Here is a 144,179-nt window from a genome sequence, read left to right as displayed (position 1 = left end):
GCAGTTCAGAGGAGGATCACCAGGTTGAGTCCAGGGACGAAAAGGCTGGCGTATGAGGAGTGGTTCAGCAGCTTGTGTTTGTACTCACTGGAGTTCAGAAGAATGGATGGGGGGGGAGGGGTTTGAATGGGGTATATAAAATGCTAAAGGGGTGTGATAAGGTGGGTAGTGAACATATATTCCCCCTTGTGGGACAGTCTGAAACAAGAAGGCATGGATAGAGAGTGAGAGGAGGTCGGTTCAAAACTGAGATGGGGAGAAGCTACCTCTCTCAGAGGGTTGGGAATCTGTGGGACTCACTGCTCCAGAGTGCAGTGCAGGCAGAATCAATCAACAGAGAAATTGATGTGTTTCCGATGAAAAGCAGGATAAAGAGCAATGGGGAACCTGCAGGAAAGTGGAGGTGAGACCAGGATAAGATCTGCCATGTTAAACAGCAGAGCAGGCTCAAAGGACTGAATTGTCTACTCCCGCTCCTAATTCCTATACGCATACTGCGCTATCACAGGTTACCTTGGAAACTAAACGTCCCTATAAACAAGTTGGCATCCAGTTGTCCCCGGGTTCCCAACGTGTACACTTTCCCTAGGGCTGGATTCAGTGATGGGGGGAGCCAGGACACCCCTCCCTATCTCTATCCCCTCCTCCAGCCCCTACATCCCTTCCTATCTCTGTAACCTCCTCCAGCCTGTACACACCTCCCTATCTCTGTAACCTCCTCCAGCCCCTACATCCCTCCCTCTCTCTGTAACCTCCTCCAGCCTGTACACACCTCCCTATCTCTGTAACCTCCTCCAGCCCCTATGACCCACCCTATCTCTGTAACCTTCTCCAGCCTTCACTCTTCCCTATCACTGTAACCACCTATAATCCCCTACACCCCTCCCTATTTCTGTAACTGCCTCCAATCCCCTACACCCTCCCTATCTCTGTAATCTCCTCCAGCCCGTACACCCATCCCTATCTCTGTCACTTCCTCCAATCCCCTACACTCCTCCCTATCTCTGTCACTGTCTCCAATGCCCTACACCCCTTCCCTATTATCTCTGTCACTTCCTCCAATCCCCTACACTCTTCCCTATCTCTGTAACAATCTCCAATGCCCTACACCCCCTCCCTATCTCTGTCACTTCCTCCAATCCCCTATATTCTTCCCTATCTCAGTCACCTCCAATACTGCCCTCTTGAGCATCCCCTGATTCCCATCGTTCTGCCATTGGTGACCTTGTCTTCATCTCTTGGCCAAACTTTGAACTTTCCAGAATAATCCATTCAAGCAGAACAATAACAACATCTACAGACATCAACAATGTGCTAGACTTATCATGGATGAGATAACCATTTATACCTCTGGTATTTATTAGAATAATGTTCCTGAATGTTTGTCCATCGACTGGGAGATAAGAACCTCTCATTTGCACATTTCTCAAATATTTTCTGCATGTATATTAGATTTTCATTTTTTCCACCTGACTTGGAAGTATATTGCTGTTCCCTTTAGTGTCACTGGGTCAAAATCCTAGAATTCCTCCCAAGGGCATTGTGGGTCTACCTACAGCTGATGGACTGCAATGGTTCACAAAGACAGCTCACCCCCACCTTCTCAAGGGGCAACTAGGGACAGGGCAATAAATTGCAGGCCCAGCCAGTGACACCCATGTCCCATGAGTGAATAAAAAATGTAATAATGCAATACAATACAGTCCAGCTACAGGCTCTTTGACCCACCAAGCCTGCGCTAATTCCTAATCCTTATTTAGACCCATTAATTATTGTCCATGCACAGTTTCTATCCCTCTGTTCACCTCCCGTTCATTTGTCTATCAAGATACACCTTAAACCTTACTAATGTTTCTTCCCCCACCTCCACTGGCAGTGCATTCCAGGCACCCCACACCCTTGATCGGGGTTTATCCAACCTCTCCTCATAGCCAAAACCCTTCAGACCAGAGACATCCTCGTAACTTTTTGTAGATCCTTTCCAAATCATCCACATCCTTCTGGTAGTGTGGTGACCAGAACTGCACACAACATTCCAAATATGGCTTAGCTAAAGTTTTATACAGCTATAATATAACTTGCCAACTTTAATATTTAATATTTAATAGTTAATATTTGATACATAGTTAGGGTGGCATGATGGCTCAGTGGTTAGCACTGCTGCCTCACAGCATCAGGGTCCCAGGTTTGATTCCAGCCTCAGACGACTGTCTGTGTGGAGTTTGCACATTCTCCCCGTGTCTGTCTGGATTTCCTCTGCGTGCTATGGTTTCCTCCCACAGTCCAAAGATGTGCAGCTCAGGTGAATTGGCCATGCTAAACTTCACCTGCTATTTCTCTGCCCAAATCTGTTATCTTTTTTTTATCTCACTGCATCCTTTGTCAATCTTCCTCACTATCTGCAACTCTGCCAATTTTGATGGCATCTGTAATGTACCTTCAGGTACATTTTCCTCCAGATCATTTACATGTATTACAAACAACAAAGGTCCCAGCACTAAGCCCTGCAGAATACCTGTGGAAACTATTGGATTGTAGTTCTGTTGTGGGACTTGAAGTTGCATTCAACATTCAGGGCTGAGCTGTGGCATCTCCATCATGGTGACCAACCACTTCCTGTCAAAGTTCTGCTCGTAATCACGGAGAGTAGTCAAAATAAATGCCGGACGCTTCAACATGACACTGTCTTCATAGCCTCTGAACAGCAGTCCAACATATTACTACTGGGGTGGCACGGTGGCTCAGTGGTTAACGCTGCTGCCTCACAGCGCCAGGGACCCAGGTTCGATTCACCCTCAGGTGATTGTCTGTGCACAGTTTGCACATTCTCCCCGTGTCTGAGTTGGTTTCCTTAGGGTTTTCAGTCTCCTCCCACAGTCCAAAGGTGTGCCATGGAAAATGCAAGGTTATAGAGATGGTGTGAGTGTGGGTGGATGCTCTTTGGAGGGTTGGTGTGGGCCGAATGGCCTGCTTCTACATTGTCAGGATTCTAGTTACCAGCTTGTCCGTCCAACATGCATGTCCACAGAAGTGGTCAAGCCATATTTTCGCAAGAAAAATCTCAAGACAAATCCTCAGATTCTTTGCATCCCTGACCAATGGGAGGCAGGGGTTTAATGGACAGAGGTTTGTATACCAGAGTCAGTCTCAATAGCGATGGTCAAGAAAATACCAAGACCTGGTTCATTAGTTGCCTAGAATACGAGTGATAATCAGGAGCACTGGACACAAGCCAAGTAGATCTTAGAAAGTCAGATCTTTCTGTGTCCTTAATCATGTTACACACCCCAGCTTGCATAGTTTAGCTACATTCCGTACTCTATGGTTATTACTGATATTGCAATTACCTGACCTTGGAAACTGCACCATTTTTCATTTCTGATTAGCAGGCCCAAGGCCACTGAACCCAATGTTTTTGATTTTGCTTGTTTATTTCAGCTGTGTGAACTCACCAACAGATTGACAACCCTGGATTGATATCACTACAGTCGATCAACGCATTCTCTCTGTGTGAATGACCAGACAGCAGTCCGGAGCTGGAGTCCCCTGGGATTTTATCCCTACCCTTTATCAGCAAGGAAGCAAGTCTCAGTGAGTTCAGCAATGTTGAGTGCCAAGAGAGTAAGGAAAGGCTGGGTGGTCTTTACTTTAATGTAAGACTGATGAGTTAATGGCGTGGATTGACACATGGAAATATGATATTGTTGTCAACACATCGTTGAGGGAAGGGCTGGATTGGCAACTCTACATTCCGAGGTATAGGATCTTTAAGAGAGTCAGGGGAGGGGATAAAAAGGGTAGTGATGTTGCACTATTAATTAAGAAGTCAATTACTGCAATAGGGAGAGATGATATCTTGGAAAGATCCTCAAACGAGGCTTTGTGGCTACTTTCCTGGGAGTTTATAACAGGGTCCTATAGAGTCAGTGCAAAACAGAGGAGCAAGTATGTAGCCAGTTCACAGAGGTGCGTAAGAGTAACAATCGGGCAATTATATTTGAACCTTCCCAACATCAATTGGGATAGTCATAGTGTTAAGGGTTTAGAGGGGACAGACTTCTTGTAATGTATCCAGGGCAGTTATAGAGTCATAAAAATGTACAGCATGGAAACAGACCCTTCCATCCAACCCGTCCATGCTGACCAGATACCCCAACCCTATCTAGTCCCACCTGCCAGCATCCATCCCATATCCCTCCAAACCCTTCCTATTCATATACCCATCCAGATGCCTTTTAAATGTTGCAATTGTACCAGCCTCCACCACTTCCTCTGGCAGCTCATTCCAGCCACCCGCTGCATGAAAAAAGTTACCCCTTAGGTCTCTTTTATATCTTTCCCCTCTCACTCTAAACCTATGCCCTCTAGTTCTGGACTCCCCCACCCCAGGGAAAAGCCCTTGTCTATTTATCCTTTCCATGCCCTTCATGATCTTATAAACCTCTAAAAAATGGAAATCAGGCCAATTATCGTAGCAAACCTGTAAAATTTGCCATTTGCTACTTTAGGTGATTGAAACTAGTTGAGAAAAGATCACATTCCTGAAGAAGGGCTGATGCCCGAAACGTCAATTCTCCTGCTCCTTGGATGCTGCCTGACCTGCTGCGCTTTTCCAGCAACACATTTTCAGCTCTGATCGCCAGCATCTGCAGTCCTCACTTTCTCCTCCTAAAAGATCACATTAACCTGACCTAAGAATTCTTCCACATTAGTAACATGTCTAGCTCACTTCCTTGGAAATATTAATGATGTCAGCTCAAATAAGCTTGAATCAAATCACCAAGTTTATGCTGCTTTGAAGCATATTGGTTTGGGCTTAAAACTGTCCGAAAATGTGTTGCTGGAAAAGCGCAGCAGGTCAGGCAGCATCCAAGGAGCAGGAGAATCGACGTTTTGGGCATGAGCCCTTCTTCAGGAATGAGGAAAGTGTGCCAAGCAGGCTAAGATAAAAGGTAGGGAGGAGGGACTTGGGGGAGGGGCGTTGGAAATGCGATAGGTGGAAGGAGGTTAAGGTGAGGGTGATAAGGTGAGGGTGATAGGCCGGAGTGGGGGTGGGGGCGGAGAGGTCAGGAAGAAGATTGCAGGTCAAGAAGGTGGTGCTGAGTCCGAAGGTTGGGACTGAGACAAGGTGGGGGGAGGGGAAATGAGGAAACTGGAGAAATCTGAGTTCATCCCTTGTGGTTGAAGGCTTCCTAGGTGGAAGATGAGGCGCGCTTCCTCCGGCCGTCGTGTTGCAATGTCTGGCAATGGAGGAGTCCAAGGACCTGCATGTCCTTAGTGGAGTGGGAGGGGGAGTTGAAGTGTTGAGCCACGGGGCAGTTGGGTTGGTTGTTGCGGGTGTCCCAGAGGTGTTCTCTGAAACATTCCGCAAGTAGGCGGCCTGTCTCCCCAATATAGAGGAGGCCACGTCGGGTGCAGCAGATGCAGTAAATGATGTGTGTGGAGGTGCAGGTGAATTTTTGGCAGATATGGAAGGATCCCTTGGGGCCTTGGAGGGAAGTAAACGGGGAGAAGTTTTGCATTTCTTGTGGTTGCAGGGGAAGGTGCCGGGAGTGGCAGTTGGGTTGGTGGGGGGTGTGGACCTCACGAGGGAGTCACGGAGGGAGTGGTCTTTTTGGAACGCTGATAGGGGAGGGGAGGGAAATATATCCCTGGTGGTGGGGTCCATTTGGAGGTGACAGAAATGACGGCGGATGATACACTGTATAAGGAGGTTGGTGGGGTGGTAGGTGGGGTTCTGTCCTGGTGGTGATTGGAGGGGCGGGGCTCAAGGGCGGAGGAGCGGGAAGTGGAGGAGATGCGGTGGAGAGCATCGTCGACCATGTCTGGGGGGAAATTGCGGTCTCTTCGATGTATATGGAGGTTGGTGGGGTGGTAGGTGAGGACCAGTGGGGTTCTGTCCTGGTGGCGTAAAACTGTCCTGGTAGCTTAAAGCTGTCTGCATGGCTCACAGGTTTTAAACTAGAATTAAATGTAGAATTCATCTTCTGCACCTTTTTCAAAACCTCAATCCATGTGAGAGCATTGAGGCTGAGGAAACTATTTGATGAAGCCTAATGTCGGGAGTTGTTAGTATCAATATGTAGAAGGCCCAACAAGGGATAGTGCAGCACTGGATCTAGTTCATTTTTGATTAGATTTAGATTAGATTACTTACAGTGTGGAAACAGGTCCTTCGGCCCAACAAGTCCACACCGACCCGCATACCACCCAGACCCATACTCCTACATTTACTCCTTCACCCAACACTACGGACAATTTAGCACGGTCAATTCACCTAACCTGCACATTTTTGGATTGTGGGAGGAAACCCATGCAGACGGGGAGAATGTGCAAACTTCACACAGAGAATCGCCTGAGGTCTCTGGCGCTGTGAGGCAGCAGTGCTAACCACTGTGCCACCGTGCCGCCCACAAATTGCGGTTTTGAAGAAGGAGGCCATCTGGGTTGTTCGGTATTGGAACTGGTCCTCCTGGGAGCAGATGTGGTGGAGATGAAGGAATTGGGAATATATACGATGTATATGGAGGTTGGTAGGGTGGTAGGTGAGGACCAGTGGGGTTCTGTCCTGGTGGCGATTGGAGGGGCGGGGCTCAAGGGCGGAGGAGCGGGAAGTGGAGGAGATTCAGGGGAAAGAAACTGGTCAAGTGTTTGACATGGCAATGGGACAACATTTAGGCGATAGTGACCACAACATGGTACGGTTCAAATTTGTTCTGGACAAGGATAAGGGTGGCCTGCAAAAGGATTGGTGGAGGGTAGAGTTTCTCAAAATACAGCAGAATTTGGCCACAGCAGAGGTTGAATAGGTTAGGATTTTTTTCATTACAAAGACGGAGGTTGAGGCAGGACCTGATTGAGGTCTACAAAATCATGAGTGGTATAGACAGGGTGGATATTTTTCCCCACGAGTGAGGGACTCGATTACTAGGGGTCACAGGTTCAAGGTGAGAGGGGAAAAGTTTAGGGGAGATATATGTGGAAAGTTCTTTATACAGAGGGTGGTGGTTACCTGGAACGCATTACCAACAGAGGTGGTAGAGGTGGGCACGATAGCGTCACTTAAGATGTATCTAGACAGATACATGACTGGGCAGGGAGAAGAGCGATATAAATCCTGCGAAAATAGGTGGCAGGCTCAGATAGAGGAGCTAGATAGGCGCAGGCTGGAAGGGCTGAAGGGCCTGTTGCTGTCTGTAATGTCCTTTGTTCTTCATTCTTTGTTATAGACTGGGAACTTACCCTTGTGGGTGAATCTAAAGCGAAACAATGGGAGGCATTCAAAAAGTAGCCGGGGGGTGTAACACGTCCAACATGTACCGTTTAGGGAAATGTAGGAGCAATAACTTCAGAGAACTCTGGATGTCTAAGACAACTCAGGACTGGATAAGGAAGAAGATAAGGATTTTAGCAAGTCCTCAGAGGACTGTTCAGCTGTGGCCCATGAGGAATACAGGAAGTACAGGAAGGAACTTAAGGAAACAATTAGAAAAGCAAAAATGGAGCATGAAGAAGGACTTACAAATTGGGTTTGGGAGAATCCTAAGATATCTTATAAATACATGAAAGGAAGTAGATTAACCAGGAAAAGAGCAGGGCCCGTTAGGGACCACGGGGGCAACCTGTGTGTGAAGTCACAGGATATTGAAAGGGTGTTGAATAACTACTTCTCTTCAGTCTTCACCCTGGAATAAGAGAAAAGATACAGAATTCAGGATAAGGGACTATGAGGAATGTGTACAGTTCGTCATAGCAAACAGGGAGATATTGAAGGTTTTGTCAGGCTTAAAAACAGGCAAATGTGTTATATTAGAAACTGAATTCAACTACACAGTCTTTTTAACAAGGTGAGACTCAGAATAAAGCTCCCTCTACACTGTCCCAATCAAACACTCCCAGGACAGGTACAGCACAGGTTTGGACATAGAGTAAAGTTCTGGATTAGTGGTGCTGGAAGAGCACAGCAGTTCAGGCAGCATCCAACGAGCAGCGAAATCGACGTTTCGGGCAAAAGTCCTTCATCAGGAATAAAGGCAGTGAGCCTGAAGCATGGAGAGATAAGCTAGAGGAGGGTGGGGGTGGGGAGAGAGTAGCATAGAGTACAATGGGTGAGTGGGGGAGGAGATGAAGGTGATAGGTCAAGGAGGAGAGGGTGGAGTGGATAGGTGGAAAAGAAGATAGGCAGAAAAGTGGAAAAGAAGATAGGTGTGGGCACAACCTGTGCCCACACCTCCTCCCTCACCTCTATCCAAGGCCCTAAAGGAGCCTTCCACATCCATCAAAGTTTCACCTGCACATCCACTAATATCATTTATTGTATCCGTTGCTCCCGATGTGGTCTCCTCTACATTGGGGAGACTGGGCGCCTCCTAGCAGAGCGCTTTAGGGAACATCTCCGAGACACCCGCACCAATCAACCAAACCGCCCTGTGGCCCAACATTTCAACTCCCCCTCCCACTCTGCCGAGGGCATGGAGGTCCTGGGCCTCCTTCACCACCGCTCCCTCACCACCAGACGCCTGGAGGAAGAACGCCTCATCTTCCGCATCAGAACACTTCAACCCCAGGGCATCAATGTGGACTTTAACAGCTTCCTCATTTCCCCTTCCCCCACCTCATCCTAGTTTCAAACTTCCAGCTCAGTAACTGTCTCCTTGACTTGTCCGGACTTGTCCGACCTGCCTATCTTCTTTTCCACCTATCCACTCCACCCTCTCCTCCTTGACCTATCACCTTCATCTCCTCCCCCACTCACCCATTGTACTCTATGCTACTCTCTCCCCACCCCCACCCTCCTCTAGCTTATCTCTCCACGCTTCAGGCTCACTGCCTTTATTCCTGATGAAGGGCTTTTGCCCGAAACATCGATTTCGCTGCTCGTTGGATGCTGCCTGAACTGCTGTGCTCTTCCAGCACCACTAATCCAGTATTTGGTTTTCAGCATCTGCAGTCATTGTTTTTACCTCATAGAGTAAAGTTCGTCCACGCTCTCCCCATCGAACACTCCCAGGACAGGTAAAGCATGGGGTTAGATACAGAGTAAAGCTCCCTCTACACTGTCCCCATCAAAATCTCTGAGGACAGGAAAGCATGGGGTTAGATGTAGAGTGAAGCTCCCTCTACACTGTCCTCATCAAATACTCTTAGGTCTGGTACAACACAGGGTCAGATACAAAGTAAAGCTTCCTCTACATTGACGATGGAGATGCCATTAATACAGAGGATCTTTGATACTGCAATCATCCTGTGTTACTGTCTCTCTGCTCCTAATGGCTGTCAGTATTCGGCTGTTGGGGTGAATGGCAAGTACTGAGGATGACACAAAGATACTGCAGCGTGTTTGGATAGGTTAAGTGAATGGACGCAAACTTGGAGATGAAATATAATGTGGAAAATGTGAGATTATGCACTTTGGCAGGAAGAAGCTGACCAGTAGTTAATTGAGGAAAGACTATGGAATGCTCCAGAGGGATTCGGGATTCCTGGAACCATAAATCGCAGAAAGCTAGCATTCAAGGTCAGTGGGTAATGTGGAAGGGAAGTGGAACGTTATTTCGAAGGAAATGGAAGAAAACAGGGAGATCTTGATGAAACCATACAAGGCAGTAGTCAGATAACAGCTGGAATACAATTATGGCCCCCCACTTATCTAAAGAAAGATATACTGCCATTGGAGGCAGTCCAGAGAAGGTTCACTCATCTCAAGCCAGTGTATGGAGGGGTTTTCTCATGAGGAAAGCTTGAAAAGTTTGGGCCCAGACTTATTGGAGTTTGGATAAATGAGAGGAGATGTTATTGAAACATACAAGATTCTGAGGGGACTTGACAGGGTAGATGTGGAGAGGTTGCTTCCTCTTGTGGGAGCGCCTAGGACCAGAGGACATCATTTCAGGAGAAGGAGTCACCCCTTTAACTCAGAGTTGAGGAGGATGTTTCTCTCTCTCCAAGAGTCATGAATCTGTGGAATCCTTTACCACAGAGACCTGTTGAGGCTGGGTTGTTAAGTATATTCAAGGCTGAGATGGATGGATTTTTAATCCGGAAGGAAATCAAGATTCTGGAGAAAAGGTGGGAAAGTGGAGTTGAAGATTATCAGATCAATCACAATGTCATTGAAGGGTGGGGTGAACTCGATGGGCTGAATGGTCTACTTTTGCTCCTCAGTCTTATTGTCTGATGGCTGTGGGTTGATCTTGATTTATAAGGTTCACTCAAGCATTGTAGTGAGAGAGAAGAAGTTCAAGACATCAGTTGGACCAGATTTTAAATGTGAGCCAGCAATATTTCCCCATCCAGCAATCAGTGGTGTGTCTTATAACATGATTCTGTTGGTAAGAGGTGTGTCTTATAACATGACTATCTTAGTCAGTGGTGTGTCTTATAACATGACTCTGTTGGTCAGTGGTGTGTCTTATAACACGACTTTGTTGGTCAGTGGTGTGTCTTATAACATGACTGTCTTAGTCAGTGGTGTGTCTGATAACATGACTCTGCTGGTCAGTGGTGTGCCTTATAACATGACTCTGTTGTGCTGATTTTGTACTAAATGCTGTCATGTGTTTTTACTCATCACAGACACATTTTGTTTTGTCTCAAGCTGAGTATTCTAACCATCAATCTCTTTTCTCATTTGTTTAGTCAATGCAGGTTTCCTTCTCGAGTTATCTGCTCATCTTGTACTATAGAATTCGCTGCTTCATGAATATCAAGCACAAGTGAAATGTGGGGGAATGCAGCGACACTTATCATTTCAGTTTGTGGTTTGTGTGCTGAAGTATAGGGTGAGCAACACTCGACAGCATGGTCAGAACGTTACAGACTCGAGACCAACTCTGACACTAGACTCCAAAATGTCAGCTGACATACTGGTGCAGCACTGAGGGAGTGCAGCACTGTTGGAGGTGCACTTAAGCCCTTCCTTAAAAAAGGAGAACAGAACTCTATTCAGTATGGTCTCATCAGTGCCTTTTATAACTGAAGCTTATGTGCTTTTGTACTTGGTTTTGTTTGCAATAAATAAAAATAACCTGTTAACTTCAATAGTTTCATGCTGTATCTACTCACTAACCTTTTGTAATTCCTGCAAAATTCCTCCATTAAAGAATAACCAGCTCCCGAACTACATCCTTGGTTCAAACATGGACAGAAGAGCTGGATTCCAGAGGGGAAGGGAGAGTCACAGCCCTTGACAGCAAGGCTGCATTTGATCAAGTGTGGCATCAAGGAGCCCTCACAAAACCAGAATCAGTGGGTATCAGGGGCGAACTGACCGCTGGTTGGAGGCATGCCTATTAAATAGGAAGATGGTCAGGGATGTTGGAGGTCAGTCATCTCAGCTTCAGGACATCTTTTCAGGAATTCCTCAGGGGAGTATTCCACGCCCAACATCTTCAGCTGCTTCATCATTCCTTCATAAGTTCAGAACTGGGGATATTCGCTGATAATTACACAATGTTCAGCACCATTTGCAACTCCTCAGATTCTGAAGCAGTCCATGTTCAAATGTAGCAAGATCTGGACAATATCCAAGTTTAGGCTGTAACTGGCAAGTAGCATTAGTGTCACACAAATGCCAGGCAAAGACCACCATTGTATTCCGTACAGGTCAGTGTTGTATCTGAGGATTGGCTGGGTGCTCCCAAAACCTGATACTCTGGAATATCAATGTGCTGGTTCATTTAAACAGACCAGACAATCCCATTGAAGCACTCTGCTCCATTGACTGCATTTGGAATCAATAACAATAAAATAATGATTGAGTGAAAATTAAAGACTGGCCCTAGCTTGGGAACATGGCCTCATACAAATGTAGCTTCATAGAGGCATAGGGTCATACAGCACAGAAACAGACCCTTCGGTCCAACCCATTCCATGCTAAACATAATCCCAAATTAAACTAGTCCCACCTGCCTGTTCCTGGCTCATTTCCCTCCAAACCTTTCCTATTCATGTAATCATCCGAATGTCTTTTAAAAATTATAATTTGATCTACATCCATCACTTTCTCTGGTAGTTCATTCCACACACGAACCACTATCTGTGTAAAAACGTTACCCATCATGTCCTTTTTAAATCTTTCCCCACTCACCTTCAAAGTATGTCCCCCCCTAGTTTTGAACTCCCCCACCGCAGGGAAAGATCCTTGCCATTCACCTTATCTATGCCCCTCATGATTGTATAAAGCTTGATAATGTCGCTCCTCAACCTCCTACTCTCCAGTGAAAGATGTCCCAGCCTTTCCAGTCTATTTTATATCTCAAACTCTCCACTCCTGGCAACATCCTGGTAAATCTTTTCTGAACCCTCTCCACTAAAAGACATTGATTTAAAGACAAGACCCAATACCAGCTGTCAATAAGTCTTTCAGCTGCTTTTTTCTTGGAAGTTGATTGTGTGGTGGATTGGGATGTGAGACCCAAGAACCACTACCCCCTTCCTTGGCTTCACATGGTGAATCAGACTCATAACATCAGTAATTATCTATGCTTGACCTTCAAGTGTCAAGATAAGAAATATTCTGATTGTCAATAAAGCGACTGAGTTGTGGGAATAGCCCTCAACAAGACATGAGTGAGTAGGCGTGGCCCACGAGCTCAAGGCTGGGAGTGATATATAAAAGAGAGCTCGGTTTTTGAAACTTGACAATTGAAGGTTGGTGCTGGTATATGTGAAGTTCGCTACAGAACAACAGATAGCTGCTTCTGAAAGTCTCTGTAAGTACCAACAATCTAATGTGAATCTTCTGCCAGTTCTGCTTATGTGAAGCAGATACATAATCTCCCCAGTGTGTAGTCAGAGACAATGTTGTGTTGAGGAGATGGGAGCCCCTAATGCCCTGGTTTATACCTTCCACATTCCAGGCAATGCTAACAGTTCCAGGTCAGCCACTGTAGGGCACAGAAAGATCCCAACTGTGACAGCGCGAAATATTTTCAGCATTTTCCATCTCACTATATTTTCCAGCGAGATTAGGTTCTGGGGTAATGTTTGTGCCAATTTGACTCATTTCCACTTGGCATTAACCAATAGCATTTGGGGACATGAGTGATCATATGGGAGGGAGTCTCTGTCTGACAGCTTTAGGAAACGTGGGGGATTGCCTCTGAATAGTGAATACATTCAGAAAAAGCAAACATCTCCTGGAGGGTGACACTGGAAGTTTAAAGGAATATGCATTCTCTCAGATAATTAATGCCTAATGGGTTGGGATTGGGAAAAGAGGTGCAAATTAGAGTCCAAAGTATCGTAATGGAAACACGAGAGAAAGTGGACCTTCCCGTAATTCGAGAGATTTTAGTCTATAAAGTCTATCACTCAGAGCAGGCTATTCGGCCCAATTGATCCATACTAGGTATATCTTCCCACATGAGAATCCTCCCATGTTCCATTATCTCACCCTATGTTTTTTGGATTGCTTTTTCCCTTATTTGGTAGAATATATTCTGTGGATTTGATAGTGTACTTCCCCACACTTTCTCTACATTCTAATCACCTCTGCCACCCTGCATCCCTTTTTTCCTTCTTCCTTTCGCATTTGCATTAAGCTTCTGCTTAAATGCACTCAAAGATATTTGCCCCGATGGCTGAGTTATGGGGAAAGTCTGGGAATGGATAGAAAAAGTTAGAAAAATGGTAGCCTTGAGATGAAGACAAGGTTAAAATAAATTCTGTCTTCGCAGTGTCATGGACAGCATAAAGATTCTCGTCCTAGTGACCCTCCTCCTGCAGGTGACACTACCATTACCTCAAAACAGGTGAGGATGTTCGAGATGCAGTGTATGCTTTTATCAACATTCTTGTTCCCCTGTTGCGTGGTTCGCAGAGAGAAATATTTTGGAAGTCATGAGGCAGGACTTCAAGTTCTTGTTTACTGCCAAGCCATTTTGAGGAATGGAAATTCTGGTATCTAATACAGCACAGAAAAAGGCCATTTGGTGCAGAACACTGATGCTAGCTTTTTGAAAAGAGTGATACAATTTGTGAAATTCCTCCCTGCCCTTAGCCCATGACCTTTCATTCCATTTCATTGAGCCCCTTTTGAAAATTATGATTCAATCTGCTTCCAATGACCTTTCAGGCAGAATGTTCCAGATCATAAAAACTTATGGCGCTCAAAGGACAAACATTAATTCCCCTCTGATATATTTTTTGGCAATTATTTGAAATCAGTTCCAAAGGTGTCATACCGGATTCGAAACATTAACCCCGTCCCTGACTTCATAGCAACTGCCAGAGCTGCTGAGTTTGTCCATCAATTTGTGTGTTTTTTTTTAGATTTAATTACTTACAGTGTGGAAACAGGCCCTTCGGCCCAACAAGTCCACACCGCCCCGCCGAAGCGCAACCCACCCATGCCCCTACATTTACCCCTTACCTAACACTACGGGCAATTTAGCATGGCCAATTCACCTGACCTGCACATCTTTGGACTGTGGGAGGAAACCGGAGCACCTGGAGGAAACCCACGCAGACACGGGGAGGACGTGCAAACTCCACACAGTTAGTCGCCTGAGGCGGGAATTGAACCCGGGTCTCTGGCGCTGTGAGGCAGCAGTGCTAACCACTGTGACACCGTGCTGCCTATGTCTGTTTGCGTCAGATAGTCCAGTCTCAGCAGAAGTTTGCTGTTGCATTAAATCATGAGAACTAGGAACAGGAGTAGGCCATTTGACCCATCGAGCCTACTCCGCCAGTCAATAAGATCGTGGTTTATCCTTACATTGCCTCAGCTCCAGTTATCTGCCCACTCAACATATTCCTTAATTCCTTTACTGTTCAAAAATCAATCTATTTTAAAAACATTCAGCCTCAACTCTTCACTGGGCATAGAATTCCACAGATTCACAACCCTCTGGGAGATGAAGTTCCTCCACAACTCAGTCCTAAATCTGCTCCCCAGTGACCTCTAGTTTCCAAACTCTTGTTAATGGAGATAGTTACTTCATTTTCTGTTGTCTTGCCATCATTTTGAGCCACTCTATTAACTACAACAAATTTCTGAAGGAAAAACAGACAATATCAAACATTTCCACCTGCACTGACTAGGACACAGACAAAAACAGCAAGTTTCTAAGGTAGTATATTTCGAATTTTTTTATTCTTGCATGTATCCTGATGAGCGCAAGTATCCTTAAATGTTGGTATTCTTGCATCAGTCCAGGTGAATGCAACTTGAACAATTTCAATACCATGGGCGGCACGGTGGCACAGTGGTTAGCACTGCTGCCTCACAGCGCCAGAGACCTGGGTTCAATTCCCGCCTCAGGCGACTGACTGTGTGGAGTTTGCACGTTCTCCCCGTGTCTGCGTGGGTTTCCTCCGGGTGCTCCGGTTTCCTCCCACAGTCCAAAGATGGGCAGGTTAGGTGAATTGGCCATGCTAAATTGCCCGTAGTGTTAGGTAAGGGGTAGATGTAGGGGTATGGGTGGGTTGCGCTTTGGCGGGGCGGCGTGGACTTGTTGGGCCGAAGGGACTGTTTCCACACTGTAAGTAATCTAATCTAAACCATGCCTCCTTTATTAGCAATACACGACCATTGTTTTTCTGATAAAGAAGGCACAGGATTGAATCAGTTCAGAACTAATGCAAGAATGGCAAAAATTTAGAAGCATGCTTCCCGTGAAATTGAATACTTACTTCAAGGTTTACAGCATTCCTGCTTCATATTTTGATCTGTTTGTAATATCAGTACACAATCCTAGTCCGATAGTAATGGAGAACAGTGATTATGACTAGCAAAGAGGGACACAATGTCAAATTCCTCCTCTTGCACTCATCAGGACAAATGCAAGAATTCCAAATTTAGCAGCAAGTATCCTTTTCAATGTTGGTATTCTTGCATACTGCTGGACATGCATATGGTCACAGACATTTGAGGGTGCATACATGAGGATCAATGGTCGGCACAACGTCGTGGGCTGAAGGGCCTGTTCTGTGCTGTACTGTTCTATGTTCTGTGTTCTATGTTCTATGAGTGCAAGTTGACCAGTTTCAATACCACGTCTCCTTTATTAGCAATACTTGACCATTGTGTTACCATGGGACTGTGAAGCTAATGTGATTGAAAAGCCATCAGTCACATTTGTCTCAACCTGTCTCGGTGCTTGTTGGAATTTGTCTTGCATTGATGCACAGCGTTCACTTTCCTCCTGATTCCAGCCTGGTTTGAGGCCAGCTTACCCTATCCTGTGGCCATGCAGTCACTGTGACACAGCTGGGGACCAGGCTCACCTGTCACTTGATATTCTAACAATAACGGCGCTCTCTTCCTTTCAAACAGGCACAAACGGCACTCCGACGGCCTGTTCACCAGTGAGCTCAGTAAGGTCAGAAATACAGCCGTGGCTCGAAACATCATCAACTCCATTCTGGCAGCACAGGCACGGTAAGGGGCCAGGATGTGCTCCCAGATGGTGGTAGGTGGGATTTGAGACCACTCTCTGCAACAGCCCGGGAGGGTCTGCATGTCTTGGAGTTGGGGTTGGGGGGTTTTGGGGCAGAGGGGGTGTGTAGCACTTTCACCCTCAGTACGTTAGTCTCTGAGTTCATTTTTCAATCCAAGGATGAAGCTCAAATTTTAGATGGACTCTGTGGGTGTTCAGGCAAGACACTGAGCTGAGGCTGGAGAATGGAAGGAACCCTCTGTCAGCATTAGACAAAGGAAAGTTGCTGCCCATGGGACCTTGCTCTGTAGGCAATGATTGACATGTTTTGTTACATGACAATAGTGACTGGATTTCCCAGGGAGCAGCAAGGTGATAAAAATGGAATGTTCGAGTCATAGAGATGTACAGCATGGAAACAGACCCTTTGGTCCAACCCGTCCATGCCAACCAGATATCTCAACCCAATCTAGTCACACCTGCCAGCAACCAGCCCATATCCCTCCACACCCTTCCTATTCACATACCCATCCAAATGCCTCTTAAATGTTGTAATTGTACTAGTCTCCACCACTTCCTCTGGCAGCTCATTCCATACACATACTACCCTCTGCATGAAAAAGTTGCCCCTTAGGTCTCTTTTATATGTTTCTCCTCTCACCCTAAACCTATGTCCTCTAGTTCTGGACTCCCCCTTCACAGGGAAAAGACTTTGTCTATTTATCCTATCCATGCCCCCCATAATTTTGTAAACCTCTATAAGGTCACCCCTCAGCCTCCGACGCTCCAGGGAAAACAGCCCCAGCCTCTTCAGCCTCTCCCTTTAACTCAAATCCTCCAACCCTGGCATCATCCTTGTAAATCTTTTCCGAACCCTTTCAAGTTTCACAACATCTTTCCGATAGGAAGGAGACCAGAATTGCACACAATATTCCAACAGTGGCCTAACCAATGTCCTGTACAGCCACAACATGACCTCCCAACTCCTGTACTCAATACTCTGACCAATAAAGGAAAGCATACCAAATGCCTTCTTCACTATCCTATCGACCTGTGACTCCACTTTCAAGGAGCTGTGAACCTGCACTCCAAGGTCTCTTTGTTCAGCAACACTCCCTTGGTTCTTTGATAGCTTCCGTGTTAACATGTCAAATGTACAGGTTCTTGGACAACGCAGGAAGCTGATAGAACTAATACTCACAGAGGGGCCCCTGCATTATTATTGCACCTGTCACAACCTCAGGAAGTCCCAAAGTGTTATTCAGTGATGGACAATGACCAATTCCTGAAACCTTATTCTCTGATTTCATCCACCTTTTAGTTCTAGCTCAAAATCAAATAGCACAAAAGTGAAGAGGCACCTCAGTAACACACAGGACTCACCTCATCAAGATTCTTTGGCCATGCTACAGAATGGGCTCAAGTTACCATCAACCCTCCAGCTCAATGAGGGAAGGTGAGAGGAAAATCATTATTAAACAGGCATTGCCTCCTCACATTGTTCAATCTTTAATTACATTCTACGCGGTAATGTCAGCAAATCTAGAATGATAAAAATGGTTTGTTTTTGTGCACACTTCCTATCTGCAAAACCTTCTATCACAGATTGATGCCAGCTTTTCTAAAATCTGAATTCCCACATAATGGGGATTTCCTATGTAAACATGTCACACTGTATTTCTAACATTCTGCCAGTGGTGGCATTCTTTCCTGTTTCCTGACTCCTCAACGAAACCAACTCGACTTCTCTACTGTCAGATTTGTTATCCATTTAGAAATATTAGGAAATCAAATCAATGCATAAATATAAGACCAGAATATAGGACATTAAAACGGGTCTGAAACAGCCCGAGACAGATTACCCCTTGTCCTCTAATTCCATTTGAAGACTATAGTTCACTCAAGTCTAAATAAATAGCCCAATTATAGAGATAAATTACAGTTGACTTCGGACTTCACTCCACACACACACACACACAAACTTCCTCCTCCTGGCCAAGTTAATCCATTTTCAGTAAAGTCCTTCAAATATTTGAGCAAAGAGTCTCATCCCAACACATTGGGAATGTTTTCATTTTAAATTCACAAAAAACACAGAGGGAGGTTAAGGAGGAGTGACATTTTCAATCCCATTAGATTCAGACACTTGGTTTTTGCTTAGGTTTTTCTGAAAAAGGAGGCACAGTACTGAATCAGTTCAACTTGCATTAATCAGAATTGATGTAAGAATGGCAAAGTTTAGAAACGTGCTGCTTCTAAAATCAAATAGTTACTTCCAGGTTTACAGTGTTCCTTCTTCATATTCTGATCTGCTTGTAGTGTCAGTACACAATCCTAGTCCAACAGTAATGGGGAATACTGATTATGACTAGCAAAAAGAGACAATGTCAAACTGTTCCTTTTGTACTCATCAGGACAGGTGCAAGAATTCCACATGTTGCAGCCCGTATCCTTTTAAATGTTGGCATTCTTGCATCAGTCCAGATGAGTGCAAGTTGACCTGTTTCAATACCATGTCTCCTTTATTAGCAATACTTGACCATTGTGTTACCATGGGACTGTGAAGCTAATGTGATTGAAAAGCCATCAGTCACATTTGTCACAACCTGTCTCCGAGCTTGTTGGAATTTGTCTTGCATTGGTGCACAGCGTTCACTTTCCTCCTGATTCCAGCCTGGTTTGAGGCCAGCCTGCCCTATCCCGTGGCCATGCAGTCACTGTGACACAGCTGGGGACCAGGCTCACCTGTCACTTGACATTCTAACAATAACAGCACTCTCTTCCTTTCAAACAGGCACAAACGGCACTCCGACGGCCTGTTCACCAGCGAGCTCAGTAAGGTCAGAAATACAGCCGTGGCTCGAAACATCATCAACTCCATTCTGGCAGCACAGGCACGGTAAGGGGCCAGGATGTGCTCCCAGATGGTGGTGGGCGGGATATGAGACTACTCCCTGCCACAGCCCAGGAGGGTCTGCTTGTCTCAGAGTTGGGGTTGGAGGGATTCTGGGGCAGAGGGGGTGTGTAGCACTTTCACCCTCAGTGTGTTAGCCCCTGGGTTAGTTTTCCAATCCAAGGGTGGAGCTCAAAATTTAGATGGACTCTGTGGGTGTTCAGGCGAGACACTGAGCTGAGGCTGGAGAATGGAAGGGACCCTATGTCAGCATTAGACAAAGGAAAGTTGCTGCCCATGGGACCTTGCTCTGTAGGCAGTGGTTGACATGTTTTGTTACATGACAATAGTGACTGGATTTCCCAGGGAGCAGGAAGGTGTTCGATAAAAATGGAAAGTTGTTTGTTATTTGATAGCTTCAGAGTTAACATGTCAAATGTTCCAGTTCTTGGATGACACGGGAAGCTGATAGAACCAATACTCACAGAGGGGGCCCTGCGTTTTTATTGCACCTGACACAACCACAGGAAGTCCAAAGTGTTATTCAGTGATGGACAATGACCAATTCCTGAAACCTTATTCTCTGATTTCATTCACATTTTAGTTCTAGCTCAAACTCAAAAACCACAAAAGTGAAGAGGCACCTCAGTGACACACAGGACTCAACTCATCAAGATTCTTCGGCCATGTTGCCAAATGGGCTCGAGTTACCATCAACCCTCCAGCTCAATGAGGGAAGGTGAGCGGAAAATCATTATTAAACAGGCATTGCCTCCTCACATTGTTCAATCTTTAATTACATTCTACGCGGTAATGTCAGCAAATCTAGAATGATAAAAATGGTTTGTTTTTGTGCACACTTCCTATCTGCAAAACCTTCTATCACAGATTGATGCCAGCTTTTCTAAAATCTGAATTCCCACATAATGGGGATTTCCTATGTAAACATGTCACACTGTATTTCTAACATTCAGCCAGTGGTGGCATTCTTTCCTGTTTCCTGACTCCTCAACGCTGCTACAGAAGAATTCAAACCAACTCGACCTCTCTACTGTCAGATTTGTTATCCATTTAGAAATATTAGGAAGTCAAATCATTGCATAAAAATAAGACCAGAATATAGGACATTAAAACGGGTCTGAAACAGCCCGAGACAGATTACCCCCTTGTCCTCTAATTCCATTTGAAGACTATAGTTCACTCAAGTCTAAATAAATAGCCCAATTATAGAGATAAATTACAGTTGACTTTGGACTTCACTCCCCATGTCTAACCACACACACACACACACAAACTTCCTCCTCCTGGCCAAGTTAATCCATTTTCAGTAAAGTCCTTCAAATATCTGAGCAAAGAGTCTCATCCCAACACATTGGGAATGTTTTCATTTTAAATTCACAAAAACACAGAGAGAGGTTACAGTGGATTGACGTTATCCATCTCAGGAGATTCAGTCACTTGGTTTTTGCTTAGGTTTTTCTGATAAGGATGCACAGTATTGAATCAGTTCCACTTGCATTAATCAGAATTGATGTAAGAATGGCAAAGTTTAGAAACGTGCTTCTTCTAAAATCAAATAGTTACTTCCAGGTTTACAGCATTCCTTCTTCATATTTTGATCTATTCGTTTGGTCAGTATACATTCCTAGTTAGATAGTAATGGGGAACAGAGATTATGACTAGCAAAGAAAGACAATGTCAAACTGTTCCTCTTGCACTCATCAGGACAAATGCAAAAATGCCAAGTTTTGCAGCCAGTATCCTTTTAAATGTTGGCATTCTTGCATCAGTCCAGATGAGTGCACGTTGACCTGTTTCAATAGCATGTCTCCTTTATTAGCAATACTTGACCATTGTGTTACCATGGGACTGTGAAGTTAATGTGATTGAAAAGGTATCCGTCACATTTGTCACAACCTGTCTCGGTGCTTGTTGGAATTTGTCTTGCATTGATGCACAGCGTTCACTTTCCTCCTGATTCCAGCCTGGTTTGAGGCCAGCCTGCCCTATCCCGTGGCCATGCAGTCACTGTGACACAGCTGGGGACCAGGCTCACCTGTCACTTGACATTCTAACAATAACGGCGCTCTCTTCCTTTCAAACAGGCACAAACGGCACTCCGACGGCCTGTTCACCAGCGAGCTCAGTAAGGTCAGAAATACAGCCGTGGCTCGAAACATCATCAACTCCATTCTGGCAGCACAGTCACGGTAAGGGGCCAGGTTGTGCTCCCAGAAGGTGGTGGGCGGGATATGAGATCACTCTCTGCAACAGCCCAGGAGGGTCTGCTTGTGTCGGAGGTGAGAGTTGGGGGGATTTGGGCACGGGGGTGTGTAGCACTTTCACCCTCAGTTTGTCAGCCCCAGTTTCATAGTCCAATCCAAGGATGGAGCACAAAATCAAGATGGACACTGTGGGTGTTCAGGCGAGACACAGAGCTGAGGCTGGAGACTGGAAGGGACACTATGACAGCATTAGACAAAGGAAGGTTGCTGTTAATGGGATCTTGCTCTGTAGGCAATGATTGACATGTTTTGCCATATGACAACAATGACTGGATTTCCCAGGAAGGTTGTTTGTTCTTTGATAGCTTCTGAGTTAACATGTCAAATGTTCCGGTTCTTGGATGACACAGGAAGCTGATAGAACCAATACTCACAGAGGGGCCCCTGCATTTTTATTGCACCTGTCACAACCACAGGAAGTCCCAAAGTGTTATTCAGTGATGGACAATGACCAATTCCTGAAACCTTATTCTCTGATTTCATTCACATTTTAGCTCTAGCTCAAACTCAAAAACCACAAAAGTGAAGAGGCACCTCAGTGACACACAGGACTCACCTCATCAAGATTCTTTGGCCATGCTACAGAATGGGCTCAAGTTACCATCAACCCTCCAGCTCAATGAGGGAAGGTGAGCGGAAAATCATTATTAAACAGGCATTGCCTCCTCACATTGTTCAATCTTTAATTATATCCTACGTGGTAACGTCAGCAAACCTAGAATGATAAAAATGTTTTTCTTTTGTGCACACTTCCTATCTGTAAAACCTTCTATCACAGATTGATGCCAGCTTTTCTAAAATCTGAATTCCCACATAATGGTGATTTCCTATGTAAACATGTCACACTGTATTTCTAACATTCAGCCAGTGGTGGCATTCTTTCCTGTTTCCTGACTCCTCAACGCTGCTACAGAAGAATTCAAACCAACTCGACCTCTCTGCTGTAAGATTTGTTATTCATTTAGAAATATTAGGAAGTCAAATCGATGCATAAAAATAAGATCAGAATATAGAACATTAAAATGGGTCTGAAACAGCCCGAGAGAGATTATCCCTTGTCCTCTAATTCCATTTGAAGATTATAGTTCACTCAAGTCTAAATAAATAGCCCAATTATAGAGATAAATTACAGTTGACTTCGGACTTCACTCCACATGTCTAACCACACACACACGCACGTAAAATTCCTCCTCCTGGCCAAGTTAATCCATTTTCAGCAAAGTACGTCATCCCAAAGCATTGGGAATGTTTTCATTTTAAATTCACAAAAAGCACAGAGAGAGGATAAGGGGGAGTGACATTTTCAATCCCATTCGGTTCAGTCACTTGGTTTTTGCTTAGGTTTTTCTGAAAAAGGAGGCACAGTATTGATTCAGTTCACCTTCATTCATCAGAACTGATGCAAGAAAGGCAAAGTTTCGAAACGTGCTTCCTGTAAAATCAAATAGTTACTTCCAGGTTTACAGTGTTCCTTCCTCATAATCTGATCTGTTTGTAGTGTCAGTACACAATCCTAGTTCGATAGTAATGGGGAATAGTGATTATGACTAGCAATGAGAGACAATGTCAAACTGTTCCTCTTGCACTCATCAGGACAGGTGCAAGAATTCCAAATTTTTCTGCCAATGTCCTTTTAAATGTTGGCATTCTTGCATCAGTCCAGATGAGTGCAAGTTGACCTGTTTCAATACCATGTCTCCTTTATTAGCAATCCTCGACCATTGTGTTACCATGAGACTGTGAAGCTAATGTGATTGAAAAGCCATCAGTCACATTTGTCTCAACCTGTCTCAGTGCTTGTTGGAATTTGTCTTGCATTGATGCACAGCGTTCACTTTCCTCCTGATTCCAGCCTGGTTTGAGGCCAGCTTACCCTATCCTGTGGCCATGCAGTCACTGTGACACAGCTGGGGACCAGGCTCACCTGTCACTTGACATTCTAACAATAACGGCGCTCTCTTCCTTTCAAACAGGCACAAACGGCACTCCGACGGCCTGTTCACCAGCGAGCTCAGTAAGGTCAGAAATACAGCCGTGGCTCGAAACATCATCAACTCCATTCTGGCAGCACAGGCACGGTAAGGGGCCAGGATGTGCTCCCAGATGGTGGTGGGCGGGATATGAGACTACTCCCTGCCACAGCCCGGGAGGGTCTGCTTGTCTCGGCGGTGGGGGGGTGAGGATTTGGGCCAGAGAGGGGTCTAGCACTTTCACCCTCAGTGTGTGAGCACCTGGGTTCATACACATTGCACCTGTCACAACCTCAGGAAGACCCAAAGTGTTATTCAGTGATGGACAATGACCAATTCCTGAAACCTTATTCTCTGATTTCATCCACATTTTCGTTCCAGCTCAAAATCAAATAGCACAAAAGTGAAGAGGCACCTCAGTGACACACAGGACTCAACTCATCAAGATTCTTCGGCCATGTTGCCAAATGTGCTCGAGTTACCATCAACCCTCCAGCTCAATGAGGGAAGGTGAGCGGAAAATCATTATTAAACAGGCATTGCCTCCTCACATTGTTCAATCTTTAATTATATCCTACGCGGTAACGTCAGCAAACCTAGAATGATAAAAATGTTTTTCTTTTGTGCACACTTCCTATCTGCAAAACCTTCAATCACAGATTGATGCCAGCTTTTCTAAAATCTGAACTCCCAAGGCCACATAATGGTGATTTCCTATGTAAACATGTCACACTGTATCTGTAACTTGGTACCTAGGGTGGCACTGTTTCCTGTTACCTGTCTCCTGAACTGTGCTGTAGAAGAATCCAAACCAAAACTGCTTGCCTGCTGAAGGCTTTGCAGTTGGATCAGAAATGGAAACAAATCCCATTGATATTTGAAAAAAAAGCAAAATATCGAAAATTAAAATGTGGACTGAAATACTTCCAAAGGCCCAAGTTGGATTTTCTCTCCTTCGTTAATTCCATTTGAAGACTACTGTTTGCTCAAAACTAAACAAATGGCCCAATGTTTGGAAATAAATTTCAGGTGGCTCAGGTCGTGACTCTCCTTGTGTGACAACACACCCAGGAAATTCCTCTCCCTGGGCACGTTAATCCATTTCCAATAAGTTTCTTCAAAAAACATTAATGATAGAATCTGTTCCCAACGCCTTGGGTGTGCGTTTATTTTGCAGTGCCAACTCTTGAACGTAGTTGCTTCTCAGATTTATAGCATTAATTCTTCACAATTGGGTGGCAAGATCTATTTGCATCTTCTCTGCCATTCAGTATGATCATGGCTGACCTCTTAGCATTGAGAGTTCCACATTCTCCTAACCCTTGACCCCAACTGCCGACCTCAATTTTAAAGTTAAGCATTAATACCCTCCTCCAACACCTTCTGAGGCAGAGATTGGCAAATCGCTGAAGTTCCTATGTTACTTTTACCCTTGAACATGGTTATTGGTTCCAGTCAATGCTGACACATTCACTCTTAGTCTTGCTTTCATCATTTTCTGCAGTGATTCCCATTGGCCAGTCACAGCTTCAATAGATGACCAGATATGTGAGATCATTCGCCAGCTCGTAATGAGTCAGCAAATATATTCCTTACTGAGCGTAATGGACTTGCAATGAACAGGTAATTCCAGGGGGTTTACAATTCATTGAATAAATGCCGCGTTGCTGTCTTGTCAACTTGAAGAGGGGACGGGGCCCGAGGGGTGGTGCGGTAGCTGGACATTGTTCCAACATGGCATCAAATCTACAGGGTAAATGTTGGGAGGATGTTTCCATTGGTCGGAGAGACCACAACCCGAGGGCACAGCCTTAGAGTAAAGCCTTTAGAATGGAGATGAGGAGAAACCTCTTCAACCAGAGAGTGGGGAGTCTGTGGAATTCATTGCCTCAGAAGGACGTGGAGGCCGGGTCATTGAGTATATTTAAGACTAAGGATAGATAGATTCTTGAGTGTCAAGGCGATCCTGGGTTACAGGGAGAAAGTGGGAGAATGGGGGTGAGAAACTTTTCAGCCATGATTGAATCGTAGAGCAGACTCAATGACTTAAATGGCCTAATTTCTGCTCTTATGTCGTATGGTCTTATTAACTCACACAGAACAGCTAAAGTTCAGGAAACCTGGTCAGCATGGACGAGTTGGACCGAAGGGTCTGTTTCCGTGCTGTATGACACTATGCCTGGGGATACATATCTGGATTCATTTCTTCAAATGGCTGGGAGACGTGGGAAAAGGCAATCCCGGCTTTTCAACTCTCCGTCCAATAACAGTGACATACAGACCCTGTGACGTGTACTCTGTGAACCCAGAGCTTGGGGAAAGTAAACTTCAAATCTAAGGCACATTCTTCAGACAGGAACACAAGAAGCACTGCTTCACCCATGAACATCGGGACCGCCCCACTCTCCCCCGCCCCCCACATCCCCTCCCCCCAATAAAAAGCTGTGGAGGTTATGGGTCAACTGGACTCTCCCAGACTGTGATTGAGATATTTGATTGGGTATTGAAGGGTCAAAGGCAAGTAAACATGGGATAGAGATAAGGTTGTGTCATAATCTGAATAGTTAATATCAAGCTTGTGAGGGACTGAATGGCCTCCTTTAGTTCCTACTATTCGGGTTTCCATAGAGCCATGCAACATTGAAAGAGGCCCTTCGGCCCATCATATCCATGCCAACCAACAAACATCAAACTACACTAATCCCACTAACCTGCACTTGGTCCATAGCCTACTCAGGCCCAGCATTTTAATAGCTCATAGAATCCCTGCAGTGCAAGGGGAGGTCATTCAGCCCATCAAGTTTGTACTGGCTATCCAAAGAGCATCCACCCCCCCCCCCCAAACCCAGCCTCGTACTCCCATATGGGGCTTTTACCATGGCTAATCTACTTTACCTGCACACTATGGGCAATACTGCATGGTCAATCCACTTTGAACTGTGGGGAGAATCTGGAGCACCCAGAGGAAACCCACGCAGACACAGGGAAAACATGCAAACACCACACAGACAGTCACCCAAGGGTGGAATCGAACCGGGCTCCCTGGCGCTGTGAGGCAGCTGTGCTAACCACTGAGCCACCATGCCGCCAGATGCTTCTGAATTGTTACAAGAGTATTTGCCTCCACCAACCTCTCAGTTTGACCATTTCTTTTTTTTTATTTGAAGGCACCAAAGACTGATCACCGTCTTGTGGAAGACACCGACAGGGTCTCACCTCAGTGAGGGGGTGGGGAGGGCGACTTAGTGCCCAAATTTCTCTCCCTCATTCCTCTCACCTCTCTCTCTCTCTCAGAAAAGTCCAGAGCCTCCGTGAGACAACCAGGATCCCTTGCAAGTGACAGGAGTGAATTTTCATATTGCGGGCTGGTTTGGGTTTACCCTGCTGGAGTCCCTGTCCATGTGAATTTGTGATCCTACTGTAAATAATCTGTGCCTAGGGGGGAAAATGAAGGGATATTTTGGTTAAATTTTTAGAAGTTTTCAAACTCTGCTTCTCTGCACAGTCTGCAAGAGCCAATTCACTGAATCATATTAAAACATAATTGGCTACCACACTTCCATCCTATTTTGAGTAATCCCAAATAACTAAATGGCATCATGGTGTGCTAAAGAGCCCCTTCCTGTGCTATACTGTTCTAGGTGCTCCATTCTGACTCGATTCAATTACTTGAATCTTTAAGTACACTCTCCTACCATCTCCACACCTTCATCCTTAATGGCCCTGCATTCTCGAATTAAAATCTCTCCGATACTTATGTTGTTAAACTTGAAAGGGTTCAGAAAAGATATTCAAGGATGTTGCCAGAGTTGGAGGGTTTGAGCTATAGGGAGAGGCTGAATAGGCTGGGGCTGTTTTCCCTGGAGCATTGGAGACTGAGGAGTGACCTTATAGAGGTTAATAAAACCATGAGGGGCGTGGATAGGGTAAATAATTAAGGTCAAGATTAGAGTGGTGCTGGAAAAGCACAGCAGGTCAGGCAGCAACTGAGGAGCAGGAAAATCGACGTTTCGGGCAAAAGTCCTCCATCACCCCACTCTAATCTCCAGCATCTGCAGTACCCACTTCCTCCTAAATAGCTAAGGTCTTTTCCCTGGGGTGGGGGAATCCAGAACTAGAGGGCATAGTTTAGCATGAGAGGGGAAAGATTTAAAAGAGACTTAAGGGGCAACCTTTTCACGCAGAGGGTGGTACGTGTATGGAATGAGCTGCCAGAGGAAGTGGTGGAGGCTGATACAATTACAACATTTAAAAGGCTGGATGGGTATATGAATAGGAAGGATATGGGCCAAGCGCTGGCAAATGGGACTAGATTAGACTCCTGACAGTGTGGAAACAGGCCCTTCGGCCCAACCAGTCCACACCAACCCTCTGAAGAGTAACCAACCCAGACCTATTTCCCTCTGACTAATGCACCTAACACTATGGACAATTTAGCATGGCCAATTCACCTGACCTGCACATCTTTAGACCGTGGGAGGAAACTGGAGCACCCGGAGGAAACCCGCACAGACACAGAGAGAATGTGCAAGCTCCACACAGACAGTCGCCCAAGGCTGGAATCGAACCTGGGACCCTGGTGCTGTGAGGCAGCAGTGCTAACCACTGAGCTACCATGTCACCCACAGTGCTGACCATATCTGGTCAGCATGGATGGGTTGGACCGAAGGGTCTGTTTCGTGCTATACCCCTCTATGACTCTACTTGGATGAGTGCCAGAGATTGAGGGAGTAAATTGATGCTGAGAGTCATGGGCGCTTGGTTACAAAAGACAGCTCTGTTCCCAATCTGATCACCTCATTGGAACACGCCAAGTGGGCGGTGAGCTCAAGATTGGGCTCCACTGCAATGCCTTATGCAGTCCAATAGCCCGATGACTTTAACTGTCATGAATCCCACCCCCCTCAATAGCTATGGGGTGCTTTGGTTCTCTGTCCTGAAATCCAGCCCAATTTTGGCGGTGGGGTGGGAGGTGTCAGGGGGCAGGTGAAATACTGAAGTAGAGGAAGCGTGCACAGTATGAGTGAAACTATCGATCCAAAGCCTGCATGAGGATATGTGGGACAGAACAGGGCTTTAGCAGCCAATTTCCAAGGACAGGAGGGGCATTAACTAGAAAAAGCAGATTCAAATTAGCAACAGAACCAGAGGGGAAGCAAGCTGACTTATCCTTTCAAACAGCAATTGGGCATAATCTAGAATGCATAGCCTGAGATGCTGCTGGAAGGCTATTCTTTCAAAATACATTGGATAAATGTTTGAAGTAGAAACTATTTGCAGGATGTTGGGAAAAAGGCAGCTGTTTGGACACCACTTTCAAAGAGCCAACATCAGATCAATAGGCTGCATGACTTCATTCTACTGATGTATCATCTGAAATATTCCAATTCGAACTGATCCCAGAGGGGCCCCGACCCTCCAGAGGTGCTGGCGTCAACACCAGTCACTATATTTCCAGGGAGATCCTCCTGTTCGGTTGGGGTGTATGATGGCTCTGTTGTTAGCGCTGCTCTCTCACAGTGCCAGGGATCTGGGTTCAGTTCCACCCCTGGGTGACTGTCTATGTGGAGTTTGCACATTCTCCATATGGGTTTGCTCCGGTTTCCTCCCATAGTCCAAAGATGTGCAGGTTAGGATGGATTAGCCATGGTAAACTGCCCATGGTGTCCAAGAATAGGGTAGGGAGAATGCTTTTTGGAGAGTTAGTTTGGACTCAATGGGTTGAATGGCCTGCTCTCACACTGTAGGGATTCTATGTCCCATGGTATTGGTGCTTGTGGTATCCTTTAGAGTGCCACATTGTGGAGTGTGTGTGGTAGGACTGGGCATTGAGAATGTGTGCATCTTCCTGGTCTCTCTCAGCTGCCCAGCCAGTCTGGCATGTCTAGTGGATATGGCATCTTCTCAATCTCCCCCTCCCCTGGCATTTGATCTGTTCAAACCTCAAGTGCAGAGAAATGGTGAACTTGTTCTTCATAGCTGCATCCACAAATTAAGTTGGGGCAGATATTTCCCTCTCCTTCTCCCTCTCATCCACAGTTAATTCAATAACAAGAGTATTTATACCGTGTAAACTGTGATCTTTGTGATAGTCTTGATGGTGTCCATTGTACTTTCTGTAATATGTTCTCAACAGAACTGGTATTTATTTATTTATTGCATGTTTCTATATTTCTGTAGTGTATTATGAGAAGTTGGCTGATTTTTAATGACCATGAAAATAAAATCTTGTATAATACCAACAGAGATGGATTTTGTTGTGATTTCCCGTCACTCTCAGGAGGGCAGTGACCATTAGCACACAGAGTGTCTGGATGGTCAGGCTATCACAACCCTAGCACTTGCTTCAGCAGCACACTGATTTACAAATTCTCATCCTTCTAGTCTAATCCCTCCACAATATTTCCCTCTCCCCAGTCTCCTCCCACTCCCTCAACTCTCAGTGATCTCTTTGCTCCTCAGCAAAGAGAATACCCCCCACTAATTTTTAATTCCTTCACCACTGGTGGCTGATCCTTCATTTGCTATGGGCCACAGGCTTTGGAAACCCTGGCTGAGCACTGATTTGCTGTCTTCCCTGTCATTTTCCTCCTACAAGATATTCCTGGATGTCTCCCTCTGTCTCAAGTCACAGGTTGATTTGAGGATTTGCAGTGCTATGTTCTGTCCTCAGAATCATTTTCATCTCGAACCTTCCAATTTTAGACATTGATCTTTCCACTGCTTGGGAAAGATGGGCTGAATAGCCTCTTGGTGCATTGCAAGCTTTCATAAGAACTCCCCATTTTTCTTCTGTACCCCTGAGAGCTCTACAAATCCCTTAATCATTTTGAAATGTATTCTTTCATGGCATTGCTGACTTGGAAAGCACTTGTTGTGAATTAGGCTTGAACTGAGTGGCTTGCTGGGACACTTTACGAGGATCATGGGTGATCCAGCATTCCTCATGTCCACTCTCCTGCCCTTCCCCGGTAACCCTAGATTCCCCACCTGATTGAGAATCGATCTCAGCTGTAAACATACATGAGGCCTCTGCCCCCACAGCTCTCGGTGACAAGGAGTTCCAAAGACTCACAACCCTCTTACAGAAGAAATTCCTCCTCATCTCAGCCTGAAATTGATGCCCCTTTATTCTGAGGCTGTGCCCTCTGCTCTGAGCCTCTCCTATGATGGGAAACACCCTCTCAGCATTGACCCTGTCAAGTCCCTTCAGAATCCCTTATGTTTCAATGAGCTAACTTCATCGAAACCTCATAACCTGGGTGGCACGGTGGCACAGTGGTTAGCACTGCTGCCTCATACCGCCAGAGATCTGGGTTCAATTCCTGCCTCAGGCGAATCTCTGTGTAGAGTTTGCACATTCTCCCCCTGTCAGCATGGGTTTCCTCCAGGTGCTCCGGTTTCCTCCCACAATCCAAAAATGTGCAGGTTAGGTGAATTGGCCATGTTAAATTGCTCGTAGTGTTAGGTAAATGTAGGGGAATGGGTCTGGGTGGGTTGCGCATCAGTGTGGACTTGTTGGGCCAAAGGGCCTGTTTCCACACTGTAAGTAATCTTTAAAAAAAACTCTCATTCTTCTAAACTCCAGGGATTAGAGACCCAATCTGTTTAGCCTTTGCTCATAATTATGAGAATAATTTGGTTATGAACAACTATACTCATACCAATGTGTGTGCATGTGTGACAGTGCATGCCTGTCTGTGTGCATATATGTATGTTTGTGTTTGTATCTGCAATTACGTTTCTATGTGCGTATGTGTTTGTGTGTGTATACATGTTTGTATCTGTGAATGTGTTTGTGTTTGCATATGTGTTTGTAATGTGCTTATGTGTTTGTGTGTGCGAATGTGTTTGTGTGTGCTTAAGTGTTTATATATGTATACGTGTTTGTATGTGTGAACGTGTTTGTCTGTGTGTACATGTTTGTATGTGCAAATGTGTTTGCATGTGCAAATGTGTTTGTATGTGTGTACGTTTGTGTGTGAGAACGTGTTTGTGTGCAAGTGTGTTTGTGTCAGAACACGTTTGTATGTGCGTACATGTTTGCATGTGTGTGCATGTTTGTGTGTGCAAACATGTTTGTGTGTGAGAATGTGCTTGTGTGCGAATATGTTTGTATGTGCAAATGTGTTTCTGTGTACAAACATGTTTCTGTGTACAAACACTTTTGTATTTGCATGCAGGTTTATATGTGTGAACGTGTTTGTATGTGCAAACGTGCTTATATGTGCATGCATGCTTGTATGTGTGAATGTGTTTGTGTGTGAGTATGTATTTGCATGTGAGTATGTGTCTGTATGTGCATATGTGTTTGTATGTGCATATATGTTTATATGTGTGTACGTGTTTGTATATGCGTACATGTTTGCATGTGCGTGCATGTTTGTGTGTACAAACGTGTTTGTGTGTGAGAATGTGCTTGTTTGTATATGCGGGCATATTTGTATGTGCAAATGCGTTTCTGTGTGCGAACATGTTTCTCTGTGCAAACGTGTTTGTGTGTGCATGCATGTTTATATGTGTGAACACGTTTGTATGTGTGAACGTGTTTGTGTGTGCAAATGTGTTTGTATGTGTGAACGTGTTTGTATGTGCATACGTGTTTGTGTGTGCGTATGTGTTTGTGTGTGTATACGTGTTTGTATGTGTGTATGTGTTTGTATGTGCATGCGTGTTTGTGTGTGCGTATGTGCATACTTGTTTGTATGTGCATACGTGTTTGTGTGTGCATACGTGTTTGTGTGTGCGTATGTGTTTGTGTGTGCATACTTGTTTGTATGTGCATACGTGTTTGTGTGTGCATACGTGATTGTGTGTGCATACATGTTTGTGTGTGCATACGTGATTGTGTGTGCATATGTGTTTGTGTGTGCATATGTGTTTGTGTGTGCATACGTGTTTGTGTGTGCATACGTGTTTGTGTGTGCATACGTGATTGTGTGTTCATACGTGTTTGTATGTGCATACGTGTTTGTGTGTGCATACGTGTTTGTGTGTGCGTATGTGTTTGTGTGTGCATACTTGTTTGTATGTGCATACGTGTTTGTGTGTGCATACGTGATTGTGTGTTCATACGTGTTTGTATGTGCATACGTGTTTGTATGTGCATACGTGTTTGTGTGTGCATATGTGTTTGTGTGTGCATACTTGTTTGTATGTGCATACGTGTTTGTGTGTGCATACGTGATTGTGTGTGCATACGTGTTTGTATGTGCATACGTGTTTGTGTGTGCGTATGTGTTTGTGTGTGCATACTTGTTTGTGTGTGCATACGTGATTGTGTGTGCAAGTGTGTTTGTGTGTGCATACTTGTTTGTGTGTGCATACGTGATTGTGTGTGCATACTTGTTTGTATGTGCATACTTGTTTGTATGTGCATACGTGTTTGTGTGTGCATACGTGTTTGTGTGTGCATATGTGTTTGTGTGTGCGTATGTGTTTGTGTGCGTGCATGCCCACCCTAACCCAGCTTACCCACCCACCCTTACCCAATTATACATCTGTAAGTTAACCCACTCACTGACCCACTGTAAAGCTGTTTATTCTGAAACATTCCCATGTGCTATTAAATATTTATCCCAATACAGCGACTTGTGCCATAATGAAGGGGAATGCTGGCTTCTGATTTGTTTCTTTCCACTGCTGCCTCTGGGGGGGTTCCCATACTGGATTCTGCAGGATCTGACAGTGGACAATTGGCCAGAAATAGGGGGTAGCACACAGAAGGAGGTATAGGCCACTCGGCCCTTCAAACCTGCTGTGCCATCTGAGGGGATCACCCCTGATCTGGCAGTGACCGCAGTTCCACCTTCCTGTCTGTGGTCTCAATAGCCCTTGGCTCCCAGATCTGTCAATGGAATGTAATTGTGTAGTTCTGTGTCTGATGGGGGTTGGAGAGAGAGAGAGGAGGGTTCTGATACTGTTCAGAAAATCTGTGTCCGTGTCTTAATCCAGAAAGCAAGTTAGTAACAGACAGCACTGGGGCCAATCTTTACTCACTCCCACATTTATTTGCGGAGCCAAAGGTTACAAGCATTCACCTCCAAACCCAGAGCTCCTGTAGTGCTGAGGCAGTGTCCCTGCCTCTGAGCCAGAAACCCCAGATTCGAGTCCCACTTGCTCCAGTGGTCTAGCATTGCATACCTGAACACGTTTATTCAAAATATCTCCCCCTTTGAACTCCAAGTTTTTGTGGTATGGTGATAGTGTCCCTACCTCTGAGTCAGAAGGCCTGGGTTAAACTCTGACCTTCACTAGAGATATGTCCGAGCAGGGTGATTTAATAAAATATGATGGATTATCAGAGACACGTGGCAATATAGAGTTGAAGTGAAAACCAGATCAGCTACAATCTTATTAATTGACAAAGCAGGAGATGAGTGGTCTACTTGTTATTGTAGGGTCATCGAGTCATAGAGAGGTTAAGCACAGAAACAGACCTTTCATTCCAACTCATCCATGCCAACCAGATATCCTAAATTAATCCAGTCCCTTTTGCCAGCACCTAGCCCATATCCTTCTAATCCCTTCATATTCATATACCCATCCAGATGCCTTTTAAATGCTGTAATTGTACCAGCCTCCACCACCTCCTCTGGCTGCTCATTCCACACATGCATCACCCTCTGTGTGAAAACGTTGACCCATTGGTCTCTTTCAAATCTTTCCCCTCTCACCTTAAACATCCAAATCCATTTCTCACTAATGCTCCCAATCCTGTTCAAACAGGGGTCTCCTTATCTGTGATCAAAACTGAAATACCAATGAAACACAATTAACGTACAATTCACAGAAAAAGACCAAGGACAATTTTACCTAAACATTCATAAAAAATGGCTGTGTGCCGTGTGGACCTCAATGGGTTAATCACTATTGAATGTCACAGAGAGAGAGAGCAGGAACTGAGATGGTTAGACAGGCAGTGTTTTGAACATATCTTTTTCCTCCTCCCATTCTGGTGATGTCATTGCCTGTCACAGAGAAAGAGAGAGAGAGAGGATTTAGCATTAATTTTCTCCCAAACCCCACGGATCGAGAAACCTGCTGGGATTCTGAGGCGAGAGCTCCCAGCCCTCAATCCCTATATCTATCGCGGAGGATGGAACTGAGCTTATTAATTGACATCTTGCAAACTGGTGACCAGGATGCAGTACAGAATGCACTGCTAGAATTCAACAGAGAGGTGAGGTGCCTGTCTGAGAGAGAGAGAGAGAGAGAATCACATTTCCAGACTGTTTATAACAAACAAATATATCTTTGCGTTACCCTCCTTCTCCTTCCCCCTAACCCTACAACCTCTGTCAGTGCTTCCAGCTGCTGACTCTGACCACATAACTGCGAGGGGGGCTTGGGGAGTGGGGGTAGTGTGTTACACATTTTTTTTTATAAATAAGATTATTTAACCTGTGCTTTTGGTCAGTGCAGTTAAACAATCCAGGCCACACAAACCAAATTCCCCCCCCCCCCCCGGCTTAGATATTTAATCCCCAGGTGAGAATGATCGTATTTTTTTGGTGGGGTGGGGGTGGTGGTAGGAATTACTGAGCTGGACAGTCAACTGGGTTTAGTTTCTGCTGCATTTGACCAAATGTCAGTGTTTTCAGTTTTAAGTCCACCCCTCCCCTCCCTCCCCTAGAATGTATATAAATCCTCAGAACTACTGTTCTGATCTGATTCAATCCAAATCTGACTTGCGATATTAATTCGCTCTAGTTGGGGTGGTTAGACAGATGTGATTGAAACGCCAACTAATTCTCTATCACCCTGGGAGTCACAGGAGGGTTTAACAGCTTTGGTTGCAAGTTAAAACACTTTAAGTAAAAACTAGGATAATTTATTCATCTACCTAAGGTGTGAGTTCAGTTTTAAATCAATGTATCTTATTGAAGGGGAAGTGTAATGTATTTTAAGGTGTTTGGTCACTGTGCCAGAGTTAGCGATAGGAGAATGAGAGAATAGACCAGGGGAATCGGACTATTAACGTGACACTGGGGTCACACTTTACAAAATGCTCCTGATATGTTATGTTGAAACTTTCCAAACTACAAATGATTTCCAACCAAATCAAACCTGGGTAGGGCATTTTTAAAATTCATTTACAAGGCTGTGAATGTCACTTGTTAGACCATTATTTATTGTCCCGTCCCTCGTTGCCCCTTGAGAAGGTGGGGGTGAGCTGCCTTCTTGAACCGTTACAGTCCATGTGCTGTGGGTTGATCCACAATGCCCTTAGGGAGGGAATTCCAGGATTTTGACCGAACAATACTTGGAGATGTCTGTGAGTGATGTGACGTTACTAATGGCTGACAATAATCTGGGGGTTGATGTCTGGTTGGATTGGAGTGCAGGCGTAATGAGCTCTCGTTGCTGTTGTACTATATGCACATTTGCTCTCCACACTTACAAAGGGATATATTGGCGTTGAGATTAAAACTTTACCAGGTTGGTCCCTGTACCGAGAGACTGAGAAAATGGAGCGGATATTCTCTGATGTTAGGAAGAATGAGAGGTGATCTCATTGAGACAGACACGATTCTAAAGGGACCTGATAGGGCAGATGCTGAAAGCTTCTTTTGACATTCATTTTATGGGACGTGGATGTCACTGACTGGGCCAGCAGTTATTGCCCCGTCCCTAGTTGCCCCTTGAGAAGGTGGGGGTGAGCTGCCTTCTTGAACCGCTGCAGTCCATGTGCTGTAGGTACACCCACAATGACCTTAGGGAGGGAATTTTAGGATTTTGACCCAGTGACAGTGAAGGAACGGTGATATATTTCCAAGTCAGGATGGTGAGAGGCTCGGAGGGGAACTTGCAGGGGGTGGTGTTCCCATGTATCTGCTGCCCTTGTCCTTCTAGATGGAAGTGGTCGTGGGTTTGGAAGATTATCCTTCTGGATTAGTGGTGCTGGAAGAGCACAGCAGTTCAGGCAGCATCCAACGAGCAGCGAAATCAACGTTTCGGGCAAAAGCCCTGCTCGTTGGATGCTGCCTGAACTGCTGTGCTCTTCCAGCACCACTAATCCAGTATTTGGTTTTCAGCATCTGCAGTCATTGTTTTTACCAAGATTATCCTTCTGACAGGGGAATCTAAAATATGGGAACACAGCCTCAGGATAAGGGGCTGATCATTCCGGACTGAGCTGTGCTGTATTTTTTGAAGGTGAGCGTGCAGTAAAGTGGAGCTGAAAACCAGTGACAGCCATGATTGTATGGAATGGTGAAGCAGATGTGAGGGGCCGAATGGCCTACTCCTGCTTCTGTTTCCTGTGGTAATATCCAGTGATGTTTCACACCTTGCCCACACCCCGGATGCAGTTCTGACTTTTCTGCTAGTTGGCTGGGAGGAACTTAAATTATTTTGTGGAAAATTATTTCACAGAGAAATTACTAATTTATTTTCACCATTCACATATTCCAGTCTGGTTGGATTAATTCTGAAACACGCATCTTGACGAAGAAATACAGTGTCAATGTGAAATATTTTAACCGGAAATGTTACTACTTAGAGGAAGTGAAATATGCAGAGCAACTGCATAAGTAATATTGTTTTACACTGAGGTTGGTGTTAAGTCCAATAGGATGCATTCGAAATAATGCATCTGAATGAAGATCCATGTTTCCCATGTGCTGGCAGATGGGATTATTTTCATATCCCTGAACTGTGTAAGTAGGCCATTCAGCCCATCGAGTCCACACAGATGTTCCGAAGAGCATCCTGTCCAGACCCACCGCATCCCTGTAACCTTACATTTCCCATGACCAAATCACCTAGCCTGCACAGCCCAGGACACTATGGACAGTTTAACATGGCCAATCCACCCTAATCTACACATCTTTGGAATCCCATGCAGACACAGGGAGAACTTGCAGAGACAGTCACCCAAAGGTGGAATTGAACCCAGGTCCCTGGCACTGTGAGGTAGCAGTGCTAGCCACTGTGCTGGATTAATTTGGAATGGCATCATGGTTAGTACAGACATGGTGGGCCGAAGGGTCTGTTTCTATGCTTCTTTCAGTATAATAACCTTCAGGATAGGACGGGAGTAGGTCCCTTTAGCTGTTCCCCATTCAATATAGTAACAGCGGGTTCTCTCCATCAATGGCATGTTCCTGCCCAAGCCCATCCCTTCGAATGTCAATCTATCAATCTCAGCCTCGAGTATACTCGGTGACTAAGCATCAGCAGCTCTCTGGTCTAACAACCTCATTATTGTTCTCAAATCCTTCTGTGAACTCACTCCTCCCTCCTTCCGTTATCCAATCCACCTCTCTGTGATATCTGATCTCCTGTAATTCCACCAGCCCCATGTGTTCCTGATTCTAATTGCTCCACTATTGGTGTAGCCAAGCCTTCAGCTCCCTGGGCCCTAAATTCTGCCATGCCCTCTTTGATGCCTGTCTTTCAAAACCTCGCTTCGCCTCTTGAATTCACCTTTCACAACCTCCCTCCCCAACCAAGCATTTGCTCATCTGATGTAATACCTTCTTAAGTGGCGTGGTGTCTAGCTTAATGCTCATATGAAGCACTGTGGAATGTTTCATTGCGTCAAGGCCGCTATATAAATATAACTTGTTGCTGTGAATCTTTGGACTTGTTGTCAATCCTTTAAGTGAAGAAATCTTGCCTCATCTCAGTCCTAAATGGCTGAGTCCTTATCCTGAGGCTGTGACCCCATCTTCTAGCCTGGAGTGGGTTTGGGGATGGTTGACACTCTCCTAACATTGACCCTGTCAAACCTGATAAGAATTTCATCTGTTTCAGTGAGCTCCCTTGTACATAGATCAACCTGAAGACTGCAAGATCAAAAAAGAACTTGCATTTATATATTACCTTTCAAGGCCTTCAGAGTTTCACAACCCATTTACAGGGGTATAGGCACTGTTGCAATGAAGGAAATGTGTGCAAAGCAAGATCCCACAAGCAGCAACACGGTGACTTCCACATAGTGTTGGTTGACAGCGGGGTGTAAATTGTTCGTGACAATCGGGGGAACTTTACAGCAAGTTACTTGCTCACTTTCTGAAGGCAGACTCTGTATGGCAGCTCTGTGTGAAAGAAAGCTCCTGAGACAGTGCGGGGCTCCCTCAGCACCGGCACTGAGAGTCTCTGGCTTGGATCACGGCGTTCAGATCCCAGAGTGAGTCCCTACCCAACAATCTTCTAACACGGAGGTGGGAGGGTCATCCACCGAGCTGCACTCAAGTTACGAGTGTACATCTGACAGTACATCACAATGTTAGTGATGAGAAAAAGCAGCGCATATGTTTACCAGAATGATATTGGGAGCCAAGACTTACATTGAGATATATTTAATGTCATGTGTGTTACACATACAGTGAAAAGTGTTGTTGAGAATCACCACTCTTTGGCACCATCTTAAAGCACAGAAAAAACACAAAATTCAACCAGAAAATGCAGCAATAGAGTTCATCTTTACTTTTCCTTCTTGTTTCATGCTAAATACTGAGAACATGGTGGAACATTCCTTAATGTAGAAGCTTAAGGGACAATTTAATCAGAACTTTCCAGGTATGTAGGGAACACACTGGACAAATAGAGAGAGGCGACTTCTTGAGGGTAAAAACAAGGACTGCAGATGCTGAAAACCAGAGTCTAGATCAGAGTGGTGCTGGAAAAGCACAGCAGGTCAGGCAGCATCCGAGGAGCAGGAAAATTGATGTTTCGGGAAAAAGCTTAGCTCTTTCCTGGTCCTCGGATGCTGCCTGACCTACTGCGCTTTTCCAGCACCACACTAATCTAAAATCCTTCAGGGTGTCCAGCACTCGGGAGCATTAGCCTGAAAATTTGAGTCAGAGCTTTAAGGAGTGAAGTTGTTAAACCTGTTTATACACAGACAAGACAGTTAGAAGTTTGGAATTCTCTTCCACAAATGGCAATTTAAGTCAAAAATTCAGGTTTAGAAATGATAATGTACTGATCCACCCTGGGCTTGTCTTTTCAGGGATACGAGGTGAGTTGTGACATTTCCAAACTTGACAGGTTTTTCCTTTTAATTGATTGATTCTAAACCTGATGTTTTTTTGAATCATAGAATGGAGGCCATTTGGCCCATCGGACTCTCCAAAGAGCATCTCACCCTGTCCCTGCCTTTCCCAGGGCTAACCCACCCAGCCTGCGCAACCCAGGACACTATGGACAATTTTACCACGGCCAATCCATCCTAACCTGCACAGCTTTGGATTGTGGGAGGAAACCAGAGCACATCTACAGGGAGAATGTGCAAATTCCACCCAAACAGTTGCCCAAGGCTGGAATTGAACCCAGGCCCCCTAGTGCTGTAAGGCAGCAGTGCTAACCACTGAGCCACTGTGACACCTATAGACATGGGGATGTGGAAAGGAGGGCTTATGGAGTTTGGTCACATATCAGCCATGATCTTATTAAATAGAGGCAGAACAGATCTGAGGGGCAGAATAGCCTCTGCCATTCCATGGCACTTCCTTCAGTGATATCACTTGTTCTCTGTAACAGACATCTCCTTTACATCCCATGAGCCCAGAACACAGGCGATTAGACTTGATTTAATTTCTGTTTGAATTGTAATCTGTTTAGTGTTAAGCGGATAGTGTTAGGTCGGATAGTGTGCAGTCTGTTGATGCAGCCACTCTCAGGAACCCATCCTCCACCGTCTCCTAACTGCCGACGATCACTCACAGAGGTCCCTATCAGAAATGCTCCCCCCCACCTCCCCTATCCTGGTAGATGGCTGGAACACAAAGCAACCAGGGCAGCCTTTGATAAAAAAGGCCATGTCTGACAGGGCAGTGTTTTTTTATTCCATTCTCCCAGTTCCTTCGTCTCCATCACATCTGTTCTGATTATGCCACCTTCCAAAACAGTGTTGCTAACATGGCTCCTTTCTTCCTTGACCATGGTGTCCCACCCACTGTGGGTGACAGGGCCATCAACTGCATTTGACCTGTGACCCTATTCTTCCACTCTTGACCCTTCCCATCACTCACACCAGCCTGATCGAATACCCCTTATCCTCACTTTCTCTCCCACCCAGCCTCCCCATTCAAACGATCATTCTCCACCATTTTGGATAACTCCAGCAGAACGCCACATCTCCTCCTCACCCCCCCTGTCGCAGGGATCGTTCGCTCCAGAACACACTAGTCCATTCCACCCAACGCCAATCACACACCCCCAACTCCACTGCACCTTCCCATAGCCAGTCATTTTACACAGCATCCTGCCGTCATGCCCATGGTATGTGCCCTTGGCATGCTGCAGTGCCCCAGTGAATCACAGCACTAACTGGAGGGTGAGCATCTCATCTTCAGACCAGGCATTTTACAGCTTTCTGGACTTAACATGGAGATCAACCCCTTTAAATTGTGAACCCATTCCCACTTTTTTCCCTTGCTTTTATCTTGTTGTATTCTCTGTCACCGTGTCCTTCTCTCCCATCACCCCCATCGCAGGGGACTGTCTGTCCTTCCCAGTCTGGCAGCTAGACACACGATTCTTCTGCCATTCTCACATTCCGATTGCTTCATTTGAATGATCAACATCTTTTCTCCATCGGCACCCTGCACCCCCACTACTCCCAAACTATAGTGTAAATGCTGCCCCCTCCACACATCACTTCAGCTCTCATGAAGCGTCATCTCGACTTGAAACGTTAGCCCGCTCTCTCTCCAAGAATGCTGCCTGATCTGCTGTGATCTCCAGCATTTGTTATTTTTGCTGCTGTTTATTCCTTCATTCTTTGTACATATGTCGGCAAGGCCAGCACTTATTGCCCTATAGCTGCCCTTGAGTCGATTGGCTCTCCAGGCCATTTCAGAGGGTAGCCCGGTGCATTGTGGTTCAGGAGTGGGAGTTAAGGATCTCCCAAGGCCGCTGTGTGAACTGGAAACCAGGCACAGGCCTATCCCCATGGAACACTGCTCCAGCCCCCCTCCCCAGGGTGGGAAATTCAACTCCAAACTGGATGGGGATAAAATGGCCATCAGTTACAAAATGGTAGGAGTGCAGGGGATTGAACAAAATGACTCCAGCCAGTATTTCTACCTTTCAGCCTTCAATATTTTTATATAAAAGCTGGCTTTTGTTGCAAAGTGCATGCACAGAGGTTCAGAAGCTAAATGCACTTGGCCAGTTTCTCTGTTTTCACTGAATTTGTTCTGTCAAAATGCGTAATTGGTGAGGGATTTATAAACCCATGCAAGTGACCAATAAAAATCATCCCTCAGCCATTATCTCTGAGCACTTTTCTGGCTGCCAGACAGCGCACTCTGTTGCTATAGTAATTACATTTAAATCGAGTGACACCACTTGTGTTGTAGTGAAGAGGAGTGTAATGGTGTATTTTAATGGAGGCGGGGGTGAGGTGTTAAGGAGGTTGGGTGAGGGAGTCTGTGTTGCCTGGGTGATGGAGTGTCACACTGTGGGATGTAGCTCACAGTGTGTCACAATGAGCTGTGATTCTAGCATTCCCAAATCCCGGTATTCCCGATCTTCCACCAATCCAGATTTTTCAGAAATTTGAAAGGATAATTACAGCACATTTTCCAATCATGATTTTTAATGGGATTGGGCTCTTACAATAGGGCTTTCCTGATGAAAGGCTTTTGCCCTAAACGTCGATTCTCCTGCTCCTCGGATGCTGCCTGACCTGCTGTGCTTTTCCAGCATCACACTCTCGACTCATTCTTACAATACTTCAGTCACTGTCCTAGACTGACACTCCAGCCCTGCAGAAAGTCCAGCCCTGCTGAACGGAAAGAGACCCTTCAGCCCATCGTGTCTGCACTGGTCATCAAGCATCTAGCTATTCAGACAGGGAGGCAATGGCCTGCTGGTATTATCATTGGACTTGTTAATCCAGAGACTCAGGTAATGTTCTAGGGACCAGGGTTCGAATCCTGTTGTGATGATGGAATTTGAATTCAGTGGAGAGGGAAAAACTGGAATGAAGAGTCTAATAATAACCATGAATCGATAGTTGGGAAAAACCCATCTGCTTCACTATTGCCCTTTAGGGAAGGAAACTGCCATCCTTGTCTGGTCTACATGTGACTCCAGGCCCACAGCAATAGGGTTGTCTCTTAACTACCCTCTGGGCAATAAATGCTGCTGAGGTGAAAGTGAGGATGGAGATTAGAGTCGAGCGTGTGACTCTGGAAAAGTGCAGCATCTGAGAATCAGGAGAATTGGCGTTTTGGGCAAATGCCCTTCATCAGAGATGAGGAATAAATGCTGCCTAGCCAGCGATACCCTCATCGTGTGAATGAACAAAATCAATCCCATTCTCCAGCAATTGCCCGTCAGTATGTCATTACAGTTTCTGCCTGTTCACACTTTCAGGCAGTGAGTTCCAGATATCCACAACTCTTTGGTTTACAATGATTTTTTTCTTCAAATTTCCTCTAAACCTCCTGATCCACACCTTAAAACTGTGCCGCAAGAACTGTGGATGCTGTAAATCAGAAACAGGAAACTGAAATTGCTGGAAAAGCTCACCAGGTCTGACAGTATCTGTGGAGAGAAATCAGAGTTAACGTTTTGGGTCCAGAGAGCCTTCCGCAGAACAGGAAGGGTCACTCAACCTGAAATGTTAACTCTGTTTCTCTCTCCACAAATGCTGCCAGACCTGCTGAGCTTTTCCAGTGATTTCTGTTTCTCTTTAAAACCGTGCCCCTTTGTTTCCCCAAACTGAGGGGAAATGTTTCATCTAACTCCATCCCTCATAATTCTGTACTCACTTAATAAATCCACAACCCCTCTCCCCCAACTCCACAGCCTTCTCTACCTACAGGAAAACAACCGTAACCTATCCTGTCTATCTTCATCGCTGAATCGTTCCAGCCCAGGGAACATACTCCGAAACCATCTCTGACACAGTCCCATCCTTCCTATAGTGTGGTAACTAGAACTGTACACAGTGCTCCAGCAGTGGCCTCAGTAACATCACATACAGAGTCGAGAGTGTGTTGCTGGAAAAGCACAGCAGGTCAGGCAGCATCGAGGAGCAGGAGAGTCAACATTTCGCCCTTCATCAGGAAAGAATCCTTCATCATCATTACGTATAGCTCCACCACAAACTCTCAGCTCTTGTATTCAAGACCTGGATATCCAAAAAGCAAGGTCCCCTATGCCTTTGTAACCCTCTTATTGACATGTTCCAGCTGCCTTTAAGGATCTATAGACATTCACTCCCTCTGTACTCCCTAAGATCCTACTGTTCACCGTGTACTCCCTCACCTTGTTAGCCCCCCAAAATACATCATTTGGCACTTCTCAGGATCGATTCCACTTGCCACTGTTCAGCCCCATCTGTATTGTCCTGCTGAATTGAAAGGGATGCCATCGTATAGTCTCAAAGATGGGACTCTGTTTCTCTGCACAGCTGGGAAAAGATCCTATGTTGCAGCAGGGCAGATGTGGTCTCCTTTATATCCTGGGCTAAAATGTATCCGTGTCATGCAATCCTTACAGTGTGGGAGCAGGCTATTTGGCCCATCGAGTCTGCACCAACCCTCCAAAGACCATCCCATCCAGACCCATCAACCTCCCTATCTCATGGCTAATCCACCTAACCTTCACAACTGCGGACACTAAGGGGCAATTTCCCATGGCCAATCCATCCTAACTGCACATCTTTGGACAGTGGGAGGTAACTGCAGACATATGGAGATCATGCCAACTGTACAAAAACAGTCACCCAAAAGTGGAATCGAGCCCAGGGTGTCTGGTACTGTGAGGCAGCAGTACTAATCACTCAGCACCTTCATGAAGAGCAAATTATCCAACTGTAATTTCACCATGGCTTGTGGGATCTTACTGTGCACAACTTGACTGCTGGGTTTGTGGCATTACAACAGCGACCACATACTCCCTCTTCTCAGCACCTAATGTGGTTGAGCCTTAGAAAAGATCCCCTATCTATAAAATGGCTCAGTAAAAACAAGTACACACTGGTGTCAGAGGATGTGGTGGAGGCTGGTACATTTGCAATATCTAAGAGGCATTTGGATGGCTATATGAATAGGAAGGGTTTAGAGGGATATGGGCCGGGTGCTGGGAGATGGGACTAGATTGGGTTGGGATATCTGGTTGGCATGGACGGGTTGGACCGAAGGGTCTGTTTCCATGCTGTACATCTCTATGACTCTATAAATGCAATTTTCTCACTGCATGATATTTTTGTCTTTGTGTTTCTCTTTTACATATTAGTATGCTCAGAGCTTCTTTTTCAATGCAGAGGAGCGAGAGAAGAGAAAGGTAAGTGAAATTCGACGGGTTTTGGCAGCTCAGCATTATATTTGAGATCTGTTAGTGTATAAAGTCAGATGTCACCCGAGACCAGGTTATAGTTCAACAGGTTTATTTGAAATCACAAGCTTTTGGAGCACAGCCCCTTCGTCAGTTTGGGGTTATGATCAACACTGCCTGGTTGGACCAAAGGGTCATATCCGTGCTGTATGACTCCATGACTTAGAGACAGAAATGTTACCTATTGCTCCCTAAGACCTCCAGGGGTCGCAAGTCAGACAGGACAACATCCTGGGAGCTATTAGAAAGAAGGTTCAAAATGTCTAACTATCCAATCTTCTACCCAGCCGGGCAGCAGTCTGTGTGTGAGTTTTCACTACAGTTTTCACTGTGAGTCAATGATATGTCTTTAAATTTAACTTTTGCATCTTCCCCCCCTCCCCCTCAACTGTTACGTCGGCAGCGTGAGAAACTGGAAGAGGTAAAGAATTCTCTCAAATAAAAGCAAACTACCGTGAATAGCTGAAGTTATGAAATAAAAACAGAAAGTGCTGGAGAAACTCAGCAGGTCTGGCAGCATCGGTGGGAAGAGAAAAAAAGAGTTAATATTTCATTGAGTCCGAAACAACTCTCTTCAGAGCTGAGTTTGGTCACTTTTTGTTTTTATTAAAGGAATCCCTCCTGTAGTTTAGTCCTCAGTTCTTTCAGCATGACAAATTGCAAAATGTAGCCTTTTATTGCTCCTTCCTTTCTCATAGCAATCCAGCCAACCTTGGGATTGCCTTTCCCATGTCTTCCTTGCTTATTGCTCTCTGCTGTTGTGACTCTGCTGATCAGATAGCTTGCTCCCAGTAAGTTGCTTTATATTTCATCCAATGCATTGCCAATATTCTGATGTTTTGCTCCAATATATTCGAAAAGGGCTTATGGTTCTCACTTCTCACAATCTCAGGACACCTAAAATGCTGTATAGACAACAAACTACTTTTCTGAGATGTAGTCATTCCACTAATGTAGGAAACTAGATAGCAAATGTACACAGCAAGATCCCACCAACACCGATAATGACCAGATAATAGTACAGCTGAGGGTAAAATACTCAAGAGTGTGTTGTTGGAAAAGCACAGCAGGTCAGGCAGCATCTGAGGAGCAGGAGAATAGATGTTTCGGGTAAAAACCCTTCATCAGGAATGTGTGTGTGTATGTGTGTGTCTCTGTCAGTGTGTGAGAATGTGTGTGTCTGTGTGTGCATGTGTGTCTGTATGTGTGCGAATCTGTGTGTAAGAGAATGTGTGTGTAAGAGAGGCAGAGTATTTCTCTGTGCATGTGTGTCTGTCTGTGTAAATATGTATGTGTGTGTATATATATATATATATATATATATGAGAGAATGTGTCTGTCTCTGTGAGTGTGTGTATGTAAGAATGTGAATCTGTATATGTATGAGAACGCGTGTGTCTGTGTGTGCGTATATGTGTGTGAGAGAATGTGTGTGTGTGTGTGTGCGCGCATGTGTGTGTGAGAGAGAATGTGTGTTCCTGATGAAGGGCTTTTGCCCAAAACATTAATTCTCCTGCTCCTCGGATGCTGCCTGACCTGCTGTGCTTTTCCAGCACCACACTCTCAACTCTATTCTCCAGCATCTGCAGTCCTCAGTTTTGCCTAGGTGAAATATTGACCCCAACATTGGGAATGGACTCTCTGCTTCTCTTTGGAGTGGTATCTCGGGGTCTTTTACAACTGCTGGAGAGAGTTTGGGTTTAATATCACACCACCCTCAGCACTGCTCAGGAGTGTCTCACAGGATTATTCGGGTTTAAGCCTCTGAATTGGTGTCAAATGCAAAATCTTCTTCGTCAGCTGCAAGAGTAGAACCCACTGCTAATCATTAGCTAATTCAACACAAGAAGACTTTTGGGAATGCCCAGCTTGATTTAACATTGCTGGCCACTGTGTGGTTGACTGTACTGGACCAACACGGGGGTCAGGGTCCAAATACTAGCTCACTATAGCCCAGCACTTCTCAAGCCTTTTTCTCACTCTAACCCCATTTTTGGATTTGGATATTGATGGGAGCCCCACCAGGTAGGGTGTAGGGTTGGGAGCCCTGCGAGAGGAAGATGGGCTCCTGGATCTGTGGGAATCTCCTCTTCGTAAAGAGGGATGTGCTCATTACAGCTCCACGGCATCCATTCTGTCTTATGGCCCTCACGTGAGCTGCTTGCTCCTACTATGGGTAGCCCTGCTTCAGAGAGACATTGTGCTCCCTGTCGTAGAGAATACAGAGCTCCAGACTCTTTTAAAAAAAACAAGTCCTGCGGATTCTGGAAATCATTTTACAGGGTCCAATATTTACTTCAAATATTACACTTTATGTTTAGATTATTCTTTCAATTTGTACTCCCTCCCCTCAGCCCCACTCTGTCACCCACCTCAACTCCCCCTCACCACACACACAAACATGCACACAAAAACACACACACACATACACACACATTCTCTGTCTCACACACACACATACACACACATTCTCTCTCTCACACACACATATACACACACATTCTCTGTCTCACACACACACATACACACACATTCTCTCTCTCACACACACATATACACACACATTCTCTGTCTCACACACACACATACACACACATTCTCTCTCACACACACACATATACACACACATTCTCTGTCTCACAAACACACATACACACACACATTCTCTCTCTCACACACACATATACACACACATTCTCTGTCTCACAAACACACATACACACACATTCTCTCTCACATACACAAACATGCACACATATTTTCTCTCACACACACATATACACACACATTCTCTCACTCTCACAGACACACACGTACACAAACACACACCCACACATTCACACACACACACATTTTCTCACTCTCTCACATTGACACACACATTCTCTCTCACACACACTCACAGACGCACATATTCTCTCTGTCTCACACACACACACACATTCTCTCTCACGCACACACACACACAGAGACACACATTCTCTCATGGACACACTTACAGAGACACCCACATTCTCACACACACCCACATACACACACATGCTCCCTCACACGCATACATTCACAGAGACACACACATTCTCTCACACACACACACACACTTACAGAGACACACATTCACACAGACGCACACACACATTCTCTCTCTCTCTCTCTCTCTCTCTCACACACAGACACACACCCTCTCCCCCACCTCCCCCAAAGGGAATGCCAGATTCAGAAACAGTGTATGTTTGTTCTGTCTGCTCCACTGTTTCTTTATCAATCATATCATCTGCTTCCATTGTCTTTCTGGGACATAGTTCAGGAAAATGAAACGCAAAGAGCACTTTTCCAACTCGGATTCCGACTCTGATTCTGACCATTCGGATGATCCTGAGGTGAAGCTGAGAGAGGTAAGAGGCAGGACTCTTCATTCGGAGGCAGGGCTGGGATTGGCCTTTTTGGCAGTTTATCTCCCATAGAGTCATTTACAATAACGTGCACTGTCTGATCCTCTGCTCTGTTATTAAGCCATGCTCCTTATCCTTGCGTGTACGTACAAAGGGGTATGGAGCCAAGCTCAGTGAGTGGAGCCATTACAGATCAGCTATGATCCCACCTTGAACTGGTTGATAGTTTCTTTCTAATCAACCTGATCAGAGATGTTGTTACACACCTCTGAAGTAAGTGTGACTTGAACCTACACACCAGGTGGTCAAAATAGAGTCATGCAACACTGAAACAGGCCCTTATCAGGCTTCCCAAACTGAATTTATCCCATTTGTCTGCAGTTGGCCCATATCCCTCTAAACCTTTCCTATCCAAGTCCCTGTCTAAATGTCTTTTAAATGTTGTAACTGCCCCTGCGTCCAACACTTCCTTTGGCAGTTCATTCCACATACAAACCACCCTCTGCATGAAAAATTGCCCGTCAGGTCCCTTTAAAATCTTTCCCTCTCACCTTAAACCTATGCCCCTCTGGTGTTGCACTCCCCTATCCCGGGAAAAAGACCTTGGCTAATCACCCGATCCATGCCCCTGATGGTTTTATAAGCCTCTGTAAGACCACCCCTCAGCCTCCTAGCTCCAGGGAAAAAAGTCCCAGCCCATCCAGCCTCTCCTTATAACTCAGACCCTCCAGCCTCGCTAACATCCTTGTAAATCTGTTTTGCACCCTCTCCAGTATAATGACATTGTCCCGATTGATGGTGACCAGAATTGTAGACAGTACTCCAAATGCTGCCATACCAATGTCTTGTGTAGCCATAATGTGACGTCCCGATTCCTGTATTCAACGCTGTGACTGACTAAGGCAAGCATGCCAAACATTTTCTTTACCATCCTGTGGCATCTCTGTCAAGGAACTATGTACCTGCATCCCGAGATCTGTCCTTTTGACAACACTCCCCAGGGCCCTTCCATTGACTGTGTAAGTCCTGCCCTGGTTTGGCTGACAAAAATGCAACAGCTTGTATTTAACTGCATTAAATTCCATCTGCCATTCTTTGGCCCAGCTGATCAGGGTTCTGTTCAATCTTGGATCATCTTCTTCACTGTCCACCAGCTTTGGTGTCATCCACAAACCTACTAACCATGCCTCTGTATTCTCATCCAAATCACTTCCCTAAAATCCTGGGATTCCCTCCCTAAGGGCATTGTGGGTTTACCTACAGCACACGGACTGCAGCGGTTCAAGAAGGCAGCTCAACCCCACCTTCTCAAGGAGCAACTAGGGATGGGCAAAATAAAGGCTGCCCCAGCCAGAGATGCCCACGCCCCACAAATGAATATAAACAAAGCAGAGCAAGCCACATACATCAGTGGGGAGCAGCCTGCCACTGCCATTATTGGCAACAAGAGGAAGACTGAAAGAGTTGAGGAACATCACAATATGCAGCATATACCAAAGATGTCTGGTGGTGCAGTGGATAGTGCCCCTGCCTCTGAGACAGAAGCACCAGGTTTTCAAGTCCACTCCAGGACTCTGAAGCCAAGTGTGTTCATAATATAGCCAAACAGGTTAAATATCAACTCATCAATCTGTCCAATACCTGTAGTGGAAGGTGGGGAGAGTGGGAGAGACCCCTGTGATGGGGAAGGAGTTGGGGCCTGTATTCTGTAGCTCCAGGCTACGATGTGCAGGAAGAAGGTGCCACAGTAATGTGGGAAATGTCTGGGTGAACTGCTCTGAGGTAGGGTCTGTTATGGACTAGGCCAGACCATTCAAAACATTCTTGAGCAGGCAGCCCAGACCATAACTTTGCAATTTGTTCCAATAAGTGTAGAAAATTACCCGGAGTAAGTTAGCCAGGCTGACTACCAGGTTTTAAAACAGACAGAAATTTATTCACAAAATTTCGCAAAGAAACACAATGAACAGAATAAAGAACTCCTGCAGAACTAAGTCTATCCAAACTAGACTTAATTATGCTGTTCCGAATATACACAACAGTCCGAATACGCACACTTCCTTAAAAACCAGTAACAAAATGGAACAAATCCTTACAAGTTGAAGTTAGAAAGGCAGAACAATGGAGAGTTTAGCAACCTCTTTCTCCACAGCTCACTGTTGGATTCCTAACTAGTTTTGGGCTGAACTGCTCAGCTAGAGAGCTGACCACTCCCCTTTCTTTATACAGGTCACTTCTAAAACATGACCACTTTGGCCTGAAGTCTCATCAGTTTACATATAAACAAAGGGCCTCTCAATATCCATTCATCTCTGTACCAAACCAGTCTAATCAGAAACGGGAGTTGTTCACGACCCTACTGGGAAAAACCAAGGACACAGTCTCCTTGACAAAAGGAAGAGCTTTTAGAAAAGAGGGACCAGCTTTGTGACAGGTCACTGGACCCGAAATGTTGACTCTGCTTTCTCTCCACAGATGCTGCCAGACCTGCTGAGTTTCTCCAACAATCTCTGTTTTTGTTTCAGATCCTGGTAAATCTCCTCTGCACTCTCTCCAGTGCAGTCACATCCTTCCTACAGTACTCCAGCTGTGGTCTGACCAACCATTTTGTACAGTAGCAGCATAACCTCCCTGCTCGTGTATCCTAATCCCTTTTTCCTGCTCTTGACCCAAAGCCCTGAAGGTTATGGCAGTGCAGGTGAATATCTAAATACGGTTTTAATGTTACGAGATTTTCTGACTCAAACCCACAGCCTTTCAGGTAATGCCATTGTAGATTCCGCCCACGTTCTGGGTGAGAAAAAAACCTCCTCAATTCTCCTGTCAGCCCCCTGCTTCATACCTTAGATATTTGCCCCTGGGGGTTGACCCCTCTACTAATGTTCTTTCCTGTCCACCCTGTCAATGCCCCTCATTGCCTTATACACCTCCATCAGATCCCTCCTTAATCTTCCCTGCTCAAAGGAAAATAATCCTGGAGTGATTGAAACGAGGTCAACCAGGTAGATCTCATAGAATATGAGTTCCCTGATTGGGGCTGTTAATCTGGTCCAATCAGGGAGCCCTGGCTGACAGATACAAACAGGAGTGGAAATTGAATAAAGATTCGTGCACTTTGTGTCTCTCACTGTGTCTCACACCTGCACACACACACCATGGGGGCTGGGGAAAAAAATAAGCACTACCGCAGTTAGGCAATAGTGTGGGGGTTAATAAAAACAAGTAAACAAATAAAAACCAGAAGACCATTGCCAAAAAAAAGAAAAAGAATAAACAGGAGTGCCGGGGTTCTGTTCACTCTGAGAGCTGACTCTGAGGGAGCTGGATCTGTGTCAAGGACTCTTCGTGTATAACTAAAGGGTGACTTGGTCACACAATAGCGGCCTCTGTGGAGTTATTTCAAACCCCAGCCTATCCAAAAGTTCCTCATAACTCAGGTCCTCCAAGCAGCATCCTGGTAAATCTCCTCTACACCCTCTCTAACGCAATCACATCCTTAAACCTCTTGAGCGTAGGAGAATAAGAGGAGATCCATTTGAGGTCTGTAAGATGTAAAAGGGGGATTGACAGAGTGGACATAGAGAGTATGTTACTTTGTGGGGAAATCTAGAACAGATGGTCACAGTTTTAGGAAAAGGACTGGCCGATTTAACCCAGAGATGTGGAGAAATTACTTCTCTCAAAGTCTGTAGAATTGATGGAATTGGACACTGAGTGAATTTAAGGAGGAGATGGATAGATTTTTAATTAGTTACAGGTCGAAGGGTTACGGAGAGCAGGCAGGAGACTGGAGTTGAAGCTGAGATGAGATCAGCCACAATCGTATAGAATGGGGGAGCAGGCTGAGGGGTTAAATGGCTAACTGCTCCTAGTTCTCACCAACTGCATGTGTTACTGCAGAAAGGGACAGCCTGCTGTGTGTTCCCACGTACCGCCGCGGCAAGGAACCGGCCGACTGCAGCTGGGAAAAGAAGGAATACCTTTTGTCAATGTTTTCTGAAAGGAGGACTTGAGTAGAGGGGCTGGGAATCCTTGCTGTGGTTGTACAGGCCTTGGTGAGGCCACACCTGGAGTATTGTGTGCAGTTCAGTCTCTTTATCTGAGGAAGGATGTCCTGGTGATGGAGGGAGTGCGGCCAAGGTTTACCAGACTGAATCCTGGGGTAGCAGGACAGATGGAGGAAGAGAGACTGGACCGGTTAGGACTTTATCCACGGGGGTGTAGAAGAATAAAGGTGGAGTCTCATAAAAGCCTTCAAATTTCTAACAGAATTAGACAGGATGGATGCTCCCGATCCAGAACAAGGTGGACACAGTCGAAGGATACAGGGTAGGTCACTGGGACTGAGCTGAGGAGAAATGTCTTCACCCAGAGAGGGGGGAGCCTGGGGAATTCCCTGTCACAGAAAGCGTTTGAGGCCAAAACATTGAATATTTTCAAGAAGGAGTTAGATATAGCTCTTAGGGCTAAAGGGATCAGAGGAGAAAGTGGGAACAGGGGACTGAATCGGATGATCAGCCATGATTGTAGAGAATGGTAGAGCAGGCTGCAGGGGCTGAATGGCCTCCTCCTGCTCCTACTTTCTTGGTAACGGTGTGGCGTTTTCCAGTTGTCATCCTAACCGGCATTTGGTTCCGTTTCAGAAAATCGGGGAGCTGCTGATCGATTCGCTGAGCTGGGACCTTCAGCCCTGCTGCCGGCTGGTGATCCTGGAGGCGATTCGCATCCTGTCGCGGGACAAGCACAGCCTGGCGCCCTTCGTCCGCACCGACTCGATGCGCCTGCTGGCCCGGCTGGCCGGACTGGAGGCCACGGAGGAGGGCGGCCTCCTTCCGGAAGCTTCCGACGGCGAGGTGGCCTGCGAGGCCCTCAAGTGCCTGTGCAACACGGTCTACAACAGCGAGGAGGCCCAGGGCATGGCGGCTGAGGAGGTGCGGCTGATCGGCGGCTTGGCCCGTTGCCTGAAGGCAGACGGTGGGGCACCAGAGAGTGGCCGCGGCGGCATCACCCGCTTCTACGAGCTGCGGCTGACCTTCCTGCTGACCGCCCTGCGGTTGGACATCCGCAGGCAGCTGGCCCACCAGTTCCACGGTGTGGCCTTGTTGGCAGATGCCCTAGAGACCACCCTGGGCCTGCGGTGGTTGGATGTGCACGAGGTGGCCACCTCACGCTCCGGGGAACCCCTCCCACGCGATGTGACCGAGCGTGCCATGGAGATCCTCAAGATCCTCTTCAACATCACATTCGAGACCAGCAAACAGCAAGTGGATGAGGCAAGGATCCCTTTATCGTGCAAGGGGGGGGTATGGGAAATGGGGACGTACGGAAAGGGGCCTTAAAGGGGAGCAACAGCAAAGCAGCATGGGGGTGTCGCTCACCAGGCAAGATTGATTACCCAGAGTGCAGCTAAGAGTCAACCCCATTGCTGTGGACCTGGAGTCAGGTGTAGGCCAGACCAGGTAAGGATTGAAGATTCCCTTCCCTCAACAGACAATAGTGAACCAGATTGGATTAGATTCCCGACAGTGTGGAAACTGGCCCTTCGGCCCAACAAGTCCACACAGACCCTCCAAAGAGTAATCCACCCAGACCCATTTCCCTCTGACTGATGCACCGAGCACTACGGGCAATTTAGCATGGCACATCTTTGGACTGTGGGAGGAAACATGAGCACCCGGAGGAAACCCACGCAGACACAGGGAGAACACGCAAACTCAACACAGACAGTCACCCAAGGCTGGAATTAAACCTGAGTTTTATTTTTCAAATTCATTGATGGGCTGTTGGCATCTCTGACTGGGCCAGCATTTATTCCCCATCCCAAGTTGCCTAGATGGTAATTAAGAGACAACCACATCGCTGTGGGTCTGGAGTCACATGTAGGCCAGACTGGGTAAAGTTGACAGATTTCCTTCACTAAAGAGGATCCAGATGGGATTTTTTATTCCGACAATTGACATTGGTCACCTCCTAATTACAGATTACTCAGTAGAAAAGGAGAGGGTGGAGGGAGGCAGATTAAAACGAGAGACCTGCATTTATGCAGCACCTTTTCGCAACTTCAAGTGGTCCCAAAGCATTTCACCAGCCAGCGAGGTACTCCTGACCAGATGGCGGAGGTGGGGTAGGTGGTGGGGGGGGTTGCAGTTTGGGGAGGGTCATTGTTACCATGTAAGGTGGGCTGCAGTGCATTTGCACACAGAAAGATCCCACAGGCAGCCACGGATTAACTGGCTAGATAAATCCCCCCCCTAACATTGTCTGGTCAAGGGTTAGATACTGTCCAGGGGACCAGGGAGAATTCTCCTGTTGTTATCAAGGTGACAGTACAGTAGCACACGAGGACGTTAACAGCGTGTCACCACCCTTAACCTGACAGGGTGGATGCTGGGAGGACATTGGGCCCCTCTGAATAGTCTCGAGCTGGGAACTGGGGGAGGGGTTGAGGTGAAGCTCAGCTTCAAGATGAGGGCTCCCCCATTTAAGATGGAACCGCGAAGGAATTTCTCCTCCAAGGGTCTGGCGAATCCCCTTCCCCAGTGATAGGGACAGGTCGCGTTATTGGAAGTAGACGGATTTTCCATTGACCAGGGAGTCCAGAGTCATGGGGGAAGGCAGAAACCATAGAGTTAAGGAGTAGCCATGACCTCATTGACTGATGGAAGTGGGGTGGGGAGGGGGGGTGGAATGCTGATGGCCTTCCCTATTTCTTGACTTGTGTTGCACTCGTTAACATGTCCGTGTGCTTGGCACTGAGAGGGAGAGCTGGTGGGCCCAGCCTTTGACATGTCTACTGTCCACCAACAGGAGGATGCTGCTCTCTACCGCCACCTGGCAGCCATTCTGCGCTACTGCCTGCTGACTGACAGCGACAGCAAGGAGTGGACACAGGAATTTCACGGGTAAGAATGGTCAGCATCTCGGGTCTGGTATTTCCTCCTGGCTTGTGCTCTATTTTCTTGTAAGGACGCCTTTGTAATGGGTTTGTCTTTCTCTCCTTCTCTCACTTCAAGAGGATTCAGGCTGTGTCCCAGGGATTCCAGTTTCTCAGCAGTGTCTTCCACTGGTGCCTGTTTGTGAAGGCCGATGTAAAGAAAGAGTTGCATTTTGTTCAGTCATAGAATTCTCACAGTACAGAAGGAGGCCTTTCGGCCCTTGGTGCCTGTGCTGGTACTCTGCAAGAGAAAGTCGGAGGAGAAATATTTAGAAGGGACCAGAGGGGCAATTTCTTTCACACAGAAGGTGGCTGTATGTGGAATGAACCACCAGAGGAAGTAATGGATGAGGGTACAGTTACAACAGTTAAAAGACATTTAGATAGGTACATGGAGGGTTAGAGGGCTGTGGGCCAAACACAGGCAAATGCGGCTAGTTCAGTTTGGGAAAGTTGGTCAGCATGGACGAGTTGGGCCGAAGGGTCTGTTCCTGTGCTGAATGACTCTATAACAAGCAGATACATGGGAACACAACCAATTCCCCTCCGAGCCACTCCCCATCCTGACTTGGAAATGTATCGCTGTTCCTTCATTGTCACTGGGTCATAATCCTGGGGCTTCCTCTGTCGGGGTGGTACGGTGGCACAGTGGTTAGCACTACTGCCTCACAGCACCAGGGATCTGGGTTCGATCCCAGCCTCGGGTGACTGTCCGTGTGGAGTTTGCACATTCTCCCTGTGTCTGTCCGGGTGGTCTGGTTTCCTCCCACAATCTAAAGATGCTCAGATAGGTGCATTGGCCAAGCTAAATTGCCCATGGTGTTAGCGCATTAGTGGTCAAGGGTAAATATAAGGTGAGGAATGGGTCTGGGTGGGTTACTCTTTGGAGGGTCAGTGTGGACTTGTTGGGCCAAAGGGCCTGTTTCCACACTGTAGGGAATCTACTATTAAGGACATTGTGGGTTTGCCTACAGCACATGGACTGCAGTGGTTCAAGAAGGCAGCTCACCCCTACCATCCCAAGTGGGAATTAATGGCCACGTCCCGTGAATTAATTCAATAAAATTTCCTCCAGTCCTGTTCTGCCACCTTATCCTGATGGTCCTGTGGGCACTTTCTCTTCCTTTCTGCTTGCACCACCCCCTTGAGCAGTTAAATGGCTGACCCCCAATAACCCAAGGGAAATACTTTACCCCGAGTCACCCAGAGGGTTATAAATCTGTGGAATCCCTTGCCCAGGGAGGTAGTTGAAGCTCCTTCAGTAAACCGTTTTCAAGCTAAGGTAGATTTTTTTTTGAACAATAAAGGAATTAAGGGATACTGTGAGAGGGTGGGTAAGTGGAGCTGAGTCCACAATAAAAACCAGCCATGATCTTATTGAATGGCGGAGCAGGCTCGATGGGCACTCCTGCTCCTCGTTCTTATGTTCTGATGTAAAGCCCCTTTACTTATTTAACCCTTTACCTTAAAGCAGTGCTCCCTCGATCTTCACCCTCCCATGGAGAGGACTGCTTTTTGGATGCAGCTAATGAAGTACTTTTGACATTTTGCTATTTGACTTGGAAGGGCATCACCATTGAGCTGAGCAAATTTGCTTCTATCTTCCACTGATTCTTATTCCTCAACACTGCAATAAGGTGTTGGGTATTTTGCTGGGAGTGCAATAGATGGAAAGGGACTAGTAGCGACCTTTACCTCATTTCCAAGCTGGGTGAAGGACCGTAGCCAGGTGAGTTCTGATTATCGCTGAGTACTTAGATTTGGGACTGACTGGAAACTGACAAGTCCAGTTCTGGTCATCCTGTTATAGGAAGGATACTGTTAAGCTGGAGAGAGTTCAGAAGAGATTTACCGGGATGTTACTGGGAATGAAGGCTTTGAGTTATGAGGAGAAACTGGATAGACTGGGACTTGGAGGTTGAGAGATGATCTTATAGAAGATTATAAAATCATGAGGGGTATAGATACGGTTAATCATAGTTGTCTTTTCCCTCGGGTGGGGGATTTCAAGGCTAGGCAGCATATTTTTAAGGTGAGAGGAGAGAGATTTTAAAAAGACATGAGGGGCAAATATTTTACACACGGGATGGTCCGTGTGCGGAATGAAATTCCTGAGGAAGTGGGGATGCGGGTACAGTTACAATATTTAAAGGACATTTGGATAAATACATGAATAGGAAAAGTTTGGAGGGATATGGTCTGGGAGAAGGCAGGTGGGACCAGTTTAGTTTGGGATTATGTTCAGCATGGACTGGTTAGGCCAAAGGGTCTGTTTCCATGCTGCATGACTCTATGACTATGACTCTCCAAGTGGAATTCAGAATGAATTTGTATTTCTGTAGCACCCTTTACAATCTCAGGATATCCCAAAATCCTCTATGACCACTGAAGTGCCACTGCAAGTGCAGGAGTTCTGTGCACAGCAAGATCCCATAAATATAAATGTGATAAAGACCTGTGTGGTCTCAATTTTGTTTTTGATTCATTCATGGGATAGAAGCGTCATTGACTGGGACCATCCCTAATTAGCCAGAGGGTAGTTATGAGCCAACCATATTGTTTTATGGGTGTGGAGTCACATGTAGGCCGGTTCGGGTAGGAACAGCAGATTTCCTTCCCTGAAGGGCATTATGGAATCAAATGGGCTTACAGAACAATAATCACTGTTGGGCTCATTTTCCAGCTTCAGATTTTTAATTGAGATCAGATTTCCCACATCAGCCCACGATAGAATTTGAACCCACACCCCCAAATACATAGAGTCATAGAGTCATGGAGTCCCACAGCACAGAGACAGGCCCTTCAGCCCAAAATGGTCCATGCTGACCAAAACGTCCAGCCACACCTAGCCCCACTTCCCTGCACTTGGCCCACATCCTTCTAAACCTTTCCGATCCACGTATTTGTCCCAAATGCCTTTTAAATGTTGTTAATGTACCCGCCTCGACCACTTCCGCTGGGAGATCATTCCATATGCGTACTACCCTCTGTGTAAAACAGTTGCCCCTCCGGTTTCCCTTTTATTCTTTCCCCTTTAACTTTAAACTGATGCCCTCTAGTCCTCAATTCCCCAACCCTGGGAAAATGACTGAGTACATTCACACTATCCATGCCTCTCATGAACTTATACACCTCTATAAGGTCCCCCCTCAGTCTCCTACGCTCTAAAGATAAAGGTCCAAGCTTATCCAACCTCTCCCTCTAACTTAAGTCCTGGCAACGTCCTTGTAAATTTTATTCTGCCCTCTTTCCAGCTTAGTAGCATCCTTCCTATAGCAAGGTGACATGTTTGAGATATTGTTTGTGGTTCCAGTAACATTACCACTACACCACCATCTCCTCCGCACTGGAGCTTAGTAAAGGATAAATATTAGTTTAAAATACCAGGGGTGAGGCTCTCATCTGGTCCTCTCTTCAGATTGGTCCTGTGGGGTTTGTTAAATCCTCCTCAGGGGGTAGATGAGTCCTCCAGTTCCCAATTGGAACGCGAGATTGTTAGAAGTGGAGAGGAGTGTGTGGTGGTCTCACTGGGTCTTGAGATTTTGTCCTGACCTCCCAGTCTCTCCTCAGCCACACAGTCAATGTCTTGGTCAACCTTCCGTTGATGTGTTTGGATGTGCTCCTCATGCCAAAGGTGGAACCGGGATCTGTGGAATACATGGGGATGAACATGGACACAGTGGAGGCTCTGCTAGACTTCATGAACAGGAGATTGGACAGGGTAACAGCTTTATTTCTCTGAATTCTGTCACGGGGCAGGCATCGCTGACTGGGCCAGCACATGTTTCCCATCCCTAATTGCCCTTAGCCTGTATTTGTGTCTGGAGTCATACATAGGCCAGACTGGTGAAAGAAGGCATATTTCCTCCCCTAAAGGACATTAGCGAACTGGACATTTTTAATGACAATCGGTGATTGCTAGGTAAGTTGTTAGTAGTGATTTTTGAAAGGTAGGATATAAATGCATTTAGAGAGGCAAAGAATGATTAGGGATAGTCAGTGTGGTTTTGTGCGAGGGGAATCATGTCTCACAAACTTGACTGAGTTTTTTTTGAGGAAGTAACCATGAGGGCATAGCAGTGGACATTTTTTCCTTGGGCTTGTGTAAAACCTTTGACAAAGTTCTGCATGGTAGACTAATTAGTAAAGGCAGATCACATGGGATTCAGGGTCAGCTTGCCAAGTGGACACAAAAATTGGTTTCACAGCAGGAGGCGGAGGGTGGTGAAGGTTGTTTTTCGGACTGGAGTTCCTCAGGGATTGGTTCTGGGTCCTCTTTTGATTTTCATTTCTATAAATGATTTGGATGAGAGTATACGAGGCATGGTTGGGATGTTTGCAGATGATACCAGATTGGGGGTATAGTGGACAGTGAAGAAGGTTCTTGAACAATTGGGTCAATGGGCTAAGGGGTGGCAGATGGAGTTTAATTTGGATAAATGTGGGGTATTGCACTTTGGTAATACAAACAAGGGCACAACATATACAATAGAGAGTAAGGCAGGAACTTCATCTGATCAAGGAGCAGAGCTCCAAAAACTTGTGACTGTAAATAAACCTGTTGGACAATAACCTGGTGCTGTGTGACTTCTGACTTTGTCCAGCCCAGTCCAACATCTGCTCCTGCACATAGTGGTAGGGCCCTGGGTAGTGTTGTAGAACAGAGAGACCTCAGGGTTCAGGTACATAATTGTTTGAAGTTTGTGTCACATATAGACAGGGTGGTTAAGAAGGCATTCAGCACACTTGCCTTCATTGCTCAGACCCTTAATTACAGGAGTTGGGACATCATTCTGAGGTTGTACAGGACATTGGTGAGGCCTTTTATGGAGTACTGGAGTACTGTATCCAGTTCTGGTTGCCCTGTCACAGGAAGGAGAATTGGAGAGGGTTCGGAAAAGATTACCAGGATATTGCCAAGAATGGAAGGTTTGGGATATAAAAATGGACGGTAAAGGCTGGGACTTTTTTCACTGGAGCGTAAGTGGCTGAGGGGTGACCTTATTGAGGTTTATAAAATCATGAAGGACATAGATAAGGTGAATGACAAGGATATTTTCCCAAGGGTGGGGGATTCGAAAACTAGGGAGCATATTTTTAAGGTGAGAGGAGGAAGAGGGGGCGTGAGGGGCAAATATTTTTACACAGAGAGTAGTTTATGTGTGGAATGAACTTCCTGAGGGAGTGGTGGATGTGGGTACAGTTACAATATTCAAAAGACACTTAGATAAGTACATGAAAAGGAAATGTTTGGAGGGATATGGGCCAGGAACAGGCAGGTGGGACTAGTTTAGTTTGGGATTATGTTCAGCATGGACTGGTTTGGGCCGAAGGGTCTGTTTCTGTGCCGTATGACTCTATGACCGCTGAATTACTAGTCCATTGGTATTATCGTTTTGCCCTTGCGTGTTGCTCCCTCTTGTCACAAGTGACTGGTGACCCCCCCCCCCCACCCCCATCCCCTGGTTGCTGAGGCACTGACCATAGTGACTCCCATCGCTGGAGTCTAACCCATTTAAATGATGTGTCCCTCTAGGGTCTGAAGCTGAGGGAATCTCTGACTCCAGTCCTCAACCTCCTGACAGAGAGCTCCCGTTACCACCGAGAGACTCGCAAGTTCCTGCGTGCCAGGGTAAGGATGACTCGCAACAACAAGCACCTGCATTCATGTAGCACCTTTCACGTCACAAAAAATGGCTCTCTTCATACAGCATTTGACACCAGACACCTGATGACCGTATGTTCGGTCAAAAAACCGATATTTAAGGAGCAGTTGAAGGGATGGGAGAGTGCGAGTGAGAGGTTTAGGGAAAGTATTCTGGGCCATGGGATCCAAGCAGCAGGAGCAAGGGTGCAGTGAGGAAATGCAAACGGGTGAAATTGGAGGAATGCAGAGATCTCGGGGGTGATGGAATGGTGCTTGAAGTTGGTACAGAGGTAAAGAGGGCATTTGAACGTGAGTGCTATGGAGACGCTTTATATTTAATGCTCATTCAGTATGGAAGCAGGCCATTCGGCCCAATGGGTACACACCAACCCTCTAAAAAGCATCCCATCCCCTGTTCCTACATTTCCTGTGGCCAATCCACCTAACCTGCGCATCTTTGGACTGTGGGAGGAAACCCATGCAGACGCAGGGAGAATGTGCAAACTTCACACAGACAAATACCTGAGGCTGGAATCAAACTCAGGCCCCTGGCAATGTGAGATAGCAGCGCTAACCACTGAGCCATATTGCTTGGAGGCCTTGGGTTTCAAAGAATTGTGGAAGAGAGGAATTTATTTTGAGTTTTGCGGGCAGACCTGGAGTGGTCTCTTTCAAGGTCATCTCCAATCCTTATTGTCTGCAAGCCATTGAAACATCTCTGTGGGCGTTGGAGGGTCTTTAAAACAAGAATTCCTAGAAATCACAAGGCTGATGATAACTGTTTGCTTTTTGGTGCATCCCTGCTGGGTCTGCATTGGAGCGGTTCTGGTTTCCCCCAGCTAGGTTGGAGGAAAGCCTGCTCAGAACCTGCTGCCCAGCTGACTCCTCTCACTTCTGAAAAGAAAACTCTCTACATCAGTTCAGGGTGAAACCAACTTGTTCTTTCAAAAGAGCGACTGAAAGAACATCTCAAGATTGTATTCCCTGGAGAAGCAAGACAGCCTGGCATGGTCAGTGATTTTGAGCACATGTCTCAGGATATCAGAGCAACAGGCTCCAGCGTATTCTATCATGGGTGGCTCAGTGGTTAGCACTGCTGCCTCACACCACCATGGACCTGGATTCGATTTCACCCTTGGGTGACCGTCTGTGTGGAGTTCATACATTCTCCCCGTGTCTGTATAGGTTCCCTCCCTCCTCCCCAGGACCCTGATTTTCTCTCACAGTCCAAAGGTGTGCAGGTTAGGTGGACTGGCATGAGATGTGTAGGTTAGGTGGATTAGCCAAGCAAAATGTGGGGTTATAGGAATAGGGTAGGGGGGTGGGTCTGGGTGGGATGCTCTTCGGAGGGTCAGTGCAGACTTGATGGGCCGAACATCCTCTTTCTGCACTGTAGGTGTTCTGTGATTTATCCTCTTAAGATTAACGCATTAGTCAAAGTATGTATATTTCCGAAAGCCAATCTCAGCAGAGAATTTATTTTCTTTCCCCCTCTTCTCCTACAGTGTATTTATGTGTATGTTTTGGGGATTTTCATCAGGATAAACATTTATGATTCCAAATTGCCAACTGTGTCTGGTAACCAATTATTACTTAGTTTTGTTTTGCTATATATCAATAATGGCATTTATTACGAAAACTGCGTGATAGATCTTTCAGAAATAGATAATCCATCATCTCGGTTATGGGTATATTTCTGTTCTATATTGTGACTGTGGTGGGAGGAGGGGGTGTCTAGAGACGGATGGAGACAGTAAACAAGGTGCTGGAAGCAGAGTCAAGAGATGAGAAGATGGAAAAGCACAGCAGATCAGATGGCATCCGAGAAGCAGGAAAGGCAAAGTTTCGGGCCGAAATGTAGACTCTCCTGCTCCTTGGATGCTGTCTGACCTGCTGTGCTTTTCCAGCACCACACCTAGAGAGACAGTGAGATCTGCAGATGCTGGAGATCGGAGTTGAGAGTGTGTTGCTGGAAAAGCACAGCAGGTCAGGCAGCATCTGAGGAGCAAGAGAATTGACGTTTTGGGCTGGAGGCCTTCTTCAGGAAGGGTCTAGAGAGAGCTGGGTGCACCCCTGCAGTTGGAGCATCGAGGTGTGATTTCGAGAACGTAGGACGTGGGTACCACAGGCAGGGCAGCTGAGGGGTAAAGCAAGGGGCAGGAGGCTTCAACAGCGACCCCGGCCTGACTGGGTTTCTGTTCCCCCCTATTCCCCCCACCCTGTTGCCTGCAGGTGCTGCCCCCTCTCAGGGACGTTACGAATCGCCCAGAAGTGGGGGAAGCTTTGCGGAACAAGCTGGTACGCCTGATGACACACGTCAACACAGATGTGAAGCACTGTGCGGCTGAATTCCTGTTTGTGCTGTGCAAGGAGAATGGTGGGTAACCATGGCGATGGAAGGGTGGGGGTGGGGGGGGGGTGCTAAAGTTTCACTCCAGAACTCCCCGCTCCCCATCGCCAAACCCGCACCCACCCAACACAGGGGTTTGACTCTTTAAATAGCAGCACAGACATAGGCTCCCAATCCTGACGGATCCAAATTGGCGATTTTAGTCCGTTACTCGCTCGTTCCTGTGGGTTGCAGGTTCGATTCCATGCCCTCCCCTACTCCCCGCCTGCCCCCAGAGACCTGACCTTGAGTTTGAGGAGTAGGTTGGAGGGTGGAGGGTGGAGGTTGGAGGTGCTGCACTGCCCGAGGCACTGCCTCCTGGAAGGCAGCGCGTGCAATCCTCGGAAGGTGGTGAAACATCCTGCAGTTTTGAAGAGGAGTCGGGGAGCTCTGACATTCTGCACATCAGTGACCCGCGTAGTCTGCCTATTACCACATCGCTGCTTGTGGCATCTTGCTGTGCACAAATTGGCTGCCATATTTCACACGTTCCAACAGGGATCCCATTCCTAAAATACTGTGTTGGCTGTCAAACACTTCTCACTTTGGACGTCCTGACTTTGTGAGAGGGTGCTATAGCAATGCAAGACTTTTCTTCCTTTCCGCTCTGGGTGATCCACCTCCTTAGCACTTCCTTATCTAATCCTCTTTCTTTGTCTGTAAGACCATAAGACATAGGAGCAGAAATTAGGCCATTCAGCCCATCAAGTCCGCCCTGCCATTCAATCGCGGCTGATGTTTCCCAACCTCATTCTCCCATTTTCTCCCTATAACCCTTGATCCCCTTTATACCCAAGAACCTATCTATCTCAGTCTTAAATATACTCAATGACCTGGCCTCCACATACTTCTGTGGCAGTGAATTCCATAAATTCACCACTTCCTAATCTAATTCCCTATCCGGACACTGGTCTGAGTGCATTCACATTGACTTCTGTTCCTTTTAGGGATACGAGAAGTTAGAGGGGACGTAGGAAGAATAATGCTGGCAGATTGGATTAATTTAGAATGGCATCATGGTCAGCACAGACATGGTGGGCTGAAGGGCCTGTTCCTGTGCTGTCCTGTTCTCTGTTCTCGGATGAGCACCTGAACAACCTGCTACTCCCTAATCTGACACTAGGAGGAGCCAAGGAGCAGCCTCAATGGTGCACCAAATCCCCCCTTGACCTAAACCGCCCATGGAATGGGGGAGGGGGGCAGTTAAAGCTGCTGGGTGGGGTTTGGGGGGAACCTGTCTCTCCCTCTCTGCCTGTCCGCTGCCTCTCTCCCCTGCTCGATCCCCACTCTGACCACCCCCCCATCCCCCTCACTCCTCTCTCTATCTCCCTCTCTCTCCCTGCCTCTCTCCACCTCTTTTCCTCCTTCCCTGCCACTCCCTCTCTCCCTCTCCTTCCACCCATTCTCTCCCTCCCTCCCTTTCTCCCTGCCTCTCTCCTGCTCGCTCTCCCCCATCTCCCCACTCTTCGCCCCTCTTCCCTCCCCCTCCCCCTCTCTCCAGCCCTCCCTGTTCACCCCAATCCCTTTCTCTCCCCCCTCTCTCTCCCTCCTCCTCTCCCTCTTCCTCCCTCTCTCTGCCTTTCTTCTTGCACCCCCTTCTTCTCCCTCTCTTTCTCCCCATCCTCTCTCCTTTCCCTCCCTTTCCCTCTCCCTCCCTCTCTCCCTCCCTCCCTCTTTCCCTCTCTCTCCCTTCTTCTCCCTCTCCCTCTCCCTCCCTCTCTCTCCCTCTCCCTCCCTCTTCCTCCCTCTCCCTCTCCCTCTCCTCTCCCCCTCCCTATCATCTTCTTCTCCCTCCCTCTCCTTCCCTTTCTCCTTCTCTATTTCCCTCCCTTTCTCCCTCTCTCCCTTTCTCCCTCCCTCTCTCTCCCTCCCTTTCTCCCTCTCTCCCTTTCTCCCTCCTTCTCCGACTCCCTCCCTTTCTATCTCTCTCTCTCTCTCCATCACTCGTTGTCACTCTGTTCCCTTTGCCTCCGCAGTTTCCCGTTTTGTGAAATACACGGGGTACGGGAATGCAGCGGGATTGCTGGCCGCTCGTGGACTCCTGGGGGGAGGTAAAGGAGATGGAAAATATTCCGAGGAGGAGGACACTGACACAGAGGAATATAAAGAGGCCAAACCAAAGTAAGCAAGCTCAGGGCCGGGGGCAGGGCTGGAGAATGGAGGTGGGTCTGTCTGTTTAAACACAACTCATTCATCACCTTCTTCCCTCCACCCCCTGCACACCCTCTCCCCACCCCCCACCCCTCCCCAGTATAAACCCAGTGACAGGGCGAGTCGAGGAGAAGTTGCCGAACCCCATGGATGGGATGACAGATGAACAGAAGGAATATGAGGCAATGAAGCTCGTCAGCATGTTCGACAGACTATCCCGGTACGTTCCCTACAGCCGTGTCTCTAACACAGGGCATCCTCCCCAATCCTAATTTCCCATATCCCCATTCCCCACCCTCCCCATTCCTTATTCCCCTTCCCCATTCTCAATCCCTTTCATATTCCCCCTTGCCCATTTCTCCCTTCCCGACTCCCCCCTTTCCCATTTCGCTTCCCTCATTCCCCATTCCTAATTATCCCCATTCCCAATCCCTTTCCCATTCCACCTTCCCATTTCCCTTCCCCATTCCCCTACCCCAATCCCAATCCCTTTCCTCTCCACATTCTCTCCATTCCCCAATTCCAATCCCTTTCCACTCCACATTCCCCCCATTCCCCAATCCCAATCACTTCCCCAATCCCACTGCCCATTACCCAACAACCAAACCCAATCCCCAATCCCAATCTGCTTCCTAGTCTCCCTCCTACATTTTCAACTCCCTACTCTCAACCTTTCCCCATTGTTCCTCCCTCAATCCTGAACTCTTTCCCAATCCCTTTTCCCATTTATGAGTCATTCCTGACCTCTTCCATGTTCCTCCACCCCCATTCCTGACCTTTCTCCCCCATTCCTGACACAGCCCATTCCACTTCACCATTCCGAACCCCTTCCCCATTTCTGGCCCCTAACTCCCACTCATGACCACATCCCCTCATCCTTACTCTTTCACTGTTCCCTCCATTATTCCTCTCCCATCTTCCGAACTTCTTCCCCATTCCCATTCTTTCCACATCCCCATTCCTGCCCCCACCCCCATTTCCAATCCCTATCTCAATTTCAGACCTCTATCCCTCATTCCCCCTCCAATTATTCCTAAGCCCTTCCATGTTCCACTCTGCCTATTCCTGACCCTTTCCTCAATTCCTGATCCTTTCCACCTTCCCCAATCTACCCCTTCCCCTTTACCCACTATTCCTTATTTCTGGACCCCACATTCCAGATACTTCCCAACCAAACTACTGACCCTCCCTCTTTTTGCCCAAGCCCAGTCTGAATCCTGGTTTCCCACCCTGCCACCCCCCCCTCCCCCCCCCCAGCCTGTGGTGGGAAGACCTAGATGGGGCAATCTCACAAAGTGCCAGGAAATCCCATTGACCCCATCACTCTCCCCAACCCCCATCTGCTTTCGCCTCACCCAGTGACTGTTACCCACCAAAGGGAGAGTGAATATAGAATTTCTCTCCTAAAGTAGAGTTGAGGCTGGGGAGGTGAACTGGAAATATAAAGACAGAGATTGTTCAATGTTTATTGTGTAATTGAGTGAGGGATATGGAACCAGAGTGAATAGATGAAGCCAAGGTCCAAATCATCCACGATCCACGATCTAGATTCCCCTACAGTGTGGAAACAGGCCCTTCAGCCCAACCAGTCCACACTGACCCTCTGAAGAGTAACCCACCCAGACCTCATTTCCCTCTGAATGATGCACCTAACACTGTGGGCAATTTAGCACAGCCAATTCACCTGACCTGCACACCTTTGGACTGTGGGAGGAAACCGGAGCACCTGGAGGAAACCCACCTAGACACAGGGAGAATGTGCAAACTCCACACAGACAGTTGCCCGAGGCTGGAATCGAACCTGTGTCCCTGGAGCTCCTCTCTCCCTCTCTGCCCCCCACCGTACTCATCATGCTGTTTCATTTGCCCCTTGAACTCATTTCTAAACCGTTCCTTTCTATCGCCCTCCCTCCCTCAACTCTCTCTTCCTCCACTCACCCTCTCTCTCTCTCTCTCTCCGCTCTCTGTCTCTTCCAACCTTGCTGTCCTCTCCCACCCACTCCATATCTCCGTCCCCTTGCTTTCGCCCTCCATCTCCACCTGCTATCTCTCTCTGACTCCCCCCCGCTACCCCATCTCCTTGTTCCGACTTTCTTAACACACTGTTCTACTTATTGTAGAGAACAGATTATCCAGCCAATGGGAGTAGGCTGTGATGGGAAGCTCACGCCATTGGACGAGACGGTGCAACAAATGGCTGAACAGATATCATTCCATTCAGACTCTGATATGGAGTTAGACTGAGAGGATATGACTGAAATGTTAATAACACGTGGAAATAGACACTGGTGACCTTCCAATGGCCAGCAATGAACTCATTGGGATTGGGGCACAGGGATATTCATCAACAAAATGTGAAGAACATTCTTCAAAGGGCGAAGACAGGCAGAGATATTTAAAACAGGAGCTAAACTTTCGATGCAGTCTTTATCAGAGGGAGAGGCAATTTTAGACTTTAGGGCCTTTTGCTAATCTCTGTTTTGTGGGCCCTCTTTGTTATAATTTTGGGTCCCTGCTTTCAGTTTGTTATCAGTAATCAGTGTTCAGCAACAAGAGTAAGCTTATCTTTCTAAGTGCGCTATTCTCTCAGCTTGACCTGAAACGCTTCATGTTTCCTTGGGATTTTGTGTGGGGTCTGGTGTTGATAGAGAGCAGTGCAGCTGCTCACCAGGAAAGTTAGACTTGCTGTAAATTGTGTCCACAATTCACTGTGAGTGTGTCTTGCTGGTGGTTTGAAGCTCCCTTCTGAATTCTTTTGTCCCTTCCTTGGAGATGCTTCTTAATACCTGCCTCTTTGACCAGGCTCATAGTCACTTAGAGTGATCGGGTCTTTAACAGCACAGAGAAAGGCCCTGTGTATCCACATTGGTCAATAGATTTCTATCTATTCCAATCCTATTGCCTGGCACTTAGCCCTTGGTCCTGAATGCAGTGCTGTTTCAAGTGTTAATCTAAATTCTTCTCCAATGTTATGAAAGTTCCTGCCTCTACCACCCCTTTCATCCTGGGGGTGAAAAAATATTTTCCTCTAAAATTTCCTCTCTAAACCTTCTTCTCCTTACCTTAATAACTCTTCCCTCTGGGATATGGGCTGGGAGCAGGCAGATGGGACTAGTTTAGTTGGGATTATGTTCAGCATGGACTGGTTGGGCCGAAGGGTCTGTTTCTGTGCTGTATGACTCTATGACTCCACTCTGTCTACCCCTCTCAAAACTGTGTAACACTACAACCTTCTGCCTTCTGGTCCTAACATGTCTTCTGTGACATTTAATTTGATAACACTCCCATGGGACCTCTCAGAATGTTAAGAGCACTAGGTTGACTCTCACATTCCACGCACATGCCCCTCTCTCGAATGATTAATTGCCCCATTTCCTATGGGAGGAAGGGGCTGCGGTTTGGGGAGGAGCTATTAATTTCCAAACATTTCACTTCCTCCTCCTGGGGAGCCCAGAGATCTGCCACTGCATTATGACCTCTCGCAGGTCATAGTCATAGAGCCGTACAACACAAAAATAGACCGTTCGGTCTGAACGTCCATGCCGATCAGATATCCAACATTAAATTAATCTAGTCCCATTTACCAGCATTCAGCCCATATCCTTCTAAACCCTATTCATATATTTGTACCTGATGGGTCAATGCTTGTGTTAGCTTCCGTAACACAAGATCTGAATGTGGGTAATATGTTATTGAAAGGTTCAACAGATGCTTATTACAATTCCAGATCGATTATATATTTTACAGTCAGAGGCATCCCAGTGCCTGGGCTAACTTAAGCTATTTGGTTACAAGATGTTACTGAGACTGTACCGTGGGTATTGTGTTCAGTTTTGGTCCCCTTTCTTGGGGAGGGATGTATCTGTATTGGAGGCCATTCAATGGAGGGTCACTAGATTGAATACAGAGATGAGGGGTTTGTCTTATGAGGAGAGATTGAGTAGTTAAGACCTGTGCCCTTCTGTAGTTTAGAAGAATGAAAGGAGACCTAATTGAGGTCCAGGCACCCCCTGGGTTGCGAATGGATTCTGTTCTGGAGTCCATTTGCAAATCGATTTGTGTGTAAGTCAGAACACAATGGAGGGGAATATAAAGTAGCACAGGAAATGTTGTTATGTTGAATTTTCTTGGGTTCCAATCCTAATGAGTAAAGGACTAAAAGCTTTGACTTCCTCTCTCTTTGTGGAAACATTTAAGGTTAAAATGGGGGACAGTGTAGACAGAGCTTTACATGGATCTAACACTGTATGGGGTAATGTTCCTAAGTATGAGCATTCGTAAGTCAAATGTTCTGAAGTTGGGGACATCCTGTACATACAAAAGTAAAGGGGATTGATAGACGAAACGTAGAGAGGATGTTTCCTCATGGGGACAGTGTAATGGAAGCTTTACTCTGTATGTCACCCTGTGTTGTCCCTGTCCTGGGAGTGTTTGATCAAGGTCCCCGCCAAGATCCAATATGTTTCAGTTAGATCAGTCTTCATCCTTCTCAACTCCATTGGACACAGGATCAATCTGCTTGACCTTTCCTCAGGAGAGATCTCCTTCATCCCAGGACTCAGCCGAGTGAGTCATTCACGAGTTACTTCTCATACAAGTTCATCTCCCCTTAGAGAAAGAGAGACACAAATTCAATATCTTTGGCCTTGCGTTCATCAAGAATGGGTGCAAGAAGTCAAACTTTGAAAAAGGGACAAAGGCATAATGAACTTTGGTTTCTTGGGTTCCAATCCTCATGAGTAAAGGACTAAAAGCTTTGACTTCCTCTCTCTTTGTGCAAACATTTAAGGTTAAGATGGGGGACAGTGTAGACAGAGCTTTACTTGGATCTAACACTGTACTGTCCCTGTCCTGGGGGTGTTTGATGTGGAAGGTCTAAAGGGAGCTTTCCTCTGTATTTAACCCGATGCTGCCCCTGTCCTGGGAGTTTGACTTGGACAGTGCAAAGGGAGCTTTACTCTGTATTTCACCCCGTGCATTCCTTGTCTTGGGAGTGTTTGATGGGGGACAGTGTAGAGGGAGCTTTACTCTGTATCTAACCTCGTGCTGTCCCTCCCCTGGGAGTGTTTGATGTGGAAAGTGTAGATTAGATTACTTACAGTATGGAAACAGGCCCTTCGGCCCAACAAGTCCACACTGACCCACCAAAGCGCACCCACCCAGACCCATTCCCCTACATTTACCCCTGCACCTAACACTACTGGCAATTTAGCATGGCCAATTCACCTAACCTGCACATTTTTAGACTGTGGGAGGAAACCGGAGCACCCGGAGGAAACCCACGCAGACACGGGGAGAATGTGCAAACTCCACACAGACAGTTGCCTGAGGCGGGAATTGAACCCGGGTCTCTGGCGCTGTGAGGCAGCAGTGCTAACCACTGTGCCACCGTGCCGTGTAGACAGAGCTTCGTTCTGTATCTAACCCCGTGCTGTCTCTGTACCAGGAGTGTTTGATTCAGGTGTAGAGGAAGCTTTGCTGTGTATCTCACCCCGAGCTGTCCCTCTCCTGAAAGTGTTTGATGGGAACAGTGTTGAGGGAGCATTACATTCAGTTTAAAAGGTAGGGAGAGGTTTACATTGTTTCTCACCCGGTGCTGTCCCTCCTGGAAGCGGTTGACAGGGATGGTGTACAGAAAGCATTTCTTTCAGTTTAAAAGTGTAGAGGAAGCTTTACACTGTGTCTAACTCCATGTTGTTCCAGCTCTGAGAGTGTTTGATGGGGACAGTATAGAGGCAGCTCTACTTTTGGTTATAAAAAGAGTAGAGGGTGATTTATTTTCACTTTAAAAGAGTACGACGAGCTTTCGTCTGTTCTAACCCTGTGCTGTCCCTGTCCTGAGATTCTTTGATGGGGACAGTGTCGAGGAAGCTTTACATTCAATGTAATAAGTAGAAAAAGGAACATAGGAACTTCTGGATGAGAGAAACCCATCTTGCATTCAACTCAACAATATGCAATGATAGTGAAAATCTGGGAAGAAACAATGTCACAGACATGTTAATGAGAGAAGACTAAAGGTTGGCAAGGATGTGTTTGGTGGGCATTCATGATTAGATTCCCTACAGTGTGGAAACAGGCCCTTCAGCCCAACCCGACCCTCTGAAGAGTAACCCACCCCTCTCTGACTAATGCACCACACACTATGGACAATTTAACATAGCCAATTCACCTGACCTGTACATCTTTGGACTGTGGGAGGAAACTGGAGCACCCAGAGGAAACCCGCACAGACACAGGGAGAATGTGCAAACTCCACACAGACAGTCGCCCAAGGCTGGAATTGAATCTGGGTCCCTGGCGCTGTGAGGCAGCAGTGCTAACCACTGAGCCACCGTGCCACCGTGATTTGGGCAATTGGACTAAAATAAAAAGGATGTACACATTTATAGCACATTCATGACCACAAGATTTCTCCAAGTGTTTTAAAAACAATTTTATAGAAGTGTAGTAATTGTTTTAATTCCACAACCAGTTTCCACCAAGATCCCACAGGCAGCAACGTTACAATAACTGGATAACCTGTTTTAGTGATTCTGATTGAAGGATAATTATTGGCTGGGACAGCAGGAGGCGATCCAGAGTCCCAGCCACATGTTTAGGGACAAGTGTATCACCAACCTGTTTTGAGTTCAATGCCAATCTGGAAGTAAAAAGCCAGAGTGATAGCAATGATTATTGATTGTTGTAAACGCCCATCTAGTTCATGTATGTCCTTTACGTAAGGAAATCTGCCATCTTTACCTGATCTGGGCTACATGTGACTCCAGACCCACAGCGATGTGGTTGTCTCCCAACTGCCTTTTGAAATGTCTGAGTGGGCCACCCAAATCCAGGGGATGGACAGTAAGTGCTGACCTGGTCAGTGGTGCCCACACAAATAAGAATAAATCAAATCGCGGCTGTGGCTTTTTTTTTTGTAATTCCAACTGGGGGCTAGGTGTTACATCTTGGAAAGACGGCATCTCTGATGGTGCAGCACTCTCTCAGTGCTGCATCGGAGTGTCAGCTGGGATTCCAGAGGGAAACTCGAAACTGTCTGATTCTGGGAGCGTTCCCCACTGGGCCACGGTAACCCATGACGACTCTCAGAAGTTTAGCGATCACTCTTCCCCAACTCAGCCACGACCCCAGCTTAGCTTCGAAACCCAACCTGGGTCCCATTTCACTGTCCCACAGCTACACTCGGCACCTTGTCCTGCCCACCTGCATTCCCCCATCATCGGGCACCATGACCCTCTGGGACTTTGCACTGTTGCAGTCACGGACTCCTCCTGTGCATTTGTCACAGTTTGAATTTGCCCGTTGCCTGGTGACTGTTATATCGCAACATCAGGGTGCTCCCAATGTGTGAGGAGACTGACCAACAGAAAGACCACAACAGAGATTCAGTCGCAGTGTTTCAGTATTCTGACCTTGAACTCTTTTAGACTTGTGCAGTTGATACGTTGAAGATGTAGATGTCTGGTCAAATATGTTTATTTCCTTGCTGTGGAGCTTAATAAATCATTGCATTTGTAGCCCTTTCTGCAGTCAGTTACTTTCCAAAGTGTGGACAGGCTCATCCTGGAGTGAAAATAACAAGGAGCTTTTCCATGGTTCATAGTTATAGAGTCATACAGCACAGAAACAACCCTTCAGTTCAACTCAACCATGCTAACCAGACATCCCAATCTGACTTAGTCCCATTTGCTCGCACTTGGCCCATATCCTTGTAAACGTTCCCTATTCATATACCCATCTAGATGTTTTTTTTAAATGTTGGAATTGCACCAGCCTCCACCACTTCCTTTGTCAACTCCCAGCATGCAGCACCCTCTGCGTGAAACAAGTTACCCCTTATCGAGATTTTTAAAATCATGAAGGGTATAAATCTGCACCCTCTCCCAATCCTATCATATCCTTCCTATAATGTGGATTCCAAAACTGTCTACCTTATCTGCACCCTTCATAATTTTACACATCTCAATCATGTCCCCCTTCAATCTCCTCTGCTCCAAGGGATGCAGCTCCAGTCTGTCCAATCTCTCTTCATCACTGAAATTCTCCAGCCCAGGCACCATCCTGGTAAATCTCCTTCTGCATCCTCTCCCAGTCCTATTACACCCTTCCTATAATATGGATTCCAAAACTGCACCAAATACTCTAGATGTGGCCAAACCAACATTTACACAGTTCCAGATTATTCTCCCTGCTCTTAAACTCTACGCCTCAGCTAATATAGACAAGCATTCCCTGTGCCTTTGTAACCACTTTATCTACATTAAGAGAGCAGTGTACACACACACACCAAGGTCCCTCTGATCCTCATGTTCTCTGCACTGTCTGGTAACTTTCTGTCTCTGTTAAATGTATTAAAAACTAACCATTTTCCAACACCTTTCAGAAAGATTCATAATGGACTCAAACCATTAACTGCATTTCTCTTTCCACAGACAAGATTTTACAAATATCCACTACCTTCTAACATGAAATTTTATTTTGGAAGTGTTTCATTAACCAGGTTTAAGTTGCCTAGCTGCCCTGGTGGGATTTGTCCTCATTCCTAGAGCATGTGACCCCATCTCTCGAATACTAGTTCAGTGATGAAACTACTTTGCTCCTGATCTATTAAAGCCAGGACCCTGTGGCCAGGAAGTGAGGGAGCTATCAGGTGAGTGTTAGCATCTCCTTAAGTAGAGAGGACACAGACAGGCAGCAGGGACAATATGCCCCAACATCCCAGGCCCATCCAAAACATGTACAAATACTGATTAATCTGTGTGGATTGACATGAAGCCCACAGATAGCATGACCACCTGATTATTCCTGATCTCTATCACGGAGTCTTAGTTGACAGCCTTTGGGAAAGGCTGGACCAGCTGTTATCTGGATGAGCTGACCAAGCCCTCGAGTCCTTCGAAAGGAATAAAATCCCCAGTGGTGACGGGTTATGGGCCAAGTTGCACTTGGCTCTGTGGGACTTGATTGGGCAGGACCTCTTGGAGGTGCATGTCAGTATTCTTTTGCAGGTACCATGAGCGAATTCATGAGGAAAGGCATCATCACCCTCATCTACAAGCAGAAGAGGGAGGGGACAAAAAATTAGTGACCAATCTCACTGTTCAATGTGGCATACAAAATCCTGTCTCAGGTCATCGCTAACCAGATTAACAATGCTGTAGGATCGGTGATCCACCCTGACCAAACCTGTGCTGTACCAGGGAGGACGATCTCTGAGAGCCCCCCGTTCCTCAAGGATACAATAACCTCCGTACAGGACAGGTGGGTGGGCGCCTGCCTCACAGACCTGGCCCAGGACAAGGCCTTTGATAGGCCATTGCACACATCCATGTGGGACCTGCTCTCTAAAATGGGCTTTGGGGAGAGGAATCTGCAATTGGATCTGACTGCTCCATACCAACATCATTAATGCAAACTCAACCAATCAGAAGGCTTCCCGATCTGATCCGGAGTCAGGCAGGGCTGCCCATTCTCTCCTGCCTTGCTTGTGTGTCGTATAGAGCCCTTTGCTGAGTCCTTTAGGAAGGATGTGAGCCTGTGAGGGCAGACTCTTCCAAGCAGCAGGGGCCTGCAGGTCAAAGCTTTCCTGTATGTGGAAACGTCACTGTTTTCTGCTGGGATCCGCTGTCAGTGCTCGTACTGTCCAACATGTGTGAAAAGTTCCATCTGGCCTCTGGAGCCAAGGGAAATCAAGGCAAGAGCGAGGCCATCTTCTTTGGACAGATTACTGAGGTGTGCATTGCCAAGGTGAGGCAGGAACTGGTCTTTCAGGAGCACCTCTCCCTCTCCATTGCAGGGAAGTCTCTCTGTTGTACATGGCACAGATCTGGCCCATTCCCCAAAACTGCAGCCATTGTCTACTACATCTGGAGCTCTAAGATGGACTGTGTCTACAGGGACATCATGTACAAAGCTCTGGATAAGGGGAGGGAGAACGTGCCCAACACCGCCCTCATCCTGATGGCCACCTTTCTATGTGGCTGCATCAAGCTGTGTGTAAATCCTTGGTGTACAAACACCAAGTGCCACTATGTACTGAGGTTCTACCTGTCCCTATTGTTGCGAAGGATGGGCCTGGGCCTGGTGCCACCAAGTCATTGGAGTGTTCCATATCACCTGTCCCTCATGGAAAAACCTGTAAAGAAAATCCCCTTTGACCACACATCCATCAGGAAGTGGTCAGCACATAGCATCCTTGAGACCCTGCGGGAAAAAGAGAGGGTGGATACTGTCATGTGGTTCCCTGAGCAGACTGTCAAAGTCATTTGGTAGAACACCTCATCACCAGAACTTTCTCACAAGCCCCAAGACATCATTTGGCTGGTGGTGCGAAGGGCAATACCTGTGAGATCTTTCATGCATGCCCCGAGTCTCTGTGTCACCACACACTGCCCTTGAAGGGGGTTTGAGACCGACACGCATTTCCTGCTGGAATGTGGCTTTGTAAAGGAAGTCTGGAGGGAGAGGCCGTGGTTCGTCCCAAGCAGCTCCGTGAGGCAGGACACTGTGCTCTACGGTTCATTCACCGGGACACACACCAAGACAAACATTGACTGCACCTGGGGGACCATCAACTCAGTGACAGACACTCTTTGGTCTGCCTGAACCTTGTTGGTCTTCCAGAGCAAGGAGTTGGCCCTGAGTGAGTGATGCAGACTGGCACATTCTGAGGTCCAGGACTACATGCTAAGCGATGCACTAAAACCTGGGGCAGCTGCTGTCAAAGCACAGTGGGGAAAGACCACTGTCTGAGGTCTTCCTGCTGAAGTACAATGGGGTTCCATTCAGATATCACCTCAATGCCTCAATGTATGCAAATAGTGTCCCGCATCAGTAAAAATACCTTAGGCTTTTACAATTGCAGGGAATGGCCGATTCCAATGTTTGTTTTCCTTGATACACAGAGGCAGCACAGAACTGGTTCAGTGCCTGTTATTGTTGATAAAGATCTTTTGCTGAATAAAGTATATTTTTGCAATAAAAAGGCAAAAATAAATCCACTCGAATAGCATAAACTCAGTCCAACACTCGGGAGAATTTCCATCTTGGGGCATTAACAATGGTTGCAGTAAAATCAATCCCAGCATGATTTACACAGCAGTACACAATCCCCCTCTCTGCCAAGGCTTTTTATGCAAGAACCTGCAATTCTCGCTCGCCTTGTTTCCCCATGCTATTTTAATGCATTGTTTTGCTGGGAAAGGCTGCTTGTTATCGTTGGGTGTTTATTTTCATCGATGCAGAGAACTGGATCAAAGCAATCTGCTCAATTCGACTGTGTTCTGAATTGTCCTGTGTTGACTGACAATGTACTATATTGTCCTCCTATATTTTCTATTGCCCAAAAATGTCCTACACTGTCCAATAGTGTCCCACACCACCCAAAAATGTCTTACACTGTCCAATAGTGTCCCACACCACCCAAAAATGTCCTGCACTGTCCAATAGTGTCCCACACCACCCAAAAATGTCCTACACTGTCCAATAGTGTCCCACACCACCCAAAATGTCCTACACTGTCCAATAGTGTCCCACACCACCCAAAAATGTCCTACACTGTCCAATAGTGTCCCACACCACCCAAAAATGTCCTACACTGTCCAATAGTGTCCCACACCACCCAAAATGTCCTACACTGTCCAATAGTGTCCCACACCACCCAAAATGTCCTACACTCTCCAATAGTGTCCCACACCACCCAAAAATGTCCTACACTGTCCAATAATGTCCCACACCACCCAAAAATGTCTTACACTGTCCAATAGTGTCCCACACCACCCAAAAATGTCCTGCACTGTCCAATAGTGTCCCACACCACCCAAAATGTCCTACACTGTCCAATAGTGTCCCACACCACCCAAAAATGTCCTACACTGTCCAATAGTGTCCCACACCACCCAAAATGTCCTGCACTGTCCAATAGTGTCCCACACCACGCAAAATGTCCTACACTCTCCAATAGTGTCCCACACCACCCAAAATGTCCTACACTGTCCAATAGTGTCCCACACCACCCAAAAATGTCCTACACTGTCCAATAGTGTCCCACACCACCCAAAATGTCCTACACTCTCCAATAGTGTCCCACACCACCCAAAAATGTCCTACACTGTCCAATAGTGTCCCACACCACCCAAAATGTCCTACACTGTCCAATAGTGTCCCACACCACCCAAAAATGTCCTACACTGTCCAATAGTGTCCCACACCACCCAAAAAAGTCCTCAGCTGCTGAATAGTGTTCTACACTGCCCAAAAAAGTGCCGCACCGCTGAATAGTGTCCCAAGCTACCCAAGAATGGCTCACAATGTCTGATAGTGTCTTATACTGCCTGACTCTGTCTTACAATGCTCAATAGTGTTCTGTACTGCCCAATACTGTCCTATACTGACTGAATCAGTCCTACACTGGCTCAGTAACTACCCTACTTTGCCCATTAATGTCCTCCAAAGCCTGGCATGTCCTATGCTATCCAATGATATCGTCCTCTGTCTGATACCATATCCATTGTTAAACAGTGTTGACTGATGTCTGTAATATTTGACCAGATGGTTTTTGCCATGTCAACATTAAACTGGGAGTGGCAAACAAACATTTGCAAATATTTTCAAGCAAGTCAGCAAAATGAACACTTCTCCCTGGAACGTTGCCAACAAGTTTTCCCCGCCGTGGCCAGAGGGATGTCAACTCCAGTGCTCAACAGGATGACCGAAAGGCTCAGGAACTGAGCAGGATGTGATCCTGCTTCATGGGGCTTGACCCTCAGCCCGTGGAATGCAGAATTTGAAACACAGGCAGATCAACCATGATGGCATCAAAGGACAGAGCAGGCTCAAGGAGCTGAGCGGCCTCTTTCAGCTCCTTTTTTGTAAGTTTCTATGTGGCCACTGGGGTATTGGCTTTTTGGGTAATGCTGTATTTTTAAAAATGGGGTCAATCATACTGTTGTAGTTCGACTTTCAGAGCCCCTCCACATTCTTCCACGTTCCACACTCTTGGATTCATGAGATACTCGAACCAGCCCAGAAAAGGATTTCAGCAAAACGGATGAATGGTACCTCAGTGGTTAGCACTGCTGCCCCACAGTGCCTGGGACCCAGGTTTGATCCCACCCCCAAGCGACATTCTCCCCGTGTCTGCGTGGGTTTCCTCTAGGTGCTCCGGTTTCCTCCCACAGTCCAAAGGTGTGCAGGTTAGGGTGAATTGGCCTTGGGAAATTGCCCATAGTGTCTAGGGTTGTGCAAGTTAGGGTGGATTGGCCTTGGAAAATTGCCCATAGTGTCTAGGGTTGTGCAGGTTAGGGTGGATTTGCCTTAGGAAATTGTCCATAGTGTCTAGGGATGTGCAAGTTAGGGTGGATTGGCTGTGCAAGGATCTGTAGGCTAGGTGGGTAGCCGTGGGAAATGCAGGGATCGGGTGGGTCTGGTTGGAATGCTGTTCAGAGGGTTAGTCACACTGTGGGGATTCTTTGAAAGTGTGTAATCAACAGGAACGCTCATTGGAGGAAGTGTGATAACTGACCTTATGGGAGCGACATAAACACAGGCAAGTGGGTAACGGTGGGGAGGATTGATGGGTAAAACACACCATGGGTGTTAACCTGACAGGTTCTGGGACATGTGACAACGGTCAGGCGCACCAGCTGCTGCCAAAGGACAGGTTGGCATTTCAGACACAATCTTGAGGGCAAAGCCACAGATGTAACCCAACTGCTGTAACAAGACACACACAGCTCTAGCCAGTGGGAAAGGCTTTTACAATCGTCACTTGGCAAAACCGAACTTCCATTCCTGAATAGGGAATGGCAGAGTCCATGCCTCTGGTACTGCTCCTTCAAAGACCCAGGATGGAGATCGAGGCTCAAACCCAACCAAATAAAAATTGAAACTGGAAGAGCTGCGAACACTGGAGATCAGAAACAAAAACAGAAATTGCTGTAAAAGCTCAGCAGATCTGACAGCGTCTGTGGAGAGAAAGCAGAGTTAACGTTTCGGTTAACTGAGTTCTGAGGAAGGGTCACTGGTAGTGGGCAGTCAGAACCACAATGGATGAGTATATGGCCAGGCAGAGGGATGGGCTGACACCAGAAGTATGTTGAGTTGACTGGAGAGCCAGGCTTCCCAATGAACACGGGGGTCTGCATGTGGGTCAGACAGAACAGGATTCAGTGTCAAACTGGTGGCAAAGCACTAGGTAAAAACAATGACTGCAGATGCTGGAAACCAGATCCTGGATCAGAGTGGTGCTGGAAAAGCACAGCAGTTCAGGCAGCATCCGAGGAGCAGGAAAAGCCCTTCATCAGGAATAGAGGCAGAGTGCCTGAGGATGGAGAGATAAATGAGAGGAGGGTGGGGGTGGGGGGAAAGTAGCATAGAGTACAGTAGGTGAATGGGGGTGGGGATGAAGGTGATAGGTCAGAGAGGAGGGTGGGGGAGGGTAGCAAAGAGTACAATGGGTGAATGGGGGGGGGATGAAGGTGATAGGTCAGAGAGGAGGGTGGGGGAGGGTAGCAAAGAGTACAATGGGTGAATGGGGGTGGGGATGAAGGTGATAGGTCAGAGAGGAGGGTGGGGGAGGGTAGCAAAGAGTACAATGGGTGAATGGGGGTGGGGATGAAGGTGATAGGTCAGAGAGGAGGGTGGGGGAGGGTAGAAAAGAGTACAATGGGTGAATGGGGGTGGGGATGAAGGTGATAGGTCAGAGAGGAGGGTGGAGTGGATAGGTGGAAAGGAAGATAGGCAGATAGGACAAGTCATGGGGACAGGTGACAATGCACAACAAGAGATTGCAAGTACTTTCCACCCTTAGCCCTCAGAGGACTTTCAGGGGGTCTGCTCACACTGGTAGATGGTGCCAAGTGGTACTCTAAAGGGAACAATACTGGGACTGCCACCATTCATTATTTACACCTTTGTTCCCGGCAGCTGCCATTCCACAGCTGAACGTGACGGAGTGCGGCATTAAGGAGCCCTGGCAAAACTGGAATCATTGGGTATCAGGGGCAAACTCTCCAGTGGTTAGAGTCATACCTGACACATAGGAAGATGGTTGTGGTTGTTGGAGGTCAGTCATCTCAGCTCCACCACACCTCTGCAGGAGTCCCTCAGGGTAGTATCCTAGGCCCAACCATCTTCAGCTGCTGCATCAATGACCTTCCCTCCATCATAAGGTCAGAAGTGGGGCTGTTCACTGATGATCACACAATGTTCAGCACCATTTGCTACTGCTCAGATACTGAAGCAGTCTGTGTCCAAATGCAGCAAGTTCTGAACAATATCCAGGCCTGACCAGTAACATCGACACCACATAAGTGCTGGGCAATGTCAAGTCCAACAATAGAATCCGACCATAGTCCCTTGACCACAATCCACTTCATTGGCACCACATCCACAAACATCCACTCTCCAACACCGATGCTCAGTAGCAGCAGTGTGTACCATCTACAAGATGCACTGCAGAAATTCACAATGGCTCCTTAGACAACACCTTCCAAATTTGCAACCATTTCCATCCAGAAGGACAAGAGCAGCAGATACATGGGAACACCACCCCCTGCAAGTTCCCTCCAGGCCACTCACCATCCTGACTTGGAAATATATCACTGTTCCTCCACTGTCACTGGGTCAAAATCCTGGAATTCCCTCCCTAAGGCCAGTGTAGGTCAATGTAAAGCACCTGGTCTGCAGTGACTTAAGGACATGGCGAAAGCAGCAAGTAGTATTTGCCTTAATAGAGAACCTTTCGCTGCTCGTTGGATGCTGCCTGAACTGCTGTGCTCTTCCAGCACCACTAATCCAGTATTTGGTTTTCAGCATCTGCAGTCATTGTTTTTACCTTAATAGAGAATCTGTTGATTGAATGTGAGCAGTAAAGTTCACATGGACAGGAAGGAGAGAGGTCCATCCAGAGTGAGACACAGCCTGAGTGAGTATACAGGGCGAACCCCTTGTCTGTGGATCCGATTTCCGCAGTTTCAGTTGCCTGCAGTTTATTATCACACACAGTCACACAGAGATCCAATCTCCAAAAGGGGGAAAAACACCTGAGTGGCCAGTGACAAGCAGTGGCCCTTCAAACCAAAGGACAATGCTGTGCGATCAAAACAGTGAAGGGGAGGGTAGGGACAAAATCAAAATAGAGTTGGAGGGGGAAATAATGCACTCCACTCCCAATTTCTTGATTATTTTCTTTTTTTTTCTACTACCGCCTAACTGCGGTAGTGCTTATTTTTTCCCCAGCACCCATGGTGTGTGTGTGTGCAGGTGTGAGACACAGTGAAAGACACAAAGTGCACGAATCTTTATTCAATTTCCACCACCAGGAAGATATGAAAAACACCCGAGTGGCCAATGACAGGCACTGCCCTTCACATCAAAGGGCAATGCCGTGTGATCAAAACAGTGAAGGGGAGGGTAGGGACGAAATCAAAATAGAGTTGGAGGGAGAAATAATACACTCCACTCCCTGCGGCGCCCACCTCTCCCTGAACGACTCCAGGGTGTTGGTGGACATTGCCTGCAGTTTACTGCAGCTGGAACATATTGTCGGGAACATTCCAGAACCAGGGACCAGGAGGCTGCCAGGATGGTATGCTTCCCATTTGAATGAATCCTATCTGCGGTTTCGAGCTTCTGCAGTAGGTCCTGGAACATATTCGCCTGGGGGGGGTACGGGGGGGACTACTGTAATGTTCTGGGAATTTGGAGGCAGTGTGGGAATTCGGTGCCAAGGTTATGAGGTGCGTTTTGCTTACATTTTTGGTTCATAGTTTGTAAAGTCTTTTTACAAGGTGAACTGAAGGCCAGAATCAGGGGCCCAGTGCAGGAAAACCATAAACTCATTGGTTGGTAATAGCTACTAATTTGCCTATTATCTGTTACTTGCAGATTGAAGATAAATAGGGAAATATTCACAGACCACAAACTAAAAGACCAGTAGTAATTTGTTAAAAATCAAATTTCAAACCAACTAAATAAAATGGAGCTGCTGGGCCAGGTGATGTGTTGTAACTGCATGCTGTAGGAGCTGGTAGACTCCATGGTGGGTGATAGTGACCACATCTGTAGCAACTATCAGTTCCTTGAGGAACCCTGGCTCAGAGTCGATGGGCTGGAGTCTGAGCTTCAAACACTGCGACACATCAGGGAGGGGGAGAGTTACCTGGACGCTGTGTTTCAGGAGGCAGTCACACCGCTTAGATTAACAACATTGAATCCGGTCAGTGGGCAGGGACAGGAGATTGTGACTACATGCGAGGCACGTAGAGAGATCCAGGAGGTAGAGCTTAAGCAGCCTCAGCCCTTGGGCCTGACGAACAGGTTTGAAATTCTTGTCCCCAGTGTGGATAAGAGTGGGGACTGTAGAAAGGACGAGCAAACTGTCCACAGTACTGTGGTGCAGGGAGCCATTTAATAAAGGAGAGAAAAGAGAAACACAGTTGTAACTGGGGAATAGTACAGCCAGGGGAATAGACTCTGTTGTCTGTGGCCAGGATCAAGAGTCCTGAAGGTTGTGTTGCCCATCTGGTACCCGGGTTCTGGATATCTAAGCAGGGCTGCAGAGGGCCTTGGAGTCGGAGGGGAAAGGTCCAGCCGTTGTGGTCCATATAGGTACCAGCGATATCGGGAAAAAGAGGAAAGATATTCTTCTTGGGGAAACTGAGAAGTTAGGGGTTAAATAAAGAAAAATGAGAAAGCAAAACCAAAAAGGCAACAAATGCTTAATTGCTACCTGAGCCACAAGCTAATTGGCACAGGGTCAACAAGATTAAAGAGATAAGCTCAAAGATTGATGTTGGAGAAATAGGTCTGAATTAAAACATAGAATATTACAACACAGTACAGGCCCTTTGGCCTTCGATGTTGCGCAGAACTGTGGAACCAATCTGAAGCCTATCCATGCTACATTCTCCCATTTTCATTCATATGTTCATCCAATCACCATTTAAATGCCCTTAAAGTTGGCAAGTCCACTACTGTTACAGGCAGTACGCCCCTACTTGGTTTCTCTGAGTAAAGAAACTACCTCTGACATCTGCCCAATATCTATCACCCCTCAATTTATACCTGTGTTCCCTCCTGCTAGCCATCACCAGCCGAGGAAAAAAATTCATGGGACATTGACACCGGCACTGGGGAAGGTGGGAACTGTTCCAAAGGGAAGGGCTTCAGCTGAATCCTGTTGGGACCCCAGTGTCAGGAAATTGCATAAACTAGGGCCGTGGATAAGGGTTTAAATAAATATTGGTGGTGGAAGGTGTCAATTGCATTGGAAAACTATGGAAAAAAGTTAAAGGAGGGGATGGGCTCAGCAGACGTTATGAAAGTTTCTAGAACAAGGAATAGGATAGAGAGTATGGATGGGAAAGGGTTCAGAATCTAACTTCAGGCACAGCAGGACAACTATGAGAAGGGGAAAGTGAGGACTGCCAGATACTGGAGATCAGATTCAAAACTTGTGGTACTGGAAAAGCACAGCTGGTCAGGCAGCATCCGAGGAGCAGGAGAGTCTATGTTTCGAGCGTAAGCTCTTCGTCAGGAATGTGATAAAGGGCTTATGCTCAAAAGGCTGACTCTCCTGCTCCTCGGATGCTGCCTGACCAGCTGTGCTTTTCCAGTACCACACGCTTAACGATGAGAAGTGGGGGGGGGGGGTCAGTCAATGCAGAACTGAAGGTGTTGTATTTAAAGACACGCAGTATGTGACACAAGGGAAATGAGTTTTTAGCACAGATTTAAATTGGCGGGTACAATGTTGTGGGTATCACAGAAATGCGGCCGCAAAGGGGAACTAAATGTCCAAGGATATACATCCTCGCAAAAGGACAGGCAGATTGAAGTGATAGATGGAATAGAATGTGGGAAGGGGTGAGGTTATGCACTTTGGCAGGAAGAATAGAGGCATAAACTATTTTCTAAACAGGGAAAGGCTTCAGAAATCAGAAGCATAAAGGGACTTGGGAGTCGGAGTTCAGGATTCTCTTCAGGTTAATGTGCAGGATCAGTTGACAGTTAGGAAAGCAAATGCAATTATAGCATTCATTTCAGTAGGGCTAGAATACAAGAGCAGGGATGTACTGCTGAGGCTGTATAAGGCTCTGGTCAGACCACGTTTGGAATATTGTGAGTAGTTTTGGGCCCTGTATCTAAGGAAGGATGTGCTGCCGTTGAACGGGTCCAGATGAGGTTTACAAGAATGAGATTGGAGATAAGAGGCTTGTCATTTGAGGAGCGGTTGGGAACTCTGGGTTTGTACTAAATGGAGTTTAGAAGGATGAGGGGGGGATCTGGTTTAAACTTACAGAATACTGAGAGGTCTGGGTAGAGTGGACATGGAGAACATGTCCCCACTAGTAGGAGAGACTGGGACCCGAGGGCACAGCCTCAGAGTGAAGGGATGACCTTTTAGAACTGAGATGAGGAGGAATTTCTACAGCCAGAGGGTGGGGAATCTGTGGAACTCATTGCCACAGAGGGGTGTGAAGGCCAAGTCATTCAGTATATTTAAGACAGAGATAGAATCATAGAGATATACAACATGGAAACAGACCCTTTGGTCCAACAAGTCCATGCCGACTAATTTAATCCAGTCCCATTTGCCAGCATTTGGCCCATATCCCTATAAACCCTTCCTATTCATATACCCATCCCAATGCCTTTTAAATGCTATAATTGTACCAGTCTCCATCACTTCCTCTGGCAGCTCATTTCATACGTGCACCAAACTTTGTGTGAAAAAGGTGCCCCTTAGGTCTCTTTTAAATTTTTTCCCTCTCACCCTTAACCTATGCCCTCTAGTTTTGGACTCTCCTACCCCAGGGAAAAGACCTTGGCTATTTATCCTATCCATGCCCCTCATACTTTTATAAACCTCTATCAGGTCACCTCTCAGCCTCCGACGCTCCACGGAAAACAGCCCCAACCTATTCAGCCTCTCCCTGTAGCTCAAACTCTCCAACCCTGGCAACGTCCTTGTAAATCTTTTCAGAACCTTTTCAAGTTTCACAATATCCTTCCAATAGGAAGGAGACCAGAATTACATGCAGTATTCCAAAAGTGGCCTAACCAATGTCCTGTACAGCCGCAACATGACCTCCCAACTCATATACTCAATGCACTGAACATTCAAGCAAGCATACTAAATACTTGATTAGTAAAGGGTTTAGGGTTATGGGGAGGAGGCAGTAGAATGGGGTTGAGAAACATATTAAATGGTGGAACAGACTTGATAAGCTGAATGGCCTAATTATGTTGCTATATCTTATAGTATTAATTGGCCTGTAACAATTGACTTAGCTGAAGATTAGTTTGATTGCAAAAAATAATTAATTTTAAAAATTGATGTAAAGAAAAACATTGAAAACAGACATAGAAATATGTAAAATTTTTAAAAAGTTTAAACTTTGAGGAATGCTTGATACTTGGCATCAGAGCAGTTAACTCCCGCTCCAATGATATAAGTCACCCCAGTGATATTGTCTGATGGAATGATCACGTTGGCCTGTTCCACAATGTGGCAGGTTGGTTCTTGTACATTTGGTTTCACAAGACCATGATAAACAAGGATTGGCTTCCCCTCAGTTTATACTTCACACCCTACGTTCCAGAAAGCAAAGTCTGATTCTGAATGAATGAAGTGGGCCAAATAATTACCAAAAAGAGCTCTTCAGAAAATCTCAGAATTGCTGCATTGTAGAGTTGGGCCATTCAGGCCTTCCCAGCAAGGACTTCACTCAGTGTCAGTCTACTGCAGAACCTTGACATCATCTCTTCTCAAATAACCCTCCAATTCCCTTTTGAACTTTTGATTGAATCTGCCTCTTTCAAGCTGCGTATACCACACCTTGACTACTTGCAACGTGCAAAGGTTGATCTTATATTATATTGCATTTTTCACTAATTGTTTTAAATCTATGTCTTCTCCTCCTTGATCCAATGTAAGTGGAAGCATTGCAAATAGGACTGTGCAGCACTCTCTAAACACTGACCCTTCGATAGCGCAGCACTCCCTCAGCACTGACCCTCTGACAGTGTGGCACTCCCTCAGCACTGACCCTCCAACAGTGTGGCACTCCCTCAGCACTGACCCTCTGACAGTGCGGCACTCCCTCAGTACTGACCCTCTGACAGTGCGGCACTCCCCCAGCACTGACCCTCCGACAGTGCAGCACTCCCTCAGCACTGACCCTCCGACAGTGCAGCACTCCCCCAGCACCAACCCTCCGACAGTGCGGCACTCCCTCAGCACCGACCCTCTGACAGTGTGGCACTCCCTCAGCACTGACCCTCCGACAGTGCGGCACTCCCTCAGCACTGACCCTCCGACAGTGCAGCACTCCCTCAGTACTGACCCTCTGACAGTGCGGCACTCCCCCAGCACTGACCCTCCAACAGTGCAGCACTCCCTCAGCACTGATCCTCTGACAGTGCAGCACTCCCTCAGCAATGACCCTCCAACAGTGTGGCACTCCCTCAGCACTGATCCTCTGACAGTGCAGCACTCCCTCAGCAATGACCCTCCAACAGTGTGGCACTCCCTCAGCACTGACCCTCCGACAGTGCAGCACTCCCTCAGCCCTGACCCTCCAACAGTGTGGCACTCCCTCAGCACTGATCCTCTGACAGTGCAGCTCTCCCTCAGCACTGATCCTCTGACAGTGCAGCTCTCCCTCAGCACTGATCCTCTGATAGTGCAGCAGTCCCTCAGCACTGACCCTCCAACGGTTCATTTTGGACATGACCTATTAACAAGCCGGTATAGGTGCTGATTATTACTAGCATCATCACAAATCACATTCATAGCTTGCAGGCCCCAGTACATAAATGACTCTTTAAGAGGAACTGAGAAATTGGATTTGTCCACTTGGGTTGTGACACGTGTTCAGCCAACAGTAGTGAACATTTCTGAGGGGCATGTGGGTGTTAACTGGGTGAGGCACTTGCCTATTCATCGAGGGATGATCTGTTCATAAAAATATCTCTGCATTCTGCATAAAGTGCCCTGGAGCTAACTCACATTAACAATTAAATACACTTTAACCTTACGCCGATTGAACTCAACCTGCACAGATCTCACTCAGAGTGGAAGAATAAGAAACTTGCATTTGGAAAGAACTTTGCACATTCTCAGAAGGTCTAACTGAACTTTGCTTATCACTCTGGAGGCAAACAGGTCCACCAATTTTCACACAGCAAGATCCCACAGTGACGACCTGAGCCTTCCTGCAAATTGCTTGATCCATTACCACAACAGTTTTCAGATGTTAACTCGAAGCATTAACTCTGTTTCTCTCTCCACGGATGCTGCCAGACCTGCTGAGTTTCTCCAGTGTTTTGTGTTTATGCTTCAGATTTCCAACATCCCCAGGATTTTATCCCTGACCGTTCCAATCTTGTTCCGGTTTGGAGTTTGTTTGCAATATCAGCACTTTGCTGGAAGGCTGCACACACTGTATGGAACTGAGCAGGGCTGGGGGACATCACATCCCGAAGATGGAAGCCTGGAGGGGTTTTGTGTGTGTGTGTGGTCTGACCTTTCAACTCAAAATCGTGCAAACTCGATGGGTTTGATGCATGATCAATTCTGGGAGGTCTACATTTTCTGAAGAGTCTGCCCAGGGTCTAATTCACAATGTTGGGGAGATTGGTTTTGGAGTGACGGGTATGGAGGAGGGGTGAGGGTTGGTGGTAGACATGTTAATGTTGGCCAGAACACTAGGAAGAAGCATCGAACCAAGACAAATAGGAGTGAACAAGCTGAGCCCACTCCGCTATTCAGTGTAATCATGGCTGACCATCCAACCCATTCTTGTTTTCTTCCTGAACCCTTTGAACCAAAGAACCATGTCCAATTCCTTCATGAACATTTTGGCTGCAGTCTACTCTCCCCAGTCTGCCTCACCACAACACTGACCACAGGTCATTCGCTCTTTTACTTCTCATGCACTCATGGACTGGAGGCATTCTCACATCCACGTGAGAGGCCAGACAGAGACACAGTTCAGCGTCTCATCTGAAAATCAGTGCCTCTGACAATCCAGCACACCCTCAGCTCTGCACTGCATCCTAGAAACATACCATTGAAGACTGGAGCAGGAGGAGGCCATTTAACCCCTTAAGCATGGTCCATCATTCAATATGATCATGGCTGATTGAGCTAATATCATAATCTCTGCCCCCAAATCCCTTGATCCTTTTCGTCACAAGGGCTCTTTCTTGAAAACACATAACATTCTGGCCTCAGCCACTTCCTGAGGCAGAGAATTCCTCAGGTTCCCCACTTTCTGAGTGAGGACATTTCTCCTCATCTCAGTCCTAAAAGGTTCACCCCTTATCCTTAACATATGACCCCTTGTTCTAAGCTCTCCAACCATTGGGAACATCTAACCTGAATCTACTCCTGTTAGAATTTTATAGGTTTCTATGAGATCCCCCTCATTTCTCTTAACTCCAGTGAATACAAACCTAGCTGAGTCAATCTCATCTCAAACGTTAGTCCTTCCATCCTATGAATCAATGTGGGAAACCTTTGCTGTTTTCCCTTTAAAGTAAGAACATCCTTCCTCAGATAAGGACACCAAAACTGCACACAGTGTTCCAGGTATGGCCTCACCAAGGTCCTGTATAATTGCAGCAAAACAACCCTGTTCCTGTATTCAAATCCTCTCACAATGAAGACCACCATCTAGTTTGATGTCTTTACTGTTTACAGCACTTGCAATGTCTATTTATAGCAAATGCTGCACAAGGACACCCAGGTCTCACTGAACATCCCCCCCCCACCCCCCACCTCCACCCCTCTCAATGTACGACCAGTTAGATCATAATCTGCCTTCCTGTTTTCGCTATCGAAGTGGATAACTTTATACTTATCCACATTATTATGCATCTGCCATGCATTAGCCCACTCAGTCAGCTTGTCCAAATCAGACTGTGACATCTCTGCATCATCCTCACAGCTCACCCTCCTACCCAACTTTGTGTCATCTGCATATTTGAAGATTTTGTATTTAGTTCCCTCATCTAAATCATTAATATACATTGTGAATCCTATCCATCTCAATACATTACCTCCAACCCATGCACTTTAACTTTACACATTAATCTCTTACATGAGACTTTGTTAAAACCTTTTCAAAGTTCAAATAAACCACATTTACTGCACTCTCCCCCCCTCCCCCACCCCACCCCCGGATCATATATATTAGTTACAGACTCAAAGAATTAATGTAGATTTGTCAAGCACAATTGTCAACATAAAAACATGGAAACAGAGTTAGATATTAACATTCTATTAGCTTTTTAAAAGCTTTTTTGTACTTATCCGCCAGCGTTTAGACATTTCTGCCTCTTCCTAGCACTGTACAATTCAAAATGTAGATTGCATTATCTTCCTTAGTTTGAAGTGAATGACCCACCAAATACTCCAAGGGGGGTGATGATGGCCTAGTGGCATTATCGCTGGATTGTTAATCCAGAGACCCAGGTAATGTTTTGGGGACCTAGGTTTGAATCCTGCCACAGCAGATGATGGAATATAAATCCGATAGCAATTTAGAATTAAGAGTCTAATAATGTTAAAAATCACACAACACAAGGTTATAGTCCAACAGGTTTATTTGGAAGCACTAGCTTTTGGAGCGCTGCTCCTTCTTCAGGTGGTTGTGGAGCATAAGATCATAAGACTCAGAATTTATAGCAAAAATAAATTCTGCGTCTCACAATCTTACACTCCACAACCACCTGATGAAGGAGCAGCGCTCCGAAAGCTAGTGCTTCCAAATAAACCTGTTGGACTATAACCTGGTGCTGCGTGATATTTAACTTTGTACATCCCAGTCTAACACCGGCACCTTCAAATCGAGTCTAATAATGACCATGAAATTATTGTTAGGGGGAAAACCCACCTCGTTCCCCTTTGAGAAATGAAACTGCCATCCATACCTGGTCTGGCCTATGTGTGACCCCAGACCCCCATAGTATTATGTTTAAACTGCCCCCCTGGACAAATAAGGATGCGGGCCTAGCCATCAAGGCCATCATCCTGAGAATGATTGAACTGATTTCTGTGATTTAACTGATCAGTACCCCTTTGCAACTTCCAGGTGGAATCTCCATTTCTTCCTGTGCCACTAAACTGTGTTTCAGAAAGCAATGGAAAACTAATTCCCTGCTCTGTCATATCTGAGCCATTTCCTGGAATGGTAATGATTTCATTCAGGATGTCAGACAGCAGAGGTCTATAAGAATGATTCACCATGTCCTGTTTGTTTGGCACGTTGTATTGTTCCCACTCCCATTTGCAAATAAACCAGAAACACAAAACCCTGAGTAAATATGATCCCTCCTCATATCAGTTTGAGTGTCTCAAAGCATAAACTATAAGAAAAGGAATATGGCACAGGTTTGTTAGAGTGCAGAAGGAGGCCATTTGGCCCATCATATCTGAGTATTTCAACCGAGTACCAATTGCCACATATCTGCATTATTCTTATTTAATTAATCATCCAAAGGCCTCAGTTGAACCTGCCTCCACCCCACTTCCAGGTAATGCATTCCAAACCCAGGCCACTCATTGGGTGAAAAAGAACTTGCTTGCTTTGCATTTTTTTGACAACTGTGTCCTTTGGTTCTCTATTCTTTTACAAGTGGGACCAGTTCCTCCTTATTTACACTGTACAGATCGCATCACGATTTTCAACCCCACAACCTCCTCCCCTTGGAGTAAAACAATCCCACATTCTCCAGCCTATCCCCAAGAATGATGTTTCACATCACATTCTTGTAAACCTCTTCTGCACTCTCTCCAACGCATTTACAAACTTCCTAAAGTGTACACAGTACTCTAACTGAGGCCTAACCAACATCTTATACAAATTCACCATAACCTTCCTGCTCTTGTACTGTACGCCCATGTCAGTCAAGTCAAGAATACAAAGAACCATTTATGATGTTAAGGTAACACCACAAGACTATTAATGCAGAGACCCTAGTATTGATCTTGTCATGGAATCAAGAGTTTGTTGAGGAATCGATATAGGTATGCAGAATTCTTGATATAGATATAGAACCCTTACGGTGTGGAAACAGGCCCTTCGGCCCAACAAGTCCACACCGACCCTCCGAAGAGCAACCCACCCAGACCCATTCCCCTACATCTACCCAGACTAATACACCTAACCTACACATCAGTGAACACTATGGGCAATTTAGCATGGCCAATTTACCTAACCTGCACATCTTTGGATTGTGGGAGAAAACCAGAGGAAACTCACACAGACATAGGTAGAATATGCAAACTGCACACAGACAGGTGTGCTAGAAGCAGGCACGGTAGATTCATTTAAGATGTGTCTGGTCAGATGCATGAGTAGGTGGGGAGCAGAGGAATACAGATGCTTAGGAATTGGGTGACATGTTTAGACAGTAGATTTGGATCGGCTCAGGCTTGGAGGGCCTGTTCCTGGGCTGTCAATTTTCTTTGTTCTTTGTCCTTGTTCTAGTCAGTCGCCCGAGGTAGGAATCGAACCTAGGTCCCTGGTGCTGTGAGGCAACAGTGCTAACCACTGAGCCACCGTGCTGCCCCAAAGTAATGAATCTGATATCAGTTGTCAGGAATAACCTATCTGGTTCATTAATGTCCTTCAGGGAAGTAAGTTTGCAATCCTTATCTGGCCTGGTGTACATGTGACTCCAGACCCACAGCAATGGGGTTGATTCCTAACTACCCTCTAGGCAATTAGGGATGGGCAATAAATGCTGGCCTAGCCAGCAACGCCCTCATTCTGTGAATGATTTTTTTTTAAAAAGCTCCAAAGCTTCCACAGTCACGTTTGAGGCGTAGATACTGCTGTAATAATACAAAGGCTTCACCATTAGCACAGAAACTCCCACAGACAGGACTAACCTGTTACTGTTTCTAGTGATATCGAATGGGAGATTAATATTGGTCAGAACTCCCCTGTTCTCCTTCAAACAGTAAATGTGAGGTCTTTTATATCCACCTGAGAGGGATAGGCATCGAGTTTCACATCTCACCTTAAGTTCCATTAATACTAGTTTTGCTTCAGGAGAACTACAGATTATGTGCGAAAGTTGTTAAACTGGGAGTATTCACACAGACGAGTTCTGAATTCATCAAAATCACAGTAAAGCAACATCACTCACACTCACATATAGTTACACACAGAAGCCACCACTAACACACATTCACTAAAATACTGACTTGCACATATGTACAAATGAACACACTCACCCAAACATATACACAATAACACACACACATGCACACTAACACACACACAAACATGTACACACTAACACACACATCTACACTAACACACACACGTACACACTAACACACACACATATACACTAGCATACACACAAATGTTCACACACTAACACACACACACGTGCACACTCACAAATGGATACACACTGTACACACTCACCACACATGTACACACTAACACACACAAATGTATACACACAAACATACTCACATGCGTATATACTCACACAAATGTACACACTAGGATTCACACACAGTCACACAAACAGACACAGACAGACACATGCATAATAGCACACACACTAGAAGTGCACACAGTCACACACTAACACACAAACTGACATAGACAGAACACTAACACACAAACTGACACAGTCACACACTAACACACAAACTGACACAGACAGAACACTAACACACAAACACTAACACATGAGATGTGAGGTCTTATTTGTTTGGTATAATTTTTACAGTTTAATTTTACAGCTAAATGCTGAACAGGAAACAGAGCACAATCAAATATAGAACAAGTGTTGGAAAATGGGATTAGAATAGTTAGGTGCTTGTTTTGAAACATTAACTTTCTGTTTCTCTCAAAGTTAGAAGTCACATGACACCGGGTTATAGTCCAACAGGTTTCACTGAAATCACAAGCTTTCAGAGGGCTGCTCTTTTGTCAGGTAAAGTGACTTTACCTGATATAGGAACAGCACTCCGAAAGCTTTTGATTTCAAATAAACTTGTTGGACTCTAACCTGTTGTCGAGTGATTTCTGACTTTGTCCAGCCCAGTCCAACACCGGCACCTCCACATCTTTTTCTCTCAACCTTCCTGCTCTTGTACTGTACGCCCATGTCAGTCAAGTCAAGAATACAAAGAACCACTTATGATGTTAAGGGGAGACCAATGCCTAGTGGTAACACCACGAGACTATTAATGCAGAGACCCTAGTATTGATCTTGTCATGGAATCAAGAGTTTGTTGAGGAATTGATGTAGGTATGCAGAATTCTTGATATAGATATAGAACCTTTACGGTGTGGAAACAGGCCCTTCGGCCCAACAAGTCCACACCGACCCTCTGAAGAGCAACCCACCCAGACCCATTCCCCTACGTCTACCCCAGACTAATACACCTAACCTACACATCCCTGAACACTATGGGCAATTTAGCTGCCAGACTTGCTGAGTTCCGCCAGCACTCTCTGCTTCTCTCTCAGCATTCATCTTGTCAAGTTCTCTCAGAAATGTAGATCTTATAACAAGATCATCTCTCATTCTCCTAAACACTGAAGGCTACAGGCCCAGTCAGTCCGATGGTTCCTCATAAGGTAACCCATCCTGTCCCAGGATTGACAACTGATTCTGGTCTGGTCGTCCTCAGCTACACTCCTCCCTATATCACAGCTCCACTGAACAACGAACACCCAAAGCTCTCCTGGGGCAAATCCTCAGATGTCATGTGAACCTGTCCCCAAATCTGCATCATGGGAGAACCCTCTGGGGCAAGTGGAGGAGGGTGTTCTCCCTAACTCCCAACCCCAGGCCTTGGTATAACCTTTTACCCGATAGAAATATCCTACCACCAAGCCACCCTTTATTCACACATGGATAGTATGTGACACTGACCCTGCTAGCACAGAGTCAGAGTGAACAAAACTCCTGACACTCCAGTGTGTATTTGTCAGTCAGGGCTCCCTGATTGGACCAGATTAACAGCTGGTTAATCTGATCCAATCCTGATGACATTCCTGATGAAGGGCTTACTGCTCCACGGATGGCGCCTGACCAGCTGTATTTTCCCAGCACCACCCTCTTCGACCCAGATTAACAGCTCCAATCAGGGAACTCATATTCTACAAGGTCCACCTGGCTGACCCCGTTCCAATCTGTACAAGTACTTCCTCAGGACAGAGTAATCTAAAACCTGCTAGGCCCAGGTCCACACTCACTTTGCAAACTGTCCTGGTCATTCTGTGGCCCTGTCTAAGTGAAAGGTTACAATAAGGTACCCAAAATGTAACAGTTCCTTCTCGGTTGAGTGCAGTCTCAGTGAGGAACCATCTGTGGTTTATAAAGAAAGATCTTGCCTTTTATTAATTGTGTCTCAGGATATCTCAAGGTCTCTTCACAGAAACAAAGGACCTTTTCGAAGTTTCTTCTCCTACTTTTGGCGAGATGTTTCACCCATCCCTAATTGCCCCTGCTGAGTGTGGTGTGGACCCCTTCCTGAACCGCTGTAGTCCAGGTGGTATCGGGACACCCACTGAGCTGTCAGGCAATGGGTTCCAGGACCTGGATCCAAATTGGAGGTGAATTTGCCAGAGATGGTCCCTGTTGGAGGCAAAGCAGCGGAAAATATGTACAAAGCAAACTCCCATAAAAGCCAAAGTGATGGTGACGAGATCACCCACTTTTGTTGTTTCAGTTGAATGATAAATATTGGACAAGAAATAAAATGGAATTCTTCTTCAATCTTTCACAATCAAGAGGAGCCAGGCAGAGAACAACTCTTACACAGTGAGACTCCCTCAGCACTAACACTCTGACAGTACCCGCTCCCTCAGCACGGACCCTCTGACAGTGTGGCACTCCCTCAGCACTGACCCTCTGACAGTGTGGCACTCCCTCAGCACTGACCCTCCGACAGTGCAGCACTCCCTCAGCACTGACCCTCCGACAGTGCAGCACTCCCTCAGTACTGACCCTCTGACAGTGCGGCACTCCCTCAGTACTGACCCTCCGACAGTGCGGCACTCCCTCAGCACTGACCCTCCGACAGTGCGGCACTCCCTCAGCACTGATCCTCCAACAGTGTGGCACTCCCTCAGCACTGATCCTCCAATAGTGCGGTACTTCCTCAGCACTGACCCTCTGACAGTGCGGCACTCCCTCAGTATGGACCGTCCAACAGTGTGGCACTCCCTTAGCACTGATCCTCCGACAGTACCCACTCCCTCAGCACGAACCCTCTGACAATGCCCGCTACCTCAGCACTGACCCTCTGACAGTGCGGCACTCCCTCAGCACTGACCTTTCGACAGTGCCGCACTCCCTCAACACTGACCCTCCGACAGTGTGGCACTCCCTCAGCACTGACCCTCCGACAATGCAGCACTCCCTCAGCACTGATCCTTCAACAGCGCGGCACTACCTCAGCACTGACCCTCTGACAGTGCGGCACTCCCTCAGCACTGACCTTTCGACAGTGTGGCACTCCCTCAGCAATGACTCTCTGACAGTGCAGCACTCCCTCAACACTGACCCTCCGACAGTGCAGCACTCCCTCAGCACTGATCCTTCAACAGCTCGGCACTACCTCAGCACTGACCCTCTGACAGTGCAGCACTCCCATAGTACTGACCCACTGACAGTGTGGCACTCCCTCAGTATGGACTCTCTGACAGTATGACACTCCCTCAGCACTGACACTCAAACAGTGCCCAATCCCTCAAAACTGACCCTCTGGCAGTGCGGCACTCCCTCAGCACTGACCCTCTGGCAGTGTGGCACCCCCTTAACACTGACCCTCCGACAGTGCGGCACTCCCTCAGCACTGACCCTCTGGCAGTGCGGCACTCCCTTAACACTGACCCTCCGACAGTGCGGCACTTCCTCAGCACCGACCCTCTGACAGTGCGGCACTCCCTCTGCACTGGTCCTCCGACAGTGCGGCACTCCCTCAGCACTTTCCCTCTGACGGTGCCGCACTCCCTCAGCACTGATCCTCTGACAGTGCAGCACTCCCTCAGCACTGACCCTCCGACAGTGCAGTGCTCCCTCAGGATTATCGAGCGAATGTTGACCTGCATTTCCTGTGTGAGTTTTAGGAACATTTGGACTTTGTTACTCTTTGAGCCAGTGGAAGGTACCATCTGGCCAACAGGCAGTGAGGTCGTACGAAGGGACAATGGAAGATCTCAGAAATGATCCTGAACAGTGAGCTGAGTGCCTCTCTCCTTCTCCCCTCAATCATCCGGGCCATCACCCTTGTGGGGTGCTGCTGTGCAAAAATGGAGCGCTGCATTTATCTGTCACAAAGGTGGACTATTTCACTAGAATACAGCAATGGGCCAACTAACAGCAAAGACTTTCCTCATGGACTTCCACCCCTGTCCCTGGGCCATTATGTAACAGTCAGCTGCTGGAAGATGTCGGGACAACAGTCTCGGATTGAGCAGTTTCCTGAGTCGATGGTCTCACAGACATGTGTAGCCTTAGTCCATACCTTAGGGAATGGCCACCTCCTCAGCGGTTTACAAGAGATTGCATGCAGCATGATACAAGCACAGTGCTCCCATCGAGACTTGCAAACAGGAATGTTCCTCAGTGTCCCCCCCCTACTGGTACCCTTGGCAGAGGTGGCAGGCGTGCCCTGGGAACGAGTCCTTGCCCTTTGACCCTTGCCAGCCCTTGGCATCCCTCAGTACCCACTTCCCGCTAAATGAGGATGAAGACCGGTCACCCAAATTACCGCGACAAAACCTGTACATTCATGGTACGTCCAACATAAATAACGTCCAGTTGAAGCCGACAGATATGGAGACAGAATAATGGAGATGCTCATAGTCCGCAGACAGAGACAGCTGGAGATATCAAAATCCTGTCCTTTGTGAGCATAGTCCCCATGCAGAGGAGAACTTTGTCAGCAGAGATACAGGGATGAAAAAATACAGACCAGTCACTCCCCTTCCAGCAGTCCTTCAACCAGGTAACTCAATGTTCCTGCAAATAAAGGAGAAGTGTGAATTAGTTTGGGGGTTAATTTCTCTTTCCTCTCCCCAACACCTTTTCTCCACTTTGAAATCTTTTCCCCACTCTCTGATCTCAAAGGGCCTGACTCCTGTGGAGTCAAACGCAAAGGTTCCTTTGACCTTCTGCCTTTGTATCTCAAAATGGCGAGTGCACCCCCCCCCTCACTTCACTCCCACTCGTCGCTGCAGGATGGGTAGAGATTGGAGATGGGGTATCTACCTGAGGAAGATAGCTTCGAGTTTAGTGTAGGGAATGGGCAGAGTGATCTAGGGACATGCAGAGGTGAAGGGCTTATGCACCTGGTCTCAGATGGCACCCAATGATAGACTGTGCTCAGGGAGCTGGCTATTGACATTGATTTGGGATATCATCAGGCCTTTCTTTTGAGTGCCATCGCTGACTCCCCACCTCACTAACATTGCCCTGCTTCACCCGGCTCACTTGCTGCTCGAACCCTCACCCGTGCCTTTGTTGCTACAAGTGTCAATGCTCCAATAATCCTGGCTGGTCTCCCACATTCTGCCCTCTATAAGCCTGAGCTCATCCTAAACTCAACTGCCTTTGGCTTAACTTACACCAAGTCCCGTTTTCCCCTCTGTTCACACCTCGACACTGGCCCCATGGTCAATTAAAACCTTGTCTCATTCTTAATTATTTTCCAATGCTTCCATGACCTTGTCCCTCCCAATCTCTGCAACTGTCCTCCAACCCTCTGAGATATTTGTCCTCCTCCAGTTCTGACCTTTTATCTATCACCAATTAAACCATTTCAAAATTTATGACCATGCTTTTAGCTGCCTGGGCCCCAAGCTTTGGAATTCCCTCTCTAAACCTTCTTTTTTCTTGAAATGCTTTTCATCATTTTGTGAGAATTCTTATAACCTACCTCTCTGCACTTGTCCTAACATCTCCTTCTGGGGCCCGGTGTCAGACTCTTGTGTGTTAATGACCATGCCTTGTCATGTTCAATTGCCAATGAAGTACCTTTTCCAAAGTTTGTTTCTTTATCCTCAAAAATGTGCTGGTGAGCTGTTAGGGAAGGTGTTATCAAGTCATAGAGTCACACAGCATGGAAACAGACCATACAGCCCAACCAGTCCATACCGACCAAGTTCCCAAACTAAACTAGTCCCACCTGCCTGCTCCTGGCCCATATCCTTCCAAACCTTTCCTCTTTGAGAATGTATCCAAATGTCTTTTAAATGTTATAGTTTGGAGATGCCGGTGTTGAACTGGGGTGTACAAAGTTAAAAATCACACAACACCAGGTTATAGCCCAACAGGTTTATTTGGAAGCACTAGCTTTCAGAGTACTGCTCCTTCATCAGGTGGTTGGGGTGTATAAGATCGTAAGACACAGACTTTATAGCAAAAGTTTACAGTATGATGTAATGAAATTATGTATTGAAAAAGATCTGGATTGTTTGTTAAGCCTCTAATCTTTTAGAATGACCATGTTGGTTTCAGTTCTTTCATATGTAAATTGCAAATGTTTTTTTAAAAGTTATATCATCAAGTGAACTTTAACAATTGGTGTCACGTTGGCCCAGAAATGCATTATCTGGGCCGACTTGACACCCATTGTTAAAGCTCACTTGACAACTTAACTTTTAAAAATGTTTTTCCATTTACATATGGAAGAACTGAAACCACCATGCCCATTCTAAAAGATGAGAGACTTAACAAACAATCCAGGTCTTTTTCAATATATAATTTCATTACATCATACTGTAAACTTTTGCTATAAATTCTGTGTCTTACAATCTTATACACCCCAACCACCTGATGAAGGAGCAGTGCTCCGAAAGCTAGTGCTTCCAAATAAACCTGTTGGACTATAATCTTTTAAATATTGTAACTGTACCCATATCCACCACTTCCACATGCAATTCATTCCACACATGAACCATTCTCTGTATAAAAAAGTTGCCCCTCATGTCCTTTTTAAATCTTTCTCCTTTCACCTTAAAAATATGCCCCCTAGTTTTGAAACCCTCCACCCTAGGGAAAATACTCTTATCATTGACGTTATCTATACACCTCGTGATTTTATAACCGTCAATAAGACCACCTCTCAATCTACCCTCCATTGTACTCCAGAAGAGGCATCACCTACGTCCTGTACAACCGCAACATGACATCCCCAACTCCTATACTCAAAGGTCTGAACAATGAAGGCAAGTGTGCTAAACACTTTCTTAACCCCCCTGCCTACGTGAGATGCAAACTTCAAAGCATTATGTATCTGAACCCCTAGGTCTCTCAGATCTGCAATACTGCCCAGGGCCCTACCATTTATTGTACAAGTCCCGCCCTTGCTTGTATTACCAAAATAGGCCATAGGTTTAAGGTGAGAGGGGAGAGATACAAAAGGGGCCAAATAGACAATTGTTTTGCACAGAGAGTGGTGAGTGTCTGGAACGGATTGCCAGAGGTAGTACAATTTCACAACTGGATTAGATTCCCTACAATGTGAAAACAGGCCCTTTGGCCCAACAAGTCCACACCGACCCTCCGAAGAGTTACCCACCCAGACCCAACTCCCTCTGACTAATGCACCTAACACTCTGGACAATTTAGCATGGCCAATCACCTGACCTGCACATCTTTGGATTGTGGGAGGAAACCCATGCAGACACAGGGAGAATGTGCAAACTCCACACAGACAGTCACCCGAGGTTGGAATTGAACCGGGGTCCCAGGCGCTGCGAGGCAGCAGTGCTAACCACTGAGCCACCGTGCCGCCTCCGGCATTTCATCATTTAAGAAATATTTGAACAGGGTACATGGATGGAATAGGTATGGAGAGATATGGAACAAACGCAGGCAAATGGGACTAGATTAATTGTGAAAATGGGCCAGCATGGACAAGTTGGGCTGAAGGGTCTACTTCCATGTTGTAAACCCCTTTGATTTGAAATTGCAATATTTCACATTTATCGAGTTCCAGGAGTTTGACCTGGCAATAGTGAAGGAATAGAGATATATTCCCAAGTCAGGACAGTAAAGACGTGGAAGGGAACCTGCAGGAGATGGTCATCGTTGTAACATAGGAAGTGCAGCAGAAAGCAGGTTTGAAGGTGAATCAGATAGGAAATGAAGGGGGAAGGAATCATGGTGGTTTAATTTGGTGTTTCCAAATTCCGTCGAAATACTCTTACAATAGATACAATTATTGAGTAACCTTCGGTGGTATATAAACTACAGCAAGATCCCACAAACAGCAAGGTGACGGCGGACAAATCATCAGGTTTTATTGTGCTGATCAAGGGATAAGCATTGGACCAAAAAACCAGGGAGTACTCCCCTTTGATCATTCTCAAATATCTCAAGGCAGGGCCTTGATTTGATAGCTCTTGGGAAAAAATGTGCCTCTGACTGAAGGCACAAAAGTTGTCGTTGCTAAATCTTGCTCTCGGCAGCTTCCAGCTCTAACTTCCTGCTCGGCTTGTTGCTATGACAACTGCGCCCACCCAGTCACGAGAAGGTCTGTGTGAGTGTGAACGTTGAGAATATGTGCACGTGGCTTCCCAAAGTTTGTAAGAGGTTTCTCAAAATCACAGAATGGAATGCGTTCTAATAGTTTGGCACCAATTCAAAGCCACAAGTGAGATCCTGGATTCTAAAACAAATGGATTTGAGGCTGGTCCAGATTAGTGACATTCTGTATTTTAATACTCCACCACAAGCCTAATGTTAGTTCCTTATGACTTTGGGAACCCCACACTGTGAATACGTTGTGCATGTGTGTCCTGGTGAAGGGTCACTGAACCCAAAACTTTCACCCTGTTTTTCACTCTCTACCAGACCTGAAAAGTTTCTCCAGCACCTTCTGTCTGAGCCTCTGAATACTCTACTGACTTCATGCATTGGCCAATGGAGTACATGGATTCCCAGAATCATAGCATTGTTGTGGTGCAGGAGGAGACCGTTCAGCCCATCATGTCTGCAGAATACTATCCGAGTGAACAATTCTCAGAACTGGGAAAGGCTCACTCGTCCCGAAACGTTAACTCTTGATTTCTCTCCACAGCTGCTGCCAGACCTGCTGAGCTTTTCCAGCAACTTCTGTTTTGCCTCATTTCAGTCCCCTGCCTTAATCTCTGCAACTCTGTACGTGATTTCTCTTCGCATCATCTTCCAAAACCTCCTTCAATGCCTCTATTGAAATTGCCTCTATATCTTTCCAAGAAGTTTACTCCAGACCTGAACTACCCTCTGAGAGAAACGGTATTTTCTCACATTGCGTTGCCATGCCCTAAGTAGGAATCATGTACCGCGCCAATATTCCACAAAGCATCACAAAATGTATAAAATTATAATTAGATCATCAAAGTGACCATTTTGCAATCAGAATGTGTTTTTCAGACCAATGCAGACTTGATAGAGTCAGAGAGATGTACAGCACAGAAACAGACACTTCGGTTCAACTCATCCATGCCGACCAGATATCTAAATTAATCTGGTCCCATTTGCCAGCATTTGGCCCATATTCCTCTAAACCCTTCCTATTCATATACTCAGCCTTTTAAATGCTGTAAGGTAAAAACAATGACTGCAGATGCTGAAAATCAAATACTGGATTAGTGGTGCTGGAAGAGCACAGCAGTTCAGGCAGCATCCAACGAGCAGCGAAATCAACGTTTCGGGCAAAAGCCCTTCATCAGGGGGCTTTTGCCCGAAACGTTGATTTCGCTGCTCGTTGGATGCTGCCTGAACTGCTGTGCTCTTCCAGCACCACTAATCCAGTATTTTAAATGCTGTAATTGTACCAACCTCCACTACTTCCTCTGGCAACTCATTCCGTACACCCACCACCCTCTGCGTGAAAAAGTTGTCCCTTGTACCTCTTAAATCTTTCCCCTCACCTTAAAACTATGCCCTCGAGTTCTGGATTCCCCCAGCCTAGGGAAAAGACCTTGTCTATTTTCCCTATCCATGCCCCTCATGATTTTATAAACCTCAGTAAGGTCACCCCTCAGCCTCCGATGCTCCAGGGAAAACAGTCCCAGCCTATTCAGCCTCTCCCTGTAGCTCAAACTCTCCAACCCTGGCAACATTGGCAACATCCTTGTAAATTTTTGAGAAGATTTGTAACTCAGGTTGAGGTTTTGGATGTAGGTGAACTTTTCAGCTCAGCGGGCAAACCTACATACAAAATCCTTGTAAATCTTTTCAAGTTTCACAACATCTTTCCTATAGCAGGGAGTCCTATAACATGCAAAATTCCAACCAGTGCCCTGTGCAGCCACAGCATGCTGTTCCAACTCCTGCACTCAAAGCACTGACCAATAAAGGCAAACAGACTAAAAGCCTTCTTCACCATCCTGTCTACCAGTGTCTCCACATCCAAGGAACTATGAACCTGCACTCCAAGGTCTCTTTAGTCAGCTTTGATGGGCTGAAGGGCCTTTTCCTTTCAGTACTGTAGTCCTCTGTGACTCTCTGACCCATTTGCCTGTCTGGCAGCAGCAGGATTTGTGGTGAACAGAAAATAGCTCAGTGGTAACACTCTTTAACTTTTGCAAAGAAAGGATTATGAATCTACTACTGTGCAACTAAAACTATATCCCTTGAAAACCCTCAAATGCACACCTACTCACTTACATTTCAGACAGGTGACTTGACAGAGATATTATGAATGGAAAAATCTGTAGATGGGGAATAAAATTCAGAAGATCAAAAGTCTAGACCACAAGAATGGGTTAAGTTGTCCCTCACAGCTCCTTGCAGTTTTGAGCACACTGTTATCTGAAGTGTGGCCATTCTTCATTTTAACAATTGACCCAGTGGTGCTAGGGCTGCTTTTTTAAAAATCAAAATACGTCCTTTAAAATTGAGTTAGCTTTAAAACATTCTTGGTTTTCTCTCCTTTCCTCCAGAGGAGCAGAGAGAGTTGTTCTCTGATTCACAAGTCGATGGCAGCCCTGCACCCACGGATTTGTCACAAATTGCAGCTCATTCCAACCGATGACAGTTGCTAAGCAGTTTTTTCCCATCACTTGGAGCTACTCTGTCTCAAATATCCCCCTCACTGCTTTGAGATTGTCTTGCACAGCTAAAAATGACTTTTTCTTGCCCCAGGCTGTGAAACTCTCACACAGTGGCTCAGTGGTTAGCACTGCTGCCTCACAGCGCCAGGGTCCCAGGCTTGATTTCAACCTCGGCTGACTGTCTGTGTGGAGTTTGCACTTTCTCCCCACGTCTGCGTGGGTTTCCTCTGGGTGCTCTGGTTTCCTCCCACAGTCCAAAGATGTGCAGGTCAGGTGAATTGGCCATGCTAAATTGTCCATAGTGCTAGGTGCATTAGTCAGAGGGAAATGGGTCTGGGTGGATTCCTCTTCGGAGGGTTGGTTGGGCTGAAGGGCCTGTTTCTATACTGTAGGGAATCTAATCTAATTTATATAGAGGTCAGACTTCCATTTCTTAAAAAAATGGATGGCCCCTTATGGCATTTGCTTCTTTTGCAAAATAAATTAAATCTGCATCCTCTTGTTTTCAATCCTTTTACAAGTGGGAATAGGTTCCCCTCATTTACTCTGTCCAGGCCCTCATGATTCTGAAAGCTATCAGCTCTTCCCTTAATCTTCCCTCTCTGGGGCGGCACGGTGGCTCAGTGGTTAGCACTGCTGCCTCACAGCGCCAGGGACCCGGGCTTAATTCCAGCCTTGGGTGACCGAAAGGTCTGTTTCTGTGCTGTACATCTCTATGACTTTGATTCTAAATGTCCCATTGTGTGGCTAGGTGGGTTAGCCATGGGAAATGTGAGGTTACAGGGATTGGGGGGGTGGGGGGGGAGCTTGGTCTGGGTGAAATGCTCTTCTAAAGGGTCGATGCAGTCTCGATGGGTCAAATGTCTTCTTTCCCTACTGCAGGGCTTCTATGATTCTTTGTGCATGATATGCAGCATTCTATCATTGGGAGCAGTAATTTATTCCCAAACCTCAATTAGGGAGGAAGGACAGAAGACTGACCTATGGGAGCTGCTGCTTATTATCACTATCTTGATTTGGAGACGCCAGTGTTGGACTGGGCTGTACAAAGTTAAAAATCACACAACACCAAGTTATAGTCCAACAGGTTTATATGGAAGCACTAGCTTTCAAAGCGCTGCTCCTTCATCAGGTGGATGTGGAGAATAAGACTGTAAGACACAGAATTTATAGCAAAAGTTTACAGTGTGATGTAACTGAAATGATATATTGAAAAAGACCTGGATTGTGTGTTAAGTCTCTCATCTTTTAGAATGGGCATGGTGGTTTCAGTTCTTTCATATGTAAATTGCAAAACATTTTTTAAAAGTTACATTCTCAAGCGAACTTTAACAATGGGTGTCAAGTTGGCCCAGATATTGTTAAAGTTTACTTGAGAATGTAACATTTTTTCAAAAAGTTTTGCGATTTACATATGAAAGAACTGAAACCAACATGGTCATTCTAAACACAACCACCTATAGAAGGGTAATGAAAAACAATGATGGCATAGTTGGCTGGTGTGGACTGAAAGGAATTTAGCAGAAAAGATGACTGAAAAATGACACCTATTTCAGAAATAGTTAATGACAGAATTGTGCAATTAATTGTAGGGCCCTACTTAGTGTTATGGAACAGAGACACTTAGCGGTTTAAGTACATAATGCTTTGAAATTTGTGTCACAGGTAGACAGAGAGGTGAAGAAGACATTTAGCATGTTTGACTTCATTCCTCAGACCTCCGCAAGCTAGTGCTTTCAATTAAACCTGTTGGACTATAACCTGGTGTTGTGTGATTTTTAACTTTGTACACCCCAGTCCAACACCGGCATCTCCAGATCATTCTAAAAGATGAGAGGTTGAACAAACAATCCAGGTCTTTTTCAATATATCATTTCAGTTACACCACACTGTAAACTTTCACTGTAAATTCTGTGTCTTACAACCTTGTTCTCCACAACCACCTAATGAAGCAGTGCTCCAAAAGCTAGTGCTTCCAAATAAACCTGTTGGACTATAACCTGCTGTTGTGTGATTTTTAACTTTGTATCACTATCCTATTTCATGTTTAACAACAGTTGGAGGCAACCAATCACACCTAATGTCACCCGTTCTAACTTCCTGTTACAAAGGATCTCAGAGCAGTCTCGTACAGCCTCCCTGTGAAAGCCACTACAGACTCTTGCTTGAACAGTGGGTAACATTCTCAGCTCTCACTCAGTAGTCCAGAGGCTGGATCTCAGATTCCCGGCTGGCGCTCCCAGGAGCACCTTTACTCAGGCCCTGGCTGTCTTGTCAGGTGGATGTTAAAGATCACACAGCACTATTTCAGAGCAGGGCGACTCCCTACAGTGTCCCAGTCAACATTCTGTCAAACGCACCGGGCGCTCATTTCCACGTTGGTACTTGTGGGCGTTGGCCGAGCTCAAACTGGGGCAGCACACTGCATCTCAGAAAGCGTTTCCAGAAGGATTTGGGCGAGATGATGAAAGGCGCTATGTAGAGGCAATCCCTGCCCGGAGCCTCCCGGGATTGTAAGTGGACCACCATTTCCTCATACACGGCAGCTTCTCTGGGCCGCCAGGGGAAACCAACATCCCCCACCTGCCACCATCCCCCAACCCAGAGCACCATGAACACCACCCTCCCAACAACGAGGGGCAGGAGGAGGCCATTCAGCCCCTCCAGCCTGCTCCACCATTCAATACGATCGCAAATGGCCTCACCTTGGGAGGTCAAGACTTACCCTGGTCACTCAATCCTCAGCCATTCCTTGTAGGCCACGAGGTCCCGCTCAGAGCAGCTGGAGTCCTGGGAGGTATCCCCCGAGGAGTAAGAAGAGAGGGGGGAGTCAGAGGGAGGCGAGTCAGAGGGGGACCCGCTGACCGTCGCCGAGATGGTAGACCGCGGGGAGTCTCGGGTGCCTGGTTCCCTCAGCAGCAGCTCCAGTGCCCGGATGTAGTTGCTGGCTGACCTCAGGGTGTCCACCTTGCTCATCCTCTTGCCCGCCCGGCTCTGGGGCACGTGCCGCTGCAGGTTGGCGAAGCCCAGGTTGACCAGCCGCACCCGGTCCCTCTCCCGCGCGTTGCGTCGGTCACCAGCGTCAGCAGCACGCCGAGATCCCCGCGAGAGAACGGCTGGGTTCGGCCTCCCCTTCCGTCCTGCCAAGGCTCGCGCCCCTGGCTCCAGCTCTGTGCTGATTGGCATTCCGGGGAGCAGCCGCTCCAGAGGGTGCTGCCTGAGCAGAGCAGAACCCTTCCTGGAGTGAGAGGCAGTGAGAGGCTGGGAGCTGTTTTTCAAACTGGATCCACACCCTCCCATTGAGCCAGTCCTAGCCTGCCCATCCCATTCAGCTTTCACTCTCTCACTCTGTCTGAACCCTTCACCAGAAATATCCTGCCTGCAGTTACATACTTGGTTTTAACTCTCAAGGTGCCAATGCTCTCTATTCAGATGTTCCCCCACTATCCGAGAGCGTTCCTATGAAACGTTTCATAAGCCGAAATGGCGTAGATGAAAAATTCCGCCTTATCTCATAAAAGTGAAAATCCTCTTCAGATTTCTTTCAGTTAGTGAAAACAGGTACTAACATCGGTCTATCATAAAAGCAAACTGGCGTAAAGCGAACTTTCAAAAAGCAGGGGATGCCTGTATCTTTATCTATAACAGCTCATTATGGTTGTAGGTACAGGTAGAAAATTCCCCGCGATCTCTAACAAGGGAAAATCTAATCACTTACCTCCAGACATCACCATCACTAAACTCCCCTCCTCTAACATCACAGGGAGAGGATTACCATTGATCAGAATCGCAATAAACCAGCCAAATATATACAGTGGTTCCAAAAACAGGTCAGAGGCTGGGAATCCTGTGGCGAGTAACTCCCCTCCTGACTTCTCAAAGCCTGTCCACCATCTACAAGGCACAAGTCAGGAGTGTGATGGAATACTGCCCACTTGCCTGGATGAGTGCAGCTCCAAGAAGCTTGACACCATCCAGTACAAAGCAGCTGCCTGATTAGCACCACATCCACAAGCATCCACTCCCTCCATCACCCACACTCAGTCGCAGCAACGTGTACTATCTATGAGATGCACTTCAGAAATTCACCAATATTAACTTTTTTTAACTATTCATTTGTGGGATGTGGGTGTCTCTGGCTGGGCCCAGCATTTATTGCCCGTCCCTAGTTGCCCCTTGAGAAGGTGGGGCTGAGCTGCCCTCTTGAACCGCTGCAGTCCATGTGCTGTAGGTAGACCCACAATGCCCTTAGGGAGCGAATTAATCAGACACAACAAGGCATCTGCCTTAATTTAAATGACTTTAAACCTAGTTCTCAGAACTGTGTATAATTAATTAGCCAAACCAAACAGAAGAGTGCTAGCGAGGGAACTTAAAAGGATACGCTAATTTGGCAGAGAGCTCCTCCTGAGATTGCGTCAACCTGAAAAGAGATGATTCACATTTCTTATCTTTAAATTGTCCCATTCCAGGTTGAAAGCAAGTAAGCAGGATGTGAGTTTACTGACCTTAAAATTCAAAGTGGTTCATTTGAATGATTGAGTGATGGAAAATTATTGAGTTCTGACAGGCTACGTGGTACGTGCTTGCTTATTCAAGGCTTTTGAATCATGTCTAATCTATTGCCTACATCCATTCATCTATCCATTTATGGGATCTGGAGGTCTTTGGTTGGGGCAGTATTTAATGCCCGTCCCTAATCAGGAAAGATGGAGTGAGTCACCTTCTTGAACGGTTCCAGAACTTGATCAATGTCCCTCTGAGCTGTGTAATCACACAACCGCTCAAAGTGGCCCGTGAGCATTGATCAGCGTCCCCTTCCAGACACCACTGCCACACACATCCCCAGTTTTCATTCTTAAAGGCTGTTGCTTTTACCTTCCTGGGTCCTAAGCTTTGGAATTTCCTCCCTAAATCCCTCCATCCTCTCTTAAAGCACTCATTGACCAAGCTTTAGCTCTCCAGTCCCACACCACCATAGGGTGGTGGGATTATCAGATTTTGCTTAATGACGCTCACAAGTACCAACAGATTCAAGAACAGCTTCTTCCCCGCTGTTATCAGATGTTGAGTGGACCTGAGAGGAAGTGAGGACTGCAGATCCTGGAGAGTCAGAGTCGAAAGGTGTGGCGCTGGAAAGGCACAGCAGGTCAGGTAGCACCCAAGGAGCAGGAGAATCAACTTCTCGGACAACTCTCCTTCTCCTCGGATGCTGCCTGACCTGCTGTGCTTTCCCAGGGCCACACTTTTCAATGCTGAATGGATCTCTCTAATTTTCAATCGAATGTTGACCTCACTTCTTGTGTACCTTCTCAGCAGCCGTAACCTTCTACTCCTCGCTCTGTTCTATTACCCCGATGCACTTTGTATGGTATGATCTGTCTGTACTGCAGGCAAAACAAAACTTTTCACTGTTCCTAGGTACATGGGACAATAATAAATCAAACCGAATTCTGTGATGCACATTGGTAGCTTCCCAGAGGTGCTATGGAAATGCAAGTTACTGCTGTTTCATTGCTGTCTGCACTGCCACATTGAACGTAGCACAACACAGCGCAGAACAGGTCCTTTGGCCCTCGATGTTGCGCCGACCGGTGAACTAATCTAGGCTCATCCCCCTACACTATCTCATCATTATCCGTGTGCTTATCTAAGGATTGTTTAAATGCCCCTATTGTGGCTGAGTTAACTACATTGGCAGGGAGGGCATTCCATGCCCTTACCACACTCTGCGTAAAGAACTTGCCTCTGACATCTGTCTTAAATCTATCACCCCTCAATTTGTAGTTATGCCCCTCTTACACGTCATCATCCTAGGAAAAAGACTTTCACTGTCTACCCTATCTAATCCTCGGATCATCTTGTATGTCCCTATCTTAGCCCCTTCTCTCCAATGAGAACAGATCCAAGTCTCTCAGTCTTTCCTCATAAGACTTTCCCTCCAGACCAGGCAACATCCTGGTAAATCTCCTCTGCACCTTTTCCAATGCTTCCACATCCTTCCTGTAATGGGGCGACCAGAAGTTGCACAATATTCCAAGTGAGGCCGTCCTAGCGTTTTGTATGACATTACAGCTCCTCAACTCAATCCCTCTACCAATAAAACCTAACACACCGTATGCCTTCTTAACAGCACTATCCACATAGGTGGCAACTTTCAGGGATTTATGTACATGGACTCCAAGTGGGTGGCACAGTGGCAGTGGGCAGCATGATGGCACAATGGTTAGCACTGCTGCCTCACAGTGCCAGACACCAGGGTTCAATTCCCGCCTCAGGCGACTGACTGTGTAGAGTTTACATATTCTCTCTGTGTCTGCTTGGGTTTCCTCCGGGTGCTCTGGTTTCCTCCCACAGTCCAAAAAAAATGTGCAGGTTAGGTGAATTGGCCATGCTAAATTGCCCGTAGTGTTAGGTGAAGGGACAAATGTAGGGGAATGGGTCTGGGTGGGTTGCGCTTTGGAGGGTCGGTGTGGACTTGTTGGGCCGAAGGGCCTGTTTCCACACTTTAAGTAATCTAATCTAATCTAATCCCTCTGCACATCCACACTACCAAGAATCTTTCCATTGACCCAGGTGAAAGATGGCTCAGGCCGACACATGGAGGAACATTTCAGAACTGGTCTACAACGGATCTTCACCATCTGTTTCAGGAATGGAATAACTGCTCGGGAGGGGCCTGAGGAAGGTCCTTCTAATGAAGTTGGGAAGGGCATTGATGTTCTAGGGAGAATACAGAGGAGATTTACAAGGACGTTAGCCAGAGGTTGAAAATTGCAGGCATGAGGAAAGGTTGGATTAGCTGGGGGCTGAGGGGTGAAGTAATTAATGTGTACAACATAATTTGGGGCATGGATTGAAGACCTGACTCCTGTAGCGTTGGCACGGGGTGGGGATTGCACAGATTGTTGGAAGATTAAAGGAGTCATGAGGAAAAACGCGAGTGAATTTGGATGGGGTCTGCATGGCTTTCATTTCTGAGGGAGAAGGAGGGAATGGTTAGAATGCAGACCTTGCTCCCACAGAGAATAATTGAGGAGAGACACATATGAGTGGTAACTAGAAAAGGATAGGGGGAGAAAGGGAGACGTTAGGGAGAAAGGATTGGAATGTCCAAAGGGTTAAATGTAGAGGGAACGTGACAGCACTTGTGTGGACCAGACAGGACAAATAGCTTCTCTCTGCATTCTCAGTGTTTCTGTCACCAACTGCACTGGGGTCACATTGGATCGAGTTATTGTGTGTGTAATAATCCATTAATGTGATGAGTAGAAGCCGGGCTATTGAATATTTATAAGGCCCAAGTGCCCAACAAGGGAGTCAAGGGGACAGGCAGAAAAGTGGGAGCTGAGGCAAAATCAAGTCAGCAATGAGCAGGCTCGAGGGCCTGAAGGCCTATTCTGCTCCTAGTTCATACATACCGTGCCTTCTATCCCCTACACACACACAAACACACTCTCTCACACACATACATGCACACACTGAAACACACACATGGAAACACACATACGCACACACTCCCACACACACACTCTCTGACACACACATGCACACAAACACACACATGGAAACATACACATGGAAACACAGACACACAAACAGGCACGCACACACAGACACACACAAAGAAACATAGACACACACAGATATAGAAACACAAATAGGCAAGCATACACAGACACACATATGCAAACACAAACATAGATACAGACATGCACACATAGATATGCATACATGTGTATGCAAATATATAAATACGTGCAAATACAGACACACAGATGCACACACAGACACACACAGACACACACATGCACATGCACATACATACTCGTGCAGACACACACACAGACATACACACACAAGAAACGCATACATACACACCATCAGCAGCACATATTCACACAAGAAACAGATACACGCACACACACAACGCATCCACATACATGAGAAACACACTCAAACACTCCATGCATACAGATACTTAAACATACAAACACAGAGTTGGCTAGCAAACTTGCCAGAGCAAAGTCCTTCTGACAGAGTTTGATAACGATTGCTGCAGCTCTTAGCTGCGGGTCACTTTGGCTCTCAATCCCACTGTGAGGATTTCCTTGGCTCGTGTGTGGAAAAGCAAGCAGCTCGACGATGGGAAAACTTTGTGTCCTCAGTTTCACTGGAATTTGCCAGGTTCCTCCTTCCACGGGAACGTACCCCTTCAAGGTAACTTAGAAACACTCCAGAATTTTAGTACTTTAGCATTTCACTGCAGAGATTTCTCTTTCAAGTCTTTACAAACTGAAAATTTCATCACAAGATTCTCACAGTATTTCATACAGAATGCATTCCCAGAATCTCCCAGCATAGATGGAGGCTGTTTAATTCATTGTCTTGGTACTGACGTCTCAAAGGAACTCCCCACCAGAACATTGCATGTAGCCCTGAACTTTACTGGTCATTTTAAAAACCTAATCCTCTTTGAAAGTTGCTATTAAATCTCTTCTCCTGTCCTTTCAAGCAGTGCATTCCTGGACAGCCGGAAATTTCCCTCATCTCGTTCTTGTCAAAATCGCATGTGCAGCAGCACCTTCTGCACAGCAGGATCCCATTAATAGCAATGAAATGCAGCAACCAATTAGTATGGCATTGATTCATGGAGGTACTTTAGACTGAACACTGTGGAGAATTCCCTAATCTATCTACAGAACCACCAGTTTTTAATTGCTACTTATTCCAAATTAATTCATGGACATCAATGGCAAGGCCAAACATTAATTGGGTCCATCTTTTCCTTTTTGAAAGATGGTGGCTAGCCACAGTCTTGAACCAATACAGTCTGCGTGGCAAAGATGCTCATATGGAGGAAGCCTCAGAATTATGACCCAGTGACATTGAAGGGACACTGATACAGTTCCAGATCAGGGTGGTCTGTAACTAGCTAAAGAGATTTCAAATCGAGGACAGCCACTGCGTTAGATGGTAGAGGTTACAGACATGTCAAGTGGTGTCAAAGGAGGCTTGATATATTACAGTAAACACCTTGCAGATTGTACAAAATGGGGTGGGTGCGGTGCCAATCAAGTGTGCCACGTTGTTCTGGAGAAGCTTCTTGAACGTTGTTGGAGCTGCACCCAACCAGCCAAGTGGAAAGGGTTAATGGACACAGGAGGTGTGTCACACACTGCAAAATTCCATACCTCTGGAAGCCACGGAATTTTTCCAAAGGCTCCAGTTTTGTTATGGTTAACGATGAGAAGATGTTGGTGATCAGCTATTCCGTGATGGTAATGTAACTGAAAGGCAAGGGGAGGCTGATTAGATTCCCACTAGTTTAATTCATTTTGCACATTGTGCTCCATCACTGTACACTTCTATCTCGTTCTTGCGCATGCATTTAACCAGATTCCCTTTAAATTCTATCCAGAGTCATAGACCCATGGAGTCAAAAAGTCATAGAGTCATAGAGCCATAGAGCCATAGAGTCATAGAGCCATAGAGGCATAGAACCATAGAGTCATAGAGTCATAGAGTCATAGAGCCATAGAGGCATAGAGCCATAGAGTCATAGAGTCATAGAGCCATAGAGGCATAGAGCCATAGAGTCATAGAGTTGTAGAGCCATAGAGTCATAGAGCCATAGAGTCATAGAGTCATAGAGTCATAGAGCCATAGAGCCATAGAGCCATAGAGGCATAGAACCATAGAGTCATAGAGTCATAGAGTCATAGAGCCACAAAGTCATAGAGTCATAGAGCCATTGAGCCATAGAGTCATAGAGTCGTAGAGCCATAGAGTCATAGAGTCATAGAGCCATAGAGGCATAGAGCCATAGAGTCATAGAGTCATAGAGTCATAGAGCCATAGAGCCATAGAGCCATAGAGTCATAGAGCCATAGAGCCATAGAGTCATAGAGCCATAGAGCCATAGAGTCATAGAGCCATAGAGCCATAGAGCCATAGAGCCATAGAGCCATAGAGCCATAGAGCCATAGAGGCATAGAACCATAGAGTCATAGAGTCATAGAGTCGTAGAGCCATAGAGCCATAGAGCCATAGAGCCATAGAGCCATAGAGCCATAGAACCATAGAGTCATAGAGTCATAGAGTCATAGAGCCATAGAGGCATAGAGTCATAGAGCCATAGAGGCATAGAGCCATAGAGTCATAGAGTTGTAGAGCCATAGAGTCATAGAGCCATAGAGTCATAGAGTCATAGAGTCATAGAGCCATAGAGCCATAGAGCCATAGAGGCATAGAACCATAGAGTCATAGAGTCATAGAGTCATAGAGCCACAAAGTCATAGAGTCATAGAGCCATTGAGCCATAGAGTCATAGAGTCGTAGAGCCATAGAGTCATAGAGTCATAGAGCCATAGAGGCATAGAGCCATAGAGTCATAGAGTCATAGAGTCATAGAGCCATAGAGCCATAGAGCCATAGAGTCATAGAGCCATAGAGCCATAGAGTCATAGAGCCATAGAGCCATAGAGTCATAGAGCCATAGAGCCATAGAGCCATAGAGCCATAGAGCCATAGAGCCATAGAGCCATAGAGGCATAGAACCATAGAGTCATAGAGTCATAGAGTCGTAGAGCCATAGAGCCATAGAGCCATAGAGCCATAGAGCCATAGAGCCATAGAACCATAGAGTCATAGAGTCATAGAGTCATAGAGCCATAGAGGCATAGAGGCATAGAACCATAGAGTCATAGAGTCATAGAGTCGTAGAGCCATAGAGCCATAGAGCCATAGAGCCATAGAGCCATAGAACCATAGAGTCATAGAGTCGTAGAGCCATAGAGTCGTAGAGCCATAGAGCCATAGAGCCATAGAGTCATAGAGCCATAGAGGCATAGAACCATAGAGTCATAGAGTCATAGAGTCGTAGAGCCATAGAGCCATAGAGCCATAGAGCCATAGAGCCATAGAGCCATAGAGCCATAGAACCATAGAGTCATAGAGTCGTAGAGCCATAGAGCCATAGAGCCATAGAGCCATAGAGCCATAGAGCCATAGAACCATAGAGTCATAGAGTCGTAGAGCCATAGAGTCATAGAGTCATAGAGTCATAGAGCCATAGAGCCATAGAGTCATAGAGTCATAGAGGCATAGAACCATAGAGTCATAGAGTCGTAGAGCCATAGAGTCATAGAGTCATAGAGTCATAGAGCCATAGAGCCATAGAGCCATAGAGCCATAGAGCCATAGAGCCATAGAGCCATAGAGCCATAGAGCCATAGAGTCGTAGAGCCATAGAGTCGTAGAGCCATAGAGTCATAGAGTCATAGAGTCGTAGAGCCATAGAGTCGTAGAGCCATAGAGTCATAGAGTCATAGAGTCGTAGAGCCATAGAGCCATAGAGTCATAGAGTCATAGAGGCATAGAACCATAGAGTCATAGAGTCGTAGAGCCATAGAGTCATAGAGTCATAGAGTCATAGAGCCATAGAGGTGTAGAGCCATAGAGGCATAGAACCATAGAGTCATAGAGTCATAGAGTCATAGAGTCGTAGAACCATAGAGTCATAGAGTCATAGAGCCATAGAGTCATAGAGTCATAGAGCCATAGAGTCATAGAGTCATAGAGCCATAGAGGTGTAGAGCCATAGAGTCATACAGCCATAGAGCCATAGAGCCATAGTGCCAGAGAATCTTAGAGTCATAGAGCTATACAGCATGGAAGCAGACCCGTCAGTCCAACTTTTCCATGCCAACCAGATATCCTAAATTAATATTTGGCCCATATCCCTCTAAACCCTTCCTATTCATAAACCCATCCAGGTGCCTTTTAAATGCTGTAATTGTACCAGCCTCCACCACTTCCTCTAGCAGCTCATTCCTTACACGCACCACCCTCTACGTGAAAACGTTACCCCTTAGGTCCCTTTTAAATCTTTCCCCTTTCACCCTAAACCTATGCCCTCTAGTTCTGGACTATCCAACTCTGGGGAAAGGACCTTGGCTATTTATCCTAACCATAGCCCTCATGATTTTATAAATCTCTATAAGGTCACCCCTCAGCCTTCGGCGCTCCAGGGAAAACAGCCCTAGCCTATTCAGCCTTTCCCTATAACTCAAACCCTCCAACCCTGGCAACATCCTTGTAAATCTTTTTTGAACCCTTTCAAGTTACAGAGCATCCTTCCTATAACAGGGAAAATGGAATTGAATGTAATATTCCAAAAGTGGCCTAACCAAAGTCCTGTACAGATCAACATGACCTATCAACTCCTATACTCAATGCTCTGACCAATAAAGGCAAGCATTTAGTCATTGACAGCACAGAACAAGACCATTCGGCCCTTTCTCTCCAAACTACTTGCACTAACTACTTTTATCTGATGGTGAATTCCACTTTTTAAAGGTAAAGGGTTCCTCGTGATGGCTTTGTTGTTATATTGGTAATTGCATGAATTGTCAAATCTTTATAAATAAATATTAAAGACGAGAAGCCTTTGCAGCAGATTTTTCAATAAGCAATGTTTATCTTTCAACCAACTCACAAAGTTCTAGATTTGGCGGCACAGTGGTTAGCACTACTGCCTCACAGCACCAGGAACCTGGGTTCAATTCCTCCCTCAGGCAACTGTCTGTGTGGTATTTGCACATTCTCCCTGTGTCTGTGTGGGTTTCCTCTGGGGGCTCCGGTTTCCTCCCACAGTCCAAAGATGTGCAGGTCAGGTGAATTGGCCATGGGAAATTGTCCGTAGTGTTAGGTGCATTAGTCAGGGGTAAATATAAAGTAGGGGAATGGGTCTGGGTGGGTTACTGTTCAGAGGGTCAGTGTGGACTTGTTTGGCTGAAGGGCCTGTTTGCATACTTAGGGAATCTAATCTAATTAACTGGTCATTGTCTCGTTGGAGCTTGGTGTGCACACATTTGTTCCATTCCTACATTTATAACCGTTTTTACAATGGCAAAAGTACCTCATTGATTGTAAAAGTTGGAATTGTAAAAGGTGCTCTAAAAACACAAGTCTTCCTTTTTCTTCATTTTAGATTAGATTACTTACAGTGTGGAAACAGGCCCTTCGGCCCAACAAGTCCACACCGACCCGCCAAAGCGTATACCACCCAGACCCATACTCCTACATTTACCCCTTCACCTAACAATATGGACAATTTAGCACGGTCAATTCACCTAACCTGCACATTTTTGGATTGTGGGAGGAAACCAGAGCACCTGGAGGAAACCCACACAGACACGGGGAGAATGTGCAAACTCCACACAGAGAGTCACCTGAGGCAGGAATTGAACCCAGGTCTCTGGTGCTGTGAGGCAGCAGTGCTAACCACTGTGCCACTGTGTCGCCCATTTTACTAGCATCTGTCTCAAGTTATGATCCCTAAGTTTGATGGATTCATTGAAGATTCACTAAATTAATTCCACAGATGAGGGGTATGTCTAATCAGAAGTTTAGGCCTATGTTTTCAAGAGTTCAGAAGGCCCATAGAAACCCTACAGTGGGGAAGCAGGCCATTCGGCTCATCGGGTCCACGCCAACCCTTCGAAGAGCATCCCACCCAGACCCAACCCTACCCTATAACCCTGCACTTCCCATGGCAAATCCACATAACCTGTACATCTTTGGACTGTGAGAGGAAACTGGAGCACCCAGAGGAAACCCACACAGACAAGAGGGGAATGTACAAACTCCACACAGACAGTCACCTGAGGCTGGAATCAAGCCCAGGTCCCTGGCGCTGTGAGGCAACAGTGCTAACCACGGAGCCACCAGGCTGCCCATGGAGAGCTAATCAAAGTCCTGAAGATGCTAAAGGGCATAGACAAAATAGAGGTCAAGAGAGATCACGTGGGCTAGTCCAGGATGAGAGGTCACAGTATTAGGATAAGGGGCGGCAGATTTTAAATAGAGATGAGGAGAAATTACTTCTCTCACAGGGTCATGAATCTGTGGAATTCACTTGCCCCAGAGTGCAGTTGATGTTGGGACATTGAGTAAATTTAAGGATAGAGACAAACAGATTTTAAATTAGTGAAAGTTAAAGGGTTATGGAGAGCGGTGCAGGAAAGCGGTGTTGAGGCCGAGATGAGATCAGCCATGATTGTCTTAAATGGGGTAGCAGGCTCATGGGGCTGAATGGCCTACTCCTGCTCAGAGTTCTGATGTTCTAGTTTGGCTGAGCTTGCTCCTTTCAATCTGATGCCTATGTAAGTGACAGAATGTGAGAGGTTGGGCCATCTGTGTCTCAGCTCCTCTGAGAAATTAGCACAAGTTAGACATCAGGTTATCAATTCTGGAAGGAAGCATTCCTGAAGATCCCATCCAATTGGCTCTAACAGTCAAAGTCTCTTTCTCTTTCATGTCTCCAATTCTTCTACTAACCAAGAAGCAAAAGAAATCAAAGATGATTGTTCAAAAACTACACGGCTATGATTTTTCTCTTGGCTTTTCTCACAGCGGGATCTGGGAAGTTATCAGCTGCTCACCTCCAACTCTTTAAAGGGCAACTAGGGACAGGCAATAAATGCTGACCCACGCATCCCACAAGTAAATTAATTCTTGGCAATCCTAGGGTTAAGGGTTAAGGATTTTTTTTTTCATTTGTGGGTTCACTATGGTTTTATAAACCAATATAAGGTCACCCCTCAGCCTCCGATACTCCAGGGAAAACAGCCCCAACCTGTTCAGCCTCTCCCTGTAGTTCAAACACTCCAACCCTGGCAACACCCTTGTAAATCTTTTCTGAACCCTTTCAAGTTTCACAACATCCTTCCGATAGGAAGGAGACCAGAATTGCATGCAATATTCCAAAAGTGGTTGAGGTATCATCTCAGAGTAAGAGGTTAAGACAGAGATGAGGAGGAATGTTTTCTCTCAGAGTCTAGCAAATCTGTGGACTGCTTTGCCACAGAGGACAATGGAACCTGAGTTGTTGTATATTCAAGACTGAGATAGACAATTTTTAATCAGGAAGAGAATCAAGATTTTTGGGGAAAAGGCAGGAAAGTGGTGTTGAGCATCAACCATGATCTCATTAAATGGTAGAGCAGACATGATGGACCGAATGGCCTACATTTGCTGCTACATCTTATGGGAGGACCAGCTGGGCCAATATTTATAGTCCGTCCCTAATTGTCCTGAGGACAGTTCAGAGTCGACCACATCTGGAGTCTCATGTAGGCCCAGACGAGGTAAAGATGGCAGATTTCGTTCCCTAAAGGGCACTGGTGAACTAAATGAGTTTCTATAACACAAGAATTGAAAGAACGTACAGATGCTGTAAATCAGAAACAAAAAACAGAAATTGCTGGAAATGCTCAGCAAGTCTGGCAGCATCTGTGGAGAGAAATCAGAGTTAACCTTTCGGGTCCGGTGAACCTTCCTCAGAATTTTCCCACAAGGTTAATTTGCTCTGAGGAAGGGTCACTCAACCCGAAACATTAACTCTGCTTTCTCTCCACAGATGCCACCAGACCTACTGAGCTTTTGCAGCAATTTCTTTTTTTGTTAGGGCTTCTACAACAATTGACTGTGCTTACCTGGTTTCCACTTGGCTGGTTTTGCATTCCAATTTGTTAATGAATCCACATTTTAAACAGTTGCCATTGTGGGATTCGAACCCATATCCCCAGAGCATCAGCCTGAGGTTCTGAATTAATAATCCAGCGGGATAACCACTCCATTTCCATTACCACCCACCTTCAAAGGTTGAAAGATCAGGAAGTCCACAAGACCATAAGACACAGGAGTGGAAGTAAGGCCATTCGGGCCATCAAGGCCATTCGGCCCATCAAGTCCACTCTGCCATTCAATCATGGCTGATGGGCCTCTCAATGGCACTTACCCGCACTCTCCCTGTATCCCTTCATTCCTTGCAAGAAAGTCAAGTAGCTGGGTGGACCCAAGATCAATTTTTTTAAAAAGATGAGACTGCCCATAGACATAGGAGCAGAATTAGGCCTTTCTGCCCATTGAGTCTACTCTACCATTTGATCATGGACAAATGTTTCTTAACCCCATTCTCCTGTCTTCAATCCTTGACCCCCTTACTAATCAAGAACCCAAACTATCTCTGTCTTAAACACACTCAATAGCTTGGCCTCCACAGCCCTCTGTGGCAAACAGTTCCACAGATTCACCATCCTATGGCTGAAGAGATTTCTCCTTATCTCAGTTTGGTCACAAAAGGGAATCATGGAATCCCTCCGGTGTGGATATAGGCTATTTGGCCCATCAAGCCCACACCGACACTCTGAAGCGCATCCCAACCAAACCCTCCTCTGCCTGTGTTTCCCATGGCTAACCTACCTAGCCTGCACATCCCTGGGCAATTTGGCACAGCCAATCCACCCTGACGTGCACATCTTTGGACTGTGGGAATAAACTGGAGCACCCGGAGGAAACCCACGCAGACATAGGCAGAATAGGCAAACTCTACACAGACAGTCGCCCGAGGCAGGAATCAAACTCGGGTCCCTGGCGCTGTGAGGTAGCAGAGCTAACCACTGAGCCACTGTGCCGTGCCCTAAGTTTGGGGTGAGTGAGGTTGCCTCGTCCTGAGAGTTTTGCAAGAAAACAGAAGCAAACTGAGGCAAGTTCTCTTTCTCCAACGCAGGTAATTGGTTCGAGGAGCCCGGTGCAACCACTGTGTCTGTTGCTTGCTCTCACTGTTTGCATGGGAACATCAGAGGCACGAATCGAGGAGACTTTATGTGGAGCTGAACTCGTGGACGCGCTGCAGTTCATCTGTGCAGAGAGGGGCTTCTATTTTGGTGAGAACAGCCATTTGTGTGACTTTAAAAACCACAACCTGTGGACACACCATACATGACGGTCTCAAAGCACCAATACAACACAGATAGACAGAGAGTGATGAATCGCTGAAATCCCCTGCACAGGGAGTAGGTGTAAGCTTGAGGCGAATATTGATGGATGTCCAGCTATGAATTACATCAAAGGAAATGGGAATAGTGTGGAAGCATGGAGTTGAGGGAGATGGAAAATGATACACTCAAGGAGCTGACTTATCTTCTGTTTCTGTGTGCCCATGCACATTTCCCAATCTTTTCCAATGTTGTTTGAATCCCTTGTCCAGATGGCTTGCAGTCAAGTCAATCGATTTATAATTCAGTCATGGATGGCGTCAATATTTATAAGTGAGCCATGGATGGGATCAATATTTCTTGAAACTCACCCCCTATGAGGTGCCAGGAACACCCAGAAGCTTGACCCTTTCCTCACCCCATGTTTCCTGGGAGGCTATTGTAAACAATTCTTGGTGGCCCTTTCGCGATAGGGTTTCAATTCTGGGAGTGATTGAGTACCAATTCAGGGTTGGAGTATTTCAGAATCGGGATATTTCAAAGTTGGAATATTTTAGAGCTAGGGTGTTTTGGGGTTGGGGTGTTTCAGGGTTGGGGTATTTCAGGGTTGGGGTATTTCAGTGCTGGGGTTTTTTTGGGTATTGGTATTTTAGGATTTGGGTGTTTCAGGGTTGAGTGTTTTGGGGCTGGGGCTGGGGCTGTGTCAGGGTGGGGGCATTTCAGTATTGGGGTGTTTCAGGGTTGAGGTGTTTCAGGGTTGAGATGTTTCAGGGTTGAGATGTTTCAGGATTGGATGTAACAGGGTTGGGCATGTTTCAGATTTGGGGTGTTTCAGATTTGGGGTGTTTCAGGGTGGGAGTATTCTCGGTTGGGGATGTTTCAGTATTGGGGTATTTCGGGGTTGAGATGTTTCAGGGTTGGGGTACCTGGTGTACAGCTCCACTGGTGCCACCCATTCATTCTCCTGGTGACTGACCACTGTTGCTGGAGAACAGATGGGTTTCCTTTGCATAGCATCTCAGCAATTCCTTGAGAGGCCCCAAAGTATTTTGCAGCAAGTGCATGTCAGTCAGGGCTACAACACAGGCAAATCATGAACAGCACAATTCCACAAACAGCAATGCAATAATGGCCACGCCACTCTCTCCATTGATGCTGTGTGAAGGATAAATATTGGCCAGGCTACTTGGCAGAACTCTGCATTAAGTTGGTATATTTACATGTAAGTTGAGTTATATTTGCACTTCGGTTCAGTTATATTTACTGTCCATGACATGTCACCAGTGTGGGGACTGGAAGTGCTGACTCGATGTATTTAGCCTGCAGAGTGATCGATGGGGCATGTTTAGTTGGCTGCATCAATACCTCAGAGGATTAATGAACCTCTTGGAAAATGAGCTAACAGTTTAATCAAAACACTATCAGTTCACAAGGCTTTGCACGATGGAGGATCTCACCTACGTTCTCCAGGTTTTTGCTTTTACTTGAAGAAAATTGAAAAATCTATTGTATTAGATAAATATTTATAAGAAATTGGAATAGCTTAGACCATATAGGGTGCTTCACACTGCAGCCTCACAGTGCCTGGGACCTGGGCTTGATTCTACCCTCAGGTGGCTGTTTGTTTGGAGGTTGCGCATTTTCCCCGTGTCTGTGTGGGTTTCCTCCGGGTGCTCCAGTTTCCTCCCACAGTCCAAAGATGTGCAGGTTAGGGTGAATTGGCCGTGCTACATTGCCCAGGGATGTACAGGCTAGGTGAGTTATCTATGAGATATTCAGGGTTGGGGGGTGAGAGATGGGTCTGGCTGGGATGCTCTTTGGAGGGGCAGTATGGACTTGATGGGCCAAATGGCCTGCATCTGCACTGTAGGGTTTCTCTGATTCATTTGGTTCCTCAAGCCTGCTCCACCATTCAATTGGATCATGGTTATCTGCATCAATCTACCTTATCACCCTCACAGAATTTAAAATCAAGGCATGGGCAGCACGGTGGCACAGTGGTTAGCACCGCTGCCTCACAACGCCAGAGACCTGGGTTCAATTCCCACCTCAGGCAACTGACTGTGTGGAGTTTGCACATTCTCCCTGTGCCTGAGTGGGTTAGGTGAATTGGCCATGCTAAATTGCTCGTTGTGTTAGGTAAAGGGGTAAATGTAGAGGAATGGGTCTGGGTGGGTTGTGCTTCGGCAGGTTGGTGTGGACTTGTTGGGCCGAAGGGCCTGTTTCCACACTGTAAGGAAGCTAAAATATGAAACTGACACTTTGCACAGCAGTGCTTAGGGATTGCTAAAGTGGGGGAAGATGGTGAGTTAGTAATCTCAAAAGCCAACTGATTGCTTCATGGAAGATGGAGCTTCAAATAGTCAGACAGCACAGAAACTGACCCTTCGGCCCAACCAGTCCATGCCGACCATAATCCTAAACTAGTCCCACCTGCCTGCTCCAGGCCCATATCCCTCCAAATATTTCCTATTCATGTACTTATCTAAGTATCTTTTGAACATTGTATCTGCACCTGCATCCACCACTTCCTCAGAAAGGTCATTCCACACACAAACTATTCTGTGCAAAAAAGAAATTTCTCCTCATGTCTTTTTAAAATCTCTCTTCTCTCACTTTAAAAATATGCCTCTAGTCTTGAAATCCCCCCACCCTAAGGAAAGGACACCTACCATTCACCTTATCTATACCACTCTTGGTTTGATAAACCTCTATAAGGTCATCCTCAGCCTCAAGTGCTCTAATGGAAAAAGTCCCAGTCAATCCAGCCTCTCCTTATATCTCAAACCCTCGATTCCTGGCAGCATCCTGGTAAATCTTTTCTGAATCCTCTCCACCTTCATAATATCGTTCCTGTGACAGTACTCCAGGAGAGACATCACCAACGTCCTAAACAACCTCAACATAAAGTCCCAACTCCTGTACTCAAAGGTCTGAGCAATGAAGGCAAGTGTGCTCAATATCTTCTTAACCACCCTGTCGACTTATGGTACAAACTTCAAAAAATTATGTACCTGAATCCCAAGTGTCCCTCTGTTCCACAACATTACTTAGGCCCCTAACATTAATTGTATAATTCTTGTCCTTGCTAGTTTTACTAAAATGGAATACCTGGTACTTATGGGAGAAAGTGAGGACTGCAGATGCTGGAGACCAGAGTTGAAAAATGTGGTGCTGGAAAAACACAGCAGGTCAGGCAGCATCGGAAGAGCAGGAGAATCGACGTTTCGGGCATAAGCCCTTCTTCAGGAAAATCCTGAAGGAGGGCTTATGCCTGAAACGTCGCTTCTCCTGCTCCTCGGATGCTGCCTGGCCTGCTGCATTTTTCTAGCACCACATTTTTCATACTTGGCATTTATCCAAATTAAACTCCATCTGCCACTCCTCAACCCATTGGCCGAATTGATCAAGATCCCTTTGTAATCTTCTTCACCAATTTTGGTGTCATCCACAAACTTATTCACCATACCTCCCATACTTTCATCTAAATCATTTATATGAATGACAAACACCATTGGTCACAGGCCTCCAGCAACCCTCCACCATCACTCTCTGTCTCCTGCCATTCAGCCACTTGGCAAGCTCACCCTGAATCCCACGTGATCTCACTTTACTAATTAGTCCTCTAATTAATTTAGTTTAATGTAATTAGTTTACTAAGTAATCCCAGTGTTTGAATTCAATTTATAATACAGTCTCAAATAGGGCTCTTGTATTACTGGAAGTGTCCCTACCTCTGTAAGGAGGACCTGGTTCAAGTCGCGACTGCTCCAGAAGTGAATAATAGCCTCTCTAAACAGGTTGGTTAGAAAATATTAATCATCTCAGTGACAATAGACAACAGACAATAGGTGCAGGAGTAGGCCGTTCTGCCCTTCAAGCCTGCACCACCATTCAATATGATCATGGCTGATCGTCCTCAATCAGTATCCTGTTCCTGCCTTATCTCCATAACCCTTGATTCCACTATCCTTGAGAGCTCTATCCAACTCTTAAACGAATCCAGAGACTGGGCCTCCACTGCCTTCTGGGGCAGAGCATTCCACACACCCACCACTCTCTGGGTGAAGAGGTTTCTCCTCATCTCTGTCCTAAATAGCCTACCCCTTATTTTTAAGCTGTGTCCTCTGGTTCGGGACTCACCCGTCAGCAGAAACACGTTTCCTGCCTCCAGAGTGTCCAATCCTTTGATAATCTTATATATCTCAATCAGATCCCCTCTCAGTCTTCTAAACTCAAGGGTATATAAGCCCAGTCGCTCCAGTCTTTCAGTGTAAGGTAGTCCTGCCATTCCAAGAATTGACCTCATGAACCTACACTGCACTCCCTCAATAGCTTCAATGTCTTTCCTCAAATTTGGAGATCAGAATTGCACACAATATTCCAGGTGCGGTCTCACCTGGGTCCTGTACATCTGCAGAACAACCTCTTTGCTTCTCTACTCAATCCCTCTTGTTATGAAGCTGAAAATGTGTTGCTGGAAAAGCGCAGCAGGTCAGCCAGCATCCAAGGAACAGGAGAATCGACGTTTCGGGCATAAGCCCTTCTTCAGGAACTTTCCCCTCTTGTTATGAAGGCCAGCATGCTATTAGCCTTCTTCACTACCTGCTGTACCTGCATGCTTACCTTCATTGACTGGTGTACAAGAACACCCAGATCTCTTTGTACTGACCCTTTACCTAACTTGACTCCTTTTAGGTAGTAATCTGTGTTCCTGTTCTTGCCACCAAAGTGGATAACCATACATTTATCCACATTAAACTGCATTTACCATGCATCTGTCCACTTACCTAACCTGTCCAGGTCACCCTGTAATCTCCTAACATCCTCTTCACATTTCACCTTGCCACCCAACTTAGTATCATCAGCAAATTTGCTAATGTTACTATTAATACCATCTTCTATATCATTAACATATATAGTAAAAAGCTGCGGTCCCAGCACTGATCCCTGCGGTACCCCACTGGTCACCACCTGCCATTCTGAAAGAGAGTCGTTTATCACTACTCTTTGTTTCCTATCAGCCAACTAATTTTCAATCCAAGTCAGTACTTTGCCCCCAATACCATGCGCCCTAATTTTGCTCACTAACCTCCTATGTGGGACTTTATTAAGGGCTTTCTGAAAGTCCAGGTACACTACATCTACTGGATCTCCCTCGTCCATCTTCAGAGTTACATCCTCAAAAAATTCCAGAAGATTAGTCAAGCATGGTTTCCCCTTCATAAATCCATGCTGACTCTGACCTATCATGTTACTGCTATCCAGATGTAATTTCATCTTTTATAATTGACTCCAGCATCTTTCCCACCACTGAGGGCAGACTAACTGGTCTATAATTTCCTGCTTTCTCTCTCGCTCCTTTCTTTAAAAATGGTACAACATTAGCCACCCTCCAATCCACAGGAACTGATCCTGAATCTATCGAACTCTGGAAAATATTCACCAACGCATCCACGATTTCTCGAGCCACCTCCTTCAGTACCCTGAGGTGTAGACCATCAGGCCCCGGGAACTTATCAACCTTCAGATCTAACAGTCTCTCCAACACCAATTCCTGGCAAATATAAATTCCCTTCAGTTCAGGTCCTTCAGCCACTGTTACCTCAGGGAGATTGCTTATGTCTTCCCCAGTGAACACAGATCTGAAGTACCAATTCAACTCTTCTGCCATTTCTTTGTTCCCTGTAATATATTCCCCTGTTTCTGTCTTCAAGGGCTCAATTTTAGTCTTAACCATTTTTTCCCTTTCACATACCTAAAAAAGCTTTTACTATCCTCCTTTATATTTTTGGCCAGTTTACTTTCGTACCTCATTTTTTCTCTGCGTATTTCCTTCTTAGTAATCCTCTGTTGTTCTTTAAAAGCTTCCCAGTCCTCTGTTTTCCCACTCATCTTTGCTATGTTATACTTTTTCTCTTTTGACTTTATATGTTTCTTAACTTCCCTCATCAGCCACGGCCTGATCTCCTCATAGGATCTTTCTTCCTTTTTGGAATGAACTGATCCTGCATCTTCTTCATTATACACAGAAATATCTGCCATTGTTCCTCCACTGTCATCCCTGCTAAGGTATTGCACCATTGAACTTTGGCCAGCTCCTCCCTCATAGCTCCATAGTTCCCTTTATTCAACTGAAATATTGTCACTACCGATTGTACCCTCTCCCTTTCAAATTGCAGATCGAAGCTTATTGTATTATGGTCACTACTTCCCAATGGCTCCTTCACTTCGAGGTCCCTGATCAATTCTGGTTTGTTACACAATACCAGATCCAGAATTGCCTTCTCCCTGGTCGGCTCCAGCACCAGCTGCTCTAAGAATCCATCTCTGAGGCACTCCACAAAGTCTCTTTCTTGAGGTCCAATACCATCCTGATTCTCCCAGTCTACCTGCATGTTGAAATCCCCCATAACAACTGTAGTAACATCTTTGCGACAGGCCAATTTCAGCTCCTTATTCAACTTAACACCCTACATCCATACTACTGTTTGGGGGCCTGTAGATAACTCCCAAGAGGGTCTTTCTACCCTTAGAATTTCTCAGCTCTATCCATACTGACTCTACATCCCCTGATTCTAAGTCTCCTCGCGCAAGGGACTGAATATCATCCCTTACCAACAGGGCCACCCCACCCCCTCTGCCCATCAGTCTGTCTTGAATATTCATTTCCCAGGCCCTGTCCACTTGAAGCCACGTCTCAGTTATCTCCACAATATCGTAGCTGCCAATTTCCAAAAGAGCCTCAAGCTCATCCATCTTTTTTCTAATACTTCGTGCATTCATATATAGTATTTTTAATTTGTTACTGCCCTCACCCTTCCTATCAACCCCTATTTCACTCAACCTTATGGCATGATCCCTTTTTGAGTTTTCTGCTTCATTGATATCGTTGTCTTTCTTGACTTCCCTTGTTCTAACTTTCCCTTCAATTTCCTTCTTAAACTTCCAGTTTGTCCCCTCCCCCTGCTATTTAGTTTAAACGCAGCCAAAAGACTAGCAGCAGTTGTTACACAGCCTGGTCTGGTTCACTGATGTTCTTTTGGGAAGGAGATTTGCTGTGCTAACCTCACCTGACCCTGTTTGTGATTCCAGACCCACAGCCATGTGGTTGACTCCTAATGGCTCCCTAAAATAGTCCAGCAAGCCACTCAGCTCAGGGGTAATTAGGGTTTGACAACAAATGTTAGATTCAGTAGCGATGCCTGCATTGCAAAGGTTGAGAATATGACTAATTCACGGAACCATACATTCCGAAGAGTGTCAAAGCCTTTGAGACCGTTAGAGATTTAGAGTCAGAGTTAAACAGCATAGAAACAGGCTATTCATCCCATCACATCAATGCTGACCAAACTACACATTGCTTTTGATCCCAAGACAGAGACGAGGAATACTGTGCTGAATAACTGACCTCCTGACTCTGCAAAATCTGTCCAAGAAACAAGTCAGGAGTGTGATGGAATACTCCCCACTTGCCTGGATGGATGCAGCCCCAACAACACTCAAGAACCTTGACACCATCCAGGACAAAGCAGCCGCTTAATTGGCACCACCCCCAGAAGTATCCATTCCCTCCACCAGTGACGCTCAGCAGCAGCAGTGTGGATTATCTACAAAATGCACTGCTGAAATTCACCAAACACCCTCAGACAGCACCTTCTGAAGCAACGACCACTTCCATCTAGAAGGACAAGAGCAGCAGATGCATGGGAACACCACCCCTTGCAAGATGCCCCCAAGTCCCTCACCATCCTGACTTGGAAATATATCACCGTTCCTTCAGTGTCACTAGATCAAAATCCTAGAATTCTCTCCCCAAAGGGCATTGTGGGTCTACCCACAGCACATGGACTGCAGTGGTTCAAGAAGGCAGCTCACCCCCACCTTCTCAAGGGGCAACTAGGGATGGGTTATAAATACTGGGCCCACATCTCATGAATGAATTTAAAAATCTGCATTTGGACCATGGCCTGCTATGTCAGATGTTTCTTAAATGTTGTGAGTGTACCTGCCTCCATCAACATCTCAGGCTTTTGCTCAAGTAGTCAGAGGTGGAAGGTGCAGTTGTGTGGAGAGATGTAACTAACTGAGGTTGTCCACCTCAGAGCAGGATAGATTTGATTGACGTATTCACCATCACACATGCTTTGGTAAATAGAGTAACTGGCTGGAGGATCTGTGACCTAGGGATACAATTTAAATAGCTGGAAACAGAATCAGATACTCCTTCAGGAAATTGTGAAGTGAACTTTTACAATCCAGTGTGGTATGTTTAGATTGAGTTACTCTACGTCTTGCTTATCTCAGAGTAAATTTCTCAGTTAATTTGAAACATCGTGAGAACATTACAGAACTGTCATGATGCATGCCATCATAGCGAGGGGGAGCCACATGTCCAGCCCACCTTCCAAACTTCCTCTCAGAGTCAAGAGGTAATTACTTCACTCAGCCATAGACTAAAGCAATCAACCTCTGTAAAAGGATCAGTGAGCAGATAAGCTTAATCAAATACTAAATAATGTGCACTGGTTGAAATGGTGATTGAAGGAGATTCAATATTATCTTTCAACATGGGATTTAGTTAAGTACTTTGTTGGACAAGATGTAGTGCTCAGACAAAAATTATAGGGATGGGAGATATTTCAATATGCAGACACAACAACAATGGACTGAATGGCCTGCTCTTTGAAATTATTCTATATTCCCAACTACAAAATCTATTATGATGAAATCTATTTGTAATAATTCTATAATATTAATGTACTTCTGAGAGTATTTAATGGGACATTGTGGAGAGAGATTTACTCTGTATCTAACCCCATGCTGTGCTTGTTCTGGGAGTGTTTGATTGGGACAATCCAGAGGAAGCTGTACTTCCAGTTTAAAAGTGTAGAGAGAGCTTTACTCTGTATCTAACACTATGCTGTACCTTTCCTGGGAGTGTTTGATGGGGATAGTGTAAAAGGAGCTTTACTCTTCATCTAACCCTATGCTATACCTGTAGTGGGAGCGTTTGATGGGTCATTGCAGAGAAAGCTTTACTTTCAGTTTAAACATGTAGCAGGAGCTTTACTCTGTATCTAACCCTGTGCTGTCTCTGTGCTGGGAGTGTTTGATGGGGGACAGTGTAAAGGGAGCTTTACTCAGTATCTAACCCCATGCTCTCCCTGTCAGGGGAGTTTTTGATGGGGAGACAGTGTAGAGGCAGCTTTACTCTGTGTCAAACTCTGTGCTATTCCTGTCCAGGGAGTGTTTGACGGAGGACAGTGTAGAGAGAGCTTTACTCTGCATCTAACCACGTGCTGTCCCTGTCAGGGGAGTGTTTGATGGGGGACAGTGTAGAGAGGGCTTTACTCTGTATCTCACCCCGTGCTGTCCCTGTCCTGGGAATGTTTGATGGGGGACAGCGTAGAGAGGGCTTTACTCTGTATCTCACCCCGTGCTGTCCCTGTCCTGGGAGTGTTTGATGGGGGACAGTGTAGAGGGAGCTTTACTCTGTCTCTAATCCTATGCTGTCCTCGTCCTGGGAGCGGTTGATGGGGAGTCCTGCTGCCCAGCATGTAGAACATTTTCCTGTTACCAGTAATGAAAATTATCGGAGCAGAAAATAAAGCAGAGAACTCAAGTGAAGTGCAAGGTAGGTGGACTGAAGCAACTGGTCTGAGTGATCAACCATTAGACTCCCCCACATTTAATGGCTGCACTTTTCTGGTTCCTAGTCAGCAAAATGGTGGGTCGTCGGAACAGACAGAACCGAGGCATTGTGGAGCAGTGCTGCTTTCGTAGCTGTGACCTTCTGATCTTGGAGACGTACTGTGCCATACCACCCGAAACAGCCAGATCCACGCCTTCTACAGCTCCACAGAGGACCATGCTACATAGGGTGAGTGCCACTGAGAAATAACGGTACACCTTCCTCGTACTTTAGTCCAGTTTTTCTCATCCAGCCCCAGTAGGAAGAGCTAATGCATTACCTCTCAGAACCTCAAAGCAACCCAAATGCTTTAGAGTACATTTTCAAGTGTAGTCAATTTATAATTCCTTCATGCGATTTGAGTGCCATTGGGAAAATTATATTTTTTCTTATTAGATTCCCCTACAGTGTGGAAACAGGCCCTTCAGCCCAACAAGTCCACACCGACCCGCCAAAGAGTAACCCATCCAGACCCATTCCCCTACATTTACCCCTGACTAATTGCACCTAACGCCATGGGCAATTTATCATCGCCAATTTCACCCTGACCTGCACATCTTTTGGGTTGTGGGAGGAAACCAGAGCACCCGGAGGAAACCCACACAGACACAGGGAGAACGTGCAAACTCCACACAGACAGTCACCCAAGGGAGGAATCAAACCTGGGTCCCTGGTGCTGTGAGGCAGCAGTGCTAACCACTGAGCCACCATGCTGCCCATGGCAGTTCTTTGAGTGCAACTTTTCTGTGGCTCCCTTTCCATGTTGATTTAGTCGGTCGATGCTGCCTGACCTGCTGTGCTTTTCCAGCACCACTCTAATCTAGACTATTGGGTAATTTCAGCCACCTCCAAACGGACCCCACCACCAGGGATATATTTCCCTCCCCTCCCCTATCAGCTTTCCGAAAAGACCACTCCCTCCGTGACTCCCTCGTCAGGTCCACACCCCCCACCAACCCAACCTCCACTCCCGGCACCTTCCCCTGCAACTGCAAGAAATGCAAAACTTGCGCCCACACCTCCCCCCTCACTTCCCTCCAAGGACCCAAGGGATCCTTCCATATCCACCACAAATTCACCTGCACCTCTACACACATCATTTATTGCATCCGCTGCACCCGATGTGGCCTCCTCTATATTGGGGAGACAGGCCGCCTACTTGCGGAACGTTTCAGAGAACACCTCTGGGACACCCGGACTAACCAACCCAACCACCCCGTGGCTGAACACTTTAACTCCCCCTCCCACTCCACCAAGGACATGCAGGTCCTTGGACTCCTCCATCGCCAGACCATAGCAACATGACGGTTGGAGGAAGAGCGCCTCATCTTCCGCCTAGGAACCCTCCAACCACAAGGGATGAACTCAGATTTCTCCAGTTTCCTCATTTCCCCTCCCCCACCTTGTCTCAGTCAAATCCCTCGAACTCAGCACCACCTTCCTAACCTGCAATCTTCTTCCTGACCTCTCCCCCCCCATCCCCACTCAGGCCTATCACCCTCACCTTGACCTCCTTCCACCTATCGCATTCCCAATGCCCCTCCCCCAAGTCCCTCCTCCCTACCTTTTATCTTAGCCTGCTTGGCACACCCTCCTCATTCCTGAAGAAGGGCTCATGCCCGAAACGTCGATTCTCCTGCTCCTTGGATGCTGCCTGACCCGCTGCGCTTTTCCAGCAACACATTTTCAGCTCTGATCTCCAGCATCTGCAGTCCTCACTTTCTCCTATTGGGTAATTACATCAGTTAGTGATATTGCGTTCAGTATTTGAGTTGCTATGATGTTTGGGAAACACCCCGAAGCAGAATTAGAAGAATTCATCAATATCTTCAACAATTATCAACCCTCCCTTAAACTTAAAGTCACAGCACACATGGAAGATGTTAACTTCCTAGGTACCACTGTATTGAAATTGACACTGGACAAAAGGAGTATGTTAGCAAAACAACTGGTACACACTCCTCCACACAAAATATCAGCACCCTAAAAATGTCTTCCACAGAATGATGAGATCTCAGTTAGTGTGCTTGCTGCACATATGCATGAAGTGAGGATATTTTAACCAGGCAGAGACTACATTTTTACTGCATCTCAGATCTCAATCGCAGATTTAAACTTAACAATTGACAATGTTCATTGCAATAGCGTCTGCTACATCCTTCCAGCTCAAAGGTGTTTGTATTTAGGTGGCACAGTGGCTCAGTGGTTAACATTACTGCCTCACAGTGCCAGGGACCCGGGTTTGATTCCAGCCTCGGGCGACTTGTCTATGTGGAGTTTGCACATTCTCCTCGTGTCTGCGTGGATTACATCTGGATACTCCAGTTTCCTCCCACAGTCCAAAGATATGTAGTTTAGAGTGGATTGGGCATGGGAAATTGCCCATTGTGTGTAGGTTAAGTGAGTTCACCATGGAAAATACAGGGGCAGAGTAGGGCGGTGGATCTGGGTTGGATGATGTTCAGAAGGTCAGTGTGGACTCAATGGGTTGAATGGCCTCCTTCCACAGTGAAGGGATTCAGTGATTTCTAAATTGTCTATTATATCCAGGAATGTGCACAGTAGGTGGATTGGCCATGGTAAATACAAGGTTACGGAAATAGGGTAGGGGGCTGAGTCTGGATGGGATGATCTATGGAGGGTTGGCACAGACTCAGTGGACTGAATGGTCTCTTTCTGCCCTGTCACTCCCAATCGCTTGTGTGCTTAAGGTGGAGCCTCCATGCTCAACTGCAAGAATTCAGTCCTTCAGTGATTTCAATTTTTCCCAGCTCCCTCTGGAGTGATAAATGTTCGCTGGAATGGACATCCTTCACTTTCTGATGGTTTGAGCCAGGATCCTGGCTGGGATTCCTGCATTTCCTGCCTTACCCTGGGGTAAATGAGGGTCCCCACTGTCAGGTGGAGGGGGTCTCTGTGTCTGCTTGGTTTCTGGCTGCTCTGTGGAAAAGCCAGACACTGAGTTCGGGTGAGATTCATCGAGTTGCACCTTGAGAGGCAGCAGTTTAGCGTTGAGTGGGGGCGGGATAAACGTGGGTTATTTTCTTTGGAGCTGAGATGTTGAGGAGGGAGGGATCTGACTGATATGTGCTAGATGGAGAAAGTGAGGTCTGCAGATGCTGGAGATCAGAGTCGAGAGTGTGTTGCTGGAAAAGCACAGCAGGTCAGGCAGCATCCAAGGAACAGGATGCTCTTAGCTACCTTCTCCCCAGCCCCACAACCCTCCCATTTATCTCTCCACCCCCAAGGCTCCTAGCCTCATTACTGATGAAGGGTCTGGCCCGAAACGTCGATTCCCCTGTTCCTCGGATTCTGCCTGACCTGCTGTGCTTTTCCAGCACCACTCTAATCTAGACTATAGGGTAATAACATCAGTTAGTGATATTACCTTCTGTATTTGAGTTGCTATGATGTTTGGGAAACACCCCGAAGCAGAATTAGAAGAATTCATCAATATCTTCACCAATTATCAACCCTCCCTTAAACTTAAAGTCACAACGCACATGGAAAATGTTAAACTCCTAGGTACCACTGTGTTGAAATTGACACAGGACAAAAGGAGTACGTTAGCAATCAAAAATCTGAGCAAACAACTTGTACACATTCCTCCATACAAAATATCAACTGAGATAGTGCTAGTGTCCCTACATCTGGGCCAGGAGGCCTGGATTCAAATCTGACTTGCCCCAGAGGCATGTAATAACATCTCTGAACAGATCAATCGGAAAATATCGAATGAGGGGGTATACTTTTAAAGTGAAGGGCTGGAGGATTATAGGAAAAATGTTTTTCACCCTGTGGGTGGCGGAGATATAGAATGTGCTGTCTGGGAGGGGAGGGGAAGTGAGGTAGGCACGTGGATGAGCACTTGACTATCGTAGTGTTCAAGGCCATGGGCCTAGTGTGGGAAAGTGGGATCACTTTTAGAAGTGTCAGCACAGTTCAATGAGCCAAAGGGGCTCAGCTTTATTTTAATTCCTTCATGGATATGAGCATCACTAGTTGGGCCAACATTTATTGTGTATTCCTAGTAGCCCAGAGGGTAGTTGAGAATCGACACCCATTGTCGTGGGTCTGGAATCACATGTAGGTCAGACAGGGTAAGGATTAAAGATTTCCTTCCCTAAAGGGAACCATGTGGATGTTTCCCCAACAATCATTTCATGCTCACCATTAGAATCTTGTTTCCGGATTATTAATGAACCCAAACTCCACCATCTGCCATGATGGGGTTCGAACCCAGATCCACAGGACATTACTTGGGTCTCTGGATTAATAGTACAGCCCCCTTGTTTTCCAATCAATCTGTTCAGAGATGTTATTACATGCCTCTGGAGCAGGTGAGATTTGAATCCAGACCTCCTGGCCCAGACATAGGGACTCTACCACCATGTCAGAAGAGCCCCTTTATGAGCACTTGTTAGTGACCCTTCAACTAAGGGGAATAGCTGCTTCCTATCCGCCCTGTCCATGCCCCTCATGGTCTTGTACATCTCAGTCAGGTCACTAGGCCATCGCCCAGATTTGAAGCATATCCCTAAATCTGGTGTCGGTAATGGTGTCCGATTGGATTTAGGATTGGGTTGGGAAGGAACTCTTTCACCCAGAGGGTTGTGAATCTGTGGAATTCTCTGCCCGGTGAAGCAGTTGAGGCTGGCTCGTTGAATGTTTTTTAGATAGATAGATTTTTGAACAGTAAAGGAAGTAAGGGTTATAGTCAGCGGGCGAGTAAGTGGGATTGAGTCCATGAAAAGACCAGCCATGATCTTAATAACTGGTGGAGCAGGCTAGACGGGCCAAATGGCCTACTCCTGCTCCTATTGCTTATGTTCTTATGACTCTCAATTCAGAAATAAAACTCCAAAAGACTTGAATCTTTTTTGTGGTTTCTTCTCACCTTTAAAATAGACAGTGGGGAAGCGGTCGGTTAGAAGCAATCGGGACTACCTCACCTGGACTGGAGGAACCCTGCAGCACTACCTGAGCACCACCAACCTCGCTGTCCCCCCCAGAACTGAGATCCCTGATTGGCTGGGACGGGGCAAAGACTCGCTGCGTACTGATGAGGGCACAAGGCACACGCGGTACCCGTCCCAGCAGCGGGTATGGTCCAGAACGGTACTGACACCTCCCACAGGGCAGCCCGCGCTCTCCCTCGACGTCCTGACCCATTCAAAATGAGCGAGGAGGGTCTAGCACTTGAAGTTGACTTTGAACCTTTTGAGGGAAACCTGGCCACGCGACTAGCTGAATTTCTTTTTTATTTTAAGAACGAGTGTGGGGGGAGCAGAGCAGAATTAGGAGGAGCTGAAAGGCTGGAGGATTTCCCCAACTGCAAGAACAGCAAAAACAAAACCCTCCCACACGCCAGGTGTTTTCGCTCGTGTAGAATAGGAACCTGGAGGCGGCAAGGACTCAGGATCCAAGGCCTCCCGCGCCGTTAGTAGCCTCGTTTCTCAGCTGACTGTCATTTCTGTGTCTATTCTAAAAGCTGAGGGGCTTCGTTCACAAAAGTCGCGGTAAAGCAGTCTGGGGTTGGCAGGATGAGAAATGGAGCTAACACCTCTCCCAACTGACAGAAAAGTTTGAATACACTTGCAGAGAGCAGCTTCTTCCCCGCTGTTATCCAACTTTTGAAAGGACCTCTTAGATGTTAATGTTGATCTCTCTCTGCATCTTTTCGGCAACTGTAACATTACATCCTGCACTCTGTTCTGTTCCCTCGATGCACTTGTATAGCATGATCTGCCTGTAAAGCACTCTCCCCTGTACCTCGGTACACGTGACAGTAATAAATCAAATCAATTGCTTATAACCAAAGCCAAATACAGAAAAAGGTCCAGATACAGTGTAGGACCAGAACTCTGTCCATCGAGATCAATAGCTCCATTTATCATCAGTCCATCGCCGATTGTTTCCTCAATGGTGAAATAGTGCTATCTAGTAGCTATCAGGCAATGCAACTTGAAGTGTCAACCTAATCATTGTCCTTTTAACCTTTGCCACCTCCGTTTACTTAGACGTTAGCAAAACAGCTATTCCACAATTCAGATGACTAGGACCATGGCTGCAGTCTGAGAGTCAGCTAGCTAATGAAGACTTTTCAAAGTTAGTCTTTGCTCATGGAGCTGCTGATCTGACCTAAGATTTTGCTTTGGCCTTAACACCCTGTGCCCAGGTCTTCCCTGGATAAATAAATCCCTGTGGAGATTGGGTTGAAACCATCGACAGTATCATTCCACCTCATGTCCAGTCTGCCCTCTGTATGACCTGTGTATAAACCACATCTTGAGAATTACACCTGCCCATATAACCTCATCCACTCGATAACTCACCTCTCTGTATACCACACCTCTACATTGCATAATTCCCCTTGTGGTGCAGTACCTTATACTTATGTTGCCAGTCTAGACATCCAGTGGACTGGACAAATGATCTAAAGGTATGAAGTTCAAATCCTGTAACAGCCTCTGGGTGATTTGAACCCAAACAATTTTTCTGTGTGTGGAACGAATCGCCAGAGGGAGTGATAGATGCGGATACAGTTACAACATTTAAAGTACGTTTGGATAGATATTGGAACAGGAAAGGTTTAGAGGGATATGGACCAACTGCAGGCAAATGGGATTAACCTAGTTTGGGAAACTTGGTCAGCTTGGACGAGTTGGACTAAATGGCTGTTTCCATGCTATATGACTCAAAAAGAAATTAAATATAACTCAAAAAGAAATTAAATATAATCTGGAATTAAAATTTTGATGTTGGTAATGGCATCCACTTGGATTATCCTCAAAAGCCCCAGCTGATTTACTTCAATCCCTCTGGCAGAGGAAATCTGCCATTCTTAACTGGTCTGGCCTATATGTGACTCCACACCCGCAGTGATGCCATTACTCTGAAATGCCCCATCATGCCTCAGTTGCAACCATTAGGTAACATTCCATCACCTTCAAAAGGTAGTGTCTGTGACATCCATATCCCACATTCAGGAAAGGTACATAACATGGTCCTCTGAGTGAGTATTTTTGGGAGAGAATGGGAGGAATTTGGGGAAAGGATAGGGTCGCATGATACCATTTTAATTGAGATCACGCTGAGATGCACAGGAGCCAATGTTGTATCAGGGCGTAGAGCTCCTCACTAGGACTTGGGCAGCACTGATGTAAATTGGGGCCAGTTAGCTCAACTGGCTGGATGGCTGGCTTGCAACTTGGAGGGATGCCAATAACAGGGTTTCAATTTCAGTGAGAGAGGTCATAACCTACCTTCTCCACCTCGCCTCAGTTAACCTCTCCACCAGTCCTCCCTCTCTCTCTCTCTCTAATGAGAGAGCAACCCTCTGAGTTGAGGGGAAGTATCAACATAATTACCTTAATCCTCTACGATTTGTCACATTACAGTTTCATGGGATTAAGAGACATGAGCATTGAAGGCCAACAGAAGGTCAAAGTTCATCTAATCCACTCTCTCCACTATCCTGCTCATCACATGTATGGAATCATTGATTAGTCTCTATAGATGAGGCATTAGGTGAGGAAAATGGGTCATGAGAGAGATGTTTGGGAACCTCCAACAACTTTGGGGTGGCATGGTGGCTCAGTGGTTAGCACTGCTGCCTCACAGCACCAGGGACCTGGGTTTGATTCCAGCCTCGGGTGACTGTATGTGTGGAGTTTGCACATTCTCTCAGTGTCTGTGTGGGTTTCCTCCCACAGTCCAAAGATGTGCAGGTTAGGTGGATTGGCCATGCTAAATTGTGCATAGTGTTCACAATTTAGGTTAAGTGCATTAGTCAGGGGTAAAAATAGATCAATAGGGGTCTGGGTGGGTTACTCTTTGGAGGGGCTGTGTGGAGTTGTTGGTCCGAAGGGCCTGTTTCCACACTGTAGGGATTCTATATAACTCCAAACCTCAACCGACTCTTCACAACTAATGGGAATACCTTCCCTAAGGGAACAGTGGGTGGACCTCCAGCACAGCGGTTCAAGAAGGCAGCTCACCATCACCTTCTCATGGGGCAACAAGGGATGGGCAATAAATGCTGGCTCAGCAACGACACCCATGTCCCATGAGTGAGTAACAAAAATTACGACTAACCAAAGAAATACTGATCATTGTTCAGTGCCCCTTCCGCATCAAACAATGAGTGGAATTTATATAGACCGTTCAATGCAATAAAACTCTTCCAATGTGCTCTATAGCAGGGTCATCAAACAACATTTGAGGCTGCAGTAGAGGAGGTTGGTGGACCAAAGTTTGGTCCCTGATGTAGAGTTTAAGGAGGAGAGCGAGGTTTAGGGAGGGCATTCCAGACTTAGTGCCATATTGCAGTCTCCAGCAGTGAGATGAAGGGAGTGTGTAGGAGGTGGTGTTGTGGGACAACAAAGACCCCAAAGGATTCTGCAGATGGAGGTGGGTCAGACAAAGCTGAGGAAATGGATAACTTTGAACACGAGAAGGAGGATTTCAAATCTAAATTTCAAGTAAAAAGTCAGAAGGCGTTATAGACCTTTGGGAACAGGGGATGACCAGTGAAAGAGATGTGTAAATCAGAATACAAGCTTTATAAAAATTACTGTCCTTAAAGCTTACAGGTGTGGCCTTTGTGGATTTATGAGTTAATGTACTCTCAGTGCATTGCATAATTTTGGATTATTTGTTTAAACTCTTAGCTTGTTTTGTTTTGTCAAAACTGGGCATCTTTTCAATTGGTCAATGGCCTGTAGCAAGGTGTACCAGTTCAGTCTGACTTGGGAGCTGCGCAAACACATCCACTCTCTCAGACCAGCCATATGGAAGAAACATTGTGGTTAACTCTGGCAGCTCAGTTGACTGCCACAGCCAAGATCAGCTTAACCAGGATTCCAGTCCCCTCGACTTTTCACGAGGGACTGGAATCTGAAGTATGTTGATGGGTAATCCTGAGATACCCACGGAGAGATTTTCATTGGCTCAGGTCAGCTTGTGGGACAGAAGAACCAGTGACACGAGGAGAGGCCAGATCGAAGTTGCATTTATACTGCGCTGATTGCATCTCAGGGTCAGCCAATGTGAAATGTTAGGCGAAAATGAGGACTGCAGATTCTGTAGATCAGAGTCTCATCTCAACTTGAAATGTTGGCAGCTCTCTGCATTTCAACAAAACCATTAAATTAATCTATTGAAATTCTGATTCGTCCCTAACTAGAGTATTGCACCCAGTTCTATACAGGGGGTGGGGGAGGGGTCACCTCAACCAAAGGTTCTCGAAAGAGGGAATTGCCTAGGTGGATGGTATGGTGGCTCAGTGGTTAGCACGGCTGCCTCACAGTGCCAGGGACCCAGGTTCAATTCTAGCCTCAGGCAACTGTCTGTGTGGAGTTTGCAAATTCACCCCGTGTCTGCGTGGATTTACTCCCATGGTCCAAAGATGTGCAGGTCAGGTGGACTGGCCACGCTAAATTGCCCAAGGTGTGCAGGTTAGGTGGATTAACCATGGGAAATGCAGGAATGGGGTTGGTCTAGGCGAGATGTTCATCAGCGGGATGGTGTGGACTTGATGGGTTGAATGGCCTGCTTCCACACTATAAGGATTACTTGAATTCTCAGGAAATGTTAGGAACTGTATTCGACATGGTGTAAAACTCTGCTGACCTTAGAATGTGCAAAATTCAGTGAGTGGTCTGGTCAAGAGAGCAATCCTCTGAATTTACGATTTCCCCGAGTGTGCTCGCTGCCTTCTCAAACAGCATCGTGATCATCTATTGATACTATCCCTGATCACTGGAAACCCTCTACAAAGTTTTCGGACATATACCGATAATCTCTCGACCTGGTAATAGGAGTTCCTGTTGCTATTTTCATCATGCGAGGGGATTAAACGATTGTAAATTTCTTACTTCTATTTTGTAAATATTTTTTAAAAATAAGAAATGCTTTCTATGTTTAATAAAGTTATAAAAGAAAAGTACCAAGGCAGTTGTGTTGTTTTGTATTTCTTTCCTCGGAAATGGGGCTCATTTATTCTTCTGCAAGACATACGTTGCCAAATGAACAACTAAAGGCCTGGATAAAGAGCAGCCTTATTCGCTTTTTATCTTCCCCCGAGAGATGTTATGACTCTCCTCTGCAACAGGTGGAATTTGAACCTGGGTCTCCTGGCTCAGAGATATTACCCCCATTTATCTCTCAGCCCCAACCCACAAGCCTCATTCCTGATGAAGGGCTTTTGCCCGAAATGTTGATTCTCCTGCTCCTCGGATGCTGCCTGACCTGCTGTGCTTTTCCAGCACCACACTCTCGACTCTGATCTCCAGCCATCACTTTCTCCTGGCTCAGAGGTAGGGACACTATCACTGCCCCACAAGTAGCCCTACTTAAACCCTCTGTCTGAAGCACTCGCTGCCTGATGTGAACAGGTTTAAGAGCATCTCCGGTTAAGAGCTAGAAAGAGGGCACCAGGATCTGAACCAGGAACACTGCCCCCTTTGCAATGCTGTGTCTATCTAGTTAATGGTGTGGAAGGAGGCCATTCAGCCTACTGAGTCTGCACTGAGCCTCCAAATGGCATCCCATCCAGATCCACCCCCTTAACCAACCAGTGTAATCCTACATGTCCTCACCTATAGGCTGCACACTACAGGTAATTTAGCATGGCTAATCCACCCAGCCTGCACATCTATGGATTGTGGGAGGAAACCCATGCAGACACAGGGAGAATGTGCAAACTTGACACAAACAGTCACCGGAGGGTGGAATCGAACCCAGGTCCCTGGTGCCATGAGGCAGCAGTGCTAACCCACCGTGCCACCCTGTAGAGAAGTAAACCACATTCAAGTCTGAATATGAAGAATCACTTGTCTCAACATCAAGATGTAGTTTAATGGCATGACAGCAATTGGTAAAGTTTACATTGACCAGTTTGTCATAGTTACAGAGAGTAACTATGTCTCTGTCTCCACTAGGGTCTTGTGCTCAACTCCTCATTCCCAACCCATGGACTGTGTGATATCATCAGGTTGGGCAGAGTTTAAAGCATTCAACATGAACCCTTTCAGCACCATTAGATTAGATTAGATTACTTACAATGTGGAAACAGGCCCTTCAGCCCAACAAGTCCACACCGACCCGCCGAAGCACAACCCACCCACACCCATTCCCCTACAGTTACCCCTTCGCCTAACACTACGGACAATTTAGCATGGCCAATTCACCTAACCTGCACATTTTTGGACTGTGGGAGGAAACCGGAGCACCCGAAGGAAACCCCCTTACCCTAACCCATCCAAGATTAGGCAGTCACCGAAATAATCAGGTCCTGATGACAAAGGTCACCCCTCATGAGGCTGGAGGTTAAAGCTCAGAGTTGACTGGGTGAAGATTCTGAGTAAGCCTGGGGCAGGAGCTTCTGAGATGCATTTGTCAACAAAAAGGAGAGTGAAAAGCCAATTGATTGAGAAGGTTCAACATTTGGCCTTCATTTACCTCTTGGCTCGCCTCAGGAATAGTGGTTTTTACATCAAATAAACACAGAGGAACAAACTCCACCTTTTTGTTGATATTAGATAAAAGTTGTAGAACTAATGATTTGGAAATTACAGTTCTTTCCTCTGACAGCAATGTGTCCAAAACATGAATTTAAAAATCTTGTCCATGTTTTGTAAATCCCTCCAAAGGTATACAAAGTTAAAAATCACACAACACCAGCTAGTGCTTCCATATAAACCTGTTGGACTATAACTTGGTGTTGTGTGATTTTTAACTTTGTACACCCCAGTCCAACACCAGTATCTCCAAATCATGACTTCCAAGTGTAAACCACCTTAACATCATCGTAACACCACCTTAACACCAAATTAACCTCACCTTAACACCATCTTAATCCCACTTTAAGATCATCATAACCAAAGCTTAACACCACTTCAACGTCATCATAACTCTACATTTACACCAAATTAACCCCATGTTAACACCACCTTAGTCCACCTTTAAAATCATCATAACCCCACCTTAACACCACTTTAACACAACTTTAACACCACCTCTTATAGCATTGTAACTCAACCATCACTGTCTTACAGATGACCAAAGGAGCAGAGTGGGCCATTCAGCCCCTAGAGCCTGCTCCCACGATTCAGTTAGTTACTGGTTGATCTGATTGTAACCCCCAATCTGCATTCCGACCAAGCCCTGGTTAGTTTTCATCTCCCTACTTCCACCACTTTCTCAGGAAGAGATTTCCAAAAACTCCTGACTCTCTGAAAGAAAATAAGTTCAACTATCTCTGTTTCAGAAGGGTGAGCCCTAATTTTTAAACACTTTTAGACTCCCCGATAAGAGGAAAGAGCCTCCCCACATCAACCCTGTCAAGAGTCCTCAGGATCTTCTATCTTAACTTCAAGTCACCCCCAAAAACCTCTAAATTCAAATGGAAGCATGCCCAGTCTGTCTAACTGTTTCCCATAACACAACTCACTCATTCCAGGTTTTAGCCCAATTAACCTTCGCTGAGCTGCTGCCAATGAACTTGAATACATCCTTCCTTATGTAAAGAGACGGATATTAGGTGCAGGATTCCAGGTATTCATTAGATTAGATTCCCTACAGTGTGGAAACAGGCTCTTTGGCCCAACAAGTCCACACTGACCCTCCGAAGAGTAACCCACCCAGACCCATTCCCCCTAACGAATGCACCTATCACTATGGGCAATTTAGCATGGCCAACTCATCTGACCTGCATATCTTTGGATTGTGGGAGGAAACCCAAGCAGACATGGAGAGAATGTGCAAACTCCACACAGATAATTGCCCGAGGCAGGAATCGAACCTGGGTCCCTGGCACTGTGAGGCAGCAGTGCTAACCACTGAGCCACCATGCTGCCCCAAATTCAGTCAATTCAGTATCCTGTTTAACTAAATCATGAATTCCCTCTTAGTCAATTGGTTTCCTTCCTACTCCAACAGGCTAGCTGTTGTAGATCTGTTCTGTGGAATTCCTTGCTAAATCTTTTCCTTATTTCTCAGACACCAATGCCCCTTAACTGTCAGTGTGTGCTGGTCTTTATTACACCTTCTACCCTCCCAGATATCCGTGGCTTAATGGGAACAAGTCTGGCCATGATGATGATATCCATCAACATTCACTAAGAAGAGAGGAATGGAAGAGTTAAACCAGAGAGTTGTATGTAATCCAGAATTACAGAAATCCCTGAGAGTCAAGGCAGAGACACAGCAGAGTAAGGGCAGACCCCATGGTTGCTGGAATCCGTGAAGGCAAAAACTAACTCAGGCTTGCGTCCTGAGTTAGCACAGACCTTGAAGACAGAAGTCACAGCACAAACCCTTTCTACAAACCCTTTAATATACAGCCGTGATCCTTCCATCTGCAAACTTTCTTTAAAGTTAGAGCTGCATTTTGGGCCCAATTTATTTCTTAAAGCCCTGATATGTGCTGCCATGCCAACCGCTATCCGGTATTTTGCTGCCACCATCCTCTTTCCTCAACTGGGTCTAGAGGCCCTGCCTGTTAGAACATAAAACATAGAACACACAACACAGGACACACAACACAGGACACACAACACAGGACACAGAACACAGGACACACAACACAGGACACACAACACAGGGCACAGAACACAGGACACAGGACACAGAACACACAACACAGGACACACAACACAGGGCACACAACACAGGATACACAACACAGGACACAGGACACACAACACAGGACACACAACACAGGACACACAACACAGGGCACAGAACACAGGACACAGGACACACAACACAGGACACACAACACACAACACAGGACACACAACACACAACACAGGACACACAACACAGGACACACAACACAGGACACAGAACACAGGACACACAACACACCACACAGCACACACAACACAGGACACAGAGCACACAACAGAGAACACACAGCACGGGACACACAACACAGGACACAGAACATAGGACACAGAACACACAACACAGGGTGCAGAACACAGAACACAGGACACAGAACACAGGACACATAACACAGAACACACAACACAGGACACACAACACACAACACAGAACACAGGACACACAACACAGGACACACAACACACAACACACAACACAGAACACAGAACACAGGACACAGAACACAGGACACACAACATAGAACACATAACACAGGACACACAACACAGGACACACAACACAGGACACACAACACACAACACAGAACACAGGACACACAACACAGGACACACAACACACAACACAGAACACAGGACACAGGACACAGGACATACAACACAGGACACACAACACAGAACACAC

At 46.2% G+C, this 144,179-nt stretch overlaps 3 protein-coding genes across 4 annotated transcripts; 2 read left to right on the top strand and 1 right to left on the bottom strand.

The window, feature by feature from the left end:
• Positions 1-34,501: 34,501 nt before the first annotated feature.
• LOC140489378 (chaperone Ric-8A) lies at positions 34,502-72,866 on the top strand. Of its 2 annotated transcripts, XM_072588869.1 has the most exons (12): positions 34,502-34,712; positions 44,735-44,782; positions 45,237-45,254; positions 48,136-48,228; positions 52,869-53,498; positions 55,033-55,127; positions 58,730-58,880; positions 60,696-60,791; positions 63,039-63,183; positions 65,172-65,316; positions 65,447-65,566; positions 67,467-72,866. In XM_072588869.1, exons 1-12 carry the CDS (start codon positions 34,629-34,631, stop codon positions 67,588-67,590), a joined length of 1,749 nt encoding a protein of 582 aa, XP_072444970.1. In that variant the 5' UTR covers positions 34,502-34,628; the 3' UTR covers positions 67,591-72,866. The 2 variants fall into 2 exon arrangements, with proteins under 2 accessions (XP_072444970.1, XP_072444971.1); XM_072588870.1 differs by lacking the exons at positions 45,237-45,254; positions 48,136-48,228.
• Positions 72,867-93,359: 20,493 nt separating this feature from the next.
• On the bottom strand, positions 93,360-106,620 carry LOC140489377 (transcription factor Atoh7-like). Its single transcript, XM_072588868.1, has 2 exons — positions 106,114-106,620; positions 93,360-97,365 (listed from the first exon to the last, which is right to left on the bottom strand). Exon 1 carries the CDS (start codon positions 106,572-106,574, stop codon positions 106,119-106,121), a length of 456 nt encoding a protein of 151 aa, XP_072444969.1. The 5' UTR covers positions 106,575-106,620; the 3' UTR covers positions 93,360-97,365; positions 106,114-106,118.
• Positions 106,621-111,487: 4,867 nt separating this feature from the next.
• LOC140489376 (uncharacterized) lies at positions 111,488-139,726 on the top strand. The gene is made up of 4 exons (XM_072588867.1): positions 111,488-111,608; positions 119,965-120,121; positions 129,892-130,055; positions 134,775-139,726. The coding sequence occupies exons 1-4, from the start codon at positions 111,534-111,536 to the stop codon at positions 135,045-135,047; spliced, it is 669 nt and encodes a 222-aa protein (XP_072444968.1). The 5' UTR covers positions 111,488-111,533; the 3' UTR covers positions 135,048-139,726.
• The last annotated feature ends 4,453 nt before the right edge of the window (positions 139,727-144,179 follow it).

The sequence above is a fragment of the Chiloscyllium punctatum genome, chromosome 18 (genome assembly GCF_047496795.1).
Source record: "Chiloscyllium punctatum isolate Juve2018m chromosome 18, sChiPun1.3, whole genome shotgun sequence".
NCBI classification, from domain to species: Eukaryota; Metazoa; Chordata; class Chondrichthyes; order Orectolobiformes; family Hemiscylliidae; genus Chiloscyllium; species Chiloscyllium punctatum.
Note: the sequence above shows the minus strand (reverse complement) of the source record. Positions and strands in the feature narration are given on the sequence as shown.

Excerpts from the sequence above, each read along its gene's own strand:
- LOC140489378 (XM_072588869.1), top strand. The coding sequence starts at position 34,629 with ATGGAACTGAGCTTATTAATTGACATCTTGCAAACTGGTGACCAGGAT. Across the intron at positions 58,881-60,695 it reads TGAACAGGAGATTGGACAGG|GGTCTGAAGCTGAGGGAATC; the intron begins GTAACAGCTTTA and ends GTGTCCCTCTAG. Across the intron at positions 65,317-65,446 it reads TATAAAGAGGCCAAACCAAA|TATAAACCCAGTGACAGGGC; the intron begins GTAAGCAAGCTC and ends ACCCCTCCCCAG.
- LOC140489377 (XM_072588868.1), bottom strand. The coding sequence starts at position 106,574 with ATGCCAATCAGCACAGAGCTGGAGCCAGGGGCGCGAGCCTTGGCAGGA.
- LOC140489376 (XM_072588867.1), top strand. The coding sequence starts at position 111,534 with ATGGGAAAACTTTGTGTCCTCAGTTTCACTGGAATTTGCCAGGTTCCT. Across the intron at positions 120,122-129,891 it reads AGAGAGGGGCTTCTATTTTG|TCAGCAAAATGGTGGGTCGT; the intron begins GTGAGAACAGCC and ends TCTGGTTCCTAG. Across the intron at positions 130,056-134,774 it reads AGAGGACCATGCTACATAGG|ACAGTGGGGAAGCGGTCGGT; the intron begins GTGAGTGCCACT and ends CCTTTAAAATAG.